Source organism: Oryzias latipes, chromosome 20, assembly GCF_002234675.1.
Source record: "Oryzias latipes chromosome 20, ASM223467v1".
Classification (NCBI taxonomy): Eukaryota; Metazoa; Chordata; class Actinopteri; order Beloniformes; family Adrianichthyidae; genus Oryzias; species Oryzias latipes.
The window spans coordinates 911,692-1,036,302 of NC_019878.2; the positions used below are offsets into that span (position 1 = coordinate 911,692).

Genomic DNA, 124,611 nt, shown 5'->3' on the forward strand with positions numbered 1-124,611 from the left:
TCATTATCCCCTGTGCTATCTTAGATGACCCCCCCCCCTTCCATCGACGTGTTCTCCCTACCATGACAAAGGTGGATAAAGGTGGAAAGATTTCATGTAATCCATGGACACCAGTGAAGATCACAAATCATTGAAGAAAAAAGGTTCAGAGCACTGTCTAGTGGGTCTAGATGACCCAACTCCCAATGTTAAAGTGCCTAGGATAGCACAAGGGTTAAAGTGCTTTTATTGTGAAGGGGTGGAAGAGTGAGTCTGGGGACGGGTTTAAAGACCCACTCTGAGGAAAATGTTTGTTTGTTTGTTGCGGGTGTTTTTAACATTTTCTTGTAACATTTTTCTAATGATGGAGGACATAAATAAAAAAAACATTTAAGTTTCATTCATTCATTCATCTTCTTCTGTTTTTGTCCATTTTGGGGTAAGTTTATCTTAGGAATATTAGAAATAACTAGGGTTGTTGATAAAGGCATGTGATGAGGCATAGTCACTACATCACTAAACTGCACGTCTGATTATTATTATTTATTTTTTTTAACTTGTCCTGTCCAACAGCTGAGCAGACAGATCAGAGCTGAAAGCCTCTTGTTTGGACATAATCTATTGTTACAACAGGGGTTATGAATCTTCTGACACACTAGGTGTATATTTAAATAAACCCCTTTTGGAATTTAGCCTAAACTTTATTAATCTTACTCATATCTGTAACAGTTTTTTTGTTGGACCGGACGGAAAAGAAAAGAAGGGAAGAAGAAAGAGATGTGTGTGTGTGTGTGTGGGGGGGGGGGGGGTATGAAGGTGATCATGAAGGTCTTTGTTTTCCTGGTCTAAGCTGGAATCTGGATCAGAACTGGATGGCTCCAATATTGCTAACAACTTTGTTGCACCGCTAATGTTAGCTTGGGGGTGTGAGAGGCTGTAAGATAGCAGGAGGGCGAGTAAACCAAAAGCGTTTAGTAATGGAGGGGGGGGGGGTGGACGTTCCCGCCTCAGAGGTGGATTTCTAATGAAGCACTGGGAATGTTTTTCAAAAAGTTCAGGATCATCAGCAGGTACAAAGTCACGAAAACACAACAATTTGTCCTTTACACCATCAACAAAAATAATAGAAATCAACGTAAAAATAAAGGTTCAGTCCAATCAAACTGAAAAACCTTTTTAGTTTCACACTTGGAGCAGCATATGATGGATCCATGAAACATGAATGTTTAGGAGTTCAGGTGGAAAACAGAACCAACTGCTACCTAAATTCTGTTCAAGGGGAACTAAACAGTAAATCTACTTTTTTTGGCTCTATACCTGCACTAATGGGGCTTTAAAAGTGCCATTTCTCCTTGCCAACATTTTTACTATTAAAAATAAACTTGTTTGATTCCTAAAATTATAGTCTAAACCTAAGTGTGTTGCGTCCCCTAGTGGTTGAAACGACATAATTAAGTTGACATTCACGATTAAATTAATTGATATAAGTCCCATGAAATGTCCTAAGTTTCATGTTATGATCTGCAGCTCCAGCATAGAAGCCTCCCCTGTCCATCGGACTAACAGCTTGGTTTGGAAAGAGCGCCATGAAAGAGAGGAAGAAGCTGCAAAGGGTCATCAGCACGTCTGGAAACAACCTTCCGTCCATCAAGACCATCTAGACAGTGCAGCAGGAGGAGAGCGGCGGAGGTCATCAGGGACAGACACCACCCCGCCCTCGCAGTGATCCACTGTGTGGACCCAGGTCACAACCTCAGATGCCGCAGGCCTGAAACCTTCCACGCACACGCCACACGCGTCCACGCACATGCTTCCACGCACACGCCACACGCTTCCACACACACGCTTCCACACACACGCTTCCACGCACACGCTTCCACACACACGCCACACGCTTCCACACACACGCTTCCACGCACACGCTTCCACACACACGCCACACGCTTCCACACACACGCCACACGCTTCCACGCACACGCTTCCACACACACGCTTCCACGCACACGCTTCCACACACGCGGTTCCACCACAGCTTCTTCCCAACTGCAGTCAGAATGTTATTGCAGGACATAAGAGAGGGGAGACTGGACTGAACATGCCACACAACATGCCAACCAGCCGGGACACTAAGTGCAATGAACACTGAACGACCACAATATGTTAAACATATCACAAAAGTGCAGTAATGAAAAGGTTGGTGTGCTGCTGTATTTATATTTTAGACTTTTGTTTTTTTATTTTATATTTTTATTTTTACTTTACTCCTCTCTTTCTTAAATTTAGTTTCTTGTCTCATTTATGAACCTTGTTAGTTTGGTTATTTTGTTGTCCTTCTGTAATTATCCTGACCTGAGAACTGCCGCTGAAAAAGTCCAATGTACTTGTCCTACATGTACAAATGGCAATAAACCCCCTTAAACCTCATCCTGCCTCTTCTAGCTCCGCCCCTTTTTGGTTGCAGTCTTCAAATCTGGGCAGAGGGTGGAGTCAGCCTCCAGCTATCCTGTTGTGTTATTTTAAAACACGCTTGAATTCAAATGGATCTAAAGGCGTATTAAAGCTGAAAATGTGTTCTGGATTATTATTGGGGGAAAGAAACTCTGGTTCCCTTTAGGCGAACCAAATGTGTCCAGTCGGAATACACCTTAAATTAAAAGTCTTCAAAAATCAACAGATAGTAAAACAAATGCCTAAACTAATAAACACGTTCCATTAAATGAGTTCATTTACAAATATTCAGCCAGATTCGCATCAAGTAACTAGAATGACTAATGTTTGGTCTTCGACAGAAGACAGACTTACAGTAAACTCTCCAGGTGCATTCACGTGGGGCCGCACTGTGGTGCAGTGGTTAGCGCACACATCTCACAGGGACAAGGTCCTGGTTCAAATGCCTGGCTTCTTTCGGTGTGGAGTTTGCGCGTTCTCCTTGTCATGTGTGGCCTTTCTCCTGCTTTCCTACAGTCTCTATTCACATCTTGGCATGACTCAGCTGTGGGTGGTACCACTGGCACAGAGCAACCCATTGACTGTATAAGCCAGTGTTTTTCAACCTTTTCAGAGCCACGGCACACTTTAACCTTAAAAAAAATCCCGCGGCACACCAGCATCCAAAAATTTAAAAAAAAAAAGGAGAAACTCATAGCCTGTATTGATTTAGCCCCTCCAAAATCTCACATGCATTTTTGAGATAATTGTGTCAGAAAAAGCTGGAAACTGCAGCTGTTTTTTTTCTGAAGATGCAATAAAAGTTAAGTTAGAAGATTTAAAAACAATTTGATGTGTGTTCGTTGGTTTCAAGATGTTTAACAACAGATCTCCTTGTGCGCTGTCACTCTCACAACCCAATGCATCATGGGAGATGTAGTGCATAAAAACGGCAAAAGATCGCTTTTCGGAGCTTCATTGTTTTGCTCACTTGTTCCACGGTCTGATACCGGATTCTGTGGAAAGCTACACCGCTAAAGACGAGCTTTAGCTGGTATTTTTGTTAGAACTGAGCGACTTTAAGAGCTAAATTAGAACAAGGATGTGAAGACTTTAACCACTTCTGATTGGTCAGACCGATGACATGTGATTAAGCCCCCCAAGAATGATTGGTGGAGACAGTTAAAGGGGCGGGACTTTTCCTAAATACATCCGAAGCTGCAGCTGAATCGCGGTACCGTCATTCTTATCAAAATGTCTTTAATAAAATAAAATAAACGCAAAGAAAAAGTATTTTACGATCTTTTATATTCCTAACTCCTCAGTGTTTTATCAGGGCCTGTTTGGATGAACAGAGAGCTAAAATCCTGGAGATGGGAAATGTTTTTGATCAGTTAATGAGGGCAATTTCCCACGGCACACTTGACCATCTCCCACGGCACACTAGTGTGCCTCGGCACACTGGTTGAAAAACACTGGTATAAGCTATTAACAGAGTGACTCCACCCCCCTGGCAATCCAAACAGGAAGTGGCTCCAAGAAGCCAAAATCCCATAGACTTCCTTCTGTAGAGAAATAAACAGCTGTTCCCCAGTCATTCCATTGGTCAGAAGAACTATTCTGGAACTGATACCTTTTTAACTTCTTCTTGATGATCCTCCATTTTTATTTCCATTATCTATTTTCGTTATTAAAAATTATAAACTGACCAACCAGATGTTTGAGGAAAAGCATATGGTACCCGCTGGACCCCACCTTGAATGTTCAAAATGTTGGATTGACAGATTGTCCTGAGCCTGCTTTCAGTGGAAGGGGTGTGAACTTCAAACAAGCTGACTTTTGATTAGAAATGTGACTCAGACCGACGCGGACCAATCACTGCCGTCTGGTTCCAACATGCCGACGTCTACATTACAGAAAAATGGCCACTGGATTGGTTTCATTTTGCTGGAGTTGGAAGTAAGGCTTTTCTATGGGTGATGTCGCAGTTGTGCAGTCCAGTTCCCTTCTACAGTCAATGGAGCAACCCAGAAGCCAAACCTTTTCCCAACACATTTGACCATGAAGTGAAGTCCAGAAAGTTCTGGCCGGCCGGGGATTCAGTTTTTAGCTCCTGCTGGAACAGTCTTCGGATGGTTTTGTTTTGATTTCTCAAAGCAGAGAAGCAGAGTTTTCCGACAGCAGTGTCCGTCACATGAAGCAGTAGGAGTTCCTTTATAAAGATAGGTGAGGTTGAGGGAAACGGCATCAAAAACAACCGAAAAGTCCTTCACAGAAACAGGGATCTGGTAGAACTGAAGGAATTCGGTGTGAGTGTAAAGTTGACCTTGTTGATTGAATAATTGACTAACTAGTCTGATATTATTATCAAACCACTGTTGGATAAAGATAGTTTTGTTTTTGTAAAGAATATATCTATTGTTCCAAATGTAAAACCTGTGAGGAGAAAAATTATGTTTATAAATCATGGACCAAGCAAGTAACATCTGTTTATGAAATGAAGATAGTTTGATGGGCACTTTGTCGGGCTTGTAGGTGCAGAGCAGTGAAAAGTCGAGGCCACCAACCTGGGAGAAAATATAATTGGGAATGAAGTTCCAGAGAGAGTTCGGATTTTTCAAAAACTTTCTTATCCAATTAATTTTAAAAGTCATATTTAGGGTACTAAAATCTAGAAAGTTCAGACCCCCACTAGTGTAATCATTTATTAGAACAGATTTCCTTATATGATGAGTTGGGTTTTTCCAGACAAAGTCGCATAGCAGTTTATCAACAGTTTTGCTAACGATGTTACTGACATAAAGAGACTGAGCGGCATAAATGACTCTGGAGAGGAGAATTTGACCTTTAATGGAAAGGTCACGTAAGAGCCAGAGGTTAAACCTCTTTTTCATTTTATCAATAATTGGAAAAACGTTAGTATTACCTCTATCATTTTCAGTTTTTGAGATTATTATGCCAAGATACGTGACTGATGTCTTTACAGGAATATTAAAGAGTGAATCCGAATCACAAGATTTAATTGGGAGGAGTTCACATTTTTTCAGATTTAATGAAAGACTGGATGCTTTGGAAAAGGACTTAATTATATTTATTGCTAATGGAATTTGTGAGCTGTCTTTAAGAAAGAGAGTCGTATCATCGGCGAGCTGACTTACGACAATAGATCTACCAGCGATGGAGATCCCTCGTAATGGACTGGATTTAATGTGGTCACAGAGAAGCTGAGCTACAAGAAGAAATAGATATGGAGATATGGGACAACCCTGTCTAATCCCACGTTTTATATCAAACCTAGGTGATGAACCATGTTTAAGTTTAATAGAGCAGGTGGCATTGTTGTAAAGAGTTTTAATGACTTTGCAGAAGTAGTCACCAAAACCAAATTTTTGTAAGGAACGATACAGGAAGTTATGTTCTACTGTATCAAAGGCCTTAAAAAAGTCCAGAAATAGCATAAAAGAGTCATCCGCAATTAGATAAGAGTAATCGAGTATGTCCAAAACTAAACGAATGTTGTTTGTGATATGTCTGTTGGGTAAAAAACCTGATTGTGATTCATCTATTACTGAGTTAAGAACAGATTTAATTCTTTTAGCAAAAACTAAAGCTAAAATTTTATAATCATTATTAAGAAGACAGATGGGTCTCCAATTATCAATATAGAGTAAATCTTTGTGAGGTTTTGGGATAAGGGTAATAAGTCCTTGGGTCATACTCCAGGGTCAGCTGTCATTAGAAATACTTTCATTGTAAACTTCCAGTAAAAAGGGCGCCATCAGCTGGTAGAATAAAGTATAAAATTCAGAAGTTAATCCATCAGTCCCTGGAGATTTATTTGTTTTTAACACCTTGATGACGTCACAGACTTCTCCAAGACTTACTGGATCATCACAAAGTTCTTTCTCAGAGTCTTTAATTGTTCTGGTACTGTTTAAAGAATTCAAAAAGATTTCAGCCTCTATTTCAGAATATTGTGATGAATACAGATTCTTATAAAATGATGAACAATAGTTGGAGATTATTTTAGCATCACTACAATTTATGTCATTAATTTTTAACTCGTTAATAGTGTTTATTTGTCCTTGATGCTTCTCCATTTTAAAAAAATAAGAGGAGTTTTGTTCTCCTTGCTCAAGCCATTGTTTTCTGGATCTAATAAAAGCTCCTTCTGCTTTTCTTTTATAAACTTGATCCAAGTCTTCCTGTAGTTTGATCATTTGTAGTTTCTGCTCATCTGACAAGCTGTCTGGAGGTTTTTGTGATAGTACTGAGATGCCTGTGATTAAGTTATGCTCTTGTTGCTTTCTTAGTTTAGCTAAATTGCCACCAAATGTTCTTAAAGTTGTTCCAATTAGTGAAGCAGAAACGGACCTCTTCCCTTTTTTTCCTCTGCCGTTTCCGCATCTGCCTGCTCAGCACCTCAGCTGGGGCGGGAACGCGCGTGGACCACACCGGAAGTAGAGAGACCATACCAAAACAAAAGCCTTTTCGTGGTTTAGAAGCGACTCACTGATTTGTCCAAGTTTATTTTAACCAGAAAGATTGGAGCAATGCAAACGTGTTTTCATGCTGCAATAAAGTCGTTACAGAACCTATAATATTAACATCCAGCTATGTATTTTTTCTAAAGTAATCATATTTTATATAAGAAGAAAAAACAACAACAACAGCATTTAAAGTCCCCCAAAATTGGTTCCCTGAAAGCAAAATGAAATTATGCAGTGCTGGAACTCTAATCTTAACCCTGTCCCATAATTTATTGTAAAGAAAATAATTTTTATTATCAAGTCTGTGTAAGTTTATGTTATGTTAATGGTAAAGTTCTTTTGAAAGACCTTCGAATACAATCATTGGCTTCTCACTGTTTTGTTATTTACATTAACTTTTGTTTTAACATTTTATACTTCCGCTTTGTGTGAATTTGTTATTTTTATAATTTGTTCCATATGCCTCTTGGCCAGGGCTCTGAAAAGAACTCTTTGAATTAGTGGAGCTGTCTGGTTGAATAAGGGGAAATAAAATAAAATGAAACAGTTCGCACGTTTTTGTGGTATCGTTTTGGATTAACAACCTGATTTTGGCTCATGGAGTAGCAGTGTGTTTTTTGAATCTGTAATAAAATAACAGCAATCTGTGCTGTAATGTGATTCGCTCGTGGAACTCTTATTTTGACAGCGCCCAGAGGAAGTGCCGCGTGCCGCTGTGGACGTGCGGTGGACTTCTGTCGCTCTGCCTCCGTCTGGGCTGAAAAGTTTCTGGTCATGAGTGGACACGCGGTCCCCGCCGACATCTCCGGACACATGCTGGACCTGGACGAGGACGACGACCTGGATGTGTTCAGTAAGGTAGGGGCAGCGGACAGTTCGCGCGCGCTCAGGGCTCGCGCCTGCACTCTGATTTACCTGCTTGAACTTGAACAACCTGTGGCTTCTTTCTGAAATCGGGCGCGTTCGTGTCGGGAACCAGAATCCTGGGATCAGCTGACCTCAGGACCCGGTCCGCTTGAGTTCGGAGTCGGAACGACCCCGCCGAACCACCGCATTTTCTGACGAGATTTAAAAACTATTTTTGTTTTGTGAAAAGTTCTCTGAAGTGGAGAGTCGGCCTTTACAATTACATTCAGCTCCGGAAAGTTCCGGGTTTTATTTTCCTCCTTAGCGAAACCCGCTGCTTTGAAAGAACGAGTGACATTTCCGAGCAGGACGTGAAGGGGCCGGAGCGCTTTGATCTTTGGGTCCAGGATCCCGCAGAAACAAACGTCCAGAATTTCTCCTCGTTTGTTTCCAGTCTTCCTCCTCGGGGGAATCCCGAGTCCGGAAGAATCCCAGACGGAGGAAAGGAGTCTGCTTTAAAGAGGCCGTTTGGATGACGTCACAGTGGGAAACTTCCCACAGTTCACCTGCACCAGGTGCTCGAATCTGCTGATTTGTGCAAAGGACGTTTTCTGTGAGGAAGCTGCATTCAGCCTCTGCGTGTTGCGCATGCTCACATCCATGCAGAGGCTGAATGGAGCTGCTCCCCAACAGCATGTGGCCGAGGAAGACTGCAGATCACACCTTCGTCTGCTTTGGTTTACCCCCCCCCCCCCCCCCCCCCCAACACGTCCCTCTGCTTCTGTTGGAGGGGCTCCTCTGAAGAAGTCTGGTTCAATCAAAAGTTGGGAAAAGTTTAGTCAGTACATTGTACTCAACGAGAGTAACTAGGCGTTTTAACTAAGGTCGCATTCAGAAACACGTCTGTGGAGGACATGACGGCACCATCGAACACCTCAGGAACCTCAGGAACGTGCTGAAAAAACGGACAACGTTCCCCCAGTCCAGCTCCTCAGGGTCCACTGCTTCCCGCATAGACCCAGCATGCTTGTCAGGAAGTCTCTGCACAGGTTCAGGAATCAGGTGTGTTTGAGCAGCAGTGACACGTGCAGGACGGTGACCCTGAGGACCAGGACACTCTGACTCCAGGTGCATGGTCACTGGGTTCTTTTTGACCCGGACCAGATTTGTCTCCTCTGGCAGCTCACTTTGGACCCGAATTTGTAAATGGACCAAACCAGAGGACTCTGACAATGACGGTTGCATTGAACATTGGTGCAGTTCCCCAATGTGATCTATATGATTAAACAAAACAATCGAACAACATAAACACAAATGATAGAAAAGATTTGAAGTTTATTTAGTTTAAGCAATCAAAACAACAAGAAGGAATCAAAGAAGTCAAAAGAAATACTCGTCTATACATAGACACATCAAATGGAAAATGATTAGTCATGATGTGATAGGAAAATGAAATGCATGCATATATGTAAATCTTTGAGGGGTGTAACGATACACGTGACCGTTTTGGTACGGCAGTTTCGGTTCGGTTTACTTATTTACCGTTTCGGTATGTTGTTTCTTTTTCCCCCGCATATGCATTGTAACAACCCAGCTGCTTTGTCACTCGTAACGAGCTGCTAAGACTGTCCTTACCCCAAACTCCACACAGCCTTAAAGAGTCTCAGAGTCGACAGAGAAATAGATTACTCCATCTCTATTCCAGCATTTAAGTAAGGGTTAATGGCCTTCGAAGTCTGCGTTTATTACTTTTTAACGCACTTCGCGGAAGCTTCGCGTCGGACGGTTCAGGCTTCCACGGCGTCACTTACAAAAGTAATACATACTAACCGGGTTTTAGTCCTTAATTCTTGTTTTTTTTCCGATTTGCGCTGCCTTGTCTTGTGTGTGTGTGTGTGTGTGTGTGTGTGTGTGTGTGTGTGTGTGTGTGCGCTAACACACAAATAGCCGGACAGACCTCTCCTCTTCAGCGAGAATAGAGAAATTAATCTTATCATTAATTAACGGAAAATTGACTGACTTGGTGATTTAAATATGGCAGATAACGTTTATATAAAAATATACATATAAAATATTAAAAAAAATAGTTTAGTCTCTGTATTCTTTGAAAATCTTCCTAACTCAAAATGTATATCAAACAGCTGTGAGGATAGAGAGAAAGATGAGAAAAGAGAGAGAATCAGATGGAGGAAAGAAACAGATTAGTGTTATGGTGGACGTTCAGGGCAAAGCCAGTTCATACCAAGTCAGTCATTTTTAAAGAGTATTCTTTGTTTAAAAAACATGATTAGCAGGATGTTTAATTTGTTTAAAACATGAAATAATTGTAGCGTGGCCGTATGATTTAGTGGAGAAGAACACAGAAAGAGGTGAAGGAGACAGACATGAGGTTGGTGATGCATCTGATAGAAAAGAGAGCAGAGATGACTTCAGGGAGGAATAATTAAACTATTAAAGTCACAAAACCCTAGATGCTCATTCTGCTTTAAACTTCTGCTGATCACCTATTCTGGGAAAACAAGTGCAGACATACATGACAAGTCAGTCCCAACAGAGAAGAACGAGGAGAGAAGTTCAGATGATGATGGAGAAGAACAGAGAAGTACAGAGGAGGGGGCTGGGGCAAGGCATCACTCAGAAGATCCTTCTGAATGACCTTCAACACTAGGGGTGTGACGATAACCGCATCACCGCTGTGATGACCTCATCAGAGCACTTTTATTTTTTTTGTTAGTTCTTTATATGGTGCGTGATTGGAACTATAATAAACACATTAAACACATTCATCTTTGCTGATAATTTGCTTTTTCTGCTCGTCCTGTGTTCAGACTTCAAGGGTTTCTGGGGAAAACCTTTTATTACTGTTCTCCTTCACTCTGTAACACCAAACATGAACGCACACTTAGATTTCCATGAATATCACTACATGTTTTGTTTGGGAACTATTTTTTGCAACGTAACGTTACGTGTCTGTATAATAAAGGCGGAGCCTCCTGCCCCGCGTTCTTCATGGGTGTCAGGCTTCATGGCTACCAGAAAGGTGACAAAGTGTCTGCAGTCTGTTTATTACTGAGGAATATATAATATTCTGAGAAGATGTCTGTACCAGAGAGCACAGGTGAAGGCTCACCTGCAGCTAGAGAGCGGTCCACTGCAGAAGAATCAACACGCACCCCCGACACACGTGTGCGCTCCTTCCTCCTACACACAGCGCGCTGACACACACACACACATAGTCATTTATATTCTATATAATTAGTTCATTAGTTAGATAGTATTTAGTTTTTACTGTTATTTGTTAATAAAGAATACGGCTTTGTAATTGTATTCATTTGCGACGCGGCCATCTGGGAATTTAGTGTTTGGTTGGGGCGTGCAGTTAACCGCGACACCGCGCCCCCTGGTGGTTCATCACTGCGGTGACCAGAATTCCCACACCGTCACAGCTCTATTCAACACACAAATATGTGGAATCCTTGAGGTAAACATGGTAGAAAAAGTCTCACAAACATGTTCTGTTGGGCCACATCCAGAAGAAGTAATGAGATTTATACATTTAAACAACAATAGTGTTGTGTGGGTGTTTAGATAGCTTTATCATGGGCATTTATGTGTGTGTGTTGTCCTTCTGCACGCTGTTATCACTGCAGCTGAATGACTTTTTAAATCTGATGTACAGACGATGTGTGGGTTTCTGTTTTAAAGATACTTTGAAGTCCAGAGGGATTCGCCAGTCTTCCTTGTCTTGCTTTTTTTTCCTGGTGCTTTTGCTCTGCTTCAATCCTTCCGTCCTAACTGTACCATGTGATCACAGACCAACCACATCTTGGGTGAAAATAATCCCGCATCGTCTGCCGGTCCTTCCTGGAACCTCTGAGCTAAGAAAACTTTCAGGACCATTGATGTTCACTACTTTGCAGACATTATCATAAAACATTTGAAGCAAAAGTCGGACCTTTGGCGACTGAGTTTCTGATGATTGGTGGCTGATCTGGACGTGGTCATAGAAACCATGCTAACAGGATGTCTTTCTTTTGCCATTTTTATAGTTTACTCTGCTCAGGCTACACTCTGTTACAGTGCACACTCGCTCCTGTCAAAACCTTTACTTTGAAAATTCTCTTCCACGTTAATCATTTGGTAACTTGCAGATTTGTTGCATCTTCCATTCAAATCTCTCTGGGCAGACTGATTTCTTAAGCTTTATTGTTTTATTGTAGTGTGGTGAAACTGTAGCACACACTTTAATCAGGGCTCCAGACTAACGTTTTTCACTAGGAGCACAGTGGCCCCTAACTGAAAATTTTAGGGGCACAACCAGAAATTTTAGGGGCGCATACCGTAAATCAATATGCTAACCAAATCTACTAATTTCCACTGTATTACTAATAAATACTTTAATAATAGATGCAGAAATTACAATGTGCTGTTTCAAATTCAGTGTCACATTTTATTCTGCACTTTTGAAGATGCAACAAGGAGGTAAACTGACAGCACCATCGCTGTCATGACAGTATAAATAGTAAAGAAAACAGATGGAAATTTATCTTTGTGACACCAAATAGGTGCAGCCAAGATGCACAATAAGCGTGTTTGAGATCACCCAGGTGGACTCAACGCTGCGCCGATCACCTGGTGTGTGACATATATTTGTTTTTGCTCCAACATTAACTGTCAATCATCACAAAAATATCGCGAGAAAGGGGTGGGAGCAAGGGGCAAACCTACCCGGACACAGCTGGAAACTGAACTGACTGAAAGCTGCCCTACAGACTACAAAACAATGCATTATGGGACATGTATCCTGATGGTTTTTGTAGTGGAGTGATTAATTAAAATAATTTAAAATACCAATTCATTAAAAAAAGGCTACATACATCACAAAACATTAAAATAATCATACAATATATAATAACACAGATCATACTAAGGGGGAGAGGAATATTAAACTAAATTGAATGTTAAGGACAACTCCAATTTCCTGTTCTCCTTTAGTCTTGCTGCAGATTCGCTTTCATCTCACAGCCCCCCCCCCCCGCCTGGTGTCCCCAACGATCCAGGCGAGGTGCCGGTTCATCTCAAACACGTCTATCGTTGCATTTTCCCCACGTATTTTCAGTGTGTCTAAAACTAATGTTGTTTTTGCTCGAGCGTGTTTAAAGTTCAAGCCCCGTTAGCTGTCACGCATGTAGGTGTGGGACATTTATTCTCCTCAGCTGACCCGACTCCCGCAGGACGGGAGCGGTGTGCTGCCGTAACCCGTTTGATGCGCCGCCGTAACCGTAACCAAAACCTAAACCTTCCTCCGGGTCTGTGTGACCCAGAGAAAAATTCAGCACGGACTGCATGTATGTAGAAAATTACGAGCAAATAAATACGTTCTAAAGGAAAGTAAGGAACTCCTTAATGTGGTCCGGGGAGGGAGGGGGCTGTCAGGTGTCCTGCTTTCAAGCCCGGTCATTGTCACGCCCCCCAAGAGTCATATACCCCACTGTGATTGGTTGGTCAGCTTCGCCCACGACAATGAAAAAGTGTCATTGATACAAACTGGCGGGCTGCAGTAACATTAAACCTTCATATTAAGGCGGGGGCCGCAAAATATCATCTTGGGGGCCGCAAATAGCCTGCGGGCCGCGAGTTTGAGACCCCTGCTGTACACTCTGGCACTGGTACACTAGCCGCAGGTCGGAAGAAAGAATCAATAGTTCGCTTACCCATAGCTCAGACGCACATATCAGGTTGTGATATTTGTCTCTGTTTCCTTCCCACAGATGTTTACGCGCGCTCGATTATCTATAGGCCCCTCCCCCTCCACGCATTTTAGCCACTCACAGTGGCTTTCCCTATTCTTCTCACACGCAGTGGCCGCCTCACAGACAGGTATCACGCGAGAGTGTGCTCGCGTTTAATGAGTATGTGCGCGAGTGTGTGTGTCAGCCTGCGTGCGTGTGCGCTCGCGTCTCATTGATTATTTCAGTGATCATTGACGTGCCCCTTCCACGTTTGATGTATAAAAAAATACGGAGGGTGGGGGAGGCAAATTTACTGGTCGCACATGTGCGACTGGATGTAAAATTCAGTCGCACACTCTCAAATTTTGGTCGCAAAATGCGACCAATTGCTCGCAGTCTGGAGCCCTGACTTTAATCCTGCTGGTGGTGTCCTTCCATAACAAGCACTGCCTTTCAGAAACACAGTTGGCTCTCTTTATGGGACCTCAGCAAATCAGCTGATGGAGAAAGGTTGTGAGGTCAGCTAGTGCTGAACTGGAGCTGCAGAGGCAGGAAGTGGAATTAAGAGTGTGGCATTTCTCCCCCAGAACACATGCCTAACAGATGAAGGTCCAGTGCCCAACTCCCCCAGCTCCATGGTCAACCAGTACAGGCTGGAGGATGATGAAGAGCAGCAAGATGCCAACGCTAAAGACCTCTTCATCTCTGTTGACGACCCGGAGAGCCACATCACTGCCATCGAGACCTACATCATGTACAGAGTAGTGACCAAGGTGAGGAGCGGACCATCTGACACATTCCCACATTTGACCATTTTAAGTGTCTGGTTGTCTGAACACTGTTTGTAATAACAAAACAAAAGGAAAATGTGACGGGTCAAAATACGGTGGAACTTCCCTACATGGGTTCAGCGGTTGGGAAGGCCTATAAGGAAACATGGCTAAAGTCCAAATCCCCTCCAACACACGTGTGGTCGGGCCTCAGTCCACTCGCCCTCAGTATTCTTTGTTCTCGTGAAGACACGGTTGTGTTTTTTCACAAATGTCTGCGATTGTCAGGTATGTGGCAAAACACAACCGTGTCTGATAACAGAAGAACCTAATAAGTCAAAGTCTTTCTCTTCCAGTCAACTGTTCAAAAATGAAAAGTTTTCTCCCCGTGGGCTTGTGCTCAGTCTGGAGGGAGTAAATGGAGTTTGTAATGAGCACAGACTCCACCTGTTCAGATGTTTTCATTGATGTAGCAGCTTGTCTGAACAAAGATGGAAGGACGTCCTGTAGCGCTTCCTCCGGCCGTCAGGGCGTGTGGGGAAGCGTGTGCCGCGCTCTCATGCAAGAACCATTCGTTGTTTTCTCAGACCACACGGAGCGACTTTGACTCCAGTGAGTTTGAGGTCCGCCGACGCTACCAGGACTTCCTGTGGCTGCGGAGCAAGCTGGAAGAGAGTCACCCCACCCTCATCGTCCACGTATGTATGACTCTGAGCGGGGGGAGAAGGGTGTGTCTGAGGGTATTCGGGTGTGACAGAGGGCTGATGTCCTGCAGCCCCTCCCAGAGAAGTTTGTGATGAAAGGCATGGTGGAGCGCTTCAACGACGACTTCATTGAGACCCGGAGAAAAGCTCTGCAGCGCTTTCTCAGCAGGATTTCAGAGCATCCTGTCCTGTCTCACAGCCAGCACTTCAAAGTCTTCCTCACTGCACAGGTAACCCGTCATCCTGTTGATTGAAGGGTTCTGATTCTGTCCTCGTTGGGCCCAAAAGTCTTTGCAGTTTGAGCTGCAACTAACAAACCAAAGCAAGTCTTTGTCTGCTGCTTTGCTTTATCCTGATGCTAAGTGTTATTAACTCAGACATTCTTTTGCAGATCTGAATGACGTACACTTGTATGGCGCTTTTCCGCTTTTCTACCTTCTTAGAAAGCCCAAAGTGCTTTATAGTCACTGTCCCATTCACACACTGAAGGCGCGGCGCCACTGCCGAACACCGGCGCCAACCTATGACTACAGGGAGCAATGTGGGGTTCAGTGTCTTGCCCAAGGACACTTAGACGCAAGGGCAGGCAGGTTGGCCGCTCAACCCCTGTACATCAGCTGGTCTACTTTACATTCTAGTAACTCCTCCAGAGCCAGAAGCTACGCTCCTGTGAGGGGAGGAACCGAATCTCCTCCAGCTGTGTGGATGAGGAGGCAGGAACTCCATGATCAGTCTGACCTTACAGGGCTCCAGACTAACTTTTTTCACTAGGAGCACTGTGGCCCCCAACTGAAAATTTTAGGGGCACAACCAGAAAATTTAGGGGCGCATACCATAAATCAACATGCTAACCAAATCTACTAATTTCCACTGTATTACTAATAAATACTTTAATAATAGATGCAGAAATTACAATGTGCTGTTTCTAATTCAGTGTCACATTTTATTCTGCACTTTTGAAGATGCAACAACGAGGTAAACTGACAAAAGGATCACTGTCATGACAGTACAAATAGTAAACAAAATACCATACATTTAGAATAATAAAAAAAGTTTTTAGTAACAAAGTGATTACCGTAGTAACCTTTCGGTCATTTCACAGTTTCAAACAATACTTAAATGTATGTAAACATTAGGAGATGGAAATTCATCTTGGTGATACCAAATAGGTGCAGCCAAGATGCACAATAAGCGTGTTCGAGATCACCCAGGTGGACTCAACGCTGCACAGATCACCTGGTGTGAGACATACATTTTTGTTTTTGCTCCAACATCACCTGTCAATCAAAACCAAAAAATATCACTAGAAAGGGGCGGGAGCAAAGCGCCAACCTACGCGAACACAGCTGGAAATTTAGTACTGAACTGACTGAAAGTTGCCGTGATGACTACAAAACAATGCATTATGGGACATGTGTCCTGATGGGCTTTTGTAGTTCATTGATCAATTAAAATAAATTAATATGCCAACTGATTAAAAATTGGCTACATACATTACAAAAAAATAAAATAATTATAAAAGATATAAAATCACAGATCATACTAAGGGGAAGAGGCATATTAAAACTAAATTGAATTTTAAGGACAACAACTTCCTGTTTTCCTTAAGTCTCGCTGCAGCTTCGCCTTCACCCCACCCCCCCCCCCCCCCCGCCTTGGTCTCCCCAACAATCCAGACGCAGCGCTGGCTCATCTTAAACACGTCTATCGTTGCATTTTCCCCACGTGTTTTAAATGTGACTAAGACTAAATCGTGTTGTCGCTCACACGTGTTTAAAGTTCAAGCCCCGTTAGTTGTCACGCATGTAGGTGTGGGGCATGTATTCTCCTCAGCTGACCCGACTCCCGTGGAAGCGGTGTGCTGCAGTGACAGCCGTGCATGAGAACCGTGGTTTGGTTCACGAGTTTGAGACCCCTGCTGTACACTCTGGCACTGGTACACTGGCTGCAGGTCGGAAGAACGAATCAATAGTTCACTTACTCATAGCTCAGACGCACATAGCAGGTTGTGATGATTTTTATCTCCGTTTCCTTCCAACGCGCGCTCGATTATCTCTAGGCCCCGCCCCCTCCACGCATTTAGCCACTTACAGTGACTTTCCCTATTCTTCTCACACGCAGTGGCCGCCTCACAGAGAGGCATCACGCGAGTGTGCGCTCGCGTCTCATGAGTATGTATGCGAGTTTGTGCGTTTGCGTGCGTGTGTGTGCGCTCGCGTCTCTTGAGGATGTGTGCGAGTTTGTGTGGTTGCGTGTGTGTGCGCTCGTGTTTCATGAGTATGTATGCGAGTTTGTGCGTTTGCGAGTGTGTGCGCTCGCGTCTCATGAGTATGTGTGCGAGTTTGTGTGGTTGCGTGCGTGTGCGCTCGTGTCTCATTGATTATTTCATTGATCATTGACGTGCCCCTTCCATGTTTAATGAAAAAAAATACGGAGGCTGGGGGAGGCAAATTTACTGGTCGCACATGTGCGACTGGATGTAAAATTCAGTCGCACACTCTCAAATTTTGGTTGCAAAATGCGACCATTTGGTCGCAGTCTGGAGCCCTGCCTTATCCCCTCTTAGTATTGACATAAAACATGCTTCCATGCAGGTCTGCTGCTGTTCTGAGTGGATGGAGTGCCAGTTCATGTTTGCTGCTGTTAAAGCTGCCCATTACTCCATCTTTTCATCTGGCAGAGTACAGATCTGTGTGTGAAGTGTCCTGGGAACAGTCCTCAGCTGTTCTTCCCTTCACTGTCCCGGGCTTCCAAACTCTTCTCCATTAATGCTGTTTTTGACTTGTATCTGCCGCTCAAATCTAGATTCCTCAAGCATGAATGTGTGTCAAAGTCATGAACGTTCAGCAGCAGATCTTCTGTTGTGAGCGGCGATCACGCATTAAACATGAAGAACTTCCACATCCATGTAGACACGGTGCACAGTGCTTTCACACACTGTTAACCTTCTCAGCGGTTCACCTTAACCTTCTGGAGCTGTGAACGGGTTCTTCTTAAGTTAGGGAATGAAAACCGGGTTTTTGCTCAGCTCCAGCTCTAACAATCTAACAACCTTGGACAATCGACAGTTATAGACCCTTTTTACTTTCCCCTTACAGCATTACTTTATTATATAAAAAAAAATAATAATAAAAATACAAAAAAAATATTAAAAAAAGTAAAACAAATGATTAATCACTTATTGAAAATTGTTAAATTGATTGACTTTTAATGATATTACTTCACTTTCTCCAAAAATTGATAAATTGATTCAAAAATCTTTACTAATGTAGCATAACTTTGCACATGTTTTTAACTTTTGATACTTGATGAAATTTTGCTATGAAAATTCCTGAAACAGTGTTGTGTCTACTTTACTGATATAGTATTACGTTTTATTCATATGAATGACTTTTATAAGTAACATAATCTGCATATATTTCAGATGACTGATCTGCATTTGTTGATTTCTAAAATAGTTATTACTGACGTAATACTTAAGTAATTCATCTTTGTCATGTGCTTTATCGATATCTTATGATTTTTAATTCTGTCTGATAAAAACTAGGAACCGGATATTGATAAATCATGTAATAAAATGGTTATAGTATAACGGGGTGGGATTATATAAGTTTGCTTCCTTCCACTCCCTTTCAAGCAATATTTATTAATATGTCTAATTATCCTAAGTTTGATTAGTTACTGTATGAATGTATGACTGATGATTATATTGCTGTTGTGTATTATTGTACTTAATTGCTTGAAATAAACCATTTCAAATCAAATCAAAAATCAACATGAAGAGCTTTGCTGCTGTGATCCTGCAGGACCTGGCGCCACACAAGAAGCAGGGTTCAGGTTTCCTCAGCAGGATGGGGGAGACGATGAGGGCCGTGGCCAACTCTGTCCGCGGCGTGAAGGACAGACCGGAGGAGTTCGAGGTCCTGCAGGACTACGTGGAGAACTTCAGCAGCAAGATCTCCTCTGTGGACAAAGTCACCCAAAGGATCATCAAGGAACAGAGAGGTTTGTTAGGACTAGCCATTTCTGGGGTTTTCAGTTGTTTTGTCTGAAGGATGAGGAAGATCTTCAGAGAATTGGTTTTAACGGCTTTGTTCTTCAAGCAGCAGCTGTCCTGGAAAGACAAGACTAACGTGAAAACATCCTCTTTACCTTGGTAGCTGTGAATCCGTGCGTGGCAACAGAAACTAATGTGTCTAGAGCTGTGACGGTGTGGGACTTTTGATCACCGCGGTGATGATCCAGCATGGGGCGTGGTTAACGGGCGGCGCACTCAAGAACGCACACAGCTTGTAATAGAAATGAATCATTAGAACGCAGTAAATTTGTCGTATTTCCCCGCGAGACAGAAACTTCTGTTGTAGAATGAGGATGCGTGTGTGCTGCTGAAACCCCGCGTGTGTGTGAGTAGAGGGAGAAGAGGGAGCGCACGCAGCGCATGAGGAAGGTGAAGGTGAAGGAGAACAGTAATAAAAGGTTTCCCCCAGAAACCCTTGAAGTTTGAGCACGGGACTATCAGAAAAAGGAAACTATCAGCAAAGATGACTGTGTTTAATGTGTTTATAGTTCCAATCACGCACCAAATGCAGAACTTTAAAAAGAAAAGCGTGCGGTGATGAGGTCATCGTCACACCCCTATCTGTGTCCAGACTCGTCTTTCACATAAAAACTGCTACAACCAATTATTTCCTGGTGGACATCGGCTGACTTCTTCCGCTCTGAAGTGGGTCAGCTGCAGTGTTTCCTGCTGGGTGGAACAGAGAAGCAGCAGAAACCAAAGCCCCTCCTGTGGAAAAGATGACTCTGGCTTGTTGTGGGCTCCGTCAAAGACTGTGTTCTGTGTGTCCGAACCTTCAGGCAGAAGCTAAGCTTGTGGCTGCAGCCTCACAAGAGGAGGCTTGGATCAGAAATGAGTGGAACTTTCCAGCAGTGATCACTTTGGGGGTCAGGGCCAATCCAATGAACCGATCCCGCCTTCCAGTCCGCCTCTAAAGAGTTTTGTTTTCCAGAGTACCTGGATGAGTTGAGGCAGTACAGCTCCACCTACGCCCAGTGGGCGGGGTCGGAGGAAAACCTGTCTGAGCCGCTGAAGGGCGTGGCCAGCTGCGCGGAGCGGTGCTGTAAGGAAACAGAGGAGCGGATCCAGCACTTGTCTGAGGTCCTGGTCCCAGCGCTGCACGAATACGTCCTGTGTGCAGAAACCCTGAAGGTGCACCGCCGCGCATCCCAGCATTCCCTGCAGAAACACACTTCTGGCTGTAAATTCTAAGGTTTTGAATAGTTAAAGTACCATTAGCTGTCACACATTTGATCCCTCCCCTGGGGGAGCAGTGAGCTACAGACACAGCCGCGCTCAGGAAGCATTTGGTGGATTAACCCCCCCAATCCAACCCCTTAATGCTGAGTGTCCAGGGAGGCATTGCATCCCATTTTTAGAGTCTTTGGCCTGGATTTGAACATTGACCTTCCGGTCACAGGCCGGACACTCTACCACAAGGCCACTGAGCTGGCCTTAGAATAGAACCAGCAGTTGGTGCTTTTGATTCCAAACACTTTTTTCCCCATCAAAACTTAACTTGATAATTTATTAATTATTTATCATTTATTATTGTATTTAGTCAGTAAAGAATGGAAAATCACTGGAAAGTGTTTTAAAGAAGGTTTGAGTGGATCAGGGTCTCACACAGAGAAACGTGTGACAGGATGTGGGACGTGTTTTAACGACTGTTGTGTGTTTGCTCAGGCCGTGATGAGGAGGAGGGACAACATTCAGGCTGAGTTTGAAGCGAAGAGCGACGCCTTGGCGTCCAGAAGAAGTGATCTGGATGCGGTAAGTGTGACCTTGTCTCCTTCGTGTAGCTCTCGTCTGCTGGTGAGGTGAAGCAGGGGGCTCCATCGATGGGGGGCTACAATCCGGCAGTGTCGCCCTGAAGGTGGCGCTGTGGGTTTTTCAAAGATTCTTCAGAGACGAGGGGAAAGTCCTCAGCGTGACCCCAAAGGTTTCTTGTTTTTGTCTGTTTGAGGGGTTTTTCCCTGTGGAGAGACTGTATCAGATTCAGACTTTCTGTGCACTTAGCTTTAGCTCCTCCCCCACATGGGGGCAGCAGTTTGTTCTTTAGCTAGGGTTGTGCCGATGGACGATACCATCTTCCATCGTGATGGGTGACTGACCTCACGATGGAGAGACACCATGGTGATGCCACGCCCCCCGCCACACTGCGAGTCGACACCAAACACTCCAAGGATGAAGGAATGGAGGCGGGGTCCAAATACGCCCAAATTTACTGTTGGAGGAGTAAAGATTAACAGAAATATGTGGCAATTTTTACCAGAACCAGTCAGCCTTCAAAAAGAAAACACCATCTGATGCGTCACGTGTGAAATGACTACACACTATATCCTTATTGTCAATTCAACTAAACAAGTCTGTTTTACTTATGTTTAATAATAAAGTAAATGATATTTTCGTCCAGGGCATCAAACCGACCAGGACCGTCTTTGCAGACAGTACGTGTTGAATGAGAAGAGAAGAACGAGTGAAAACTTTACAAACCAGGGAAATGATGGCGTCCACTGGAAACGCCGTTTTTTTTGAGTTTTTTTGTTCTCATTTCTGTGGGAAACTGATCCAAACGGCTCTTTGACTGTTAAGGTTGCAGAGACTCGGAGCCCAGTCTTTCTGCTTCCTGAAATCTCCTCATCCTCAAAGCACCTCCTCGTGTTTGATTGACAGCCAGAGAAAGGGACGATGATGGCAGGAACAGAGCAGGGATGCATGAAGACTTGTTTTGGAGGGGGCTGTGCGCTCAGGAAGTCTGCTCTGCTTCCAGCTGCAGGACGAGGTGGATGAGCTGGCAGACCGCATGGACAAGTCCAACAGCGCCTTACATGTGGACTGGAGCCGCTGGAGGAACGCCATGAGAACGGACCTGAAGGCGGCCTTCACCTCTACTGCAGAGAAGAACGTGGAGTATTACGAGAAGGTGACTTGATGAAGGCTTCCTTTTTTCTTTTTCTTTCACCTTTATTTAACCAGGATAAAAACACTCATTGAGATTAAAAATCTCTTTTGCAAGAGCGTCCTGGCCAAGAGGCAGCAGCACAACAATAACACACAACCCTTATATACACTCACACTCAATCATAAAAGACAGTTTTAAATAAAGCATTTACAGTTTGAAAGCTTTGTCTCACGTTCCTTTAAAAGTTTTTTAAAAGAGCCCCGGGAGATCAAATCTTTCAATTCTAATTCTAGCAGATGTAACACAAAACGGTGAAAGCCACGCTATGCTGGATAGAAGACCACAGAATCCCGGTTGCATGGTCCTGCTGTTGAAATGAGTCTGCAGGTTTCATCCAGCAGGGGGCAGCAGTACAACAGCTGTGAGAACCACAGGATGCAGAAAGTGGTACCTGGAACAGGAACTTTTAGGAAACCTCCAAGGTTTAGGTGACCTGAAACGAATCTGTCAGGCTGAAAAGTAACTGGATGTTTATTTGTCTACATTTTCTGACAAAGGTGTTAGAATACTGTTGCAGTGGGACCCTGTCCGGGTCTTCCTGTGCCCTGAAAATCCAGCTTTGTGTCAGGAAGGGCATCTGGCGTAAGAATCTCTGCCAAACCCCCCGTGAAAATCTGATTGGCTATGGCGACCCTGAAGGGATGAACAGGGGCGATCTGATGTCAAGCAGACGTCATGGCTTCTGATCCGGTGCAGATGGAGGTTCTGCTTCAGATTAGGTCCACATGGGTCACAGCCACCGGACTGGAAGGATGGAACCGGGTCTGAGCGCTCCTGCTCGGATCTGTCTTCCCGCCCTTCCTTCCAGAGCTCGCTCTGCCTCAGCTGCCTCAACCCCCCCAGTCCACAGCCTTTCATGGACGTGCAGGGAGGGGGGGCCTTTCGCACGGTGTGGCTGCCTCCTCCAGATCACTGCTTCCTGCAGTGAATGTGGATCTGCTTGGTCAAGTCTGCAGCTCCTCAGATAATGAGGGGAGATGAAGACATGAGGCAGGTCCCTCTGGGGGGGCACGGGTCCCTCGGGGGGGGGGGGGGGGGGACCTACCACCAGCAGTCTGTGGGTCTGCTCTGATCTGACCTTTGACATGCAGCAGGTCACATTGCTGGTGGTGCTGAACCTGGATTCAGGTGATGGTTGTCAGTCAGAGTGGGATCTTCTGCCCTCAACTATCAGAGACACCAGTTTGGTTGGACAGTTTCAGTCCTTCCTCCACTAATGACTCTTCCTCTGTTTCAGTGCCTGGCGGTGTGGGAGTCCTTCCTGGTGTCTCAGAGGGGGGAGTCCATCAGTCAGAGGGACTGAGGAGATGCTGCTGGACCTGTGAGGACCTCCGTCTGTCCTCAGGACCGCTGACCGTTGTCCAACTCCTTCATTCAAAGAGTTGGGTCCACTCTGATCATTCCAGACACCTCCAGCCCTCCCCCATGGGTCAGACCCCCGCCTGCTGCTGTTTCTCTGTCTCAGCCTCCAACGTTCAGCCTGAAAAGGATGCAGGAATCTCAAGTAGTTCATGATGGACCTTGACAGAACCAGCTTTAGGAGTGACTGGCAGAACCAAAGACGCCTCTGTTTGGACCTTTTCTCTTGGATTTGTGCTCATTCTTCATTCTTCTGTCACCCTGCAAACTTTCCAGATCGTCTTCGTCTGGTGTGAGACACCAGGCTCTGCTTCTAATGTCCTCCTTCATCACATCCTCTGACGTGAGGCAGATGCTGCTGTTCAGCTTCCAAAGGGACTTCTATGAAACCGGGCTGACCCCCCCCCCCCCCCCTCGTTCTTTACAGTCTGCTTTCACTCTTGGAAGATCTTTGAGATTTTTTTGTTGAGTAAATAAATAAAAAGCACAGAGCAGAGATGTGTTTCCTTGTACGTGTGGTCATGCATTCAGCAGAAATCCTCTGGAGACTCTGAACCTGTTCTGGAGCACGGACCTTCACCGTCTGCAGGGAAGAAGAGGCAGAATTCAGGGAAACGTTCAAGTTGAAGAAACGGCTCAGGAAAGGTGAAAACCTGCAGAAATGCAGCCGCTGGCTCCCATCATTCCTCTGCTGCTGCTGGAAGTCTGATGGTTCTGACAAACCACCTGCAGCTCTGTCCCACCGCTCAGAGGGGGGGGCCTCCACCCCACCTTTGGTTTGGAGACCTGTACCCAGAATGCCCCCCCCCAGGCAGCTTCTCCACACATGTAATCACATTCAATATTAACAAGCTGCTTTAAATAAAGCCAGGCTAGAAAAGTAGGTCTTCACAGCCCGTTTCAGAGGGGAATACATGAGGGGGGAGGCTGATGAACGGGGGGGAGGGGAACAAACACTTCCTGCACAGATGAGGAGGGGGAGGAAGAGGAGCACGCTGCAGCAGCAAAAAAAAAAAAAAAAGCTGTGCAACGTTGGTGCACAGCTTTTTCAGGTCTGTCCTCATTTGGGTTTAGGACAGTGGTCTGGCTGGGCCCAGTCTGGAGCAGCAGAGTGGTTCTGAAGCCACTCCTTATGTTAGTGGTGTGCTTTGGGTGTTTGTCTTGCTGGAAGGTGAACAACTTCCCAGCTAGAAGTTGGCTTAGAAGAACTGGTGCTGCCTTCAAGGCCAAAGGTGTCACACCAGCGACCTGCAGTCAGGGAGGCAGGTGTGGCTGTGCCTCACCTGCAAAATGCAGCTTAATAAAAAACAGAAATCAAATAAATATACATATTTTTATGATAAAAAAAAATCAAATGATATTTTTTAGACATGTATATTCTATAATTACTTTTCTGTTTTTTGTCAACATTTCTTTGGTAAAAAAGTAGTGAATTTATGAATTTCCTGTTCAAATCCAAGAGAAATGGCAGGTGAGGTACTGACTGTCACCACACACACACTGAGCTGTCGCTGACGCATGCGCTTCACTGTTTCTGTCTTTCTATCGTCATAAAATACGCCTTATTGGTTCAATGCTATACATCCCTCAACCCACTGTTTTACTGTTTGTCTTTCTTTATTCTAGTATCTTCCACCATTTTTTGCTGCTTATCTCCGTCTACAATGTTTCATCTATTTGAACCATTCAACTATTCAAATGTTCAGCTCTTTCAGCTTTTGAGACTGTGACTTTTGGTCCTTCAAATCCTTAAGCCTTTCAAGATATTTTCAGATATTCCAGGATTTTTTCCTCCATTGAAATCCATGGGGAATCCTTGAAGCAGAAGCTCGCTGGTTTGATACCCGGCTCTGGCATTTTTTACAAACATATCTTTATCGTTATTCTGCTGTTTTCGCTTTCTTTATGGTCAACTTTGATAACTTCTTTATTTGTTCAACCCTGCATTTTCTTCTGGAATTGCAGCTCCTTCTAGTTTTTGATTACTTCAATTTGAATCACTTCACTCATTCAGTCTTTTTTTATTTGCTAAAAATGTGCATTAGACCTTGTGCTATCCTATGGGGTCCAGATGACCCCACCCTTCCATTGACGTGTTCTCCCTACCATGACAAAGGTGGATAAAGGTGGAAAGATTTCATGTAATCAATGGACACCAGTGAAGATCACAAACCATTGAAGAAAAAAGGTTCAGAGCACTGTCTAGTGGGTCTAGATGACCCAACTCCCAATGTTAAAGTGCCTAGGATAGCACGAGGGTAAGAAATACAGGTGAGGCATGCAGTGCGCCTGCCTAAAGGCAGAGGGCGCTAGTGATCCCAGAGAATGTGACACCGCGGCTACAGAATCATAGAATCAGTGCTATCTAGTCAAGTGCAGCCGTCCAGTTCTTCTTTACTATTGTGTAGCAACATTTTCTACATGGAGGATTTCGTGTCTCAACTCAGGAATTAGTGGAGACGTGTCTCTGGCAGTGGTCTCCATGGAGACGGAGAGACTTTTAACACTGAAGAAAGTAAAGGAAGACTTCTCCAAACAGGTTATCCAGGTGTTCCTTCAGAAGGAGCGGCACACGGACTTCATTTAGAAGTAAAAGTAAGTCAATAAGAACAATTATGGTGATTTTTTTTTCAATGCTACAGTTTATAAACAGAAGAAAAATGTTGAAATGACTTTTTTTATTGACACATTTCAAATGTTGCTAATCAAATGTTGAATTAGCGACTCTGCAGGGTTCATGTTTGTGATTCAGCGCCTCGCCAGCCGCCACTGCGTCAAACAGAATAATGATTTCTATTAGATTTCTCATTGTTCTTTCACTGCATTTTGTTGAGTCATGAAAATATATTAAGACCTTCCATGTTCCATTTCCAGACCTTCCATCTGGGGCTGGAATCATTAAAGCTTACAGTCGACAACACACTGAGCTGCATTCATGCAGCAGCATCATGGTTACAGTTTTTCATCCCATTTATTTGCATTTGACAGTACGATGACACTCATCACTACAACTACTGCCTTGATGTGCCTTCCATACGTTGGATCTTTGGTCAGCCTGCTCCTCTTCCTCTGCAGCTTCATTTCCTCAAACTGACAGTGAGCAGAGTCACTTTCAGGAGGCAGATCTGCTTCCCAACACTTAAAATGATCTGAGTTCTAAAGAGGAAGCTTTCATCCTTTTCTCTTTTGAGAATGAATGGAGAGCAGAGCACAGGAAGCCGTGGGAGGGGGGCGGGTTTGTGTGGGACGACAGAGTTTGTGATCAACTAAAAGCAGTTTTTGTGGGGAGGAGACCGACAGTTGACTCTGCTGGAACCTTTTTAATGAGGGAATGTTCTCGACAGATGACAACAGTGTCACGGTTGACCTCAAAGAGTCAGGTTAGTCTCCTGAAAAATACTGGAGTATTTGTATTGTCTGCTAATTATCAAGGATCTCTGTTAAGGTGTTAGACAGCAGTCTTCTTTTAATAAATACTATTTCTCATCTTCATTTGTGACTGAGCTGATCAATTACCTCTTTACCTGGGCTAACACCTGTGCTAACCTGAGCTTAGGCTATAGACAAAACCCTCAAGTTAAGGACAAACATGGGTTTCCCCTCTTCAATCCTAATCTTTCAAATCTCCAAGTCCAGAAATCTTTGGTTTGTTAATGAATTGTGTGCCAACACCTACAGTAAGCAGGTATTGTCTTTCCTCATAAAGATCCTTTTCACGCACCTTCTAAATGTGCTTTTATTACTGTTATGATTATTATTAAGGGCCTGCTAGCACATCATTTTTAAATCCGTGCGGTCAATGCTCAGGTCCTTGGAAGGCGGAAATGCTGCTACGTAGTCCTCAGAACGTCTACGTTTGATAGTTTCAGCATTGTATAGTGTAAACGCAAAAATTAAAAGATGATGTAAGCGGGTCGTCAAAAAAATCGGACATGGTCAGAAAATCGGATATGGGCATCAAGACCTGCAGTGCAAATGCAGCCTTATAGTACTGTCAAGTTGTCCTTCAGGGTACGGTCCTTTCTCTGCTGGTAATACTTCCCATAACACACGTCAGAAGGATCCCTCACACTAAGCGTTTGTTTAAAACAGAGATGTTTACCTGGGTTGGCAGTTAAAGAGTTACTCCTGCAGATTCCATCAATGTTTCCTTCCTGTCACTAGAAAAAACTCTGTGGGTTTCTGAGACTGATAACATTATTTGTAGATCTAAAGGAACTCTTTCTTTTGCCTTCAGAACTGCTTTTTGACTCAGGAGATGGCGCCGGTGTATGTGGCCGCTCGTCTACTCTCGTCCCTGTTGTCCATAGTTGTTTTATTTCTGTGCTTTGGTACGCAATTAACAAAGTCTCTGCTGGTATACAATCGTCAGTTACTTTTATGTCGTCAATATGCCAACTCTGATCTAATATTGTTTAATTATTATGGGCGCCAAACACTACCCCCTTTGCTTTCGGGCATCCCAGCTCACCTGCTCAGGGCGTCGGCCCTCATCCTGCGGCAGAAGCGTCATCGGAAACGCGGCAAGCGCGGGGGCCGCCTTGTGAAGCTGAAGGGCGTCTGGGCATGCTCCCCGTCCTCTTCCCGAACTGGATCTGGATTATTTCCCTGCTTCATGCCGTCCTGGCGCCCGAGGTCTGCAATATCTTCGTTGCGGGCTGTGATGATGGATTCCGGCTTCGCAGTTCCTGCTCTCCTAGGCCCCGCCAGCGCGGGGTGAATCCCGGGAACCTCCACAGTCTGCTGCTCCAGCCAGACTTGGACTGGTAAATGCCAGATCGTTGGCAAACAAGACGTTTATTCTGCGTGATTTCTTTCACTTCTCGCTGTTTGGACTTCCTCTTCGTGACTGAGACCTGGGGCCTCATTCATAAAACTTTGCGTAGGATTTGCGTCAGAAGTGGCGTACAGATGAAACATAGGACGTGCGTACGTCCTATGTAAAATATTCGTAATCCGTAAATATTAGGATTTATAAAACCGTGCGCACGCACATCCTACGCATCTTTCCCTTAATAAATCACAACCAATTCTAAATGCAGCGCAGCTTTTGCGGCTTCATGACACGCCCATAGTTGCCCATAAATAGTCCGTGAAACGCCCACAAATGAATATTCATTGATTGCGAAACCACGGCAAACACCGAGAGGAAATCAAAAAAATGTAACTTCACTCAATGTGAAGTAGAAGTTATCGTTGGCGAGGTGGAAAAGAGGAGAATAATGTTGTTTGGAGGGCACAGTGTGGGCATTACTAATGCCAAAAAGGCACGTGAGCGGCAAACGGCGTTAGTGCTGTAGCCTCACAACCTCGGACCGTGGTTAAATAAAAAAGAAATGGTCGGACATCAAAGTCGAGGCAAAAAAACCTCTGGCGCTGCATCGCCAGAGTGTGTCTGCCACGGGGGGGGGGGGAGAGACACACACCGAATCATGGGATGAAGCTTTTATGCCTTTTAACACGTGTCGCATTACCCGGCTAAGGGTCGGCTGAGATATTCCTGACCTGTCAGCCAATTCCCTCTGAAAAATGCCAGTCGCACGGCGTGGTCCTCCGAGTGCTCCTCTGCCCAAAAGCCCGCAGAGGTCCAACAGGATGGCTGGAGGAAGTGGGAACCGGCTCATAAGCCACTCGTCCTCGTTTGCCAGCAAGTCTTCTTGCTGTCTAAAGATGCATTCACTCCTAATTCTTCCATTTGCCACATCTTCTAAGAGCGCAAGATCAGCCATTGTGCGTCATTACGCATTGTGATGGGGCATTTTATTTCCCTCCATTTAATTACATCTGACAAGCTACAGATGTCGGTAATAATTCACGTGGAAATGGGAAATTGATCAGCGCAAATGTAATTTCTTGTTGCTTTCTGAATGGTTGAGACATACGCCATACATTGTTTTATCAAAAATAAAACAAACTAAAGGCATATGCATGAATACCATAATTCTGTAGCTTATGAAGAAATATTTTACTATGAAAACAACTTTCCCCAGTGGACAATTAATGCATCTCTCTCTATCTATCCATCTGTCTGTCTGATTGCACCTATATCTGCTCCGCCAGACGGACACATTGACGGGAATATCAGTTTTGTACATTATTTCGTTCAAGTAGTTTATTCACTTTTGTTTGTTTTCTGAGTTTCCATCTCAGGTGAGCCATCCACAGTAATCAGCAGAGGAGATTGGGAAAATCCACTGGGGAACTGCAGGGGTTGCCAACTCTCCTCATGGACTTTATTTTGCTTATTTAAATGAAATGATTTAGTCCACTTTTTGTTGAAGAATACGTTTGTATCATATGAATTTTGTTTGGTTTCTGTTTCTGTTTTGTAATCAGATTAATTAGTTTGATTAGGTTGGTTTCCTCTCCCTCATGTGTCTAGTATGGTTTGTCCCTGTCTATAAAGCTTCCCCAGTGTGTCAGTGTAATGGCTAAGTCTGGTCAGGCCTGTTCAGTTTAGTCCCACTTGTTTTGTTTCATTTCGTTATGTTTTCAGTTGGGCCCAAATTACTTTAGTTTTGAAACTATTCTGTTTTTGTACCTTTTTTAATCTTCCTTTACAAAGAAAAAAAAAACTACCAAAAAAAACCAATATTAAAAGATCTTGCAAGAAACACCTATTTTTGTCCATTGACTAATTGTGAACCGTCACAATTACTTCTACTTGAAAGAAGATGCGAGCGTAGAACAAATGTGGAAAGAGACTAAGTCAGTATGGATTGAAACATGCGAAACAGTTTTGGAGAAGAGAACAAGGCAATACAAAGAGTGGATCACACCTGATACATGGAGAAAAATAGAAGAGAGGAGGACCAAGAAAGCTGTACTCAACAACAGCAAAACCAGGTCCGCAAAAGCAGAAGCCCACCGACTGTATACTTTAGCCAACAAAGAAGTGAAGAAGAACATCAAAAAAGACAAGAAAACTTTCGTGGAGTCCATGACTGAAGAAGCGGAACATGAAGCCGGACAGAAAAACATTAGAGTAAGAGAGACCACATCACGCCAATTTTAGCATCGCTCCACTGGCTGCCTGTGCATTTTAGAGTTCACTTTAAGATTCTTTTATTTGTTTTTAAATCTTTACAGGGTCTTGCCCCGCTGTACCTCTCTGAGCTTCTCTCTCCTTACTCGCCGGCCCGGTGCTTCAGATCAGCTGATCAGCTGCTTCTGGAGGTACCGAGGTCCAGATGAAGCTCAGAGGGGACACTGCTCCAAAGCTTTGGAACTCTCTGCCAGTGTCCATAAGAGAGGCTCCATCACTGTCCATTTTTAAAACACGCCTGAAAACCCATTTTAATGCTCTGGCTTTTAATACAACATGAGACTTCTGTTATTGCTGTGTTGCTGTACTGGTTTGATTGTTTTTATCTCTCTATTTTTAATCTTGTGTTTTAAGATGTTTTAGTGTTTGTTTTCTTCTTTTCTCGTGTTCAGCACTTTGTGTCGGCTGCTGTTGATTGAAAGTTCTATATAAATAAAGATGAGTTGAGTTGAGTTGGTTGCGTTCTGACTAGCGTGGTGGTGTTTAATCAAATGATGGTTTTCCAAAAGAATTCTTAAAGCCATCCAAGGCTACGTTCACACTGCAGGGCTTAATGCTCAATTCGGATTTTTTGAAAAAATCCGAATTTTTTGCAAGATCGTTCACATTTCCAAGTAAATCCGATTTGTGGTCTCCAGTGTGACCGTGAGACGACCCAAAACTGACCCGCATGCGCAGAAGAGTCCTCAACGGTGAACGACGTCACTCGTTTGCGGAGCCAACGTGAACAATGGATGTCAACAGTGGAGCTCTTTTTGCAAATCGTCTGTACCCACTGTAGTAGAATGAGGATCTCTTTGGGCCGCGTGCCGTACAGACAGGAGAAGAGCGCGTGCAGCGGTGGAGAATGGGGGGGGGGGGGGGGGGCAGTGTGGGCGCATTCATGTTGTGTGTTACGGAGGAAGGAGAACAGAAATAGAAGAAGGTTTCCCCCAGAATAAATGCTATGGAGTCTTTATTAACCCGCTCTGGAGAATCCTGGAGAATCTAAGGGTCAGAACAGGGAGGAGGAGGAGGGGGAGGATCCCCCTTGGGTCCCCCGCGCTTCTGATCACGGTTGGAAAGGGGAGAAAGATAAAAAAGTAATCGCCGGAAAGGTTCAACACCACGCTCGGCCATTTAGCTGGAATTTTTTTCAAAAACCGCCCGGTTGCGATAAGAGCCCTGGAGTTTGGCCTGAATCGAGCTGTCACCCCAAATGTTAATCCAATCGGTGACCTTGCTTCCCTTCCACTGACTGGTCTCAGCAGCATCATCTGCCATGGTTGTTACTTCAACGCAAAATGATGACGTTTGTTGCGTATCGATGACGTATGGTTCGGAATCAAGCCGCCTGGCCGGTCAGACGGCGGTCGCAATTGAAAAGATCGGATACGTTTCGGAATCAGGACGGCATACCCAAGTGGCCTGGGTCGCAATTGAAATCGGATCTGTATCGTTCAGACTGTCATGAAAAGATCGGAATTGGGTTGCATAGGGGCAAAACAATCGGAATTGGGTCGTTTCAGCCTGCAGTGTGAACGTAGCCCAAGTGTTCACAGAGCATCCTGCTGATTCTTAAGAACTTGGCTCTGAAACTGTTCCGTCTTCCTTGTTGCTGGTTGTTGGTCTGTTCCTGCACACTGTATGAAGCCTGCTAAGCACGTCTCAAGTTGGTGTCCCTGATATCGGATAAACATCTTGACACACTAGAGCTGACATGGGTCAGAGTTTCACTGAAGCAGTCCTGGATTTTGGTTTCCAGCTTTGATATATATGTTCAAAGGGTCAAACAAGTGCAAGAGTTGGAGGACCAACAAACGTCAGCTGCTTTCTATTTGCTAAAACTGTTTGAATGTCCTTCATTAAAGCCTTCCAATTTCAGTATTTTTACATTTTTCTTTTAATAATTTGTTCATGATAACACTCAGAAGAAGAGACAAAGCTGCCTCACTTAAGTCCACTTTGATTAAGTGATGATTTAGTGGCCCTTCATTCATCTTAATGAGCCCTTTTCCTGTCATTGGCTCATTCTTAGTCTTTGTAGGTGATGAGGATGGTACTGATCGGAACAGAGCCTGCTAAACAGATTGTAAGATGGAGTTTGGGTTCACTCCAGTCTGCCCACTTGCCCAGGACACTGTCCCTCGGGAGGGACATAATCCATTCAAGAAATTGCACCAACCAGAATTCATGAGAAGCAGGGATGAAGAAGGCAGATGAAATGAAAGCAGGAAGATGAGAGTTGCAGCGGCAGTGGAAGCGGCTGTGGTCATTAAGTCCTATTATGTCACCCTTGATCAGTGTGGATGTCTGCCGGCCTCCAGGCTCTCTGTGCAGGATGCAAAACACAAATGATGTCAAAAATAGATCAGGCATGGACTGCTTATTTGCACGGGGAATCATTAGAGCAAGAAATGGTAATTAATTGTAGGGGAATGTTCTGGTTCAGAAACAGACCGGATGGCATTGCATCATATTCCTCCCATCAACCCGTATTTGCACAGCTGTTGGCTTTTAGACTCCCATTGTCTGACAAAAGCTACTTCTCTTCCAGTGTTGTACGGTGAAATTTAACGGCTGGTGAGGCGCAAACAAACATGAACCCTACAGAGTAGCTAATTAACCATTTGAAGTGTGTCGTTTAAAAAAGTCATTTCAACATTTTCTTCTGTTTATAAACTGTAGCATTGAAAAAAAAATCCCCATAATTGTTCTTAGTGACCTACTTTTACTTCTGAATGAAGTCCATGTGCCGCTCCTTCTGAAGGAACACCTGGATAACCTGTTTGGAGAATTCTTCTTTTACTTTCTTCAGTGTTAAAAGTCTGTCCGTCTCCATGGAGACCACTGCCAGACACGTGTCTCCACTATTTCCTGAGTTTAGACACAAAATCCTCCATGTAGAAAATGTTGCTACACAATAGTAAAGAAGAACTGGACGGCTGCACTTGACTAGCTACCACTGATTCTCTGATTCTGTAGCCGCGGTGTCACATTCTCTGGGATCACTAGCGCCCTCTGCCTTTAGGCAGGCGCACTGCATGCCTCACCTGTATTTCTAATGCGCATTTTTAGAAAATAAGAAGACTGAATGAGTCAAAAACTGACACCAATGTAATCAGACAGCTCCTCTATTCTTTTATCCTTCAACACTGGAGCTTTTGCTGCAGCGTTGACATTTTTTTGACTACTGTAACTCTTCAACCGCTTCTGCAATTAACATAATTCCACTGAAGAATCACCTGATTGATGGCGTAAACTGTTGAGGAGTTGCAGTTTGTCAAAGTGCGTGTGTTACTTTGGTGCTGCCGCTGACATCTCAGGGGGGATTCCAGGAAGCGTGTTTAAACTAGCCTGACTTTAAGCCTGAACTCTGGCTCAAATCCGTCTGAAATTGCTTACTCTGGGTATGTTGGTTCCAAAAGACCGGATATGAGTTAGCGTAATTACGCTCGACTTGGTAACCCTGGGTTAATGCGTGTGCACGTCAAGTACATAAACACATTCTCAATGGATCCTTGATTTCCGGAGTCACCATGGAAACGTATGGAGAAAAAAAGAGAGCGCTACACTTCAGTGTGACGGAGTCGGACATTTTAATGAAGATTATACGCCAGTGGTCCCCAACCCCCGGCCACGGACTGGTACCGGTCCGTGGATCATTTGGTACCGGGCCGCACAGAAAGGATAAATAACTTGCATTACTTCCGTTTTATTTATTTCGGAATCTGAAAGATGCTTTATTTTGAAAAATTGCCCAATTCTCTGTCACATCCTTCTATTCCAGGGGTGCTCATTACGTCGATCGGGATCGACCGGTCGATTTTCAAGACATGAGGGTAGATCGTAGGCCAGCAAAGAGAAATAAAAAAAAAGTACTTTTAAAAGATCCACCAGCCAATCAAAATCCTTACCGGGAAGTACGGGACTTGATTGACATGCAGAACGGCCAATCGGACATCTTCTAATACATAGGTCACTGCACATGGGTGCTTTAATACACTGAGTGCAAATTCTGTCTGTCATCAAAAAGTCGCATTTCTGACAGCGGCACGTCGAGTCCCTGGGAGAAGATCACTGCGGACAACCGGAGTGTTTATTGAAGCCGCCCCGCGTGTGTCCCCCTGCTACCAGCTTTGCGGTTCTTGCCCGATAAATACGATTTCATTAAGGAAGCTGTGCTTTCTCCGTGGCACGCGCTTCGTGCGGAGCCAGCAGCGCTTTGGAAATACCACGCTCCCCCGAGAGCACGCCTTACAGCAGATAAAAGCAATAGAACGCCTCATATGTTAATACAAAAGGATTTTTGTGTAATTGTACTGTGTAGTTTTTAATCATCAGTACATAAAAAACAATGTACAAAAAACATGTAAATATATATATATATATATATATGCACACAGGTAGATCTTCAAGACATTGTCAACTCAAAAGTAGCTCACATGGCAAAAAAGTGTGAGCACCCCTGGAATGTCATTTTTCACCCATTCCAAGGCGCCCTTCTTCACGTGATAGGATACCACTAAAATAAAACCCTGGAACTAGCAAAATGAGTAAAAAACGAAACGTCTTTGGAAAATTACTTTGCCGAGGGGAAAAGGCCCAGCCAGGAGACAGAGGAGGAGCCTTCCACTCCCAAAAAGAGAAAGCTACATTTAATAGAGAGTACTTCTTTTGCACCATGAGTGAGGGAAGGGGAGAGGATGATGACACCTGTGCAATGTCGACTGTTAAGCGTATCAAAATAAAAGCACAGGGTTCGTCTTGTGACGTATTTGACCCTCCATCATCCTAGTATTGCTACAATAATCATCCGCCTATATTTGAAAGACCGGTCTGTGAAAGTTTGTGTGAGGTCATACCGGTCCGTGGCATGAAAAAGGTTGGAGACCACTATACGTCCATCAAAGAAGTAATACGGCTGCATCATCAGCAAAAGAAAGAGTTTCTGCTTGGAGAAAAAGTACGGACAAAGTAAACGCATGAGATTCTGATCTTATTTCCAATTACATTGTGATGTGTTTATATATATATATATATATATATATATATACAACTTATAAAACTTAAATGAATTGATTCAATTGGTAACAAGTAATTGAGTTAAATTTATTCAGCCTAATTTCTTATGTATATCCAACTTAATAGTTGTTTATACAACTCAAATTTACATATTTATTCAACTAAATGTAACATTACTCCAATTCAATTAAATGTTTTTCCATCTTCATTTATTCTACTTCTTGAACTCTCATGTCTAAGTTAGAGGATGCAGATTTTCTCATTTTTATAAAATTAAAATAAATGATAGTGTTAATTTACAATATATACCACACATTTAATTATTATGACTGACTGTAACTTCAGTTTTTATTCCACACTACTGTACTAGTGGTGCTAAATAACCTCATCTTCCTCTTCCTCCCTCTCACTCATGGTGCAGAAAGAATTAAAAATAACAGGATAAATAACTAGACAAAACACAGTAAAACAACTAAACACATTTGGTCAAAAACCCACACTTAAACCCAAATCCGTCCACACAGGCAAAGGGAATGGTATCCCACAATACCTTGCTGTGCCAATCTAACAGCAGCACCAAAGTTACACCAACTTAATTTAATTAATTTGAATGAAAGTAAAATAAATGTCTGAAAACTACGTGTTATTTTTAAGCTGACTTAACTAAAAAAAATGATTTATCTTAACTGAAGCAAATAATTAAGTTAGATCAAAGTAAAAAGTTTCTCTTTCCAACATGCATATGTGGTCTTATCACCCTCTCATGGTGGAAAAAGTATTATCTGAGCTTCTTCATCCACTAAATCATCTTCAAATGGACACGCCATGCTGCTTCACCTCTCTGAAAAAAAACTAACCTTCAACTAAACCTCCTCCAGACCAGGTTATGTTCAGAGCATGAGTTGCTATGGCAACTTGACCTACCCTGAAACATACCTCCATTTCTGGAATTGAAAGCTGAGGTTATCAACTTCCTTAGCCTCAAACTTACCGTGGGAGCTAGCATAACCTGCTTTCTGGAATACCCCCCTAGTGTTAAAAAACAACAATTCTAAAGTAATTCCTCTTTGTTTTGTGTGTTGTTTAAATGTAGTTTGATGCCATGATAAACCCAACTTCCTGATTTTATCTATCTAGCCTATGGAAACACTGCGTACACACAGACAGAGTGTGCAGCTGCACACTCTGGTTTACAGGCAGAATTAGGCTAACCCTCTCTCAGTGCACAGCAGTCTCTGTGCTGCAGGTGTGCCACAGATACGAACCGTTGGAGAAAAAAATTTGAAAGTTTAGTTCCTAAGGTTCCACTTTAGGGTCGTGTGGATGCAGGTGTGTGGGGCATTCCTTGCAGACCTGTGTTAGTGATGTAAATGCGTTTGGAAAGCTCAGAGTGTAAAAAACCTGATTCCAGCTCAGATGAGGAGCTTGGAATGAAAACGCAGAGACTCTGGTCAGCATGAGGCAATGCGCTGAAAGTCTCACTCTGCTCTGTTATGGCCCAGATATGTGCGTGGAAATCCAGGAGTAATGTAGCCGGTTCCTCCGCAGGTGCGTGCCACGACGGCAGAAACGAGAGCGAAGACAATGGAAAGGTTCTAGCCCTTTTATTTTTATATTGTCAGACCAAAGCAGCAGCACTGCAACCAAAAGATGATGACATACAATAATGTGACATACACAAATATATTTAACCCTTGTGCTATCCTAGGCACTTTAACGTTGGGAGTCGGGTCATCTAGACCCACTAGACAGTGCTCTGAACCTTTTTTCTTCAATGATTTGTGATCTTCACTGGTGTCCATGGATTACATGAAATCTTTCCACCTTTATCCACCTTTGTCATGGTAGGGAGAACACCTCAATGGAAGGGGGGGGGGTCATCCAAGATAGCACGAGGGTTAAAGAAACAGGTGAAACATTAAACACTATATATATATGAATGTGAAAACAAACACATACCATAAACAGCAACGACACACCGCAAAACCGGAAACGGTCAAGTGTTACATCCCACACACACAACTGTTCTCCTTATATACTGCATCACGCCCCCGAACCAAAACCCCATTGGTCACACTTATGCCCCCCCAAGAAAAGATCAGTGTCTCCCATAAGATGGTAACACCGACTTTGGCAAACGAAAAGGGTTAGAGTATAACCTTGCAGTGGAACGAGCCGTCTGGCGAGGCGCAACAGGCCTAGACACTACAGGTGTCAACTGTGGGTCATCTGCTCGCACCTCAACCCCACATGCTGAGGGACGCACTGTGGGAACCGGCACACCTCCCGTCACCTCTCTGAAAACAAACTAGCCTTTAACTACTCCAGACCAGGCTATGTTCAGAGCATGAGTTGCCATGGAAACTTGACAGGAGCGGGAGTGTCAAAAGAAGCAGCTGAAGCCTCAGCCCCACCCCTACAAGAACCAGGCCCCTGAACCTCAAGACTGGACCCAGTGCTCGGCACAAGGACACCAATCACTGAGTCATCAGCCTCCCCATTGGCATCTAACTCACCATGCTCCTCTGCCACAGGGGGCACCATCACAGCCCCACTCTGTACAGTGGGACCACACAGTTGTAGCTCATTACGGTGAACGTTGCGGGTTGGCCCAGAGGAGTCGACAGGCGCAACAGAGTACTCAGGCGAATCTCCACCCAGACGCTCCAACACTTTATGGGGAACAGGAAGCCACACATCCTGAATTTAATGCCTTCTGGGAAACCGCCTGTTTCTTACGTACACCAGTTGGCCCGGCAGCAGGGATGCATCACCCCCTACATGGCCTGCATAAGCACGACAAGCTTCTGCCGCTTGGTCCAGATTCTGGCCCGCCTGCAGATAAGTCCAACGCAGTCGCTCCTAATGTTCCACCACCCAAGCATGCTCGTCACCCTCAAAGTCTTCCCTATCCTGACCCAACCAAATATCGAAAGGCCTAAGTGGGGCCCTCCCAAACATCAGGAAATATGGTGAGTAACCTGTGCTTTGGTGTTCGGTGGTGTTATACATATACAGCAGCTCAGGAAGGTATTCAACCCATCGTCTCTTCTGATGTGGATACAGTGTTCTCAACAGGTCATGTAGGGTCCTGTTCCAGCGCTCACACTGCCCGTTTCCCTGAGCATGATAGGGGGTCATTTGGCTTTTCCTGATCCCATATACTTTACATAAACCCTGCACCACATCTGCTTCAAAACACCTACCCTGGTCAGAGTGTATCCTAGAGGGGACACCATAGGGCTGGATCCGGTGCTTTACCAGGGCCTTAACAACAGTTACCGCACACTGATCATGGGTTGGTACTGCGACAGTAAACTTGGAGAAAACGGATACATCACCCAAAGCAAACTTACACATTATTTACAATTTAATATACTTGTCACTTCAAAACAGGAAGACCGATGGTTTATTTGTCTCTGTCCTTTAAGGATGAATCAAAGCCCGTCTTTCAGAAGGTGGCAGCTGCATGTAATTGCTGCTGCAGACTAACGTCACCCCTGAGTGTTCTGCATTAACTGCATCTGCAGGTCTGTCTTTGACCACATTTCCTGCAGCTACATGTAGCTGCTGAGCAAACATGTCCATGTCTGCATAAGCCCACTTAAACAGCAGGACTACCATAGTTGCAGAGGTCAGAAATGGATCCAGGCAGGTCATTGGTCACAACCGTGCAGCAGGAGATTCACTGCCACGGCTGGAGGAAAAGCTCTGCTTTGGTTTGGTGAGGCTTGCTTTGACCAAACACCAGGATGCTCGTCTTTCCTGTCTCATTTTCTTCTTCTCACCTGCTGGGATGTCTAACCTGTGCCTGATTAGAAATACACTATATGATGGAGGCATTTGACCACTGTCACTAAATTAAAATGAATATATGTTGTAGTTATAAAGGTTTGTATTTCACTTACATAAAATGTGAGACTAAAACTGATGAAAAAGTTGAATTTAAAGTCATTTGTTTTCTGTTGGCTGCAGGTGGTGCAGTGGTTAGTGCTCTTGCCTCAAGAAGGCCCCTGGTTCAAGTCCCGGTTGGGGGACCAGAACACCAACGTGGAACATTTCCCGTGTAGAGTTAGCATCTTCTCCCTGTTCATGCGTGGGGTTTCTTCCTCCCACCGTCCAAAAACATGCTTCATAGGTTAGTGGTTACTCTAAATTGTCCCCACGTGTGAGTGTGAGAGTCCATGGGTGTGTGATTGTGGCCCTGCGACAGACTGGCGAACAGTCCAAGGTCCCTTCCTTTGCCCACAAGTGGCCGGGATAGGCTCCAGTGACGCTGAAAGGTTTGCAGGATTCCACTCACCTGCGTGACCGCCTTTATAGACGACCCAGCCCTTAGCATCGCTGCCAACACATACACTCAGAGTGTCTCTGGCCGTGGATTCACGTTTCCTCCATGGTCCTCATCTGATGCCCAGCCTTTTGATCTCCTGCTTCTTGTTTTGGACCACAGAGTTTGCCTGCCTCTTTGTTGGACTTTTTCATGTGACTGTCCTCTAACACTTCTTGGATAGAGTACCTTTGGATTACAGACTGGTTTAGAAACCTTGAGAGTTTGGAGTTAAAACTGAATGCCGCTTGTGACTCCCTCTTCGAATCCTCTGCACATTTGCAAGCATCTACTTCTGCTGAGGAGAGATGGTCACTCACAACCCATTGGTTTTCTGCAACTCCTCCCTGCCTGGAAGTCACCACTGTTGTCTCTTTCCAGCCCATCTGACACCTACTGGGAAAGGATTCTTTAAAATAAAAATCTACATAATATTTCCAGAGGATACTTTAGTGGTTTGTTGGCATCTTGGTCCCTCACAGTCTGTAGGTGCAAACAACTGCCTCCTGCCCCTCAGCTGGTGCATCGTTTATCTACAGCACACCTGCTTTGGGAGCGTCTTGTTCCAGGCGCAGCTTTTGCTTAAGAAAACATAATCCAGACAAAAAACCAAACCCAGGTTTTGTGATGAATGTACCACAGCAGCTTACAACAGGATCTCCTTATTGGGCGGCGCTGGTTTGCTGCTGCTTCCTGCTCAGGTACCTGTGAGCAACGTATGCCATACCCGGCTTGCACATCTGCAAGGCTGGGGCCTGGTTTTCTGGATTCAGCTGGAATCCAGTTCTGATGTAACTCCTAAATGTAGAGATCCTCCTCTAAAGCTGTTCTCCAGTTCTGCTCCAAACATTTCAACATCAACTAAACGGCAATGTTGAGCTCAGCACCACAGTGGAACATGGAAAACCCACCGTTCTGCCTGTCAGGCAGCATCTCAGTCTTCTTTCAATAAAAGCCTTTCAACTTTAATTCAATTATTTTATTCAAAGATTTGCAGATTTTCCTTGTACCGTGTAAAAGGTCACACGTGAAGACACATTTGATATAGAAGAGAGGGTGTACAGAAAGAAATGAACACTTTGGAAAGAATAGGGTCAGAAGTGAATTCAGAAACAGAGGGAGAGAAGATAACAACGGAATAGCCAGCAAGTCACAGAGGTTAGGTTTCTGAAAAAACAGCTATTTGACAGAAATGTATGTTGTCACCAACGGAAGAGAAACAGCTCATCGCACTGACGGACACACAAACAGCCACCACCAGAAACTGTCAACACCCCACAGTCATAAGAAAATAGACAGCAGTTGTGTATAGAGAAATACTTTTACATGTACATTTTTACAGCTCTCTTGGGATCCAGAGGGATGCAGAATCTGGAAGCGTGTTGGCCATGTGGACTCTGTCAGGACGCTGCTGCACAGCGCTCGGAGCACGCCGGCCTATCCCTTCCTCTGCTCAGTTCACCGTCGTATTGCTCTAAAACCAGAGGAGGGATGCGTGAGGATGTGGGGGACCGTGTTTGGTCAGAACCAGCCTCTAGTCAGAACCAGCATCTGGTCAGAACCAGCCTCTGGTCAGAACCAGCATCTGGTCAGAACCAGCCTCTGGTCAGAACCAGCCTTTGGTCAGAACCAGCCTCTGGTCAGAACCAGCCTCTGAGAACTGCAGCCAAACGCCTCCGGATCCACAGCTCCACGCCATCCAGCACGGAAACCGCCACAGCCCGTCCAGGCTGAAGGACGACGCAGGTGTGTTTGTTTCACTTACCAGGTTTATGATTTCAAAATTGATTCGGTTACATGAAGGACACAAAAACAGATATGCACACCCCCCTCCTCTAAAGTCTTTCTACCTGTGGCCCGAACAAAGAGCCCGGACTCGCTGCTCGTCCACACAGAAGAGTCCAGTCAAAGCTCAAAGACTCGGATTGCTGGCTGCCCCCCCCCAGCACCGGAGGATCCTGTTTAACCCCAACCTCAATATCTGAGAGGTCACGACCTGAACCACCTGAACAGGTATTGGAGCATCACTACAGAAACAAAGACGGGCAAAAGAAAGTTGAAGGAGTGAACTCTTCACAGAGGAAAGTCACGCACAATGTTGTGGTTGTGGGTGTTGTGTGTGCTGCATGCGTTTGTGTGCATCACCAGGCTGAGAGGTGAAGCTGAGCCACATGAACACGTTCCCAAATGCTGGGACAGGGGTGGAGCTTCACGAAAGGTCAGCGACCTTCGGCTGCCGAAGTCATCCTCAGGACTTCAGTCAGCAAAAAACATCAAAACGCTAACACACCTTCACATTGTTACTGCCCCCCGTTGCTCTAATACACAGACAACATCTCAATGAGTTATGAGAAAAACATCAATAATTGGAAAACCAAACATGGAGCCTGTCAGATGACTGACATGAACCTGACAGTTCAGAGGAGATCTGAAGGCCGAGAAAGGCTCGGCCTGCGGAGAGCGCCAGGAGGGATGGCAGCATGCTTTGGCTGAACCGAGATGACGACAGGTGAGGTTCCAGCACGGCTAGGACGCGTTAACAGTAACCCACAGACTGACTAACGTGTAGAATAACAGTCAGACCACACACCACTACAGACACACACACAAGAAAATGTTCAAGAACCTGAGCACAAAGTCCTCTGCTGAAGCAGTCCCTGCAGCCGACCAGCCGGCACTGCGGTTGTGGGCGTGTCCACGATCCTTTCAGCAGCCAGGAACATCCAGAAAAACATGGAGCACTTTTGTGCTTCACTCAGATCACACAGGCCTGTTGCACCAGCAGCTTCCTAATCCAGCCTGACAGGCAACACGCTCCTTCTAAACCAGTGCTGCCCAACCCTTTTTAGACCACGGACCAGTTTGATGTCACATGATTCTTTCCCAGACCGGTCCCAGTATGGCTAAAGGCCCGTACACACCGGGACGAATTTCGCGCGCGATTTTCGCCGACGTTTAACGCCTCGTGACTAAACAAAGGGCACCAATGTGAGTGTGCACACTGACGCGAAAAAACGCCACGCGTCAAAGCGTCAAAAAAAACGCCTCGGGTTCGTTTTTGTTTTTTAATGCGTCGAAATCTATTAGACCAATGAGAATGGCGCTTTTGCACACGTGTCTGGAGCTTCTGAAGTTACAGTAAAACACAACTTGGGGGCGCTCAAACACAAAACTGCCTTGCTGAGCACACATACCAGCGAAGAAGATAGACGCCAAGTAGCGTCTACACAGCCGCGAAGAAATAATGACGGTCATTCTAAAAATATCCCTGAACCAAGTACCAGTTGGAGCTACTGGTGCTGGAAATATTCATGTTTTCTTTATATGATTCTGACAAGCGCGTAAATACTTGCTCTCTTCTTCTGAGTGAAAAGCGACTTTAAGAAGCGTAAAGTTGCGCAGCGCCACCTTGTGTACAGGAGTATTTCTGTTTACATTAAGCGCCATCTAATGTCAGGGAATGAAATTGCATGTTCACTCGGCTCATCGTCAGCGAAAATTGCCTGGGTGTGAACACAAAAAACGTGGCGAAAAACGCTGGCGAATAACGCCTGGCGAATATTCGTCCCGGTGTGTACGGGCCTTAAAGCTGGTGTTTCACTCTAATTTTGCAATTTACATGCTTATATGTGGAAAATAATTTAAAAAAGACAGCCTGAAACTGTGTGTAGATGCTTTTAACCTTGTGCTATCTTAGATGACCCCACCCTTACACTGACGTGTTCTCCCTACCATGACAAAGGTGGATAAAGGTGGAAAGATTTCTTGTAATCCATGGACACCAGTGAAGATCACAAATCACTGAAGAAAAAAGGTTCAGAGCACTGTCTAGTGGGTCTAGATGACCCACCTCCCAATGTTAAAGTGCCTAGGATAGTACAAGCGTTACAGTGCTACACAAACCGAAATATCCGACAGAGGTTCATCAGTGGCATGTCTTTCAGTGCATTTCAGTCCAAATCATTTACATGGGGTTAAACTCCTGGTTTTGAGTGGGACCCATGAAAGTGGGAAATAGATTTTCACTTAACCAGCAAAGCGGGAGCTCACGATCACGTGACAACGTCAACCTCGTCCAACCTTTGGGGTGTGAGGGATAAAAAAGGCCAAATTAAATGACACAACTGTCATTTAACTGGTATTTTGTAATGATGGTTTGTGGAGACAACTGTCAGAATGAGTGAAGCTTTGGCACAATTTCAATGAAGAAGATCTACCTCGTCTTCAGGTACACTGGATTTGCTGACTCATCACTCCAAACGTCACTCAGTTGGTCTTCACTCTGAGCCAATAGCTAAAGTGCTCACTTTCTTCACAGCCAATCAAATGCCTGCCATTAAATCTTCCAATCAAGTAGGATTCAGGTTTCTTTCACGGCTCATCTTTGGTTTCCTCTACGGCTCTTTTCCGAAGATCTTTCTTACTTTTGCTACCTTTGGGCTTTTTATTGAGCGGTCTCTGTAAGAAGGTACCAAATGTGTTTAGGACCTGTGACCGAGGCCAAAGACTTGGCATGTCTCAAGAGTGAGTCATAGACAGATTTGGTGGACAGAATCCAGCAGGTTTGTGAGGTCAAATGTATTTCAGAATAACCCACTGGCATCGGCCCGTGGTCCAGCGTCGGGCAGCATTGATGTAGCCGAAACACGACTGAGTTTTCTCTTCATTTACCAAGAAACTCTTTGTTCCTGATCCGTTCACACCCAACCGCTTCCTGCTTGTGATGCAAACGCTGGAAATTCTCTGATGGCAGCACAGATGCCGGAGAAGCTGGGATGTTTTTCACATCTCAACAGATTTTTGATCACATGAAGTGAAATGTTCCTCTCAAGTGTCCAACACTTTCCCACCCAAATGAGCTTTTAGCAAATTGTTCAGGTGAGTTGGGACAATGACGACACTTTGCAAAGTAATCCATTTGAAGAACATTTCTAACATTTTACAGTGAATGGACGTCTGCAGGGACATACAGAGGTGAACACTGACCCCTCATCTCTGAGAATGGAATAAAAAACGTGGAATCCCTCAAAGTAACGTCTCTTCTCATGGAGTTAATCACTGTCACAAGTATTTTCGCTTTCTCCTCTGCAGATGTGTGCGCATAGAACAAACACACACGCCTAAGTGTCTGTTACAAACACCAGTCTGTTTGACAGAAGGACAAAGGAAGAATGCAAAATCACATGCACCTTTCTTTTTACAAATAGACGTTTTGCTTGCAGATGCAAACAAACAAACAGATATTTAAATTATAATTCAGTTTCTCCAGAAATAAAAGAGGAAAATAAAGACCACCTTAGTTTGAATATGTAAATTAAATGCCAGGATTATGATTATCTTCTTTACAAAAAGGTTTTATCTTCTTTCGTCTTTTATCCGATGTGATCCAGCAGCTTTTTTTTTTAAAGCAGCAACAGCTGCAGCTTACAGTCGCTGTAATGAATGCATCATCGTTCTGTACAGAACGACGACACGTCATTAGCAGCATGTGCCTTCATGCAGCTCTGCATTTCCCAGAACCATTTTGGACAAACGTGCTTTAGAGTCAAACTTTACAGGAGTTACTGTAAATGGAGGTTATTGTTAAACTGTTGCCATGGTGATATGTTCATCTCCACTGATGATGTTGCTCTCTTGTCTGTGTGAGTTCTAAAAAGACAGAACCTGATCAACCTTTATGGAAGCAGCTCATGTTAAGCCTCTGCCTTACAAAGGCTCCACCTAGCAGGAATTTCATTTCAATCCAGTTTCTTTAGTCAATTCAAGTAAAATATTTACCAGTTTAACACATTTGTTTAATTTCTATGTTTTCTAATAAATAAAAAATGGTTAAAAACTCTTCCAGACTTTGGGCTGCACCTTCGTCATGACCTGCTTTGGAAGCTCACAGCCTAAACGGTGTGTGAAGGATGTGAAGCATGGAGGCCGCCCCACAGGGCAGGTGGGTGCCGGGGGGCTGGGGGGTCATTCATTCCTCCTGCATGGAGGCCGAGCCTGACCTACAGAGCCTGGTTGTTGGTGGAACTAGAGAGAAGGTCCTGGTTAAGACCTTTTTTATGATTGTTGACACATTTTAGTTGGTTTAAAGGTAAAGTATTTCTGTGTTCTTCTTTTTACTGTGGACACTTTCATTAAGAAGCACTGATCACTAAAACTCATTGATGCACAGCAGGTATTATTTGTCTTTAACTACTGATTCTTTTGTAACCTGCACTGAGGAAATGTAAAATGACGGACCTGCACAGCAACCAACAAACACCAAGAGGTTAATAAGTCAATTCAGCTTAAATTCAGCTCCTGTTTAAAGCTGGTCACTGATGTTTGACATGAGCTTGAAATCTACCTGAGGACACTGCTTTTCATCCAGAGACGCCTGCTAGCATGGCGTTGATCAACCATTTGGCAAGGCTGGAGGCAAAAGCAGCAACGTTGAGAGGAGTTCAGACCAGGACTGAACAGTCCAGGGTGCTCCCTGAGCCTCATCAGGGGGGAGGAGCTGCTACACTCAGCTGAAGGGAGGAAGAGGGGCTTGCAGTGGATGTTGGTCACAGAGGGAGGTGACCTTCCTCCTTCTGTACTTTTACAGAAGCATGTTCAGTTCTGGAGCGCTTTTCCCTCTAAACTCCGTGTCAGGTCTGCTGTCGGTGGTTCCTGCCTCCTTCTGCTTTTTCATGCTGGAACATTTGTGCTGCTGGGAGGAGTTACAACTTTTGCTGCTTTAAAATAAAACATCCAGAAAGGGGCGGAGCCCTCCCTCTGCCGCTGACGGTTTGTAGAACGGGGGCGGGGTTTCACACAGACTGGGACTTGCACAGCACTGGACTGGGATGATGCTTCCTCTTCCTAGCTTGAATCCTTCTTGTTGTCCTGCTGGGAATGGCGTCACAAACAGTCCGATTTCAGCCGCTGGACTCTGAAGGACTGAGAACTGGTGCATAGATGGAAGAGAAGAACCTGACTCATGAGCTGCAGGTTCTTCCAGCTTCTCCTTTAAGATAATACATGCAGACAAAAGTGAAGGCCTGCTATAGACAACACAGAACAACAACCAACACACACACACACACACACACACAGTGCTGAAACTGGTTATCAGGGTTGGACAGTGAAGAGCGTGGACGTCCAGTGGGTCTGCCACACTGCTGACTCCACGTCATGTGACCTCAGCGAAGCCGATGTGATTCTGGAAGAGAAACAAATGCAACTGATGAAGATGAGAGGAGAAAGATCCCAGTGAATTTCAGTGGGAAAGAGTTTCCACTCCTCCCTGCAGCTCAGGTTCAGACGTAGACGTAGGTTTATGGCGAGGTGGAAGGAGGCCCGTTAGCTATCCTGGGACGGCCTGCTGTCAGAATTCCCTGACTATAAAGCAGAGGCTGGAAATGCTGAACTTTTCCTAGAAACATCAGTCTTCATCACTCCAGCCCCTTTAATGAAGGAGTCCCAGCGTAAAGGAACTCCTTTGGACGTCAGAGCAGGTTTTTGTTGCTCCTGCTGTCTAACAGACCTTCAGAAGTGGGAACAGAGCGGCTCTGAGAGCTGCTCCAGCTTCATGCAGCTCCATGGGATGCTCTTGTTCTCGTGGAAAGAGACTGCAGCAGAAAACAAAGAGAAGCTACAGGAAGCTTCCTCAAACACAACGTTCATTCTTGAAACTTCAACATCCCAGTCTTTTGGAGCAACAGACGGACAGGTGCTGTGGACGAACCTGCTGCTGTGACCTGCAGAATGCAGATGTGAGGACGGGAGGCTGACCTTTCCATATAGTGATAAATTTCACAGCAACATTGGATGATTTGTCACACACCTGAAGGGAGTCTGCACTGAGGAGCGCAGCTGCAAGCCAGAACCCAGGAGAGAACCCAAAAAAGACCAAAGAAAAGAAACCCAGCATCAGCTTTCTGGAGGTTTGCATGAACTTCTGCAGCTGAGTGGACCGTTCTGACTCTGTGCTTCTTTCTGTAATCTTCATTTCTCAGCAAACATCACAAAGCAAAGTTAGTTTTTGTTTTGTCAGGGCTGAGGAGCAGAGATGAGCAGATGACCGTCAGTCTGTTTTCAGAAAGTCTTTCTGATGAATCACCTGGAAGGATTTGCATCATCCTTTCTCTGTATGATGAAGAATCTAACTAATCTGTGTGGATTCACTGCCTAGAGTTCAGGCCAAGGGGTGGGTCGGACTCATGACAGTCATCTTCTAAAAAACACATTAAAACTCATTTAAAGGAGTTACAATCATTTCAACTAATTAACTTGTCAGATTTCTTCAATTTGAGCAGAAGTCTTTTTTTTAAGGGTTTTGCGGAGATAAAGTCAGACTGAGATGGTTCAGACATGTCCAAAGAAGAGACAGTGGAAGGATGCTGAGTCCAGAACTGGTGTCTAGAGGAAGAGCAGAGGAGGTTTGTGGATGCAGATGCAGAGAAGGAAGACATGAAGGTAGCCGCTGTTAAAGGATGGAGAAGATGGGGTCAGATGGAGGATGCTGATTATAGCTGTTGTGACCTCTGGATGGAAAAGGTGAAAGGAAAAGAAGAAGATTTGGTTTTTAGGGTTTTTGCAAATAATTCAAAAATTTTTACAGTTAGGCAAATAAGTATTTGAGCCCCCTGTGATCTAGTAAGATCTCCTCCTTAGGAATCATGGAGGGGTCTGACATTTTCATCTTATGTCCACTGTGAGAGACATCATCTAAAACTATCTGGAAATCCCATTGGATGGTTTTTAAAATTATTTATTGGTCTGCAAATAAGTATTTGAAGTGTACTTCAATAATCTACTGAATGAAAATAAATACAACGTAAAGCGAGTTTGGGAAGTATTAAATAACATAATTAAAAATGGGACAAAAAAGCGAACTTATCCAGATTACTTTACAGATGAGAAGGGTCAAAGCTATGACATCAATGTAGCAGCAAACGGTCTCAATAACTATTTTGTAAACGTGGGTCCAGAGTTGTCAGCGGAAATTCCAAAATGCAAAACTAGCAAAGACAATAATCCACCCATCGAAAGGATCCCACACTCAATCTTTCTCTCTGATCTGAACAAAAATGAGCTGATATCAATTGTGAATAATTTCAAGAGTAAAAACTCAAAAGATTGTGAGGATATAGATATGAAGGTGGTGAAAAAAGTCATCTATAGTTTATCTAAGCCTCTGACATACATATGTAACTTATCATTACAAACTGGGAGATTCCCAAACCAAATGAAAATAGCCAAAGTGATTCCTATCTATAAGAGTGGAGACAAACACCAATTTACAAACTATAGACCTGTTTCTCTTCTTCCACAATTCTCAAAAATTTTAGAAAAAATATTCAATGATAAATTTGCTTTATTTATTGAAAAACACAACATTATAAATGAAAACCAATATGGTTTTAGAGAAAATAGATCTACCTCATTGGCTATCATTGATGCTGTGGAGGAAATCACAAATGCTCTGGACAAAAAGAAATATGCAGCTGGAGTTTTCATTGACTTAAAAAAAGCATTTGATACTCTCAATCATGTTATCCTACTTGACAAACTGGAAGTGTCTGGGATAAGAGGACTAGCGCTAGCTTGGGTCAAAAGCTATTTAACGGGAAGAAAACAATTTGTCAAGATTGATGAATATACATCAGAAACCAAAGAGATAAGTTGTGGTGTCCCACAAGGATCAATTCTGGGCCCGCTGCTATTCAATATTTACATAAATGACATATTCAATGTTTCATGGCTTATGAAACTCATATTATTTGCTGATGACACAAATATATTCTATTCTACAGACAATCAAAGGGAACTTATAAAGGTGATGAACACAGAGTTAAATAATATAAAACTATGGATGGATTACAACAAATTGTCTTTGAACCTAAATAAAACCAAAGTGATGTTTTTTGGAAACTACAACACAAATAAAGAGCTCTCAATTGTAATAAATAATGTCTTAATTGAACGTGTTACAGAAATCAAATTCTTAGGGGTTTTTATCGATGACAAACTAAGTTGGAAGCAACACAGACACATACAAACTAAAGTCTCAAAAAGTATTTCAATCGTAAATAAATCTAAACATATATTAGGATACAACAGTAGATATTTATTGTACTGTTCTTTAATATTACCATATTTCACCTACTGTATAGAAATTTGGGGGAATAATTCCAAGAGTTCACTACATCCTCTCTTTCTACTTCAAAAACGAGCCGTCAGAATTGTACATAAAGCCGGATATCTTGATCATACGAACAATCTATTTTATCAATCAAGACTTTTAAAACTGCATGACCTTGTTGATTTTTACACTGCGCAACTTTTATACAGAGCCAGCTGGAAATTGTTACCATCCAACATCCAAAAACAGTTCTTAGAAAATGAAGGAGGCTACAGACTGAGGGGATGTAGGAACTTCAAGATCAAACTGATAAGAACCACAAAGAAAAGTTTCTGTGTGTCGGTGTGTGGCACTAAACTGGAACGGTTTAAGTAATGAGCTCAAACAATGTTCAAATATTCAAATATTCAAGAAAATGTATAAAGAAACTCTTATTTCAGGATATGAACTTAAGAGGATTCAAGGATCAACAGGTGTTGGAATAATTCCAAATCCATGTGTGAACTTGATTTCGGTAAAATAATCAAAGCTCTTTTAATTACAACCAATGAGAGTTACATTGTAATGTGCAATAATGATTACTGAAATGTTTGAATTACAATCAATAAGCTATTGATTTTATTTACTTGATCTGCAATGTGTAGCAATAATTTCTGGTTTAATCTTATCATGTGTTCTAATGATAATCAATTATTATTACATATCGATATCGTTACTGTTTACTGAAATCATGAATGAATGTTTTCTGAAGATCATCAATCATTTCTAGGCATTGGATTTTGTTACTTAAAGAGAATCTATCTGATCAGAACCGGATTTAAAACTCTGTAAAACTATCAAATGAATGAACTCAATAGGGGTGGGATTATATAAGCTTGCTTCTTCCCACTCCTTTTCAAGCAATAAATCAAACTCTACTTATACTTCAGTTAATTATCACTGTATTTAATTAAGCAAATGTAATTTAAGTGACATTTTTGTTTTGTTTTCTGTCTTTTTAATCTATGCATTTCATCATTTCTGTAATGAGTTTGATAAATATGTGTAATTTTTTTTATTGCTTTGACTACAATGCTTGAAATAAATCAATAAATCAAAAAAATCAAAAAAAAAAATCAAAAAATCATAACCCCGTCTATCAGCTAGAATTCTGGCCCTCAGAGACCTGTTAGTCCACCTTTAAATAGTCCACCTCCACTCCACTTATTCTCCTAAATCAGAAGCACCTGTTTGAGGTGGTTAGCTGGATAAAGACACCTGTCCACCCCATACAAGCAGTAAGACTCCAACTACTAACATGGTCCAGACCAAAGAGCTGTCCAAAGACACCAGAGACCAAACTGTAGATCATAAGGCTGGAAAGGTCTACGGGGCAATTACCAAGCAGCTTGGTGCACAAAGATCCACTGTTGGAGCAATTCTTAGAGAATGGAAGAAGCTAAACATGACTGTCAATCTCCCTGAACTGGGGCTCCATGCATGATCTCACACGTCTCTATCAACTACCCAGTGCGGCGTAAGGACGCCGTCCGACAGCATCACCCATACGCCATAAGTGAGAGTAACTTCCATTATCCGTACAATTACTTTGCGATACACTTACCACACGCACCATAATGGTACGTTCCATTTTCATGACATCCTTGAGGTAGACGTACGAGCTTTAAAAAAAACCTGCAGCTCCTGTTTGGGTCGACCCCTGTCTGTAAAAACCTGTGGCGTTCCTGCTGCTGCATGTCCTCTTTACCTCAACTGGGTTTTAACGAAACTTTGCTCCGAACCCTCCAGAGTCTTTCTGGGTCATCTGTTTGTAGTACAATACTGATACAATACAGTTCAGAGGTGGATGGATGGATGGATGGACGTCTTTGTTACCACTGAGTCCTGCACCTGCAGCAGCCGATGAGGCTTTTCTGGTCAAAGTGGTCAGTTTCTGCTCAGCCTGAAACTGTTTAACACAGAATCTGAGCTTTTCACCATGAACTCTGATAACTGCTGTAGCTCACTGTGGATGCTGGGTTTGAGAAAAGCTTTTTCCAAAGCTCATAAACGCCTTTGTGAAGCCAGCATGAATGCAGGAAGCTCCCCTGTCATTTTAGAGCAGCATCCACTGCTTTCATCAGCGCATTTCTCCTGAGCTGCTCATTCATTTTTCATCTGCCTGCAGTCTTCCTCCGTCCCACAGACCCGTTTCCAGAACACAACCCTCTTCCTGTCGTCTTTGGGGCTTCATCCACTCGTGTCCCCAAGTCATTCTTTGTTAAAGTCTGGTTCTGGTGGGGGAGAGGTGTTCTAATTGCAATCATTTTAGAAAAGACTAACATGGTCTGAAATGACCCAATGAGAGAAAAGGTCATGAAACTTCAGAGGATCTGCAAAGATCATTTAAGAATCCGTTTTTTACTTTCACTTAGCCTCTTTTCAAACTTCCTCTTGACTTCCTGTCTGGGATTCTCGGGTTTATCCCGTCAGTCTAAGTGACGTGTGTTTTTCAGATGACGTCATGAATCACAGAGCAGCTGGTTTGGAAATAATGTTGCATGTTTCCTCCTCTCCCCCCTGACATTTCCTTCACTGCAGCTTCTTTGCTTCCAGGCATCTTTAAGCAGTGCTATTTTTAGGAGCAGGCAATTTTCCTTCAAGGCCGACATATTGGAAGTGAGAGCGGGAGATGTCCCGCTCTCTGTCACGCCACTGAGTGCAGGATGCTGCAAAATAACCCAGAGGAGCATTTTGCAGCTCTGCAGACAGACTGTTTAAAGACAGAAGGTGAGCAGAGTTCATGCAGACATGCTCCTGCTGACGGCTTTGGAGGGTTAGAAACAAAGTCACTTCAGAAGAAAGCTGTAGAAGCACTTCAGCACCAAACCCACTCTCTGGACTGGCTCCTGGTTTTCAGGTTTCCTGGTTTTTCTAGCACACAGCTGTTTTCCCCACAAACTGCTCTTAAAGCGTCCGGCATGAACCGATGGGATGCCACTGTGTGACAGAACAGCAGCTGCTGCAGATGTGGATCAGTGCGGACAGTAGAGGAGCTGGATCCAGACCCAACCGGGCCCAGAGAGCTCCATGGCCAAAGGCAGCTGGGAAAAACCCTGGTGGTTGGTTACCTTTAAGCAGGGCAGTTGAAGTTGTTTCTTTTATTTTCCACAGAGAAAAAAACATTTGTGTCACTTTTTGGCTGGAAAAATTTCCATTTTGTGTGTCAAAAGTTGGAGTTTGTGCACGAGGGGACGAATGTTGTTGTTGGGTAACTAAAGGATGATCAGCACATTAGCATTCCAATAGAAAACTGTTTTCTTAAAACACGAGCTCTTCTTTTAGAGGTTCCCCTGTCAGTATGTGCTGGTGAACATGATCACATGACCAGCACCTACAGCATTTAAACTAGTATTTGAAAGAGGTGCCTTGTACTCTGGAATAATGTGTCTTTTCCAAGAATAAAAGTTCTTCTGTGAGCATCACAGTGCAGGTAGTTTCAGCATGAAACGTGCACGCCATCAGTCAGTTTAATGCTTGACCCCCTGCAGCACAAAGTGAGGCGTGTGGACCTTAAACAGCTTCAGTCCAGAGATTTGGTTTGGTTTGTGTTGAAACCACTGCAAACTCTGTTTGCCTTTTATTTGTCAGACGCTGGAACCAGCGGAGTCCCTGCAGCCAGTGCAGAAAGGTTTGGAGGCACTCCTTCATGTAGCAAGACTCTTCCTCTTCATCATCTGTCTCCTGCAGAAGCAACATGGATGCAGACATACAAGGTAAGCCCTCCGACCCCTGACAGCCGGGCGGCTTTGTCGTTACACAACCATGTGAGTTTGCTGGTGTTTGTGTTTGAGGCCGTGCAGGAGCAGCATGGAGATTCAATCACTTCCACACATTTCTGACATCCCAACTCTGGCTTTTGCTTCAGTTTTAGGAAGAAGCAAATAACGTCGGTAACCATGGTAACTATAGTAAACAATTTCCTGTTGTATGCCAGTCAGTGGGGCTGCACGGTGGCGCAGTGGTTAGCGCTCTTGCCTCACAGCAAGTAGGCCCCCGGTTCAAGTCCTGGCTGGGGGACCTGAAAAACACATCAACGGGGGACCTTTCTGTGTGGAGTTTGCATGTTCTCCCCGTGCATGCGTGGGTTCTCTCCGGGATCTCCGGCTTCCTCCCACCGTCCAAAAACATGCTTCATAGGTTGATTGGCAACTCTATATTGTCCATAGGTGTGAGTGTGAGAGTGAATGGGTGTGTGATTGTGGATGTTCTACCCTGTGACAGACTGGCGACCAGTCCAGGGCATCCCTTGCCTACGCCCAAGTGGCCGGGATAGGCTCCGGCAACCCCGTGACCCCGAAAGGGAATAAACGGTAAAGAAGATGAATGAATGAATGAATGAATGCCGGTCAGTGGTTCATTTTACTAAACCAGTGAGTAACATTGAGAGGACCGTTGCTAGGTAACGGGGCAGCATGGCGTGAAGACAGTGACTGTGAGGTAAAGGACGGGGGTGTTTTTGTGTGGAGCCGCACAGACCTGTGAGGCGATGTACTTCTCCAGAGGACTCTCCATCCGGCCCATGTTCAGCACGGCTGTGCCGGCCGGCCGCTCCCCTGCTGACTCCTCGCTCAGCAGCAGCTTTCCTTTGAAGTTATGGACCACGCTCACCACCTACAACAAGAGGCAGGACACGCTCACACCCTGCAGAGGGGAAGGGACGCAGCTAAAGTTTGGCTCCCTAACTTTGCAATAATAGCCGTACATTCGATTCACAAGGCACACGGTCAAAATAGTACACATGTAAAAAAACATACAATCCAAAACCACAGAAGGAAAATGAAGCAATACTGAGGGGCTGAGCGGATGAATCCTCTCTGTCAACAGATGGTGAGATGGACGGAGGAGGAGGAAGAGGAAGAGGAGGATCTGAGAATGCGAGCTGGACAGCGGCATTAAGGAGTTCAGTAAGGCACGGGGGGGGGGGGCACTTTATAAACGGCCTTGTGGGTAAAAAGTAATGTCTTTTACTGCATGCAGTGTGTGATTAGGAGCCAGCTGAGTTGCAGCAGAAAAGGTGTGATGGGTAAAGTCTGCATATTTTAATAAACCACTAAATAATGACTGAGTCTACTGCAACATTTACTGCTTTGAGAAAAAACTATAAAGTCCTAAATCTTTAAGGGTTCTGCATCTAAACAACCAGTGCATATACATCTACGTCTGAATTCATCCATTCCTATTTGTATCTCAGCAAAAGAATTATTAACTAACAGAACCTAAACAATACAATGAATATATTTTCCTAAGTAAAAACAGAAGAAAAGTCTGAGTGTTTTGAGTCCAGAACAACAAATGATGTTTGTGCTTGGATGGTTTTTTCCTCTGAGTTACAAAACAACATCGTTCTGTCTGCACTAATGCTGATACATGAGCCTGAGCTCATAACAGAGTTCCTATGTTTCCAGATGACCCACTTATACCATTCTTACTGCCCCCCCTCCATAAACTCTGGACATGCAGTCAGAGTAGCTCTGACTGGCCAGAGAAAGAGCAAACATCTTCAAGAACCAAGTCTTTTCTGCTACGAAAGGAAGGACACTTCACAGATATGCTGTGATGGAAATTTATCATTATCACAATTTCCACCTCTGCAATATGCATATCACAAAAGACGCAGAAAATCGCAATAAATAGTAAACCTTAAATGTGTTTAAAACAATCTTATGGCAGCTTGAGGCATTTAACGAATCAAATAAATGCCTTTATGCATTTGACCAATCGGATGGAGGCCTATTATGTTAGATGTTTGTCTCCTATGTCGATGAGTATCATTTGGAGTATAATATAATAATCTGATGCACTGAAATGGGAATTATGTTTTTAACTGTTTTGCTATTTGTTTATATACCGCAAATTATATTGTTATTGCAATATTAACCACTAATATCACATATTGCGAGTTTTGTGCAGCCCTAATCATCTTCCCCCCCTCATCATCTTCCCCCCCTCCCTCACATCAGCTGCAGGTTGTTGACTCACAGGCTGAGGTTCTGCAGAATGCCTGTATGATGGAGACGCATCCGTGAGGAAAGATGGCGCACACACATGTAAATGAGGTTTGATCTGCTTTTGAAGAATCAACTCTAGAAAACTGAATTCATTAAAAACACAACCGTGTCCGACGACAGAAGAACCTCAGAAGTGGGTTAAAAATACAGACTCAGAACCTGCAGGCTGTTAGGTGGTGCTGGTGCTGGGGGGTTTCACTCACAAGGAAAGTGGCGATGGCCATGCCGATGATGAAGCCCGCGATGACATCAGACCAGTGGTTGCGGTACTCGGCGACGCGATTCAAGCCGGTGAGGAATGCCAGACACATGAGTCCAAGAGAAAGCACGGGCTTGGCCAGGCGGGTCCCCTTGGCCTGCACGGTGTAGGTCACGTACATCTGCCAGAGGACAGCGCCAAGGTCAGAGCTGGGCTCCTCCTCCTCGCATTTCTAAAGACTTTCATCGTGGGAAGTCGGCTGCAGCTAAAAGTCACTGAACGTTTCTAAAAAAGGGAATCAAATACTTGTTGAGTCGTTGTGGATGCGTAAAACTTTATCTGGTTGGTGAACGAGCGTAAGTAAGGGTTCATGGCCGACGACGTGTGCATTATCAGAAATGAATGCACGAGGTGGAAGACAGAACCGCTGCTGCATTAGTTCTGATCATGCACACATCCAAGGCCAGTAACCCACTTATACCATGGTCACTTACAAAAGAAATGAATATTCAACCAGTTTTTAGTCCTTCTATTCTTGTTATTTTTATGGTTTGGATCGTTTTTTCACGAGCGGGCTATTTGTTACGCTGCAGTCAAAGTCCAGCGATATCTATGCTGAAGATCATGATGTGTTAAATGAAGCATCAGTTTAGAGAGAAAGTTCTCCTCTGACCGCTTGTTTCTGTCCAGAGGATGAAGATAGTTTGTTTTAAAGAAGCCAGTGCAGTGATACAGAACATTTAAGCTAGGTGACCGGAACTACTTTTTTAGGTGTGCGGTAATCCCTGTGCGTTTTGTACTTTTTAATCCACACCCAGCAGCCAATCAGAATGAGTATTCAACCGTACTATGCTATAAACTGTGAGGAACCTCCAGAACACACGTGAAAAACAGGAATCCCCCCCCCCTCCTAATGATTTGCTTTAAACATGAACAAATTTGAGCTGCAATGTAAAGGAATTGGTGCAAAATACTGATTTGGTGCAATTCTGGAACTGCATCTTTAGTGCGCTGTGGGCTGTTGGAGCCAGCTGCCCCTTACAACATCAACATGTCATGAAAGGCAAAACGTGCTGCACCAACATTCATTTACAGTTAAAAGGCTCTGCAGTTGATCAGGCAGCAAGAAGAAGCATCTAACCATAGAGACGTGACCTCCCTCCTCGTGCACCGTGCTCTGCTCCTTTGTGCGCCTTCAGTGGTTGTGCCCGCACCTGCTTGGCTCGTGGGTCCAGGCAGCAGGAGGCCGCTAATGTTGAACTGCATTGTTCAGGACCACCTTTCATTCAACTCCACAGCAAAGCGTCAGGGCGGGCTCCAATGAAATCTCAGTTTTCTGTTCAATTCATGTCATTATTGTCTGGGCATATTTTATGGTCACTACGTAAACAGGATGTGTGTAAAGCTCAGTATTTTGATTATTACTATTTTAACAGATGAAACGTCTGTTCCTAGTTTTTGCTGAAGCATCATTTTACATCATAGATCCTCATTGAGACCCTCCTTTTTCTGGAGCTTATGATGCTTCCTGAAAGCTTTTTGAATTCATTTTCCCAGCAGACATTGAGGGTTGTCTCTGTCTTAATGCAAAAATAGCTCAGACCTTTTCTGCTTTGGAGAAACTAGAAAGTGTGTTGGGTTTCCAGCCAGAGCCTCAAATCTCTGCATCATGTGGTGCTGCAGTGTGTTTAGGACAAACCCGCGGGGGGGTTGTTAGGGGCCCTCATGGAACACCTTTGCACGAAGTAGGAGGACTCCTCTTTAATCCCACGTTCAGGACCTTCTGCTGATCGTACAGTTGTGCTCCTCTCAGCAGTTCCTTTTATAGATTCTGTTTGAAAGTAAATCTTTGAGTGACGCACAGGCTGTTCTTTTATTTTGGCCCATATTCACAGATTCATTTCAGCTTCAGATCATTTTGTCCAAATGTTTGGAAACAAGTTTTATCATTGGTTGGAAAGAATTTGAATCTATCATTGAGGGTGACGTCAAAGCAAAGCTTTCACTGCAGACAGACTGTTTTCACTACAGAACACGCAGACCGGATCAATTCAAGAAAAGAAAAAAAAAACACTTCTGACATCACTTCTGATCCAGATTCCAGCTCAGACCAGGAAAACAAAGACGTTCATGGATGTATTTGTCTGCAGGTGGATGATCAGAATGGAGCAGAGCAAGAAGACTGTGGCCCACTGATTGCAGCACATGGGTCACAGGACAGGCTTTTTCCAGCTGCATGTTTTCATCTGCTCCTGATTCCCAACAATTCAAATAAAGAAATACTCAGAAATGCTATTCCAGACTTCATTTTCTTTTTCTATGTCCTCCGTCATGAGAGAAATCCTGTTTTGCTTTGAGTGGGTCTTTATGGGTGAACATTTCCTAGACTAATCCACAGTTTTTCCTAACTGAGGCTGGATCCCCTCTGCATCTCTGACCAGCTTCAGCTTCAACAGGAACCTGCCCTCCTGCTCTGACCTCAGTCCTCTGGCATCATTAGCAGCAGAACGGGAGGCTGACAGCCAAACGGCTGCACAGTCCATGCAGTTGAGGGCTGGACACTGCTGACATGACCGAGACAATGAGCGTTTGAAAGGAGTGATCATCGTCTCCTCTGGGCTGGTGGCTTGTGTTTGACCGCGCTCATGATGCTCCGTAAAATCCAGACAATGCTCTCTGTTGACTGACCTACATAACAGAGGCAATCTGCTTTCCCTATTGTGCATGAAGTCAGTCATGGTCCAAAGCCATGAGTCTATTGCTCATGGGCATTGAGCAGATGCTCTGACAGACAAAGAAAAGCGACGGGGGCAGAGACCCAAGCTGTTCCGAGCACGGTGAATGTTCTATGCACAGATTTCAGTCAAAAGATTACATCTAAAGCTTTTCTCAGGTCAGAAGATTGTTTTGCCAGAGTCTACAGAATCTGGCAATAATTAGCCAACGGTTTCTATGGCAACAATGAGGCAACCAGTTTGTCCTTCTCCTGAGGTCGTAGTTCAGACTTGACCCGTCTTCCTTTCATGGCTTTATGGGTCACATGCATGTTCTCTGCAGGTATCAGGACCGTTCCAGTTCCTCTGTTCTGTTTGTGGATCAGAAGTCTTGTCTCAGGTGTTTGTTGGTGAAGCATGACAAGGTTGCTAAATGTTATGTGACCGTGTGACCTTTACTGAGGCCACATGTTTAGGTAAAAGCTCGCTTTAGTTGTTTGCAGGTGCCTCAGAACCACAGTCAGGGGGAACTCGTTCCAAAACGAATGCTTTCATGCAGGGGTGTCCGTCTCCGGGCCTTGAGGACCGGCCCCCTGCTGCTTTTCCAGAAATGCTGCCTCATCTGCTGCTGATTACCTGCTTCAGGTGTGTGTGGCCAGGTGTGTGACGCTAGAATAGCAGGCTAGTTGGAAAACATGTAGAACGCCGACCCACGAAGCTGCTGTTGTGACGTCCAAAAGTTTGGAGGAAATGTTAATATTAATAATGATTAAAAGATCTGATAGGTATCAACACCTTTTGTTTTCTGAAATCACTGATTAGAGTTAAAAGCAGAGAGAAAATCCAGAACTATTTGGTGAAAGTTTCTATGCAGCTCGCTGTTCCCCTACGGGATGCAATCAAATCCAGAGAACCAACTTCACACACATTCTAAGAAAAGGCTTCCTGAGTGACAGCGCAAACTTACAGCCAGATAAAGTGCAGCATAGACACTGAGAGCGGCCTCCTTAGAGGGAAAAGACTTGCGGGCGCGTAAGATGTCCTCCTGGTTCCCCGTGCAGGCATCCTGGTGGCTGATGTAGCGGAGGGCCTGCTGGCAGCCCAGCGCTGTGTAGTTTGGTTTGCAGACTGTCAGGAAGTAGGGCGCCAGGTTCCCCGTCACAACCTGCCCTGCATTGACGAAGATGTCAACAGTGAAGAGGCCAAAGGCGTACACTCCTGGAAAAAGAAGACATTCCATGTTTAGAGAGGGGTCTGGTGGGACAGAAGATGCTGCTGTTTTGGTCTGAAATACACCATTAATTATGTTTGTCACAAGGTTTTTAAATCAACATGTACATTCATGCAAAGGTCATCATCTGTCTCACAGAACATTGAGCTTTGGCTGCTCAGCCTGCAGCCTGACCGCGTTCTTCACTGTAAAACTGCAGTTTAGGTCAAGACTTCAGAAAAACAGCACATTTCTGCTGCTCTTCCCAGTGGAACTCCAAAACACCTTAGAACTTCTGAGCACAGACTGCAGACCAGCAAAGAGACAATGCCTGTCTGCAGGACCCGCGTGAAGCTTTGGCTTCACACTCAAGTCTCAGGGACTGAAAGCTTAAAAATGCCCTTCCTCTCCTGCCTCCTCCAACAGAAACGTCTTCCCTGAAATATAGGAAAGATCCTGCAGCTTGCAGTCACGCATCAGCCGCCAAGAGCTTTTATTTGTGGAGGCAATACCTGCAGCATTTCCCTCATTTCCAAGTGTTTGTTCCGCTGAGGACAAATCCAAACTCAACTTTCAGGGACATTTTCATGGAACACTCATGAAAGCGACAGAAAGGCATCACAAGCGTGCACGCTGCTTTTCCTCTGTAAATCATCACCGTCTCACAGTGTGTCTGTGTGTGTGTGCATGTGGGGGGGGGGGGGGGGGGGTGCTGCTGACAGGTCTGTTTGCTGCCTAACAAGCAGCAAACAGGCTTTGTCAAGCATGGTGGGACTCAGCCTCCGCGTGCTTCCCAAACTCCTCCCACTTTCCAAACAGGAAAACTCTACTGTGTGTTTTATGGATGACTCTGCCTCTTCATCATGGCTGGCTTTGGGAACACGGTACGACAAACCACCACAATTGCTTAGTAGGGCAGAAATGTCATTTAGCTTGTCTGTGTCACACAGTGAGCAGCTACACGGTGACTGTGCATCCATGCATGCTACTGCTCTGAGCAGCCTGGTGGGGTAACAGCCCATAACTCTGAATGTAGGTCCTTATCCAGCCCACATTTTCATTTGTCCAGGGACAGTGCCTCTGCGATTAAACAATATTGTTCACTGTTTTTGTGGCACTTTTAGGGTATATTCAGACTGGGAAAATCCTTTGATCGGGATCGGGCCGCTTAATTTGTTCTGGGTCGAGTCCAGAATCTAGCGTTTGGTCTGTGATCAGACCGGCATGCGGACCATGTCACTAAACATCTCTTCAGTCATTGGCCAGAAACTACGAGGGCGTATCATAACAACCAGAGAAAGACGGTTGTGCTGGACTCTCCAATCGTTATCGGGACGGTTAACTTATTAAAAGTTGTTTATTTCGATTACCAGCTTTGAATGTGGGGAACAAACACAGGCCTCAGAGAACATGAAATCACTTGTATGACCAGCAGCTATGGACCTTTTCAACAATATGATAAACTTTTTCAATTCCTCACAGTCAATGCCGTTGACCTTAAAGCACTTTCTCATCTTTTTCCAGGCCCAAAGTGCTTTTTAAATCTACTGTATTTTCTGGACTATAAGCCGCTACTTTTGTCACAGACTTTCGACCCTGCAGCTCATTCAAGGATGCAGCTAATTTACGCATTTTCTTGATGGCCGCCAGGGGCGCTCAAGGCAGATAAAGTGGCCCCGCCTTTCTCTCCTTCATGACATCATCATGGAGTCGCTCTCAACAGCGTGTCTGAGTTTCACTCATGAAAACAAAACATCTGGGGCCTCATTCATAAACGTTGCGTACGCACAAAAGAAGGCGTACGCCACTCTCTACGCAATAGTTGATATTTATAAAAAGCAAACTTGACGGGAAAATGTGCGGTCCTTCACGCAAGCTCTGACCCAGGCGTACGCACAGAAACGGGTGAAATGAGAAACGGCGACGCCGTCGGCAGATGGAAGAAACACGTGAAAGTGAAAATGACAATACTGCCTCTCAGAAATAACATGAAGACATCACAAAGCAAGTCTTACAATTAACAGCCTACACGAACACCCGTTTGATCGATCAGCAGTGAAACAAACAAAAAAATCAAACGAAAATTACAACAGAAATTCAAATGAACACTTATTTGGAAAAAGAAAAGTGAAATATGTTCTGCAATATTGGCATGTTGTGTAATTCATCCTCATAAGTAATATAGTTAACAGAACGAAATAATGTACAAAACTGATATTCTCGTTAATGTGTCCGTCTGGCGGAGCAGATAGAGGTGCGGGTGTGCGGACGAACGGACGGACAGATGTATTAATTGTCCACTGGGGAAAGTTGTTTACATAGTAAAACATTTCTTCATAAGCTACAGAATTATGGTATTCATGCATATGCCTTTAGTTTGTTTTATTTTTGATAAAACAATGTATGGCGTATGTCTCAACCATTCAGAAAGCAACAAGAAATTACATTTGCGCTGATCAATTTCCCATTTCCACGTCGATTATTACCGACATCTGTAGCTTGTCAGATGTAATAAATGGATGGAAATAAAAATGCTCCATCACAATGGGTAATGACGCACAATGGCTGATCTTGCGCTCTTAGAAGATGTGGCAAATGGAAGAATTAGGAGTGAACGCATCTTTAGACAGCAAGAAGACGTGCTGGCAAACGAGGACGAGGGTGAGGGGACATCACTGTGAGTAATCAGGAGATGTCCCCTTAGTGCCCTACTCGCCAATTTTAACTGCACCCCCCTTAATACACACACCCCTCCCCCTTCAATATATACATTCCAACATAAACACACACACATGCACACACACACCCTCTCAAACACACATACACGCACACACATTTTGCAACCCCTACACTCATCGTTCTCTGCCTGTTTTGTCTTTTTTACAACATGTGACGAGTTTATGATAGCAAAAGCCATCACACTGTCCCCTACCCCTTCCCTGGTGGGGGGTGCGGGCCCCTTGGCGACGGCGGCCGTGTCCCCTGGGTGCTGGCTCCCTGGGCCCGGCGGTGCTCTCTCCGCACGGTGGGGGGGTTCATATTACACCTGAGCCGGGGGTGTTCGTGTCCCTGGGGGGTGGGTCCTGTTCCTTGCCCCTGAGCGCTGGGCCCCGCCAAACTTCCAACAGTGGCCGAGCCTGGTCGGGCCATATTTATAACACCCCTTGTGGGCCACCCTTTTTTCCCCGGGGTTCCCCCCTCCTGGGCGGGGGCGGCGGGCCCCTGCCTTGCTCCTCCCTGGACCAACCGTGGGCCGAGTGGGTGGCTGCCTGGAGTGCGGAGCGGGTCTCACTTGGGGGGTCCTGGCTCGTACCTGGGGTTGGGGCGGGGGGATGCCCGGAACTCCTGGGTGGTGGTGGGGTGCTCGTCTGGGGCTGTGGGCGTCCTTCTCCGGTGGGGCCCTGCGTTGGGCTCTTCTGGCGCGGCGGGGGGGCTGCTTTCCTGGCTGGGCTGGGGCGGTGCTCTCTTTCCCTCCGCGCCTCCCTGCTCTCTGGCTCTGTGGGCCTCGCGGCGGTCCTGCTGGCCCTGGCCTGGGTGGCGGTCTTGGTCGCCCGGGGGGCGGTTGTTCCCTGCCTGTTCCCGTGTGGCATTGGGGGAATTCCGGCTGCCGCTGCTGCTGCGGCGGGGGTTTGGGTGTGGGGGTGGCTGGGCGCTCCTCCTCCTTCTTTTCACATTCCACCATCCATTTTAGAAGAACATAAACACTCACCTGAGCACAGGTGTTAGCTCACCTTTGCACTAATAGTTTGCATGATTGAATGAATGAAAGATTTCACACTAGTTGGTTTAAAGGCATAGGTATGCGTTCGTGAACACTATCTGTTTTGTGTACATGTTGACATGTGAACATTTTTTGCAGCTAGCTGGGGGGTATTCCAGGAAGCATGTTTAAACTAGCCTGACTTTGAGCCTGAACTCTGGCTGAAATCCGCCTGAACTTGCTTACTCTGGGTATGTCGGTTCCAAAAGACCGGATATGAGTTGGCGTAATTACGCTCGACTTGGTAACCCTGGGTTAACGCACGGTACATAAAGACATTCTCAATAGATCGCCGATTTCTGGAGTCACCATGGAAACGCGTGGAGAAAAAAAAAAAGAAAGCGCGACACTTGAGACGGAAGTGAGACGGAGTCTGAGATTTTAATGACGGCGGTTAAAAATTATAAGTCCATCAAAAAAGTAACACGGCTGAAAGGTAATTTAGTTAAATTTATTCAAACTCAATAATTGTTTATACAACTCAAATTTACGTATTTATCTAACTAAATGTCACATTACTTCATTAATCTTTTTTCCATCTTAATTACTTATATTTCTTGAACTTTCATATGTCTAAGTTTGAGCCGGCAGATATGCTCATTTTTATAACAATAAAAAGAACGGAAAAAAATGCACGGAGTGCAAAAATTCATCGCAGAATATTCCATCACTGTCATAACAGGTTTGGATGGTAGAGGTGCTATTTAAACTCATCATCCTCTACTTTACTCTCACTCATGGTGCAGAGACTTAATTATAGTAGGACAAAATAGCTCGGCAAAACACGGTGAAACACGGTAAAACAGCTATACAACTAAACACATTTTGTAAAAAACCCACACTTAAACCCAAATCCGTCCAGACAGGCAAAGGGAATGATATCCCAGAATCCCTTGCGGTGCCGATCTAACAGCAGCATCAAAGTTACACCTACTTAATTGAATTAATTTGAACGAAAGGAAAATAATTGTCTGAAATCTATGTGTTATTTTTAAGGTGACCTAACAAAAAAATGATTTATCTTAACTGAAGCAAATAATTAAGTTAGATCAAAGTAAAAAAGTTTATCTTTCCAACATCCATATGTGGTCTTATCACCCTCTCATGGTGGAAAAAGTATTATCTGAGCTTCTTCATCCACTAAATCATCTTCAAATGGACACGCCATGCTCCTTCACCTCTCTGTAAACAAACTAATCTTCAACTAAACCTGCTCCAGACCAGGTTATGTTCAGAGCATGGGTTGCCATGGTAACTTGACCTACCCTGAAACATACCTCCATTTCTGGAACCGAAAACTGAGGTTATCAACTTCCTTAGCCTCAAACTTATCGTTGGGAGCTAGCATAACCTGCTTTCTGGAATACCCCCCAGGTGTGTTGATAACATTTGAGTGTGTGCGAACAGGCCCCGCCCTTTTTGTACTACATTTGAACCGTACCGTAATGATAAACAACCAGTAAACCTGTCTGCTCTATGCTGCTTCATGGTCTTACCCCCCCCTCTCACTATCCCCCCCCCCCCTGACATCCCTCCCTCTTCTTCGCTTCTTTCCTTTTCCGTCCGGTCCAACACCAAAGATTTTCAGACATGATTGAAATTAATAAAGTTTGGCCTCAATTACAAAAGGGGTTTATTCAGACATACCTTTGGTTTGTCTGAAGATGAATAACCCCTCTTGTTAAAGTAAAATATGTCCAACACAAGAGGCCCTCAGCTCTCATCTGCCTGCCTAGCTGTTGGACAGGACAAGTTAGAAAAAAAAATAAAAAATAAAAATAAAAACCAGGACGAGTGGCTTATGAGCCGGTTCCGACTTCCTCGAGCCGTCCTTTTGGACCTCTGCGGGCTTTTGGGCCCGGCGTTACAGAGGAGCACTCGGAGGAACCACGCGTCAGCCGGTGCATCTGGCGCTCCGGTCCCCCCCCACCCCAGCCCCTCGGACCGGCCACGGTCCGAGGTTGTGAGGCTACAGCATTTACGTCGTCTGCCACTCACGTGCCTTTTTGGCATTAGTAATGCCCACACTGTGCCCTCCAAACAACACTTTTCTCCTCTTTTCCACCTCGCCAACGATAACTTCTACTTCACATTGAGTGAAGTTACGTTTTTTTTTCGTTTCCTCTCTGTGTGTGCCATGGTTTCGCAATCAATGAATATTAATTTGTGTGCGTTTCACGGACTATTTATGGTCAACTATGGGCGTGTCATGAAGCCGCAAAAGCTGCGCTGCATTTAGAATTGGTTGTGATTTATTAAGGGAAAGATGCGTAGGATGTGCGTGCGCACGGTTTTATAACTCCGAATATTTCTGTGCGTACGCACGTCCTATGTTTCATCCGTACGCCACTTCTGACGCAAATCCTACGCAAAGTTTTATAAATGAGGCCCCTGGACTTTTGCAAAGATGGATGTTGTGCGTAAAAAAGGAAGGCGTTCTGCTGATCTTCGCTCACTCCACTCCACAGGCGTTTCTTTTCGTGAGGAATAAACACAATAATACAATTAAGAGCTCAAAATATTGATTTGGCATGATGTAGGCCCTTTGAAGCATTTCACCATATTTATATAACTGTCATATATTTACATGACATTAATTCCAGATTGTTACTTTACCAGACTATCTTTGCTATCCCTCAGAAGTGGGAGGGGCATATTATGGGATACCAGGCAAGTAACCAATGAACATCCAAAAATGTTTCTGCTGCCAAACTGTAAATATTTATTATTTTTGGTTTAAAGTCTCAATTATCATTTGTGAACAGGAGCCATTGGGAGATTGCTGAAAGCTGCCTCCTACTGAGCCCGTGTCCTGACATTAAGATATAAAATACATCTTGTCCCCACAGATTATTATGTCGTTCACACGAAATATTATTCCGTTCCCAAAAGATACTATTGCGTTCCCTCGAAGTACTATTCCGTTCCCTCGAAATGATTAACTCGTGCGAACGCGATAATTAATCCGTTCGAACGCAATAATTATTCACGGCGAACGTTTCCCAGCATGCTTTGCTGCCAATCATTGGCCAATCACCGTGTCCCTGTGACCAAGGTTTAACAACAAGACCAATGATTGGCCGCTAAGCATGCTGGGAAACGTGACGTACTGCTTTTGTTGTTATGCTACGAGCTAAAGGTAAGTGCTTTAGGCGAAGCAGCCAGCTTAATATGATATTTTTCAGATTTTCATCGAGACAATAACAGATCGACCATTCTTGCTTTTATTTTTACCCCTATTGAATGCTCACAGAGACACGGAAGTAGCGGCAGGAAGCGGTTTATGCAGCAAGATGACCGGAGGGCGTACCAGATGATGTGAACGTGAATACGATGGATGCTTCTGTGCGCTTTAAAAGAAATAAATCTGTTCTCTAAACATCCTCCGTGTCTTCAATGCAATGTAATGAGACACACACAGACAGAAATGTGAAGGTGTCTGCTGTAAATCTATGACGTAAATTAATAACAGGATCAATGATCGGCTAGTCAGTTAGCATGTATCCTTATAGCTTTCGAATGTAAAGCGACTGACTGCTAAAGTTAATAAAAGACAAGTCCTGAATATTATTATTCCTATTCGACCCTAAACTACAATATAGGCTGTCTGTCAACCGACCAGCCAGTTGCCCAAATGCCGGCATACATCAAAGAGCTCTGCGGCGGAGCTAGTAGTAGCCTAGCAGGAGCTATCGTATGACAAAGCAGCCTAGTTATCATAAATCTTTTGATATTTTTCTTATATTCATTGAGACGGTAATAAAGTGATCATTTTTGTTTTTCATGTTCCTTTTTTGAACGAATATGGGTCACAGAGACACGGAAGTCACCGCTGAAAGCGGCTTTTGCTGGCGTACAGAGAGCATATCCGCGTGAATGACGTGAATAATTATTGCGTTTGAACAGATTAATTATTGCGTTCGCACGAGATAATCATTTCGAGGGAACGTAATAGTATTTCGTGCGAACGACATAATAACCTGTGGGAACAAGATATTAATCTGTGGGAACAAGATATATTTTTATATCTTAATGTCAGGACACGGGCTCCGTAGCCTCCAGTGGTGATTTAAAGAACTCAAATATTTGGCTTGTTTGTTAAATTTTGGAATGAAAGGAGAGAGTTTAAGCAAAGCATTGAAAATACCACACATACAGCTACATGCTGTTTGTTGAGTTTGTCTAACCACAGAATATTTCCTTACAGAGAAGGAGGGTCTAAGGTTGGGATGCCCAGTTTAGTTTAGTTTAGTTTATTTCAGTCATTATCTATTAAATTAACTATGATTGTTATGATTTATGTTTACTATACAATTACTGGTTTGATGCACATTAAGACGACTGTTGTAATATTGGGCTAAATAATAAAATTGAAGTAAATTTAAGCATGTGAATTTCTCCCTGTGAGAAAAAGTTCAATTCGATGAAACTCATGACACCATGACACAAAGAGGCAGTGGTTTCACAACTGAATCCTGTCTCCAGTTTCTGAACACTGCACGCACTAGGTGGACCGGACATGGACTTTTGCACGGCCGTGTAGGGCAAGTCCCATTTAGAGAGCCTCCAAAGCAAAATCCAGTGCGGTTTTAAAAGGTAGAACGGTGAAAGTTTGGGTTTGTGAGCAAACTGTGACCCTCGGCTGTGTTCTAAGTTTAATCTTTTCTCAGCAGCACAGTTCTGTGACTCATAATGCTAAACTCCAGCAGCCATGACTGAGACAGAGACACTGAGGAGCTGTTAGATGTCAGGCATGCGTCGTGCAAATGCTCCCAACATGCACGTGTGAGCACACTTACCAAGATAAACTGGAGATAAATGAAAGCTATAGTCACATACACCCGTACAGGAGGTTAACCCATACGGGTCATGCAGGTTTTTGGGACTCATAGGGAATCGTAGACGGGACCGACCGCATCTTAAGGGGAACACAGGTGTCTTACAATTTCCTTCAGGCTCGTATGATCACCTTAACGGACTTCATGAAAATAAAACGTACCATTGTTGTTCATGTTGTAAGTGTATTGTGAAGTATTTATTAGGATTATGGAAGTTGTACGCACTTATGACGTATGAGTGATACGTTCGTACGGTGTTCTTATGCCACACTAGCCGTTAGTGAGGCGCAAGCGCTGCCTCCTTACCGACCGCACGCAAATGCTTTATGCACAGGAAGTGCCCCTGAGACGCCCCTAAGAAATAATGGTCTCATTTTCTTCTTTCTAACTGCCAGGCTGTGTGCTCAGGGCTCCAGACTGCGAGCAATTGGTCGCATTTTGCGACCAAAATTTGAGAGTGTGCGACTGAATTTTACATCCAGTCGCACATGCGCGACCAGTAAATTTGCCTCCCCCACCCTTCGTATTTTTTATACATTAAACGTGGAAGGGGCACGTCAATGATCAATGAAATAATCAATGAGACGCGAGCGCACACGCACGCAGGCAGACACACACACTCGCGCACATACTCATGAAACGCGAGCACGTACACTCTCGCGTGATACCTGTCTGTGAGGCGGCCACTGCGTGTGAGAAGTATAGGGAAAGCCACTGTGAGTGGCTAAAATGCGTGTAGGGGGAGGGGCCTAGAGATAATCGAGTGCGCGTAAACATCTGTGGGAAGGAAACTGAGACAAATATCACAGCGAACTATTGATTCGTTCTTCCGACCTGCGGCTAGTGTACCAGTGCCAGAGTGTACAGCAGGGGTCTCAAACTCGCGGCCCGCAGGCTATTTGCGGCCCCCAAGATGATATTTTGAAGGTTTAATGTTTAATATGAAGGTTTAATGTTACTGCAGACCGCCAGTTTGTATGAATGACACTTTTTCATTGTTGTGCGCGGAGCTGACCAACCAATCACAGTGGGGTAAATGACTCTTGGGGGCGTGACAATGACAGGGTTTGAAAGCAGGACACCTGACAGCCCCCTCCCTCCCCGGGCCACATTAAGGAGTTCCTTACTTTCCTTTAGAACGTATCTATTCGCTCGTAATTTTCTAAATACATGCAGTCCGTGCTGAACTTTTCTCTGGGTCACACAGAACCGGTTTAGGTTTTGGTTACGGTTACGGCGGCGCATCAAAGGGTTATGCACGGCTGTTACGGCAGCTCACCGCTCCTGCGGGAGTCGGGTCAGCTGAGGAGAATAAATGTCCCACACGTACATGCGTGACAGCTAACGGATCTTGAACTTTAAACACGCTCGAGCAAAAACAACATTTGTTTTAGACTCACTGAAAATACGTGGGGAAAATGCAACGATAGACGTGTTTGAGATGAACCGGCACCTCGCCTGGATCATTGGGGACACCAGGCGGGGGGGCTGTGAGATGAAGGCGAATCTGCAGCAAGACTGAAGGAGGACAGGAAATTGGAGTTGTCCTTAACATTCAATTTAGTTTCAATATTCTTCTCCCCCTTAGTATGATCTGTGTTATTATATATTGTATGATTATTTTAATGTTTTGTGATGTATGTAGCCTTTTTTTAATGAATTGGTATTTTAAATTATTTTAATTAATCACTCCACTACAAAAACCATCAGGACACATGTCCCATAATGCATTGTTTTGTAGTCTGTAGGGCAGCTTTCAGTCAGTTCAGTTTCCAGCTGTGTCCGGGTAGGTTTGCCCCTTGCTCCCACCCCTTTCTCGCGATATTTTTGTGATGATTGACAGTTGATGTTGGAGCAAAAACAAAAATATATGTCACACACCAGGTGATCTGCGCAGCGTTGAGTTCACCTGGGTGATCTCAAACACGCTTATTGTGCATCTTGGCTGCACCTATTTGGTGTCACAAAGATAAATTTCCATCCGTTTTCTTTACTTATTTGTACTGTCATGACAGCGATGGTGATGTCAGTTTACCTTGTTGTTGCATCTTCAAAAGTGCAGAATAAAATGTGACACTGAATTAGAAACAGCACATTGTAATTTCTGCATCTATTATTAAAGTATTTATTAGTAATACAGTGGAAATTAGTAGATTTGATTAGAATGTTGATTTACGGTATGCGCCCCTAAATTTTCTGGTTGCGCCCCTAAAATTTTCAGTTAGGGGCCACTGTGCTCCTAGTGAAAAAAGTTAGTCTGGAGCCCTGGTGCTATGCATGGAAAAAGAGCCCAGCATTCCCTTAAACAGCACTAACAGGATCCCAGCACAGTGTGCAGGATCTGTAAGACAAGCCTGTCCTACTTCAACCCGTGTTGCTCACATTTTCACTACAACCTGTCACCCATGAATACCCATTGAAAGAAACATTGCATTAAAGGGCCGATATCATGCTTTTCTTAAGCTTTAGCCTTTTAGACTAATCAATATCCATACATATGATCATATATTACCTATGGCACACTAAAGAACAATTTTCAAAGAAATATTAGTTATTTTCAAAGTTGGTTTGGCTACCCAGAAGTAAGACGACTCGATCTCTGAAACCCCGCCTTTCTCTCCTTGTGGGTGTCGCCCATTTCATGACGTCATCTTAGAGTCGGCATCAGCAGTGTCTGCGTTTCGTCCACAAAAACAAACATCGGAACTTTTACAAAGATGGATTTGCATGTTGTGCATTTAAAAGGAAAGCGTTTAGCCGATCACCGCTAGCACCACAGAGAAAGTTGGCGTGTCTGTCAGCCTGGGGGCGGAGCTGGCAGACTCTTCCTGGAAGGGGCGGTTCTCACTGGTCTACGTCACAATCAGAGGACCCGCTTGTTTCGTGGGTTGGGAGGGGCTGGTGCTCAGAGAGCAGGTTTTTAAGAGGAATACTCAGAATTGTGTAAAATACCACTTCAGGGTTGTTTATAGTGAGGACTGAACATTATAACACACTTAAAAGCTCAAAAAAAATCGATTTTGAATGCTAAAGTCCCTTTAACATTTTCACCTTAAGGATGTCTACAATCTGTTCCTGTGGACCACACGTGTGCCTCGTACAGATTTGCCCATTTTTCACCCGTAAAGGCAGCTGTGACTAAGGCTTTAAATTAAACCCAAAACCACAGCAAGCATTCATACTGAAAACCAAGCACTCAAACGTGATCCTCAACCATTCTGTTTTTTTGAAGGTTCGAATCACGTTTAAGTTTTCTCTCTGACTTGAAGGACATTGTGTTGAGCCTGCAGGCTCAACATTATCACACTATCACCATCACATTTTAAGTTTCTAATGTTTTCAACTATCAATCTTGTCAAGAAACTTGCTTGCAAGGATCGCCAGCAAGACAAGTCTGTGACGTACCAAGGAATCGGAAGGTCCTGCGCACCAGAGGGTTGAGGTAGCAGCAGTCCCCCGTGGCAACCGTCTTCTCTGTTCGGTCAAACTCTTTGGACGTGTACTGGACCAGGAACAGCACAGTCTCGGTTACTGTGATCTGATAGAAGAGCAGAAACAAAAGAAAATGTAAAAAAAAGATCAGTAGCAATTCAATAGCATTCAAAATAACTGTCAGGATAATTTTCTCACACTATTTCACACCCAGTGCTGTTCATGTGACTCAGAAGCTCCGTCTGGAGGGACACAGCTGTGAAATCATGAAGCATATGGAGGAGAGGAAGTCTGCAAATACTGCAGAAACAGGAGGAGAGCCTGGGTATACATATGCTGGGATGCACTTTTTAAGGAAATATAGGGGTGAATAAATATATTTAAATGTTGGCAACCAACAGTGCACATCTGTGTGCAGGTGAAAATGAAATAATCATCAACACTGAGTGTGGCTTGCACACAGGAGGTTTGAAAAGGGAGTAATACTCATGCATGCCTGCAAAAGCATACGATGATACAGTTTGACAAAAGCGTCACTCCAGGCTATAATGGTCCGAGTGAATACTTGATTCTGATTGGCAGCTGGGTGTACATTAAAAAGTGATATACCACATGATAACTGCACGGTGAAAAAAGAAGTTCTGGTCACCTAGCTTAAATGTTTTGTATCACTGCGTCGGCTTCTTTAAAACAACCTTTTGCTTCATCCTTTGAGCAAAAACAAGCGGTAAGAGGTGAACTTTCTCTCTGAACTTATGCTAAATTTAAACCATCGTGACGACCAGCTTATATCGCTTTCCTTTGCCGCTGGAGTCGAGGTTCGGCACCAGGTTGTGACAGCACAACACCACCTAACAAATAGTCTGCTTTTTGGGAAAAAAAGTGATCCAAACTAGGGCTGCACGATATGAGGAAAACTTGCGATATGCGATATTAGAGATTAATATTGCGATAACGATATAATTTGCGGTATATAAAAAAATAGAAAAATGCCAAAAAAATCATTCCCATTTCATTAGAAACAGTTTAAAATTACACTCCAAGTGACCCTCATTGACATAGGTGACAAACATCTAACATAACAGGCCTCCATCTGATTGGTAAACAATGGGAAGGCGTCCATCTGATTGGTCAAAGCATAAAGGCATTTCTTTGATACGTTAAAAGCGTCAAGCTGCCATAAGATTGTTTTAACACATTTTGGGTTTACGATTTATTGCGATATTCACAGTCTTTTGCGATATGCCTATTGCAGAGCTGGATATTGCGATAACGATAAATTTGCGGTATATTGTGCAGGCCTAATCCAAATAAAAAAAATGACTACTGGTAGTGAGCGTGGAAGCCATTATCCAGGATGAAACATCCAAGATGTATGAGTACATCATGCTCAAGGCCCCAACTGACAGTGTGCTCAGTGAATGTCTCAGGCAATGGAGAACAGAGGATACAGTGCTGGAGGACAGATCCTCATGGGAGGACAAACCCCTGAAGTGGCGGATATCAAGAAGTCCTACCAATGGCTAGAGAGGGCTGGCCTACAGGACAGCACTGAAGCGCTCATCCTGGCAGCTCAGGAACAAGCCCTGAGCACCAGAGCCATAGAGGCTCAGATCTACCACACCAGACAAGACCCAAGGTGTAGATCTACCACACCAGACAAGACCCAAGGTGTAGATCTACCACACCAGACAAGACCCAAGGTGTAGATCTACCACACCACACAAGACCCAAGGTGTAGGCTGTGCAAAGAGGCGCCTGAAACAATCCAGCACATAACTGCAGGATTTAAGATGCTGGCAGGTAAAGCCTACATGGAGCGCCACAATCAAGTGGCTGGAATAATATACAGGAACATGTGTGCAGAATATGAACTGGAAACCCCAAGGTCAAAATGGGAAACACCTCCGAAGGTGGTAGAGAATGAGAGGGCAAAGATCCTGTGGGACTTCCAGATCCAGACTGATAGGATGGTGATGGAGAACCAACCAGACATTGTAGTGGTGGATAAAGAACAGAGGAAAGCTGTTGTGGTGGATGTGGCAGTGCCAAGCGATGGGAACATCAGGAAGAAGGAACATTAGAAACTGGAGAAATACCCGGGACTCAGAGAAGAACTGGAGAAAGCCTGGAAAGTGAATGTGACAGTGGTGCCTGTGGTAATTGGAGCACTCGGGGCAGTAACCCCCAAGCTGGAGGAGTGGCTACAACAGATACCTGGAAAGACCTCAGACCTCTCAGTCCAGAAAAGTGCAGTGCTAGGAACAGCTAAGATACTGCAGGACCCTCTAGCTCCCAGGCCTCTGGTAGAGGAGCTTGGGTGATAAACCACCCACGGAAGGGTGAGAGGGGCGTTAGTTATCATTATTATTTTTTTCATTTATCCCCACTGGCACCTTCACATTCCAAGCTTTCTCCAGTTCTTCCTGATGTTGCCATCATTTGGTTTGGCTACATCCACCACAACAGCTTTGCTCTGTTCTTTATTCCTTATCTATTGCTTGCCATCACCATCCCATCCATTTGTATCTGGAAGCCCCACAAGACCTTTGCTCTCTTATTCTCTACCAATAATAAATGTCAAACTAAAGAAGATAATGTTCATTAATTTTCACTAATATCAAAGGGAACTTTCACGGTTTTTTTTTAAATTCAGACCAAAAAGGCAAAAGCACTCATGTACATAACAATAACCCTAACTTACATTTAATCACACTGTCACACACCTAGGTGTGTGAAATATGTTCTCCACATTTGACCCATCCCCTGGGGGAGCGGGGAGCTGCAGACACAGCCGCGCTCGGGAACCATTTGGTGGATTAATCCTCCCAATCCAACCCCTTAATGCTGAGTTTCAAGCAGGGACGCATTGGGTCCCATTTTTTAAGTCTTTGGTATGACTTGACCTGGGTTTGACCTTCCAGTTTCAGGGCGGACACTCTATCCAAAAGGAACAGACATGTGCATCCTTACACATCCTGTGTAGAAGCCTACATTTGTGTGATTGTTACAGATAGTTTTATCTATATGGGGAAGTTTCACTTATTCCTTTTTTTAACATGAAAACTCTGCTTACATTAACTTTGCTCTACATGCATGCATCTATGCAACCTCAGGCCTATTGGGGAAAACCCCCACCCCCACTGCACCCCTAGGATGACATCAGCAGCTGAAGCAGAGACCACGCAACCAGCAACTTCTCCTCATTGCCCCTTAAAAAGTGAAACCACAATAAGCTCACAAATCTTCAACTTAACTTAAAATACATATTTACATTTTGGACATCAGTGCTGAGAAACGATCATAGCATTTTAAAACAGATAATAGAACATGAGGGGAGCAATCATTACTTGATTTGAATTCATCTACCGAAGGGATGCTGGAGCCTATTCGAGCCACTGATGGGTGAGAAAAGGGTGCACACAGGGTAACGCACAGACAAACAACCACACACTCACATTAATACACAACTTGTCCCAAGTTACAATCATCAATTAAGCTATGATGAATATTTTTGGACAGTGCACATGTGTGGAATAAACCCATGGATGCACAAGAAGATGCAAACACCACACAGAAAGGACCTAGCTGGGATTTGAACCAGGGCAAGAGGTGAGTGTGAAAACCTCTACACCCCTACGCCACTGTGCAGCCTCGGTTTAAGTAAAAAATAATCCAAAAATTCCAGTCTGGTAGTGATCACAGGGATATGCTTGGTCTAACAAACTTTTACATGCTTCTGATAAAGAAAATTAGTCAGCAGCACAACATATATTTTTGATTCTTATGCAGATGATACTGAGCTCTAATTATTAAAGCAACATGTCAAAAAGACTTTTATAACTTCTGGTGTTTTTCTCCAAAGATCTACAAAGCTTGTTTTGTTTTCAGGGTTTAAAGCTGCGTTCTCACAGAACGCGATTCTTGCAGCGGTTTCAATGTTAGGTCAATGGTACAGACACAATCTGAGGTCCTGTGGCGTGATTTCAGCTACGGGCACGGCGCAAAGGTCTGGTAACACTGCGATATGAGCGGTGTGTGTGTGGAAAACAAAGGTTTCACAAATCGCCAGGAAAAGTGCTGTAAACGCCACTTTTAATGCATGTTTTAAAAGTAGCACATCATTCACGTCTTGTCCTATGACGGGTGTAAAAAGCGCCGTTGTGTGTTTACATTTGTTGAATGTTGGTCATAGTGTTGTTGTTGAGAACATGCATCACAACCCCTACACAAAGTGAAATCACACTATTAGCAGTGTAACATTACATTTAAACATTGGATTTAGATTGAAATCTTTGTTTGCACGTATTGTAGAGATGAAAATATTACCAACAATTTCAAGTAGGAGCTGAGGTCCGAAGCCAATTTGGAAAAAAGCCTGTGCAGAGCCGTGATGGCCACAGGCCATTTGTCCCACTTTCTCATCAGCTCTAACTCGAGCCGACACAGCCACAGCTACACTGTGCTGCTGGTTTGGTCCTTTAACTACCTCTGTACCTTCCTCTGTCGCTTCGCTCTCATCTTCCTCACAGGAAAGTCGTTCCCTCCTGGCGAAGTCAGGGTGACCTGGCTGCTTATTTGCTGAACTGCAGTTCTGGTCAGGCTAAACCTGTTGGCTACTCTGACTTCATAGGTTCTCCTATTTTTTTAGACACGGTATATGAACAAAACACAACCGTGTGTGATAGCAGAAGAACCTAAGAAATCAGTTAAAAATACAGACACTATAAACGTTATGGAACTAATACGAGAATGTTTGCTACTCTCATTGTCCTTGTGCTTCAATCCCTTAAACTCCTAATTCCCGTTATGCTGGTCTACAGACGAAAGCGCACAAGTAAAGCTAAATGCAGCTATATGTGAGAGAAGCTCTCTTTTTTGTTCATCCAGTCTTTGCAAAATGATTTTAAACATCCTCAACATACTAATATTCACGTATTTACTTAGTTTGTTTTTCTTTTATTGACAGTGTTTAATCCTGTCTTTTTTCATTGACATAACCTCCTTGATTTTGGCTGATTCTTCTAGAAGCTTTCTCCACTCAAGGAGAAGTCATTCCTCTCAACTGTCACCTCAGGCTTGCTCAGTGCAAAGCACTGCTCAGAAAATGTTGGTTGCCTTTTCTCTCCCTGTGATTCAGACTTGGACAGCACAGCCACAAGGCAGGCAGTCTATCTATCACAGTGACCATCATCATCAACAACATCATCATCATCAGTTATAGTGATGCAAAGGATTTGTTGTGCTTTAAAATGACCCTTAACAATCAGTTTTAAAGGCAGTAATAAGGATGGAGACAAAAGGTAGCTAAATGAAACTGATGCCACTCCTAAAACTCAACTCTCATCTTTTATTCCATTACAATCAAGTGCCACCTCATGTGGACGCGCTCATTGCAGTACAATCCAACAACATCCAAACCTCCTGTCCAGAAACTGTGTCCTCACACACCCTTTACGCCTCAACAGTATACACACTGACACGCACACACATGCTCACAAACACACAAGCATTTCACAAGTAAGGAGGGACCTCTGATCATCGGCCCCCTACCCCATCCCTGGTGGGGGGAACCAGGCCTTCGGCCACGGGGCCGTGTCCCTTGGTGCTAGCTTCTCGAGATGGACGGCCCTCTCTCCAAGCAGGGAGAGGGACCCCTGAGTTCTCTGGTAAGATTATGAATCAGGGATCACAACACATCTGAGACTGGGGGTGTCCGTGTCCTTGCCCTCGAGCACTGGCCCCCTCCTGGATTCCAACTGTGGGTGAGCCTGGTCGTGCAATGTTTACTACAGTCTTCAGTGACCCCCATCTCTCTTGGGCGTCCTCTTAATTGATTGGAGATGGGCGGGCCCTGCCTTACTCTCTCCCCGACCTCCCGCGGGGTAAGTGGGTGGTTGCCTGGAGTGTCTCCTTTGAGGGGCCCTGGCTCGTGCCTGGGGTTGAGGAGGGGGGATGCCCGGAACTCCTGAGTGGTGGTGGGTTTCTCGTCTGGGTCCTGTGGCATAGCGGAGGGCTATCCTCCTTGCTACGCTGGGGCCTGTGCCTACCTGCTCTTTGGCGTTGGGGGCCCCTGGGGCGGTCCTGCTAGCCCTGGTCTGGGTGTCTGGCTACACTGCCCGGTAGGCAGATTCCCTCTATCTGCTTCTCGGTGCTGGTTTCGGGGGCCCTGTCTACCACTTTAGCGGGGGTCTTGGTGTGGGGACGGCCGCTCACTCTCCCTTTTTTTAAATTCCATCATCCACCCGAGCAGAACATAAAGACCCGCCTAAGCACAGGTGTAGCTCACCTTTGCACAATAGGCGTGTGTGACAGAATGAGATGCTTTACTAAGCCTACACAATAAATCGCAAATTTATTGTTATCGCAATATCAAGATGTGCAATACGCATATCGCAAAAGACGGCAAAAATTGCAATAAATGGATACCCTAAATATACTAAAACAATCTTATGGCAGCTTGAAGTGTTGAACGAATCAAATGAATCCCTTTGTGCATTTGACCCATTGGATGGGGCCCTCTATGTTAGATGCTGGCCTCCTAGGTAGACCAGGGTTGACTCTTGTTTAAATTACACTGTTGCAGTGAAATGGAAATGATGTTTTTGGTTGTTTTGCCATTTGTTCATTTATCGCAAGTTATATCGTCATCTCAATATTGATTACTAATATCGCACATCGCGGGTTTTCCTCGTATCGTGCAGCCTTACGCTTTACATGTTTTGGTTTGTGACCATGTGTGTGTGTGAACTGTTGTTGTGTTCAGTCCATGTTGACATGATTGTATGTGAAGATTTTTGGAGCCAACGGTTATGTTTGTAACATTTGAGTATGTGTGGAAGGCCCCGCCCCTTTTGACACATTTACACCTGACAGTAATGATGATTATCCTCCAGCATCTTGTTGCAATCATCCTCCAGATCTCCTTAACTCCCCCTTTCTTCTGTGCCCTCACCCCCTGTCTCCCCCCATCCCTCCCTTCTTTCCTCTCCTTCCGTTCCATTCGGTCCAACAAAAACAAGGAGACAAATATAATCTATAAAAATAAAGTTTAGCCTAAATTACAAAAGGGGTTTATACAAATATACACCTCGTGTGTCAGGAGATCCACAACCCCCTTTGTAACAGTAAAATCTGTCCAACACCAGAGGCCTTCAGCTCCTGTCTGTTCAGCTGTTGGACAGGACAAGTGGGGAAAAAAAGACCATATATTTTACATATGTCCTTCATGATTAGAAAAATGCTATAAGAATATGTTTAAAAAAACACCAAAAGCAGGATTTTCTTTAGAGTGGGTCTTTGTTGGGAACCACAGATGAATAGGTACTTAAAGCAAATCCACAGTCACAGTGGAAATGCCTTACATTTGAGTGCAGCCAGATTCTGTTGCGCTGAGTTAGCGCTTGTGAAAATGTACATTAGACCATGGTTACAAAACAAGAAAGGGCTTGTGCTACGACCATCTTCCTCTTCACTAGCTGAGTCTTAGAGCATTTAGGCAATTAGACCATGCATGTTCCTTTAATCAGATGGTGGATCCACCCGCTCCAATTACAAGCAGCTAGTAAAGTAAGAATAGTGGGAGTAGGAGAACAATCATGTTCTGACACACTGCAGTCCACATTTCCTGATGGCAGGCACTACTAAAACCCATTCCTGCAATTTTGCAGGGGCCTTAAAAAGTAGCCATAGTACTTTTAAAAGTACTTTTAGTACTTTTAAAAGTACTTGTTACTTTTCAGGTTTAAGTCACTTTTTCTCAAAATGCAGACTATCTGATGCGTGGTGCGATGCATTGTCATGGTAACTGCTGAGCCGGGCCTGACCTCGACTGCAGCGGAAAAGGAAAGCGATATGCAGTAACTTGGGGGGTTCGTGGTCGCTTCTGTTGGTTTTAGTTCCTTTCTGAATTACATTTCAACCAGGGATGTGCGGTCAGGGGCCATCATGCACACTGGCCTGGTGGTAGAAGGTTCCCCCCTTAGACTGGAAGGCGATAAGTGACCAAGCCATACCAAAGCCTCAAAAGATCTGACCTTAAGGCTCTCTGCTCGATACTCGGAATTAAAAGTTGGATTGGGGGGGTTTGAACCACCTCTCATAAAACAGGGAACTGAAACTCAAAATATGACAGAACATAAAGAGAACAAAACACAAAAGCAAGAAAAGTAAACCGTTACACTTTAAAGGGTCTATGCTACACAAAATCAATTTTTTGAGCTTTTAAGTGTATCATAGGCTACGTTCACACTGCAGGCTGAAACGACCCAATTCCGAATTTTTTGCCCCTAAGCGGCCCAATTCCGATCTTTTCACGACAGTCTGAATGACACAGATCCGATCTTTTCAATTGCGACCCAGGCCCCGTGGGTTTGCCGTCCTGAATCCGAATTGTAGCCGTTCTTTTCAATTGCGACCGCCGTCTGACCGGCCAGGCGACTTGATTCCGAACCGTACGTCATCGACACGCAACAAACGTCATCATTTTGCGTTAAAGTAGGCGGGAAGGAGAACGTAAACATCAACCATGGTGGACGATGCTGCTGAGATCAGTCAGTGGAAGGGAAGCGAGATCCCCGATTGGATTAATATTTGGGCTGATCGCTCTTTTCAGGCCAAACTCCAGGGCTCTTATTGCAACTGGGCGGTTTTTGAAAAATTTTCCAGATAAATGGCAGAGCGTGGTGTTGAACCTTTACCGCTATAACTTTTTTTTCTTTCTCCCCTTCCAACCGTCACCGTGCTCAGAAGCGCAGGGGACCCAACGCGATCCTCCTCCTCCTCCCTGTTCTGATCCTTAGATTCTCCAGAACGGGTTAATAAAGAGTCCATAGCATTTATTTTGGGGGAAACCTTCTTTTATTACCGTCCTCCGTAACACACAACATGAATGCGCGCCCACACTGCCCCCCCCTATTCTCTATCGCGGCACGCGCTTGCACACACACACGGGGCGCGCGGGCCCAACACATGCACATTCCTCTTCCACTACAGTGGGTACAGACGATCCCGACTCCAATGCCTTCTTAAAATGAGAACATTGTAATTGTGCTGCTCCTTCGTGAAAATAAATTTAATATTACAAAAAGAGTTCCGCTTTTGACAACACTGTTGTTGACATCTGCTCCGCAAACAAGTGACGTCGTTCACCGTTGAGTATTCTTCTGGCTTCTGCGCATGCGGGTCTCGTTTGGGTCGTGTCACGGTCACACTGGAGATCACAAAAGTTCGGATTTACTTGGAAATGTGAACGGTCTAGCAAACAATTCGGATTTTTTCAAAAAATCCGAATTGAGCATTAAGCCCTGCAGTGTGAACGTAGCCATAGTGTTCATTCCTTGCAAAAAAGAAACCCCAAAATTTTGATCCATTCACTCATTTCTAAGTTTATCTCTAAAAATCTGCGCTCTGAGCACCAGCCCCTCCCAACCCACTAAAACGAGTGGGTTCTCATGAGATGTCGTACATAAGTGGAGAAGAGCCTGCACTGCTAGCTCCGCCCCCAGGCTAACAGACACGCCCACTTTCTCCGCAGAGCTAGCGGTAATCGGCAAAAGTTTCTTAAAGTAATGATGGGCACTCGTTTTTCTGTACTTAACTGCTTTTTTCTTGCCATAATCCAAATTCTAACAGTCTATTCAGTAGGACTATCAGCTGTGTGTCCACCTGACTTCAACACAACTGATGGTCCCAACCTCATTTAAAAGGCAAGAAATCCCACTTATTAAACCTGACAGGGCACACCTGTGAAGTGAAAAACATTTCAGGTGACTACCTCTAGAAGCTCATCCAGAGAATGACAAGAGTGTGCAAAGCAGTAATCAAAGCAAAAGGTGGCTACTATGAAGAACCTACAATATGACAGATTTTCAGTTGTTTGTTATGCATATAAATCCACATGTGTTCATTCATAGTTTTGATGCCTTTAGTGTGAATCTACAATTTTCATAGTCATGAAAATAAAGAAAACTCTTTAAATGATAATGTGTGTCCAAACTTTGGTCTGTACTGTTTGTAATCACAGACATAAAAGCAGTTCCAAAATTTGGCTCCTGTTCTAAAAATGGTAAAATAATTGCCTTTTTCATTTCAATCTTATGAATGAATGCAAGAAAAACAATATCCATTTCTTAGAAAGTCTGATGATTTATAGAAGAAATGAAGTCCTGAGTTTGTTGTGGATGAACTCAGCAATAGCAGCCTGCTGCTAACAGTGATGCTCTGTAGGAAGAGAGGAAGAGGATGACTGCCATGGTGGTGATGGACTTAAACTTCATCACAGCATCTTTTGCTGCTACTTTCAGCAGGAGAACACACATTCTAAGAATGTGAAATGACATAAACCAGGAAAAGCAGCACATCAGCCAGAATACCACAACTATGAAAACCAGCCCAAACACAAAGCACAAGCAAACATTTACTACACAGTAACACAAAAAACTACAATGGAAACACTAATCAGACAGAGGCTTCTCTGCAGATTCCACAGAGACAAGCAGGGCAGTAGATACTGCAAAACCCCTAAACTCAAAAGTATAACAGTTGAAAGGATAAAATCTTCATCTCACATGATTTCATCTCACTATTCATCAAAACCACAGCAGAATTCACACTAAATGATTACAGAATCTCAGAAAAACTCAAAAAATATTACAAAACCCAAAAGACACACACATCTGCATTTACAGTTTGTAGGAAAATCCACCTGTTTCTGTTTCAAAAGCCCTCATAGACTAAAAGAGATGCTCTATCTGCCATTAACAAAACAACCACAACAGCTCTAAACCAACAATGCAGACTCACTACAGAAAAGATATGTGCAGAACATATCAAGAAAAAAACACCAAGGACAAAAACAAGAACCTACTGATCATTAACAGTCTGTGCAGCAAACATTCGTTTCCCCACAAGGAGGGAACAGAAAACACAAAAACCTTCAAAGACATGAAGATCAACACAAAGAGGACAGCAGCATAAATATAGAAAACACACACCCACAGAGCAGGACTGCTACAGTCATTAGGACACCCCATTGCACACAATCTGTCAGTTGTCAGGACATCGTATGAACGGAGCGGTGTCATCACAGGACAGACAGGCGGAGGACAGACAGACCTACCACACTGGAACACTGCAAGGACCTACGAAGGGCCACAAACAAGAGCAAGACAACAGGAAGAAAACAAGAATCAAAGAAAAAAAACAGTACAAGAAGGTGGAGAACAGCAGCTGCAAAGAAACTAGAAGCATTAACAACACAACAACACAACACAACATTAACACGGCAACCACACACCACAGAAAACTCAGAGAAGTCCGGGTTTATTCAACGGAGAACATAGAACAAGAAAAGAAATACAAAATAGTGCAAGACCTGTGGAATAACCTACTAAACATAGGATTATTACATGAAAAAGGGATAAAAGTGACAGTGAAAAGAAAAAAGACAGACTTCTATAATCAAGAGGAGAAAAAAGGCAAAGCCATACCACTGCAAAATGAAAAATCACATCATGGATTGGGACACAACAAGGGTAACAGGAACAAGTTCTAGAGTTGGATCACGTAGATGATGCCATGCCAGTCCTGCTGAGGAGTAGAACCAGCATCTACATGCAGCTGGTCAGCAGAAGGCTGCTTCAAGAGCTCTGCCGTTCCCTGGTAGCATTGACAAACAGGGACCCAGCTCCAGCTGATGACATGGATCCTCCAACCACCTCCACACCACTCAACGTTCTGTTCATAGTTTTATGAACAGCACTCCAGCTGATTTATCAGGGCCGCTTTGAGCCTTGAAATGGGTTTGTGAAGCTTTTGGAAGCACCAGGAGGAAGATTTAACCACAAGGGGGCGCAATCCAGAGCTTCCATATGCCAGCGCCAAACCCCTCATCCAAATCCTGAACGGAACTTTACAACTGGATAAGTCCTGTCCCGGGTTAACAATGACCACCAGCAGCACTGTTGCCCTACAGGGTCCGGATGAGAATTGCAGTAGTTGGTGGAAGATGGAGAGGAAGGCCGAGGTTTTCTTCACATTTTTCCTCCTCCACTCATTACATAGTGCACTACATTCACTATAGGACATTCACCATTTAGTAAAAGCTGTCCGATTCTGCAACTCTGCAAAAGCAGTCTCTGCGAGTGTGCATTGATGCTCTCTGGACGTTTTGTCAGTAAACAGAAGCTTTATGTTTCAGTGAAGTTGAAGACTCTGCTTGGGTTTCCTCAATGACTCTGTCGTCCCCAGAGGAACTTTCTACATATGTATCATTGATTGACTTTTGTTAGCTTTTCCGCTTTGGGCTCCTAACTTAGCAGAGAACCAGCTTTAAGTCACGGGACAAAGACGGATGTGGTGAACGGAATCCAGGAGTTTTGTCAAAATAAAACTTCCTTCTGGACCAGAAAACAAACAAGTGAAATAACCTGTTATTCTATTTATTTGTTTTTTTTGTGTGTGTGAGACCCGGTACCAGGTGACCCACATTAGCATTAGCGCATTCTCTTCTCTAACCTACAACGCCAAATAATTCCATTGGTCAGTTGAGTCTTTCATAATTTTAATCGGCTGAAGTTGGAAGGAAGTTGGAGGCGGGATTTAACTGATTTATGAAGGATGTAGGCTCCGCCCTGATGAGAGTCTGACAGTTTGCATAAGTTTGTATTTTGACACACATAAAGCGCAATGCTATGCAAATGACAATGCATTACAGCAGGGGGCGCTGTTTGGTAATTTCATTTGAATTCTGAAACAAAAACAGCATCTCACAAAGCAATAGATTTGAAGTTACGTTAAAAAGAATTTAAAGCAAACCATGTATGAAATGTCCTAATCTAGTAAATTCCAGAATGCATTGTCATTTCAATTCTGACATAAAAACATGATAATTTAAATTACAATTATTTTCTTTTTATTTAAGATTTTTTTCTCAAAATTGTCCAATTGAATTGTGAATTTTAGTTTAAATTAAAATGTTATTTTATATTTCAAGCCTGAATTGCATATTGCATTAGTATTGAGTATTGCATATTACTTTTTAAATTATAATTATAAACTTCCAAATAGCTCTTTTCCACCTCAGTTTGAAATCATTCCAAAAATCCAGCAGCTTTTCAACCATTCTGGGTGTTTGTTGTGTATTGCTAGATTCCTGACACCTTTGGTACTAATAAAACGTCGTCACCTGGTGTCACGGGGTCAGACTTTTGTCACTGAAAGCCACATGAGAGGCTCTGGAGCTTTAATGAAATACCAGCTGCAGCTTCAGTTTCATGCTGCTTATTTGAGAAAATCAGTCGTATTCGTTTGATTCACCATTAAATCTGAATTGATGAAGAAGCCTGGAAAAAGTCTCAGTGTTCCTGTCACCTTAACTAAACATCTTTCCTAAATGTGAATCTTTTTGAATGCATATCAGTCCAGAACATTTCTCTCTGTCTTTGCAGCATTGATTCTCCTTCTTAGTTCTTGTGTCTGCAGTGAGGATCTAAAGTTCAGAGCTGCAGGTCTTCCTCCTGAACTGACCCGTGTCTGCTAGAGTTAAGCTGTCTTCATTGAAGTGACTCCAGAGCATCACCGCACTACATGGATGGATGGATGAATGAATGAATGAATGAATGAATGAATGAATGAATGAATGAATGAATGAATGAATGGATGGATGGATGAATGAATGAATGAATGAATGAATGAATGAATGAATGAATGCATGCATGCATGCGCATGTGGGGAGACGCTCCCCTCTGCGTGGTTCTGCCCCCGCACGTGCAGCCGGTTTCCCGCAGCCGCAGCAGGCATGTCCATCTCGGCTGACAGCAGAGGAAGTTGTGCCGCGGGATCGAGCGCCACTCACCAGCAGCGTGGGCAGGCCGGCCACGGCGGCGTACAGCAGCAGGGGCGGTACGGCGCTGCTGTCCTCCGGGCCCAGGTACGGCTTGGTGTAGGTGCTGTCGTAGCAGAAGAAGCCCTGCACGTGCACGGCGAAGGTGTCCGTGTACTCGAAGTAGTAGGCCAGCATGACGGTCCCAGCCATGATCACCAACTGAAAGTACAGCATGATGCGGGCGGAGAGCGACAGGAGTCAGCACAGCACACCGGGCGTGTCCCCCCCCCTAACCCGCCGCCGCCTCCCCCGCAGACGCGCCGACCCCGGAGCGGCTCATGACGGCTCTGCTGCGCGCGGACAGCCGCTCTGCCGGCGCTGCTCCGACCGTCTGATCCGCGCGGCTCAGCTGCGCGCGGAGGGGGAGAGGCGCGTGACGCCAGGCGCGCGCGCGGACAGCCTCAGCGCGCGTTGACGGGGGGCAGTGATCGTTGTGAGGATCGGTGTCAAAGAACATCGATGCAATCTTTCTGGATATGAACGTGATGACAGCAAACACGAAGAATCTGGAAAATTAAACCCGATCCAACGAGAACGCGCATTTCATGAACTGCGTGCGTGTGCGCGTGTCGGTGCATGACACGCTTTAACGAAGCTGCCATGTAAATGAGGAAAACTTTAAAACGTAATTATAGCATCAAAATATCCTTGACATTGTTCTTTCTGCTGGTTCTATTCCTGCAGGGGCGGTTCTACACTGACTTACCCCCCCCCCCCACACACACACACACACAATTTGACGACATTCTTTTGTGTTCCCTATCTTCATGTGCCCATTTTACACAGACATCCATGTTATCCATTTTACTGCAGGGGGGGTCAAACTCAGTCTTACAGGGGGCTAAATCCAAAACACGCTTTAAGTCGCCAGCCGGACAAGATAAACATTTATTGAACACACTAAAGCTAAACGTTTAACATTTTTAAACTTTCAAAATGTATTTATAAAACCAGGAATAATATTATATAACGTTTAATATTTTACTCTCCATTCTGTCAAAATTATACAAATAAGGAACAAACTGCAGAAGAAAACAAAGCTTGGAATGGTAATACATGACAAATGAAAATATTCCGTTTTCTTTGCTCTTTTGTCGTTTTGTTAGAGCTGGACTTCTGCATCACTTTTAGGAATAAGTTCATTTCTGTGTGTGTTTATTTCTGATCTCATAAATTGCAGCTGTTTTCCTGCATTAACGGCTTTCTTCATGTCAAATACTGACACCAACTAAACCACAGACAGACAAAGAAAATACATTTTATATGGAAAATAAAGACACGTCATGGAAATGTCTACAATAGTTCATAAAGAATGACATAGCATGAGCTGAGTCATCTAAATGCACGCCATGATCCAGGTGTTGCCCAATCGCGGCTGCGCTCCTCGGTGCCCCTCCCCTTTTTCTTCAGCCACATTTGCGGCATTATCTCAAAGACAGGAGCGTGCAGCAGGGGGTCCAATTCACAGTTCCAGGCCGTTACAAACTCTGTGATATAATAGTAAACCAAGGGAGGAGCAGATTTTGTTTCTACAAGCACTGAGCTGCCGCCCCCTTTAAATTTGCACCCTGAGTAATTGCCCGTATGGCCTGTGCTTAAAACCGCTACTGTATTCCTTAATATGTCATCTGTCAAAAAGTCAGGATTTTGTTAACCTTCTGATGGATGCATCGCCGCAGCATGTGATAAACATCATGCAATACTTTAATGTTCTTGACCAGTGTGTTCAAAAACATTTTTTTAGTAAAGTCATTGCATATAAACCTTAATTTCATGTACATTTAATGATGATGGCCTAAAGATGAGAAAACCAAATAATCTGCTGTCTGAGAAAATCCTAAAATCTGATTCGATCAATCAAAAGGATGTTTTCAGCCTATTTATCTGACTCCAGCCTCAGCCCCCTCCTTAGGATTCCCTGCCAAATGCTGGAACAGATTCTACTGACCGTCATGCAGGGTTATTGTTATCCTGGGGGACCTTTTCGCTCCAGTCTTTGTCTTCCTCTCACTTTTCTGTTCAGTCTGTGAGGCACCAGCTTGTTTAGCAGCAGTCTTTCGTGGCTCGTCCTGCTTTTGAAGTGTTGATTATTTTTGACAGGCTGAATTGTAAGTTTTCCTTACAAAAGATGTTCATCAAATTGGCTTGATATGTTTCAATGTGTGGAATTATTACACACAGAAATATCCGTTTCACTTTTGCACTATTGCATTCAATAATAAAACAACGCAGGTTTTTGGATATGCCTTCAGCATACGGTGTTCACACTTGAATGTTGCTACCCAAAACAACCGCATGTATCTGCAGTTGGGAGAGATCTGGTGAATCTTAATCCAGCCTTTTTTTAATCACAGCTCTATTCCAATATATGAAAGTCCAGGCACAAACCAGAACTATTCATGTCTTCTCCATGATCTACTTCCAAATGCTTGACACTTCCGTGAATTAAAAGGCAAACCATCCATGCGTCACTACCAAATTCAGGTCCCTGATTGGTCAAAGTTATACTGGTTTCACTTTGAAAATGAGTTCAGTTTCCATGTACAGAGAGCCTGAAAACGGACTGTGGCGTAGGGAGCCCCCCAGCCCACCAATCACGTCATCGGACTTAAGTACAGCCAATCAAATAGTGTTATGTCATCATCAGGCCGTGTTTGGGGGGCTGAGCATTTGGTCTAGACAAATTACAGTACGACCATAGAAGAAGAAATATTGAGTTCTGTTGTAAACACACAAAGCTGCAGCAAAGAGCGAGATGATCTCCTGAACAGGCTTTTATTGTTGTTATGATTATTATTAAGTGCTTGTTCGCTTATAGTGTTTTTAATCTGTGCGGCCAGTGCTTTATTCTTGACCCAATTGACCTGGAAGAAGGGGTAGGATTAGGATCCGAAGCCTCCCCCGGAGTGCACACCGTGACAAAGCCCCGTCCTGTGCCTCCAAACATGAAGCAACAAGTCCGGCTGCTCTGCTCAGAGACACGCACATGCAATGTATGTGCGTGCACGACACTGCGACATTTGGAAAAATAATAATAAAATATTATATATAATAGAAAAATAATAAAATCCATGGGCACGGTTTAGTATGCGGTTTATCAGATTTTTTTTAACCACTGGCACCTTGAGGGCTCCGTGGTAGCGACATGTGAAGGCCAGAGTTTTGAACGCGGAAGCCCCAAAAGGGTGTTTACGCACGTTTAAATCGACTTTTTATTGGAAGTGGTTGCTTGAGTGAGTGTTTCCGGTCCCAGTGGGAACGTCACATTACTGACTTGGTTCCAGCTGAAAGTGCTTCACTGCAGTATTGCTACCATTTCCACTCTCCTTAAGTTGAAGGAGAAACCTGGAGCCTTCCTGCTCTGATCCCATTTCCACACAAGGGTCAGGGAGGCCGGCCGGCCGGCACTGGAGATCCAAGAGCGGCACGAGAAGCCGGGCTGGCTTCAGGACAGGCGGAGTCCGTATGCTGAGGCTGTCGGAGGAGGCGCAGACAGATGGAGGCGCAGACAGATGGAGGCGCAGACAGATGAGAGAGAGAGAGATGAGAGATGAGATGAGAGCACATTCGCAGTCAGGTGGGTTCACACTGGTTACTCTGAGAAATGGCTGCTGTTGGAATCACACTCGCTCTCTGTTTTATTACTAACTAGGCCAACTTAAACATCACAGCTTTAATGCAGAGTTTTGCTTCTTAATGATATCATCAGGAGCTCATGAACTCCTCTGTGAATCCTGTGGCATCAGCCTGGCAGCTGGAACTAGAAACTGAGGCAATGAAGCAGTCTACTGTCTACATACCAGAGGCAAGACATAGCAAAGACATTTTCAATGCCGTAGAAAGCGTCGAGTGCAGCGACTGCACTAAAAATGAGCGACGAAGCTGTCGAACCAAACCAAAAAGCTTTAAGAATTTCTGTAGAAATATTGATGAAGTTCTGCTTCGAAGTAAGTTCAGCTCCATGGAAGCAAAGAACTGAGCCTCGGTGTGCAGAAAACTCTGCAGTTCTCCTTCTTCAGCATGGACTCATGGCACAATCCCAGATTTACTCACACTGCTCCTTTGGAAAAGTCAGCCCAGCTTGGCAGAACATGAATGAAGGCTTGGAAACAACATTTCTTATTAACTAAACATGAATTCTCAAATGAAAGTGTTGCTCATGGAGCCAATTACATCTGCAGTGCACGCACCCTTTGGATAAAAATATACAGCCACATGAGCCATCCGTCAAGAGTTACCCAGCTTATCCAATCAGAGCGTTAGCAGTAAATCTACACGTCCATCTGTCACTGCCCGACTGAGGCACCGGCCAGGTTCCGACATGCACCCCCACCCAAACACTCACACACACACCAAGACTGCGGGAATCAGCTTTGGCCCTGAGAGACAATTAGAAAGTGTTAACAGTCTGGTTCTCCTAAACCTACACGTCAGAACTCTGCAAAACTCTGGACTGTGAATAGATCAGTCCCGTCAGCTGCTATGATGTCCTCCAGCACCACAACACGGCTTTCACCAAAGAAACGTTATGATACAGTGTTAAATACAGTGATTCTAATACAGTGGAAATATGTCTGTGCTAGTTTTATTGGATCTCATTGCTGTGTTTGAAACAGCTGACCATGCTTAATTGCTCAAACCACTGGAAAGCTGGGTGGGTCTCACTGGGTCAGTGCTGAACTGATTCAAAATGTACTTGAAAAACAGTAAATATTTTCTGTCAACTAACTTGGCATCTGAGCTCACAGAAATTATATGTGGAGTTCTCCAAGGCTCCATCCGGGGGCCACATGCCCCCCAGTGGCCCAAGTGATAAAGAACAACAACGTTAGTTACCATGGCACACAGATAGCTGTTTCAGTGACACCAGGAGACTGAGGCCCTGTACAGGCTCTTGGTAAATGCATTGACGACATTAATGAGTGGATGTGTCATAACTTACTTCAGTTAAACAATATTAAACTGAGGTTATTGTCTTTGGGGTCATCTCCAATCTACAGAGCTTCAATCTATTCATCTAAAAACCAACCAGGCCAGAAATGTCCGATCAGGACCAGGAGAGACTAGTTCCTGCTTCTCGGGTTCAATCAAGGACCAGAAGTAGACCACATCAGTCCAGTTCTGAGGTTTTGCCACTGGTTGCATGTCTGCCAGAGGATAGACTTAAAAGTTTGTTATTGGTTCATAAGGCTTTCAAAGGTTTAACACCAAAATACACGACTGACCTCCTGACCCAGCATGTACCAGCTAGACCTGTCCGGGTTATCTGGATCTGGTCTTTTGTCAGTTCCTAGAGTCAAAACTGAACATGAAGGGGCTGCATTCAGCTTCTATGCTCCACAGTTCTGGAACAGACTTCCAGGGTCTCAGTAAACCCACATAATCTGATTTGAAGCAAAGGAGGCTTTTCTCCAAAAACAGGAGTCGACGGCTGCATGTGGAAGGCATTGCTGCTTCTCCTTTAATGAAGTAGACGCTCTTTCCTTTCTAAAGAATGACTAATCAGCTTTGCAGGTGGTTCACTCCAGCAGCATTTATACGCATTTAAGAGCCTGTATCTGTGGAGAGCATGAAAGCACTGTCATAAGACATCCTTGAAATTAGCTTAAAAAGGCCAGAGTTGACTGATTACTTTTTGTTCTGAACCAGTTTGTTTCCTTAGATAGTTCACTATGGAAGCAAAGACGTAGCCATAAAGCTCAGAAGAAAGCTGCCTCTGACACCAGGAGTCTAAGTATGAAAGACAATCCAGATGAAAAACTGTCAACACTATTGAAGCCATCAGCCGACTGCACACGATCATCTCAATGTCAGGTCAATTGTGTAGGTCTGATTTGGAGGCTTTTATTTAAATCTGCTTCAGCAAAAGCCTCAATTCTTTGGTGTACAGAAAATCCTCCAGTTGACCAGCAGCATGAGTCAAGTTTCAGTTAAAGACCCACCAATGAAAATGGTGTTTTTAACACATTCTTGTCGCATTTTCTCATGCTGGAGGACATATATTAAAGTATTTAATATTTAAAGTGTGTTTCTGGGTGTTCCTTTAGTTTAATTGCATTATCTCAGCAGCAGAAGAAAATCGCACGATTAAAGCTTGGACTTGTGACACGGCTACTGCCATGGGTGGGCCAAAGTCTCGCTTTCTCCGCTCTGTCTCTCAGTCCTCCACTTGCAGACAAACAGATAGATCCATTAACGTCTTCATTTTCCCCGTCTAGCTCTAAACTGTGCGGCTGGATAGCTCTGATATTGCTCGCCATGTTTTTGCTACACAAATCTTAGCTTGGGCTGGTGAGCCACTTGTCGCTAGCGGGAGAGATTATAAACAAAGGCATTCTGGGAAATTAGCTAAACTAACTTTCGCGCCAACAGTCGCGCCCAAAACCCAAAAGCAAATCTCTAATGAGCTACTGCTGATGTGCAGAAAATGTCGTAAAAAATGACCCAGGCTTTTTGATTTGAGCTAAAAACGACATAATCCTAATTTAAAAAATGACTGGGAACAGTTTTACAATACATAAAATATAGTTGGAGTGGGACTTTATTGGAGCTTATAAGGGATGAGTTTAACTTTTGCATTTGACACATCCATTCCTCTAAAAGGATTGTTTTTGCCATGACAAAGGCAGGGGATTGATGAAGTGGAAAAGCCTCACTTGGTCTGTTTTGTACGTTTCAAGCATGTGTTAAAGGTCACAGAATGGCCTGAACAATCAGAAGCAGCATGAACACGGGCCAAAAATAGGTCGTTGGTTTCTGCAGGCAAGTTAGACTTTTGAATTCAGTACCGCTGCATGCAAATAAACATTAACAGGCCAAGCAACAAAAAAAACCTTCAAAGAAGCATGCTGCCAGCATCCATCGCTTATCTGGAACGGTATACTTTATGAGAAATGAACGCTCAACCTGATGGCATGAAGGCTGTTCCTGCAAGCCACTGCTGCTGAATGAAGGCAGCATTTGTGACCAAAATCTGCACGAGTCATCTGCTATTATTATAGACAACACGTCAACTGTGACCAAACTGAAAACAGAAATGACAAACATAATCTTCTAGATGGAACTGTAACCACTGAACTCTTTTAAAAGCAGCCAAACCTTCACCTACTCCAGTGTTTTTCAACCGGTGTGCCGCAGGAAATTACCTATTTTAACAAGGGGAATCAGCGTTTCAATATTCTGCAGCTAAAATCTGGAACAGCCTCCCTGAAGGCGTAAGACAGGCCTCTTCTGTGTTCATGTTCAAATCTAGACTTAAAACATTTCTGTTTAGCCGTGTATATGACTGAAAGGTCCTATCTGCACCTTTCTTTCCTTCCTTTCTTTTTAAATCTTTTTTTTTTCTTCCTTTTCTTTTAAAGTAAATTTTATGTTGATTATTTCTATGATGTATTGTGATTTTAATGCACTTTTCTGTTTTGTGAAGCACCTTGAATTACTTTGTGTACGAATTGTGCTATACAAATAAACTTGCCTTGCCTTGCCTTGCCTATTTTCCCTGATCTAAAAAGATTTTCCATCTCCAGGATATCAGCTCTGTGTTCATCCAAACAGGCCCTGATAAAACACTGAGTAGTTAGAAATATGAAAGATCATAAAATACTTTTTTCTTTGTTTATTTGATTCAATTAAAGACACTTTGATCAGAATGACGGTACCGTGATTTAAATTTCTCCACCAATCATTCTTGGAGTCTTAATCACATGTCATCAGTCTGACCAATCAGAAGTGTTTAAAGTCTAAACTTCCTTGTTCTGATTCTGCTCATAAAGTCTCTCAGTTCCAACAAAAATACCAGCTAAAGCTCGTCTTTAGCGGTGTAGCTTTCCACAGAATCCGGTGTCAGACCGTGGAACAAGTGAACAAAACAATAAAGCTCAGAGACGCTTGTCTTTCTGCGTTTTGCAATACATCTCCCATGATGCATTGGGTTAAAGTGACAGCGTCTCAGCGTACAATGAGTCTTCCCTGTTAAATGTCTTAAACCACAACGAACACACATCAAACAGTTTTTAAATCTTCTTGATGAAATCAGAGGTCAACAGTTTAGCCAAACATCCCAGAGTTTGGTCCAAGTCATTTTTCTAACTGAAACACTTTTCTAATAACGTCTGGCCTGCTGCCATACATAAATAAATGAAGCAATGTGTTTTTCAAAAGTTTTAGAAGGACAGGAGAGTCTTTTGGGGAGCGTTTTGAGGGAAGCCCGGTCTCATGCAGAGAGCATGAGCCAACTGGAATGGACGGCGTCCATCCTACTCTGGACGGTGCCGCTCTTCTTTCTAGAAACATTTCTGCTAGCCTTAGTCTGTTAACCTGACAACCCAGAGACGAGACCCGGGCGCAGAGCAGCAGTGTAAAACGCTCCTCTGAGCCTCCCTTAGGGTTAGTGCTGGTGCAAAACCCATGCAGGGAAAGTCAAGCAGGTCCTAGCTTTAGCTTATGTGCTGAAAGACAAATGAAAGGAGCGCGTCATAGAAACCTTAAAGTGACAGACAGCAGTTCTCACAAGCAGAATTATGTCATTAAATGCGGTTTATTAAACATTCGATCCATTTCCTCCAAGTCCCTCTTAGTCAACGAGTTAATTACTGATAACAACCTCAGTCTTCTAGCCTTGAAAGAAACTTGGCTCCATCAGGATGACTATGTTAGATTGAATGAAGCAACCCCCCCCACTTATGCTAACTATCAGAAATCCAGGATTTCAGGGAAAGGAGGTGGTTTGGCAGTAATATCACAGTCTAGCTTACTTCTCAGCCCTAAAGTTAAAAATGTTTATAATTCATTTGAAAACATCATATTGTCTATAAATCACCCAAACAGGAAAACTCCAAAACCTGTTTTACTCATAATTATTTATCGCCCCCCCCCGGCCCATATTCAGAATTTTTAACTGAGTTTTCCGACTTCCTATCGACTATTGTCTTAGATTCTGATCAAACTATAATATTAGGGGATTTTAATATTCATGTTGATGACCCCAGTGACTGTCTAGGAAAGGCTTTTGCAGCTTTATTAGATGATGTTGGTTTCACCCAAAGTGTGAATGAACCCACTCACTGTCATAAGCACACCCTGGATCTTGTTCTAACCCATGGTTTAGAGATCAGCCAGCTGAGTGTCCTTCCTCTTAACCCCATCATTTCTGATCACTTCCTGATTACCTTCCAGTTTAGATTAGAACATCCTTCTGCCCCAGTGAATAAGAAACAACTTAGAAGAACCTTAACTGACCGTTCTGTGTCTGAGTTTAAACTCACAGTTCAGCCAGTACTTAGTGATATTCTGAGAAAATACTCTGAGACCAGCTCCCATAGTATCAGTCCTAATATAAATGACCACTTTGTTAATGATGCCTTACAAGCCCTCAGGAGTACACTCCAAGTTGTTGCCCCCTTGAAACCTAAGTTCGTCAGACAAAACCGAGTAGCACCGTGGTTTAACGCTGAAACTCGTTCTCTTAAACAAGAAACCCGTAAGTTGGAAAGAGAATGGCGCCGCTCCGGTTCAGAGCAGTCTCTGAATACCTGGAAACATAGCCTATTAAATTATAAAAAAGCTCTGCATAGAGCTAGAAGCCAGTACTATTCAACCTTAATATCAGAGAATGGAAATAATCCAAGATTTCTTTTTAGCACTATTGCTAAATTAACTCGCAGTCAGAGCTCAGTAGAACCACATGTTCCTGTTTCTCTCAGCTCTGATGATTTTCTTACATTTTTCGACAGTAAAATCTCAAATATTAGACATAAGTTGAATCAAGTTATTCCTACTATCAGCCCAGAACAGGCTGAAGCGGTAGAAATGGAGGCATCCATAGAAACCTCTGTAACATTAGACTGCTTCACTGCTGTGGATCAAGCGGAAATAGCATCAATTATTACATCCTCCAAATCCTCAACGTGTCTGTTAGACCCAATTCCCACTAGACTTTTTAAAGAAACTTTTCCCCTAAATAATGATCCCATATTAACAATGATAAATACCTCTCTGGAAACGGGTTACGTGCCACAGTCTTTTAAATATGCAGTTGTTAAACCTCTTCTGAAAAAGCCCAGTTTGGATCCTAGCATCTTGGCCAACTATAGACCGATATCAAACCTGCCCTTTATTTCTAAAACCCTAGAAAGAGTTGTAGTTAAGCAGCTTTACTGCCACCTACAGGACAACAGCCACTTTGAAGACTTTCAGTCGGGGTTTAGACCCCACCACAGTACAGAAACTGCACTAGTTAGAGTCTCTAATGACTTGTTATTGGCCTCAGAAAAGGGACTACTTTCTATTCTGGTCCTGTTGGACCTCAGTGCAGCCTTTGACACTATCGACCACAGTATTTTACTCCATAGACTAGAGCAGGACATAGGGATCAGAGGATCTGCTCTCCAGTGGTTTAAATCCTATCTGTCCGATAGGTATCAGTTCGTTAATGTAAATGGAGATTCCTCTCAGTGCACTCGAGTCAACTATGGAGTCCCACAGGGCTCAGTCTTGGGACCGATCCTGTTTACGCTTTATATGCTACCCCTAGGAAACATAATCAGGAAACACAGCATTAATTTTGATTGTTATGCCGACGATACGCAGTTGTATTTATCCATGAAGCCTGACCAGAATGACCAGATAGAGAAACTGAACGCCTGCATCAGTGACATCAAGACCTGGATGACAATTAATGACCTCCTCTTGAACCCAGAAAAAACTGAGGTCATTATACTTGGTCCTAAAAACCTCAGAGATGCTCTGTCTGATCAGATAGTCTCCCTGGATGGCATAAGTATAGCCCCTAATTCCACAGTTAGAAACCTTGGGGTTTTATTTGACCAGGATTTATCATTTAAGGCTCACATATCTCAGGCGTGCAGAACTGCCTTTTTTCACCTGCGGAATATTGCTAAGATCAGAAATATGCTTTCTAAGAGTGATGCTGAAAAACTCATCCATGCATTTGTTACGTCGAGGCTGGATTACTGTAACTCCTTGTTAGCAGCGTGTCCTAAGAGTTCCTTAAGAAGTCTCCAGCTTGTTCAGAACGCAGCAGCTAGATTGTTAGCTGGAACTAGCAGAAGAGATCACATCACTCCTGTGTTAGTTTCACTTCACTGTATCCCAGTTGATTCTAGAATCAAGGTCAGAATCCTCCTGCTTACTTACAGTTGGAGGTAGAGCGTTTAGCCACCAAGCCCCTGTTTTATGGAATAAACTCCCAGCTCATGGAAGAGAAGCCGTCACAGTTTCTACATTCCAAGTTAGACTGAAAACATTCCTCTTTGAACAGGATTATTGTCATCATTTAGTTCTCCATGCCTCTGTTTGGTTCAGTGCGATTCATGTATTGTCCCTCTTTCCCTCTCCCCTTCTGGGGAGTGGGAGTGCTTCCAGATTCCAGTTGGCTCATCCGTCCTCCTGTACCTGGCTGTGTACCTCGTCTCTACTCCTGCTCCAACACCTGGCTGTGGATCCTGTCTCCGGCTCATTTCGTGCCCCCAGCCGTCCCCCCAACTCCATCTGGACTATTTAAACCTGTAGTTGTAGAGTTAGATGATCTGATTCTCTCTAAGAGTTCTGGTAAATCGCCTGTCCATCCTGGGGGAGGATCCCTCCTTCATGTGGACACCCCTGAGGTTTCTTCTTTTTTCCGGAAACTGTTTTTTTCCCGGAGGTTTTCTTCACAGAGAATGAGAATCTAATGGCAGGAATGCCCAGTTTAGTTTAGTCAGTTTGTTAGTTCAATTTAGAATGTTCCTATTGAATTCTATGTATTCATGATCCTCATGATTTTATGTTTACTTTACAATTACTGGTACGAAGCTCATTGCTGTTGCTGGCTGTTGTTGTGATTATGGACAACAGAAATAAAAAATTGAATTGAATTGAATTAATTTTTTTTTGCCAATTCTACACTAAGCAGCACTGAATTGTCTTCATTTTTCACACACAGAATAGCACAAAATACGTTACACAGATTAATTTTAAATTCTAAGAAGAGAAAAAACAGCAGACCAGGAACCTGTCCATGGTGTACCCCTGCCTTCAACCAATAGTAGCCAAGACAGGCTCTGGCAAGCCTGTGAAAGGGTTGCAACAAGTTAAGAAAATGAAAACAAAGAACCTGAAGCAGAGAACTGCAAAAGACAAACACATTAAAATCTAAAATAAAATCCTGTTTATGTCTATAGCCAAAACTGTGAATGAAGCAAAACCAACACAGGGACTGAACCAAACCCAAAAGAAAGTCTGACAAAAGTCAGAAAGGAAACATATCTGGATTGTTTCACACTGAGAGAAAAAATGCTTGGAAAGCTACCAATAATCTGAATCAGTCCTGGCATGGAGAAGTGTCCCAGAACCTCTGATGTTTGTGTCTTCACACAGTCATGTGTTGAGGACTTGTTCTCCTTCCTCATCAGGATGTGAAGACTGTAAATTCAGTCCTCTTCAGCTCAGTAAAGTTCAGGAACACACAAACAAAATGCTCTGTAGGACCAATGCAGAGCATGTTTCTGACTCCTTTTCATATCTGCCTCTCAAAGTGTTGTTGTGCCATCCAGTGGAGAAACCCCAGACAGCAATGTTCACCTTTGAGCTTATCCCTTCACACTGCAAAAAAAGAAAGGTTCGTAGAACTTAAAATTGTAAGGCAACGAAGTTCCGCAAACTTTTGAGTTAAGGACCTAAACTCAACATTTTAAGTTTTGTGTTGGAATTTGCAAACTCATTTATCTAAGTTCTTCTAACTCAGTTGTAAGTTGTATGAACTTAAAAGTTCAAATTGGATTAATTTTGAATCCTAATTTTGACCAACTTAGATGTAAGTTACAGTGACATAAAATGTCACGTAATCCTAACTCTGAATCTTAACCTTTCCCAACTCATGTTAAGATGTAAAGACTCAATTTTTTTAGTTGAAACAACTGTAAATTCCAATTATTGGTAACTTAACCAAAGGTTGAAGTAACTTTAAACATAACATTATGATAACTTTCAGTTTAAACTTTCAATTCAGTTGTATTATCACAAATACATTATTGTAGTTTCACTACAAATAAAATTTCATGGCTCCATGTGTCCCAAATCTTCCTATAATCATTAAGACGTGGGTGAGCAGTCACAGCTTACCCACACATGTAAACACGAAGGACTAACTATTTGAGTAAGCCCTGGCTGCAGCCTGCAGAATGGGTCAACATAGTGGAATGCTGGAACGCTGTGGAATGTTAACCCCGCCCACGCTGAGCCAGATCTGAGCCAGATATATCCATATATCTGGAGCAGGTTTAGTTGAAGCTTAGTTTTTTTTCAGAGAGGTGAAGCAGCATGGTGTGTCCTTGAAGATGATTTAGTGGATGAAGAAGTTCAGATAATACTTTTTCCACCATGAGAGGGTGATAAGACCACGTATGGATGTTGGAAAGATAAACTTTATACTTTGATCAAACTTAATTATTTGCTTCAGTTAAGATAAATCTATTTTTAGTTAAGTCAACTTAATCAATCAAACTTTATTTACAAAGCACTTTTCATATAATAGTATAACACAAAGTGCTTTACATTAAAACACAACAAATTAAACAACATAAAAACAAGCATGAAAATTAAAATAAAGGAGGAAGCCAGAGAGCCTGGAGAGAACCCACACATGCACAGGGAGAACATGCTAACTCCACACAGTAAGGTCCCCCATTGATGTTATGTTTTTCAGGTCCCCCAGCTGGGACTTGAACCAGGGGCCTTCTTGCTGTGAGGCAAGAGCGCTAACCACTGTGCCACTGTGCAGCACCTATGTTCATATTTTGTCTTTAATTTTAGTATCTAATCATGATTTTAGCCCCAGTGTTTCTTGTGGGGATCTTTTCTTCCAGGGCTGCCAGCTTGGTGAGTGGTTGTTGCTGCAATTGTCGCCCCTGCTGGGGGGGGGGGGGGGGGGGGGGGGGGGGGGGGGGGGGGGGGGCACTGTGGCGATGTTCCTATGGCCAGGCTGGCTCCTTGTATGAAGAGATTCCCAAATACTGTATCCTCACTTTAGGAGTTACTTATATCAGTATTCATGGGGTCATGGGTCACGGGTCATATGTTTTAACGGAGGGGACTGGGAAGGGTGAAGGGTGGGTTGGGTTTTTACTGTAATATTTTGTGTTTTTTTTTTTTAATGTTAAAGCGCATCGAGCTGCATAATGTATGAGAAGCGCTATTTTATAAATTAAGTTTGATGTGATTTGATTCCGCTGTCCTGCCACTAGATGGTGACAACACATGGATGGAGTTACACGACAGTGTAGTTTCAGTGAAACTGTTCCAAGAAAAATATGGAGTCATGGTGGAAATCTAAGTAAAACCTACATAAAGAAACTTTATAAACAGTGTCAAAACTAAATTCATCTTAAGATTTAAAGTACATTTTCTTTAGACAGAGCTCACCTCCCATGCAAACGACACATACAGTTTCCTCTGCTCCTTCCTGCTGAGATGATGTGGAGGCATGCTGACGATCTTTGGCGTGAAGAACCAGCCCAGGATTACACAGGAAGCTCCTGCTTGTGACGCCTGCACTCACAGCAGATTTAGTCCCAAACCTTTGAACAGAGAAACACTCATGAAACTGACGTCAAACACGGGTTCAAACACTTCAGTCTGAGGTTTATTCCAAACCGGTTGCTGTTGCCTCAGCAACTCTTCTCCTGAACAGACGCCGTCCAGGGGAGAACCTGTCAGAACCACTGGCTTGATGTATGGAGGTTTGAAGGAGAAGCAGACTGTTTGCTGTAACCTGCAGTTCCACCTGCTTCACACAGACATGACCAACAGGCGTCTGTTCATTTGTTTTTATTCATTTGCTATTGGTTAGGGTTATTTACTGTTTTTTTCTATATTTTCCTCATTACAAAAGTTAGTTTAGGGAAAGTTGTTTCATCATCACCTAGATTGTCTTCAAACACTGACTTCTCTGTCCTGACTGCTTCAGTTCAGCCGTCTTAATTTTTCTTAAATAAATGTGCCTAGGATAGCACAAGGGTTACAAACAACCTCAGCATATATATATATATGTATATATACATAAACATGTATCGCTTTATATGACAGAATCTTGACTACAGTGGTGGTGCGGTGCCACGCAGACTATTTGTGAGAAAAGTGATCCAAATCAGAAAAAAACTAGAATTAAGGCCTAAAAGCTGGTTAATATGTATTGCTTTTGTAAGTGACCATGGTATAAGCGGGTTAATAGCCTTCAAAGTGTGCATTATCACTTTTTAATGCACTTCAGGCTTCCACGGCGTGCGTTAAAAAGTAATAACTTACACTTCGTCTGCCATTAATCCTTACTTAAATTAGTCCTAAAATCTCAGATCTACATCAACCATAAACAAAGAAAAATGACACCAAATCAGCAGTAGCTTCCCGTTAAAAAGAGCAGGATTCCTGTGGATCCCCTTCATCAGCTCAGGGATGCCAGTTCTGTAGAGCTTCCATCAGGGTTCATGCTCACATGAAGCCTCTCCACAAAAGCATCATTCAGTATGAATGAGGCCTGAATTCTGGAGCAGAGACGTGGATCTGATGTCCTCACGCTGCGCTCTCATTGTGGGTTAGAGTTTCACTGACATGAGAACCTGTTCTGTGTGGGACTGGAACATGAGCGGCCTCTCTGGACTGACAAACAGGCGTCTGCAGGAAAAACAACAGCCACAAGCAGCTGAAGAGTTTCCTACCTTGGACAGCTCCTGGGGTCGGCGGGGGTCTCTGGATTCTGTGGGACAGCCGCTGACCTCAGCTCCTCCTCCACCCGGCGCCCTGCACCTTCTCTTTTACTGCCTGTCTGCTGAATGTGACCCGATCGCCGCCCCAGAGCCGAAGCGCATGCGCGGCTGACTTCCCATGGTGTTGTGCCAAGGTGAGCATGCCAGTCAGTAGTTGTGGAGCAATCTGGATATTTGCTGTCACAAAAAATGTATTCATAAAGGCAAAGTTGTGCAGAAAAAATATGAGTAGAACATTTAGTTTTAGTTGACGTGTCTGTGTGGGATACAGCTCTTGCTTGTCCTAAATTTCCCGGTTAGCTCACTGTCAAAACTAGATAAGTTTGAGGCTAAGGAAGTTGATAACCTCAGCATTTGGTTCCAGAAATGGAGGTATGTTTCAGGGTATGTCAAGTTACCATGGCAACTCATGCTCTGAACATAACCTGGTCTGGAGCAGGTTTAGTTGAAGCTTAGTTTGTTTACAGACAGGTGAAACAGCATGGCGTGTCCATTTAAAGATGACTTAGTGGATGAAAAAGCTCAGATAATACTTTTTCCACCATGAGAGGGTGATAAGACCACATATGGATGTTGGAAACATAAACTTTATACTTTGATCTAACTTAATTATTTGCTTCAGTTAAGATAAATCATTTTTTTTGTTAGGTCACCTTAAAAATAACACATAGTTTTCAGACAATTATTTTCCTTTCGTTCAAATTAATTCAATTAAGTAGGTGTAACTTTGGTGCTGCCGTTAGATCGGCACCGCAAGGGATTCTGGGATATCATTCCCTTTGCCTGTCTGGACGGATTTGGGTTTAAGTGTGGGTTTTTTACAAAATGTGTTTAGTTGTATAGCTGTTTTACCGTGTTTCACCGTGTTTTGCCGAGCTATTTTGTCCTACTATGCTTACGTCTCTGCACCATGAGTGAGAGTACGGGAGAGGATGATGAGTTTATATAGCACCCCTACCTCCTAGTCATGTTATGACAGTGACGGGAAATTCTTTGATGAATTTTTGCACTCCGTGCATTTTTTTCCGTTCTTTTTATTGTTATAAAAATGAGCATATCTGCCGGCTCAAACTTAGACATATGAAAGTTCAAGAAATATAAGTAATTAAGATGGAAAAAAGATTAATGAAGTAATGTGACATTTAGTTAGATAAATACGTAAATTTGAGTTGTATAAACAATTATTGAGTTTGAATAAATTTAACTAAATTATTTTTCAGCCATGTTACTTTTTTGATGGACTTGTAATTTTTTTCCGCTGTCATTAAAATCTCAGACTCCGTCTCACTTAAGTACAGCTCTTTCTTTTTTTTTCACCACGCGTTTCCATGGTGACTCCAGAAATCGGCGATCTATTGAGAATGTCTTTATGTACCGTGCGTTAACCCAGGGTTACCAAGTCGAGCGTAATTACGCCAACTCATATCCGGTCTTTTGGAACCGACATACCCAGAGTAAGCAAGTTCAGGCGGATTTCAGCCAGAGTTCAGGCTTAAAGTCAGGCTAGTTTAAAAATGCTTCCTGGAATACCCCCCTGATCTACTGTTTGTGTCTCCTCCCCTTTTAAGTCCAAAACCAATCATCCTTTGATGACCTGTGGCGTTTTCTAGGACATAGTTTCTGCAGAGCAGCTGGAGTTCACTAGACAGTGGGCGGCAGTGGTGCAGCGGTAGGGCGGTCGACCCATGCTTGTAAGATAGCAGGTTCGATTCCCGCCTTGCCCGCCCATGTGTCAAAGTGTCCTTGGGCAAGACACTGAACCCCACCTTGCCTCTGGTGGGAGGTTGGCGCCAGTGTTCGACAGTGGAGCCGCCATCAGTGTGTGAATGTGTGTGTGCATGGGTGAATGGGACTGTGACTGTAAAGCGCTTTGGGTCTTCGTAAGAAGGTAGAAAGCGCTATATAAGTATACGCCATTTACCATTTTTACCATTTACCTCTGAGTTGTGGGCAGGACTGTTGGCTGGAAATAGGCCTGTGCTGATTTCCCATAAACACCTTCGTTTATTCTCTCCCACTAGCTTACAGCCCCTCACTCCTCAAGCTAATATTACTGGTGCAACAAAAAAGGCAGAAACATCAGAGCTGTCCATCTTTACAGTTCTGATCCAGATTCCAGCTCAGGCAAACAAAGACATTCATGGATCAGTTTGTCTGCAGGTGGATGATCAGAATGGAGTGGAGCAGGAAGACTGTGGCCTGTTTTTTGGAGCTCTTACATCACTGCTATAAGCTTTTCAAAGGGCATTTTTTAGGCTGCTCCTGATTCCCAGCGATTTAAATAAAGAAAAACTCAGAAATGAAATTTGAAGCTTAATTTTTTCCATAAATTACGGAAGCTCTGAGCTGCCACTGCGAAAAATATTTTTTGGAACAGCTTCTCGTAATAACGAGAAAGTATCTCGTTATAACGTGATACGTTTCTCGTAATAACGAGAAACGTATCACGTTATTACGAGAAACCTATCACGTTATAACGACATACTTTCTCGTAATAACGACATAGTTATTTACAGTAAAACGTCATCTTCTCGCGGGACATTTCATTCTCGTCTTGATGACCTGTGGGAAAAGATGGAGAATCAGCGGGAGCCTCTTTATTCCTTTTTAAGGGATAGAAATGTGTCAGAGGACAGAATTTCCACCATGAGGAATGACAAAGTAAGTTATACTTATGAAAAACATAGTGTACGTGAGTTTCATATCGATTTAATTTAGTTTTTTGTTACTGAATGAGCCTGCCGTGTACTGCGTAGACCTGAGACCAAGACCTCGTTAACTTAAGTATTGTAGTAGCTGCAAGGAAGCTCCTTAATCGGGCGGTTGTCAAACAGCTCTTTATTAATGTTTCTGTATCTCAGAACGGTAACAGCACGAACCAACAGGCACAGCGAGCTTCTTCTAACTCCAGCGACAACGTTCACCGAACGCACACGCACACACACCCACAGGTAGACCCCGCCCCCTCTCTCCCACCAGTCACCAGCCCACCGCTGATTGACACACACTGTGGTCTAGCATCTTGCAGAAAGAGGGGGGCGCCGGCCACCTGCAGCTCTGTCCAAACTCTGGGTCGTCACAGTATGTAATGTTTTAGAGTTGCAGGGTATAACTCTCTTCAGTATGGACGTGCTGTGTTAACTTCTTTTCAGTCAGACAACTCTTGCAGTAAGAAATATTTATTTGACATTTTTCCACATTCTTTAAGTTGGCATTCACATATTTTCGTTTGGCATAAGGCTCCGTTCAATTCCATAAAACTTCCATAAAATTTCCATAAAACTTTCGGGTAACAAAACCCCCCTTTACGGAGCCCACAGGTGGAAGCCGGGGAGGAGGGTGGGGCGAATGAGCGCTGAAGGTAAGAAAGAATGAACAACTGCGCACCTGGTTTAAATAGGACGCTGAGCATGTGAGTTAATTAACTGAACCGCCCTAGGGTATTTACCTGAAAAACACTGCAGCGAGTATCTGCCCGAAATACGATAAATCGTCATTTCAGTCAGACAACTCTTGCAGTAAGAAATATTTATTTGACATTTTTCCACATTCTTTAAGTTGGCATTCACATATTTTCGTTTGGCATAAGGCTCCGTTCAATTCCATAAAACTTCCATAAAATTCCATAAAATTTCCATAAAACTTTCGGGTAACAAAACCCCCAACACTAAAATCATCCAGAAGAAGAAAAGTGTGAATGTATAATCAGTGTGTAATAAAATGGGGTGTGTTCTCGGCAGCATTCCATTTTCATTTCATTTCCCAGTATGACTGCTATGTGTGACCCGGCACCATTGACCGTTTGGGCCGCCCCCGTTCGAGTACAGCGCCACGAAGGGAACATGCTATCTAGTGGATCTGCTATGTGTGACCCGGCACCATTGACCGTTTGGGCCGCCCCCGTTCGAGTACAGCGCCACGAAGGGAACATGCTATCTAGTGGATCTGCTATGTGTGACCCGGCACCATTGACCGTTTGGGCCGCCCCCGTTCGAGTACAGCGCCACGAAGGGAACATGCTAACTAGTGGATCTGCTATGTGTGACCCGGCACCATTGACCGTTGGGCCGCCCCCGTTCGAGTACAGCGCCACGAAGGGAACATGCTATCTAGTGGATTTGCTATGTGTGACCCGGCACCATTGACCGTTGGGCCGCCCCCGTTCGAGTACAGCGCCACGAAGGGGACATGCTATCTAGTGGATCTGCTATGTGTGACCCGGCACCATTGACCGTTGGGCCGCCCCGTTCGAGTACAGCGCCACGAAGGGGACATGCTATCTAGTGGATCTGCTATGTGTGACCCGGCACCATTGACCGTAGGGTCGCTCCCGTTCGTGGAAACCACTAGAGGAACATACTATCTGAAAGAGAGAGGGAAAGAAATAAAAGGGGAGCCAACATAAAATTACTTATACCTGATCTTAGAACGTAAGCTCACTTCCGCAAAACGCTGTGCAGAACTATAATTTAAACCGCCAAACAACCCGTATGATACACTAACTTAACAAACAATCCAAAGCTTCCGATGGCGTATGACATGCTTAACAGCAATTATTCAAACTTCTATTAAACTAAGAACAAGTTTGATGGCCATAAACTCTTCCATTTTGACAACTATATATACACGCGCTTAAGTAACATCCATTATTTCTAAGCTCCCAACGACAGTACCACGAACGAGCTTAATAGCCATAATTTTCTCCATCTGGCATACCAATTATAAGCGCTCAAGGAACATCCATATAAATGAGGTTCCATCCCAATATTAAGAACGAGTTCAACGCCCATATTTACTATGCTTCATTGGCATACTACAAACAAATGAGCTTAAGAACCAGATTCGAGCTCTGCGCATACTATGATACAACTTAGAGCAACCCAAATTTTGAGGCTTCCACCTGGCTATAATTTTCTTTTAACATCTATAATCGAAGAATTTACATTCATTCTGCGGTTGACATTGATTAATTAATTCAGTCAGAAGTGTCATTGGAATGCAGAGGAGGTCCAACGCCCCGTCACTTTCAGTGCAGCAATAGGTACGTCGAGCAGTCATCGTTGCAGCACCAGATCAAGGAATGCATGGGTGACATCATTTCCTGGAAACGGAGAAGCTGATCGGGGCGTAGGGGTTTGCAGGCTCAGGATGCGATGCATAGATAAAAACAAAGCAGTATTAGTCTTGACAAGAATATATAAATAACCCAGAAACTGATCAGTTTCAAAATGATTGAGCTAAATTAAATAACAGTGCTTTAAAAAAAAAAAAAAATCTGAGAAAGTGAAATTTAGTAGATAGTTAAGGTAAAGACCCATTGTGGATTTATCGCACCCTAGAAACCACCATAATTACAAATTCCAACAGTGAAATGATAGTGAAATATATGACCTGCACGAAATCTTAACACCAATTTTTTATATATTCCAATTATGAGAAAAGTAACCTTTGACAGTTTCAGAGGGACGCACCTTCAGGAGGCCATCGAGGAGTAGTAGATGGGAAGAGTAGCCAAGGAGATTTGTAGATGAGGAAGGTCAACATCCCACGTAGCAGAGGATTACAGCTCGGCTGGATTTGATGCCTTGTATTTGATATTAGTGGTTCTCAAATTTTTTAATTATCCAAGGGCGACTGGATACTGCAAAAGAGAACTTGAGAGCCATGAAGGATCATAGGTTTTGATAGTATTTTTGCTAGACTGAACCTTAAGCATTTAGAGGCAGAGTATAACAAGCCTCTAAATGGGGATGCATCTAGCAGAGTGTCATCTGCTTAAAAAAGGCAGATAGAAGACTGACTTGTGGACACAAGATTTAACTCTTGAACTAAGCTTGAGAGCGCAAGTGATATATTTCCTACGGTCAGGGTAGAAGGTGCTCAAGGTGTTATTTAAACATTAACCAAGTCAACCGATGACACAATACTATCATTCAATATTGAAACAGCCTTAATATAATCTCCAAGGATGAAATAACCGGACGACCCCTTAAGAACCATCAGAGCCGTAGATTCTGGCGGCCGGACAAACACAAACCATTCTTCTTAAATCCTTTTCCCCCAAACCAGAAGGCGCAGACTCAGGAGAACAAGTGGAGGGAGCCTGAAGACACAACAGGTATCACAAAACCACTCCAGGCATAGAGAGGGAAAGATCAAACGCAAAACACGAAAATCCAGAACAGGAACACGTGGCCCAGGATCGAACCACCCAGAACAAGAACACAAAATGAACGGATGACCATAGGACCAAAGCTACAGCAAATGTCAGGTGGCCCAATCATTGACGAATTATATCCAACCAGAATTTGAATAAACGACATGCTGCACAAAAGCTAGAGATGACATAATGGGGAGAGACAAGCGTCAATGAATCACCCAAATCTATAGAAGAAAAATAAATCCGGACGGGTGGAGGACCGTACATAATAGATAACGTGGAAACCCAATTTTGAAAATAAAGTTTTTCCACAGAGATTCAAAAGACCAGGGATACAGAGGAAAGCCGGCCACCAAGAAATCATCAATAACATGCAAAATGAAGGGCACCCATCGCCTACAAATATCCAGTACAGGGCGATAAAGTCGATTTTATGAGGACTGCCACGACAACGGAAAGGTAAACCGGCAAACACCTCGAGCGCCAACTGAAGGCCAAGAGACGCCACTGAGAGGCATAGAGGCAGAACAGTGAGACCATCAGTGACAGTCATCCTCAGCCTTATATCGCGTTCGGAGGAAAATCGTGGAGACAGCATGGGGAGCTGAAGAAAACATATACTAATCCTGAAGGCGCATGGGGAACCAGGCCACTGATGCCCAGAAGATGAACTGCGAGGCGCTAACAGGTCCAGATCAAGTCACGTCAACCTGAACACTTCCTAGGGGCCCCCTCAGTGGTGGCTTTGAAAACGATGCTGTGGAAGAATCCATCACATAGAACCCACAACCTCCAACCAAACTAGAGAGAGAATAACAAATTAACTGTCCAGCCGAGAAAACAAGGCCGCGACGAGACCGACACACCCACTAATGCGGCCGACGCAAGTCCCTGAGGACAGGGCAGGACCCACTGGGGTACACAGAGCGGGGAAAAAACAGGCGGAGCAGAACCAGATGCAGAATGTGCGGGGGCAATGAACGAGGATCGCTGAGTGAATAAAATGAGCCATAGACGCTGCATAAGAGAGACCAATCATAGGGAAAAATGTCCACAGAGCAGAGACGGGTCCAAGAGAAACTGATTCACATTCCGACCAACCAGCAGCTACAACAACGAAGGAAACAAACAGAAGAACCGCCACAATAATAAAGCCAGCATCAAATTAAATATAAGATTTACACACAGCTCCCAAAGAACAAAACAGCAACAGAAAACAAATGCTAAAAGCCATGATAAATTCAGCCAGCATGAGAAACCTGTCCAAACGAGGACTGGCAGTCTTCACAACCACAGAAAGGACCCCACAACCCCTGAAAAAACAACCGGACGACGCAGAACTACGCAGCAGAAAAGGAATCAGAAGTGCATCATGAAGGACCCGGAGTCAAAACTACAATTCCCAGGGTCCTTAGGGGCGTGACGTCACCGAAGTAAACAGGAAGTGAGACGCAGCCATAGAAAACTACACGGGAAAAGTACCTCACGACGCTCACCGTGGATAATTGGGGTGACCACGGCAGACGAGAAGACCCGGACTACTCCTGATCGGGGGGCACGGACATCCCGAACATCGCGGAAAGCACACCCCTTGCAGATGCACGCGACCGCGGCGAAACGAACGCGCTGTGCGCCGTCAGCCGCCCGCGGATCGGAGGAGAAATTAAGGAGAGCAGACGCGGCGAAACGAAAACCCCACATCAGAAAGATGGGGATCATCCATCCGAAGGACGGGGAAACACAGCAAGATGCCGAAAGAGACGGAGACCCGCGGCCTCGGAGACCGGCGAAGAATGAGCGCTGAAGGTAAGAAAGAATGAACAACTGCGCACCTGGTTTAAATAGGACGCTGAGCATGTGAGTTAATTAACTGAACCGCCCTAGGGTATTTACCTGAAAAACACTGCAGCGAGTATCTGCCCGAAATACGATAAATCGTCATTTATTAACATAACTGGTAGCAATCGCTTTTAACAGAAGGCTTCGTGCTTCGTTCATATCCCATAATGCATTATTCTTATTGTCAATACATCTTTACCGTAACGGAGATGCATTCGAGTGCAGTAGGATAAACGTATATCAAAATATTACAAAGTACACCTCGATTAATGCTGTTATCCTAAGCTAATCATAGCGTATACTTTTATCCTGCAGAAATGACGAGTTGAGGATGATTATTTACAATTTATTAGGTGTCAACATCAAGCAGTTAATGTAGAACTTTATGTTGATAGCATTCATGAGCAAGTGAGTGAAAACTATTTTATTATTGGCTTCATCATAACATAAGAAGCCATGCCAACTAGTTATGTTTGATATTATGTGTAAAAACCACAACTGGAGCAAAAGCGCGTCCTGGTGGTGTGATGCACGTATACGTTCGCTTTTTTGACGCGCTGGAGAGGAACAGGATGATGGCTGTATCAATAATCCGCCAAAAGATGCAGAGAAAACAAGGTTCTATTTTACGTTTTGGAATGCATACTTATTTGAATTAATATTTAAACTCTTAAAATTCACAGTGCCTATTTTCAAGCAACTTTAAATTTTGAAGACTTGAACTTCTGACATTTCTTTCAAAAACAAAGGCAAACTTTGTGTGAAGCTTAACGTGTAGAAAAGTTCAGTAAAATCACTTATTTAAACTGTTATTTAAAAAAGAAAAAAACATAGCACCAATAATTTTGTTGTTTTTACAGATCGACATCTCTGAGGCTGGACGTGGATGATGGCCACAGAAACACTACCTGAAGATTTTGAGAGGATTAAGAAAACCTACTGACTGACTTCCTTCATGGATGCAGATAGAGGACATTTGCATTCTCTAATTAAAGTGTACTTTTCAATGGGGTTAAACCATAGAGAAATACTGCTTTCACTCAGCGCTGTTGATAGAATAATAATCAGCCTTCGGACTCTTCGAAGAATCTTGTCAACACTGAGACTTCACAGAAGAAAAAAAACAAAGTGACGTTCTTGACATTGCATTATTTCTTATTGGACAACTGCAGACTTATGGTCAACTTAATGGATACAAACTGCAACATCTTAGATGTATACAGGAGGGATTTGTTGTCACCCAGAACACAGTGAGACAGTTAATCAAAATTCTGGATCCCAGAGGTGTTGAGTTGAGACAACGTAATCGTCTCCGTCGTCGACTGTATTGTAATCCTGGACCAAACTTTATTTGGCATGTGGACTCTTATGATAAACTGAAACCATATGGAATTTGTCTGAATGGGGCTGTGGATGGGTTTTCCAGAATGGTTATCTGGCTTCATGCATACTCTACAAACAGTAATCCTAAAATTATTGCTGGATATTTCATTTCAGAAGTTGAGAAAAGAGGTGGTACTGCAGCCAGAGTCCGTACAGACATGGGGACAGAGAACGGTACAATGGAAGACATTCAAAGATTTTTACGCCTTGATAATGATGACAGCTTTGCCAGAAATTGCTTCATTTTAGGATCCAGCACCCACAATCAGCGAATAGAGAGCTGGTGGGCTTTCTTAAGGAAACACCATGCACAGTACTGGATTAACGTTTTTCAAAAACTGAAGGATTCAGATGATTTCACTGGGGACTTCTTGGACAAGCAGCTGATTCTTTTCACCTGTTTGAAGATCATTGAGGTGTGTACATGTATTTGAGAGAGAAAATAATATATGATAAGGATATGCTTTAAAATAAGGGATATGTAATGTATAAACATGTTTGTTTTTGCTTCCCTTTCAGGAAGAGCTTCAAAATGTTGTTCATTTATGGAACACTCACATCATTCGTCAGAGCAGAAATGCGATTGCTCCAAGTGGCCGACCATGCATGATGTATACCCTCCCGCAGCTTTTTGGTGGACAAGATTATTTGAAGCAAGTTTCCGAGCAAGCAGTGGCAACTTGCAAAGCACATTGTCTTCAGAGGGGACCAGACACATGTGATGAAACCGTCTTCTCACTATCCTGCCTCCCGATGGCAGAAAACTTTCTTCATGCACCGACCACACCAAATGAAGCAATTGAACTGTATCTATTTTTAAGAGCTTCCATACGTTCAAACCTGTCAGACGTGTAACACTGGTTCAAATCAACAGTTTCTTGCTTTCTTTACAATCAACTTCTGCGTACTCATAATTGGTGTCATGTTGTCCTTTCATGCACCTTCATATATTTTGTTTACAGAACTTGAAACTTTTTGCTGTTGTGTATGACTGAAAAAATGCTATGACATAAGAGTAGTGGAATGTTAGTAAGATATGGATCTAGGTTTACTCAGTTTTCTCATAAATGTGTAAGATATTTAGATATGTAAATTCTACATAATATACATTTAAGTGTACATGTTGGAGAACAATTTAGAAAATGTCATTAAAAATGTTAAATCTATAATACAGTACACAACCTATTCAAATTTGGTCCAATTTATAAACCACACCCCACCTCTATGGAGAGAAATTAGACTCAGTCGGATTTGTGCGTGCGTAATACTTGATTTGTGCGTTAATTAGGATTTGTGTATGCATATTCTTGCTTTGTGCGTTTGTAAATTAGGATTTGTGCATAAATTTGGATTTGTGCGTGATTTGTTACTCACATAATACGTTTTGTGTATAGGTTAAAAAAATATAAAATGAAGAAAATACAAAATGCAATTTACGTATGCACAAATTAAGATTACAACAGCTTGAAACTACTTACACACACACATCTTTAAAAAACACGCACGAATCCCTTGTTACGCACACACGAAGCCAAAGTTACGCACGGATCTACCGTGAGACTCTTTTCACGTCTCACAAATTCGTCCGTAAATGCTGCGTTTAAATACCAGTGGAATGCTCGGTCATTAGAATTTTCCCATCAGCCTTCCCTTCTAAACGTATTTCCTTCAGTGGGTTTAGCAGGGCTCAAAAAAACTTTAAAGGAAAATAAAAATTATTATCTGAGAATATGACGTTCAATTTTAAACGCTAATATATATATTAAAAGTATATTATTCTCCGAGACACCGAATTGATACAAACTGCGTGACAGGAACGACCAGTAGGAGGCACTTGTTTTTTTTTCCGGAAAAATCAAAGGCAGTCAGACTGAGAGAGTCACGGGAAGAATGGCGGCCCATCTCGGTGGTCGGCGCCCCGAAGTAAGTAGCCTCTATGTTCAACACTAACATCTACTGTCTTCATGTATTGATTGAGTCATTGTCTGGATACGTTTAGAAGGGAAGGCTGATAGGAAAATTCTAATGACCGAGCATGCCACTGGTATTTAAAGTGTGGGTGACATGGCCTATTTTAATAAGCCAAAATATAGTAAATAGTTTCTATTTCATGTTGCGATTGTTTTTAATATTTTTCGAAAAAGAATAAATAGCGAAAAACGCAATATAAACAACGAGGACGGCCGCCGGCTTCACGCATTCCGCCGAATTCGCGCCGCCCTGTTTGTGACGTAACGAAAGGAAGACAAGGAAGACAACATGGCTAGCACCGATAGCGAAGCACAGAGTGATGCTACCGTCTCTATTAGCGATTTATCATCAGATGAACAGAAAGATGAAGAGGAAAGTTGCGGAGATTATCATGATGATGAGTCACTTTTGCAACCGTATCGATTCGAACCCTTTTGCGAAAGTGAGGAGGATATAGCAGAAAGTAGTAGGTCTAGTGATCATGCCGATGACGATAGCCAGCATGAAGATTCGGCTAGACTCCAGTAAGTCTAAAAAATGTATAAAATAAAATTAAATTACTCACGGTACCGGCACCTCAAAAGCAAAAGAAAAAAAACGTTGCAGGCCTGTTGCTTCTCTTGCAAAACATTGAGTGCGTTGAAATACTCCAGTTGGATCCAAGGACAACAGAAAACACGACTACTTCGCCTCAATGTGATCCATCGTGATGCACACTAGCTTAGCAGCCTCCGCTCCCGACTCCAGCGCCGTCCTCTCCGACCCAGAAAACGGCTCGCTCGCTTCCAGCTCACCCGCCTTTCCTCGACTCAGAAGCCAAGATCCTCCTCCCAACTCTCCGTTCAAAATTCTTCGTTTGTGTCCCGGTTTTTGTCCCTTCGAAAACGCAGACTTCTCTCCTGCAGATCTGGAGGGAAAAATCCTTCGCCGTCCACCTTCTTGAACTTTCCCCTTTTCAGCAGCGTTTCTTGTTTTGGGAATTTTATACACAGATACACTTTCACTAGATGTATTGCTACATCCAGCTGCCACACAACGACTTGGCATGTTGATGATTAACAGATTTAAACACGAGAGAAACGAAGACTACCTGTTTTGTTTACATGCTGTCCGAAGCGGAACTGCGAAAGTCAACGCCTTTCATGACGTCACAGGTCATATCGGGTTCACTTCCAGCCTGCGCTCTAGCGGCAGATCCAAATCTCTGATTCCTTCGAAAGATGTCTATTATTCATATGCTTCGGATTTTTTTCGACGCGAACTATTGGTATCAATAGAATCAGCGTTTAAAGGGCTTTTTTATTTGACAAAGTTGTTCAAAGCATGGCATCCACACTTTAAACGCAGCACTTACGGACGAATTTGTGAGACGTGAAAACAGTCTCACGGTAGATCCGTGCGTAACTTTGGCTTCGTGTGTGCGTAACAAGGGATTCGTGCGGGTTTTTTAAAGATGTGTGTGTGTAAGTAGTTTCAAGCTGTTGTAATCTTAATTTGTGCATACGTAAATTGCATTTTGTATTTTCTTCATTTTATATTTTTTTAACTTATACACAAAACGTATTATGTGAGTAACAAATCACGCACAAATCCAAATTTATGCACAAATCCTAATTTACAAACGCACAAAGCAAGAATATCCATACACAAATCCTAATTTACGCACAAATCAAGTATTACGCACGCACAAATCCAACTGAGTCTTATTTCTCTCCATACACCTCAGTAAATACATAAAATATACTTTTCATTATGTCTAACACAACAACTATCCTTAAAGTTCTCTGTACCTGGTGACTGAGGTCAGTTTTAAACTGATAACTAATCTGGAAATGCAGCTATGATAAAAAGTTGAAAAATCAAGGACTCATTATGTTGAATGTGTAATGTTTTAATCATCACAAAATAAACAATTTGGGTGATCAAACCAACAATTTTGTTCTTTTCCTCATAACATTCAGAAATGTTGCTACATGTGCTTTGACATGGTAAACAAAATGTTCATTTAACAAGTGCTCTAAAATGTCCTATTGGGAGGAGGTTCTCTCCATCAAAGTGCAAAACTGTAGAGCAGATATGTTTTAAATCTGAAAAACCAAATCTCAAAAGTGAACATGAGAAACTTCACATACATTAAAAACGAGTACAAAAATAAATACTTTTGTTGTGAACCAGGACATCATTGTGCTTAATGCACATCAAACCAGAAAGGAATATAACATATAATACTGCCCTGTAAAAAGAAAAAAAGATATGTAGATGCATTCTTCTTTTTATGAACAGTGTTAATGTTACCTCAAATGCTCGTCTTTCACAGTATTCTTTTAACCAGTCTTCCTTCTCAATAAGTGATTCTTTTCCATTGGCATCAATAACAAAAACTGTTGAATATGAATTTTACAGTGTTACATCGCATTTGTACATTCTCCTGATATTGTCTCTATTCTTACTTCAAATAAAAAAAACTTCTTTTGGAATATATTACATAGTAATAACCAAAACGTTACCAAAACACTTTAGATTTATTTGTGCACATTTCTGTTATTTCTGTGAAACATTTCAACATAAAAAAAAGATTTCAACAGGCACCTTATTTTTAATATTACGCAATGTTCATAACATAGCAGCTGTTGCTGCTCAGTATATTGTCGAGCTCCACACGCAGCTCTGGGAAGGACAAGTATGTCCAAGGTAGCTCCAGAACTGGACCACATGTATGTGCTACTAGCCGCCGTGCTACTCCATCTAAGGGTGTGAAGAGAACTTCGATTTTAGTAACACAAAGCACATCTGAGCCAGTTGTAAATCGCAGAAACCTTCTGAGACCTGCCTGATCAAGTCCTCTGATGTACTGCTGTAAGTACCTCAGACTCTGGCTCTCAGCTTGTGTAGTAGGATTAGCATCTAATAATTTCAGAACCTTTCTTGCTGTAGGTTTCATGTTTTCATACATTTCTTGAATTTTTAGTTGGCTCTTGAAGACATGTGCAAATGTTGTTCTTGCAACTTCTGACATTTTATCAAGAGCATATTTTGGCTGTTGAATGATCAGCTTATGTGCAACATTTAAAAGCACAGCTTTCAAGTTTTCTCTTGTTGGGATAAATTTAGCAGCCACACGATCTAATAAATCAAGCAGTTCCTCATGCTCTTCACCAAGAAGATCCTCCAGCAAAGCCTTGTTCACAAGATCTCTCTCTTCTGGACTGATGTAAAAGAGGAGTGACTCAAATAGCAAGTCAGGTGACACCAAGTGCTCACCAAAAACCAGCGCCACTGTGAAAGCTGGTGCAAGGCGGCTTGGGAAATAGCCATGGTCTAGGAACCCCTTTACAAGGATCCGTCCAACAGATTTCCATTCTTCCTCCTGCCACTTTGGGGAAAGTAATGGAACTCTCATGTCTTGCCCTTCAGCAGCACTGTCTAAAAACTCTGTCCAGAAAGCAGAATAGACATCTCTAGAAACTCCATCTGCATCTGCTCCTATTTCATCGATAAAACTAAATTTTAAAGGACAGGTGAGCAAGCTGGGATCTTTGAACTGTGTTATCAGTTCATCCATAAGCATTGTCCTATGAAGTTTAATGTTAACATTAATCATGTCATATCCGGACAGCTCAGTATTACTGTGTGCTTCATTATCTGATGAAGTCATACTAGGTATGTGGGACACAGAGGTAGATGCAGGCTGCTCAGTAACACTGGATGTAGATGGCACATCACTGGTTGTGATATTGCTTTGACTTGCCAGCTCAAGGGCAGAAGAAGGAATAAGAAGAACTGCCGAGTCTCCTTCATAACTTGACAAAATAGACACAGCAGATGGTGGGAGCATAAGTACGGTGGCCCTGAAGTGCAAACCATTCAACAAATCACTCGATACAAAAACATTTTTAAGATCACAGCAACAATTTAAAAAGCGTATTACATTTTAGAAAACAAAACAAAATTTCAGAAACCAAAACATAAAAAAAGAAAAAAAGATTTCAGAAAACAAAATTAATTTCCAGAAAAAAAAAAGAAATATTACAAAATGAAAACATTTCAGAAAAAAAATTAATTTCCAGAAAACAAAATGAATAAAAAAATGAAAACATTTCAGAAAAACAAAATGAAATATTAAAAAATGAAAAACATTTCAGAAAAAAAATGAAATATTAAAAAATGAAAAACATTTCAGAACACAGAATGAATTTCCAGAAAACAAAACGAAATCTTCAAAAATGAAAAACATTTCCAAACCGGAAGAAGCAGGTACTATGGGACAACGCTGATTGGATGATGATGTTTGTCAATCATTTGAACTGAAAAGTATTTTAAATGAAGCGATGACGGATTTTATCGTCCAAACAACAATGTACCATGATAATTCCCGTATTTCCCATTTACATATTAAATCAAAAATGCAGCAAACAGATAATGAAGGTTTAAATTCTTTTTTGAATATTTCGTCTGAAGCAGAACGGTCACCCGGAAGTAGTTTGTGTAGATGACGTCCGTTCTGCAGGTAAACAAAGAAAGGGACGGTAAAACGTTAACATAAACTTTAATCTTTGAATATTTAGCGGATGTGATGACAGAACGCACACAGAAATATCAACACCAACCAGGTTTACAAATGTTTCAAAATGTCGTGAGAGGATTCTGTCTGAAGCAGCAGCTGCGAAGAAACGGGTGTTAAAGACGGCGCACATCAGGAAATGCAGTCCCGCCATCCACAGATAAGGTATGGAGGCACATTTGTTTGATCTAATAAATGTAGCGTTAAACGTGATTTCTAGGTGGGTGTTTACAGACAGATCCAAGATCCTTCAGTCATACGTTAATGACAGGTTACCTCATCAGCTGGAGAGGGGGGGTCACGTGGGCAGGATTCTCAGACAGGTGTACCAGCAGCATAAATCAGCAAAGCTGTCAGGTAAACTGCAGCAGTTTGTGACTCAGAATAACATTTATGAATGCTTCTTATTCACACTATTAAGATCTGTGACTTTAGATTGTGTCAGTGCACAGAAACATGACAGTAAATGACTGGATGTGCACATCATCAGACATGTAAAGGTGTGTAACTAACGGTGGCAAAGTCTGTAGTGTAAAATAAATCTTTAAAAAAAACGTTTTAGTCTTTCAGGCAGAGGAGTACGACAGAGTTTTAGGGCCACGGTGAGGAAAAAAAATTCTGGCCAACGTGGCGAGATTAAAGTCGTCATGTCGACTTTAATCTCGCCATGACGAGAAAAAACTCGACACAAAGTTTCGAGAAAAAACTCGTCTTGTCGAGATAAAAGTCGAAATAAAGTTTCGAGATTGCTCGCGAGAGAAAAAAACTCGTAAATTTACGAGATGATTGTGGAAGTGAGCCTGCAGAGCAGCAGGTGAACACCGCGCAGCAGCAGATCAGACCGACTAAACTTTGTTGAACAGGTGAGCTGAATGTTTATTGATAATGTTCCAAATGTCTGGAGGCTCATTTGATTGATTTACGATTCATTAAAGTTTTATTTATTGATGGTTGGTTTGCAGGATCACTGCAGCCCGATGATGAAGCCATCGGTATCCCTGCAGCTGTTCACTTGAATCCTTTCTTCCTCCACCAAGGACCAGATCTCTATGTTTGTGCGACGCTTCCGTCTGAGGAGCAGCACTTTTTTGCCTATTTCAACGTTGTAATGCTAATATAACAGACTATTTTCATTCATCTTTGTTTTTGAATGATCAAACGGGTCGCTTCATCTGCAGCAGTGGGCGTATGTAACACTGTTTACTTCCGCATTGGTGATCGGATGACAGATTCATGACGTAATGTGACAGATGAACTTCAGGGTGTGTGAATGAAAAGGAGAATAAAGGCTGCAGCGATCCTCTACACCCAAACGTTTCTCTGAGCTCCTTATTTTACAGATGAAAGTCCGCTTTACTGACACTGAACAATACACCGAACCCCGGAAAGGCGGCTCCACTGACAATAATCTGATTTTGAGTCGCCAAAAGACTCAGAATCTCTTTGTTTTAAACCTATAATCCGGAAATAAAGCTTCACAAAAGGCTCCACATATTTCATCTTCAAGCTAGGCTCCGATAAACAGACAACTTCGGGGTTTTCTCCTTGTTAATCTATGACTTTTTCCCGTAAGTTTACGAGTTTTTATCTCCTAATAAAATTACTTTTTTTTTGGTGGCCATAAAACTCTGTCGTAAACTCTTAAATACAAAGCCACTAGCTCACTAACATTAGCCATAACACTGAATACTCCTGAAAGACTCAGCTTCACTGCTGTCGCGCAACATTGCGACTTTAATCTCGAAACTTTATTTCGACTTTTATCTCGACACGACGAGTTTTTTCTCGAAACTTTGTGCCGAGTTTTTTCTCGTCATGACGAGATTAAAGTCGACATGACGTCTTTAATCTCGTCACGTTGGCCAGAATTTTTTTTCCTCACCGTGGCCCTAAAACTCCGTCGTAGAGGAGGAATACCAAATTGTTTTAGAATGTATTTTTTATAAGACTGAAATAATGTATTTTATTCTGAGTTTGGTGTTTTGACCCCTCCCTAATGAATTTCTGGTTTAACCCATTTTCTCCTCATTTTGATGAACTCAACTTTTTCCTGAATGAAAGATGAACGGTAGCCGATGTTTTTCTGTCAGGGATTTTTAATTTATTAATTTATTTCTGTCAGGGATTTCAATGGAGCTGGAGTCCAGTGCAGAGGAAGCTGCAAGCATGTACGAGCAGGAACTGGCGTTCCTTACCTGTGCATCTTCCTCTGGATGTGATGCTGAGCAGCAATGTGGACAAAACTTCCCTGACATGACTCTTTTTGATATAGGTGTTAAGCACAAACAGACTTTTCCCAGATGCATTTTTTCCTCTAATAAATGTGACTGACAGGTACGCTGAGTAAATGCTGAATGTAAACGGAACATTTGATTGACTGCGTGAAGAAGCCCATAAAGGAAAATCCACAACTGTTTCTTTGTTTCTGTTATTGAATAACGTATTCATGTTAAGTTTTCAATAAATATACTGCATTGTTATGAAACAAATTTGTTTATTTTCATATCCATTATTACAATCCTCACATCAGCATTCAGTTTTTTCAGTGACAAAAAAACATTTCTAAACAACAGCTTTGAAAATCAAACATCATCTTTGTTAATAAAGCTTTAAAACCTAAAATGGTAAACATGGAAAAACTCCTAAATGAAGCAAGTCTAATATGAACATTTTAAACTGGAGTTTTGCTTAAAGGAACATTAAGTTGTTTGGAGTTGTACAAGTGTTTGATGCGATTCCTCAGATGTGATTTCCAGATCATCAGCCCGACGCTAAAGCCAGGAATTGTGCTTCGTTTTTCACTCCCCACTGCATCATTTACAACTAATCAGGCTTATGCAGCAGGTTAAAGACTTTTTTTAAAAAGGACCTGCAACTTAAAAAAAAAAAAATTAGATATTAAGGTTAAATAATATTTATTGATTACATTTCACATAAATCATGGTGACTTGCCTGTACACTGCACAATGATATGAATGACTTTAGTCTTCTTGTATTCCCATGTAGAGCTGCCATCTGTTCTTCTGCAGCACAAACCTTTCTGGAACTTCGCTTTGAGAAACTTCACCTGCAGAAATATCACATGTTAATTCAATTAAGTATTTTATAAACTTTAAAGTTCATTTTTAAGTTTCAGTATATGTGTATATGCATGGTTCAAAAATATACAATGCACTTAAATATTATTTCCCATAAGAACTTGTTTACTGATTTCAGTCTTAAAGTCGATTTTTAGCAACACTGATGCCATATAATTACTGTAATTACTGTATAAATCACAGAATCAGGCTGGCTCTGAGCTTTTTCTCTCATGTTGTCACCGAAAACGGGAACGGCTATCATGTGAAGACGGTTCGTCTCCATCGGGTTCTTTTTGCGCATGCGCAAGATAAAAAGAAATTATCTTTTCAAAGCAGCACTTTAACATCCTAAAATTAACATCCTTAGAGACATGTGACTGACAAAAGAAAAGATCACAGAATTGATTCTTACCTAAAGATGATTGACAGCGTGAACCTCGCAGCCGTAGACATTAGCGCACAGCGTTCAAAGTAAAAGTGCTCACAAACTACTTCCGGGTGACCGTGTGTCAGGCGAAATGTTAAAAAAATAATTTTAAAGTTCATTAACAGTTTGCTGCATTTTTTATTTGATATATAAATGGGAAATACGTGGATTATTATAGTACATTGTTGTTTGGACGATAAAATCCGTCATCGCTTCATTTAAAATACTTTTCAGTTCAAATGATTGACAAAAATCATCATCCAATCAGCATTGTCCCATAGTACCTGCCTCTTCCGGTTTGGAAATGTTTTTCATTTTTGAAGATTTCGTTTTGTTTTCTGGAAATTCATTCTGTGTTCTGAAATGTTTTTACATTTTTTAATATTTCATTTTTTTTCTGAAATGTTTTTCATTTTTTAATATTTCATTTTTTTTCTGGAATTTTTTTTTTACTGAAATGTTTTTCATTTTTTAATATTTCTTTTTTTTCCTGGAAATTAATTTTGTTTTCTGAAATGTTTTTTTTTTGTCATTTTTGTTTTTCAAGTTTTGGTTTCTGAAATTTTGTTTTGTTTTCTAAAATGTAATGCTGCTTTTTAAATTTTTTTTTTTTTTTAATTGTTGTTGTGATCTTAAAAATGTTTTTGTATCGAGTGATTTGTTGAATGCTTTGCACTTCAGGGCCACCGTACATAAGAGCAGGTTCAGGCTCTTCAGTGGAGGTAGCTATCGTTGGTGCAGAGTTGTTTGAGACAAACTGGTTCACAGAACTTAAGTTCAGGGTGGCTGAAGTAAGATTAAGACTCACAGATTCCCCTTCATCACTTGATGAAATGGGCAGAGTGTCTTCCAGTTGCCATGCCAGAGGTTCACCAGTGTGAGGACCTATCAGGACCTCTGAGAAGTTAGATGAATATGAGGACCTGTTTTCATCCTCTGGCTCATCGTGGTCCATGCGGTCATCTGGAATACTGATTTCTGGGATTCTTGATTCCTTCCGTTCTCTTGTGCAAAGATAAAATCTTAACGTTCCCATTTTTAGCAGGGAATAAAGTTCTCCTACTGTGGTGTTTTCATCTAATACTGCATCCTCTTGATAATCTAAAATATCAAAAGTAAAATCCTCCAGTTGTCCCTTTTTAGATCTTCCATTTGGAAAAAATAGTTCCTTTGCAATGCTTAAAATGTCAGCCTTTTTTGCTTCCTTTGGCAAATCTATTCTCCTTGTTCCACCTCCATTTTTCTTGCGTAGCTGCTTTCCTTCGCGTATCCATCCTAACTCAACCTTTCTGGTCTTTCTCACAGCCAGCTTGTTGTTCTTCAAATATGCCCTTGGATGTGTTTGAGTTGTATCATGTTCTCCATGGTCAGGGCCTTCTGGTTGTGTGTCAAATCCCATCTTTCTTTTTAGTTTTTGAAGCAATGACTGGCGTGCATCTCTCACCTTTCTTTTTATATTCAGAGCAAAACCTTCGTGTGGCAATCCTGTCACCGTAGATTGGAACGTAGGTGGCCAAGCTGTCATCATCCATGCTTCCAATAACTGATATGTCAATCTACAGAAACAATTTATTATTAGTTATTCATGGTAAAAGTAATTGTTTTAAACTGGACTAAACAGTAGTTTACTGTACCTTAAAAAAAAGTAGGATTGTATACGCAACATATTCATCAAGAAGCATCAAGACAGTTTGTGACTATCTGGAGCTACACTACGTGCATCACACCACCAGGACGCGCTTTTGCTCCAGTTGTAGTTTTTACACATAATATCAAACATAACTAGTTGGCATGGCTTCTTATGTTATGATGAAGCCAATAATAAAATAGTTTTCACTCACTTGCTCATGAATGCTATCAACATAAAGTTCTACATTAACTGCTTGATGTTGACACCTAATAAATTGTAAATAATCATCCTCAACTCGTCATTTCTGCAGGATAAAAGTATACGCTATGATTAGCTTAGGATAACAGCATTAATCGAGGTGTACTTTGTAATATTTTGATATACGTTTATCCTACTGCACTCGAATGCATCTCCGTTACGGTAAAGATGTATTGACAATAAGAATAATGCATTATGGGATATGAACGAAGCACGAAGCCTTCTGTTAAAAGCGATTGCTACCAGTTATGTTAATAAAAGAAGTTAACACAGCACGTCCATACTGAAGAGAGTTATACCCTGCAACTCTAAAACATTACATACTGTAACGACCCAGAGTTTGGACAGAGCTGCAGGTGGCCGGCGCCCCCCTCTTTCTGCAAGATGCTAGACCACAGTGTGTGTCAATCAGCGGTGGGCTGATGACTGGTGGGAGAGAGGGGGCGGGGTCTACCTGTGGGTGTGTGTGCGTGTGCGTTCGTGAACGTTGTCGCTGGAGTTAGAAGAAGCTCGCTGTGCCTGTTGGTTCGTGCTGTTACCGTTCTGAGATACAGAAACATTAATAAAGAGCTGTTTGACAACCGCCCGCCTAAGGAGCTTCCTTGCAGCTACTACAATACTTAAGTTAACGAGGTCTTGGTCTCAGGTCTACGCAGTACACGGCAGGCTCATTCAGTAACAAAAAACTAAATTAAATCGATATGAAACTCACGTACACTATGTTTTTCATAAGTATAACTTACTTTGTCATTCCTCATGGTGGAAATTCTGTCCTCTGACACATTTCTATCCCTTAAAAAGGAATAAAGAGGCTCCCGCTGATTCTCCATCTTTTCCCACAGGTCATCAAGACGAGAATGAAATGTCCCGCGAGAAGATGACGTTTTACTGTAAACAACTATGTCGTTATTACGAGAAAGTATGTCGTTATAACGTGATAGGTTTCTCGTAATAACGTGATACGTTTCTCGTTATTACGAGAAACGTATCACGTTATAACGAGATACTTTCTCGTTATTACGAGAAGCTGTTCCAAAAAATATTTTTCGCAGTGGCAGCTCAGAGCTTCCGTAATAAATGTCCTCCATCATGAGAAATTCCTGATTTCAAGCTTTTGAAAAGATTTTCAACATGTCCAACTGCGTAAACTTCTCTGAAAAGATTTCTAAAATGACTGCGATTATAGTTGACATAATAGAGTTTTAAATGTTCAACTTGAGAAGTTTCATTTGGTGTGAGGGCAGACAATCTCGATGAGCCAATCATTGGTCTTGTTGTTACACCTCAGTTACAGGGACACAGTGATTGGTCGAAATGCATTTTGGGTATGTGTGATGCATGATGGGATATTGCTCACAGCCATGTTTGTAATGCTAAATGTTAAAAGATAAGTCCAGTAGGCGAAGCAACCAGCTTAATCTTATATTTCTGATTTTCATCGAGACAATAGATCATTTTTGCTTTTATTTTTACCCCTATTGAATGCTCACAGAGACACGGAAGTAGGGGCAGGAGGCGGCTTTTGCAGCAAGAAGGACGGAGAGCGTACAAGGATGTGAATGAACGTGATTACCGATGCTTTTGTGCTTTTTAAAATAAATAAATCTGATCTCTAAACATCCTCCGTGTCTTCAATGCAA

General features: G+C 43.2%; 2 protein-coding genes and 1 long non-coding RNA gene across 8 annotated transcripts; 2 read left to right on the top strand and 1 right to left on the bottom strand.

The window, feature by feature from the left end:
* The first annotated feature begins 7,590 nt into the window (after window positions 1–7,590).
* Window positions 7,591–23,830, top strand: snx7 (sorting nexin 7). Its single transcript, XM_011473567.3, has 9 exons — window positions 7,591–7,754; window positions 14,062–14,247; window positions 14,832–14,942; window positions 15,020–15,178; window positions 18,755–18,953; window positions 19,958–20,157; window positions 20,692–20,778; window positions 21,779–21,931; window positions 23,208–23,830. The coding sequence occupies exons 1-9, from the start codon at window positions 7,671–7,673 to the stop codon at window positions 23,271–23,273; spliced, it is 1,245 nt and encodes a 414-aa protein (XP_011471869.1). The 5' UTR covers window positions 7,591–7,670; the 3' UTR covers window positions 23,274–23,830.
* Window positions 23,831–40,672: 16,842 nt separating this feature from the next.
* On the bottom strand, window positions 40,673–86,550 carry plppr5 (phospholipid phosphatase related 5). Of its 6 annotated transcripts, none has more exons than XR_002872350.1 (7): window positions 85,875–86,357; window positions 71,993–72,125; window positions 59,747–59,997; window positions 56,070–56,246; window positions 54,335–54,469; window positions 46,052–46,891; window positions 40,673–41,182 (listed from the first exon to the last, which is right to left on the bottom strand). XR_002872350.1 is itself a non-coding variant. In XM_023950172.1 (6 exons), the coding sequence occupies exons 1-6, from the start codon at window positions 86,076–86,078 to the stop codon at window positions 41,162–41,164; spliced, it is 921 nt and encodes a 306-aa protein (XP_023805940.1). In that variant the 5' UTR covers window positions 86,079–86,384; the 3' UTR covers window positions 40,673–41,161. The 6 variants fall into 6 exon arrangements, 4 of the variants coding, with proteins under 4 accessions (XP_023805940.1, XP_023805939.1, XP_023805941.1 ...); XR_002872351.1 differs by lacking the exon at window positions 40,673–41,182 and having other exon boundaries at window positions 44,622–46,696; window positions 46,784–46,891; window positions 85,875–86,361; XM_023950172.1 differs by lacking the exon at window positions 46,052–46,891 and having other exon boundaries at window positions 85,875–86,384.
* A 17,635-nt stretch (window positions 86,551–104,185) lies between these two features.
* LOC110016976 lies at window positions 104,186–112,267 on the top strand. Its single transcript, XR_002872415.1, has 3 exons — window positions 104,186–104,323; window positions 110,522–111,460; window positions 111,564–112,267. It is a non-coding gene; the product is annotated as an uncharacterized LOC110016976 (long non-coding RNA).
* The last annotated feature ends 12,344 nt before the right edge of the window (window positions 112,268–124,611 follow it).

Coding starts and splice junctions, on each gene's coding strand:
- plppr5 (XM_023950170.1), bottom strand. CDS start 86,078: ATGCTGTACTTTCAGTTGGTGATCATGGCTGGGACCGTCATGCTGGCC. Junction 56,247..59,746: donor ATGCTGCACTTTATCTGGCT/GTAAGTTTGCGC, acceptor GTCCTCTGGCAG/ATGTACGTGACCTACACCGT. Junction 54,470..56,069: donor TGGCCATCGCCACTTTCCTT/GTGAGTGAAACC, acceptor CTCTTGTTGTAG/GTGGTGAGCGTGGTCCATAA.
- snx7 (XM_011473567.3), top strand. CDS start 7,671: ATGAGTGGACACGCGGTCCCCGCCGACATCTCCGGACACATGCTGGAC. Junction 7,755..14,061: donor ACCTGGATGTGTTCAGTAAG/GTAGGGGCAGCG, acceptor TTTCTCCCCCAG/AACACATGCCTAACAGATGA. Junction 15,179..18,754: donor AAGTCTTCCTCACTGCACAG/GTAACCCGTCAT, acceptor GTGATCCTGCAG/GACCTGGCGCCACACAAGAA.